The sequence below is a fragment of the Atractosteus spatula genome, chromosome 7 (assembly GCF_055471065.1).
Source record: "Atractosteus spatula isolate fAtrSpa1 chromosome 7, fAtrSpa1.hap1, whole genome shotgun sequence".
Lineage (NCBI taxonomy): Eukaryota > Metazoa > Chordata > Actinopteri > Semionotiformes > Lepisosteidae > Atractosteus > Atractosteus spatula.
Genome location: NC_142712.1, coordinates 55307333 through 55435958, shown reverse-complemented (window position 1 = coordinate 55435958; position 128626 = coordinate 55307333). Strand labels below are relative to the sequence as shown.

The window sequence follows — 128626 nt, the reverse complement described above, 5'->3', positions numbered from 1 at the left end:
AAAACAACTGTCCCTCTAGTAACCTACAAATGATACGTTTTAATCCAACAATTTGTATTCCTTAGTCCCTGACTATAGTCTATACTGGGTCCCTTTATGTAAGTTTCCTATAATATTACATTTGTATCAGTACATCACATGTAGTGCAAACTGTTAGGGATCGCAATGTTTCCTGTGAATGTTGTATTTTATCCTCACCACTGCTAATGGTGGTATTCAGCTTCTGCTTCCCTAAACCCTCACACCCTTGTTAGGAGAGCAGACTAATGACATTTCTTTTCAAGCACATCCCCCACCACGGGTAAATGTAACACTGCAGAGTTTTTTTTTCTGCTTCTCCTCCCCTGCAAGTGACCAATAAGCTTCAAGCAAATGTCTTTCTTCCTGTTCTCCTGAAACAGAGAGCTGCAGAGACCAGCCACAGCCTAGCAACAAGGAGTAGCCAGTGAGAGCCTAGCCGACTATCTTAGGTGCATGTTCTCACACTGAATAGCACCAGGAAGTACCAAACTAGATCTTTTAGAGCATTGAAACAATTTATTATTGATATGAATCAATAAATGATATATTACAGCATGTGTAAATAAAAAAAATGGTTTGTGTCTTTATTCGACTGCTATGGAAGTTGTCGCTTTTACTTAGGATGTTGACAGTTTTAAAAATTAATACTTTTCATCCAGAGCAGTAAAAAGTACCCTTGGTTCCATGCAATCGGCTGTTCCAACACCAGGGGAAACATTTCTGTGAGTCGGTTCTCCTTTCACTGTTCCCAAGGTCACTCTGTAATTGGCAATGGCGCAATATTCACTGCAAAAAAATCCAATTAAGATTCACCTTTTAGTGATATTCAATTGAATATACTAGTTATACATATTTAGAAGCTGGACAAAGCTTTCACCACGTACCATGTTCTTCTGATGAGCAAAGAAATGGTGGTAAATGGAGACTGCTCTAATTCTGCAAGACTAATCTCATGCTTTTCTTGAGATTTTCTAATCTTTGTGAAATATTTTCCACATTTTCCACAGACTACAAGCTTGGCTATGAGTCTATACCTTTTGATGTTTGTCAACAACTTGTGTTTATTGTGTTTGTATATCTACTGAACAAAAAACATTTAAGGCTGCAAACATTTGCCCTGGAATGTCAAGAGCCGCACGCAAACATGCAAACGCTCCCAACATTGTCACGAGCACTCTTCACCATAAACGTCCACACACCAATTAACACCGCACACTTTCCTATTTAAACCCCAACTCTACACTAGGCCCTTGGTCACTATTGAGGTCTCCTCGCCAAGCTATACTTGTCCTCCAATTCCTAATGACTTGGATATTCTCTTCTGTTCCTACTGGTGTTCGACTTCAAGAAAAAGTTCTCAACCACGATTCTGTCTCTTGTTTTGGATTTGTATTGCAGGCTGAATCTTAACAGCATCCTGACCAGACGTGTCTGGAGACGGCTACGCATAGGGTCCAGCCAGCCCCTGCCTGCGTCGCCTGACACAGTACTACCTCATCCGTCCACTATGAGAAAGCCTGTGAACCCTAGTAAGACTCGTGGCATCACAGGTCCTGTCCTGGAACACAGGGTACAAAGCAGAACTACACACTCGACAGGACGCCCACCTGTTGCTATATGCTTCCTTTAAAAGGTTGGAGGAAATCAGAGCTCCTGGAGAAATCCCTCACAAACATACAGACTCCAGGAAGAAGGACCCTCACCCTGGAATCATATCCAAGATAGCTATGAGGCAGTAGCCTCATTGCCACGAAGCCACCTCGCTACCAATCATTTCTTCTCAGGTCCTTGCAGAGAGGCACATCTCAGCATGTGTACAATCACACATTTTAGGGATATTTTAGGAATACGATGTTGAAAACAGATTTCAGAGAGCAAGATCTACAAATTATACACTTCAATTAGTAAGAACATCTTGTAGGTTGTTCTCTAGTGTTGACCTTCAAGCAAAGGCTCTTGTCTTAGGACAGTTAATGCCCTTGCATAGGCCATGAAAAAGCAAGCAAGATGAGTATTTCCTGCACTAACAGGGAATTTTCCTTGGCTGCACAAGTCATGGTTTCACTCTGTGTCCAGGATGTCATTCTGATACCTCTGTCTCATCAATGAGCCCCACTTAAAACACAGAGATCTGTGTGACCCTTGAGACAAACTCCTGCCCAAGCTGTGACCAAGTCTCCACCTTAATAATCCTACAGTATTACTCAACAATGTGGTCAGCTTAATTGGGTCTTTTCTATACACTCAGAGCACGTGTCAGCAGCTTTTGCTGTTACTGTATATCTCATTGCAAGTCTTTGTTCCAGCTGATTTTTATACATTCGGGCGATTTTCGGTAGGTGGGTCAATCAGGTAGTTAAGGGTCAATTATCTAATTAAAGTTTTGTTTAGATCAATGTTTTGCAAAGGCACAGGCCTGGAGGTGTCTGGACACCTGAAGAAGGCTCCACGGCCGAAACATTGCGTTTTCTTTCTTCTTTTTTTCAGCGTGGAATAAACCTATTGCTTGCTCCTATAAAGTGATATGTTTCTTTTGATGGTCAGCATATACAAACTTACAGTCATTTAAATGTGATATTTCTAGTATTGTCTCCTTTAGTTAAAGTTGCAAGAAAAAGTTTGTGAACCCTTTGGAATTACCTGGATTTCTGCATTAATTACTCATAAAAATGTGGTCTGATCTTCACCTAAATCACAATAATAGACAAACACAAGCTGCTTAAACTAATAACACATCGTTTAAATATTCACGGTCTAGGCTGGAAAAAGTACCCTTGTGAACCCTTGTATTTAGTAACTGGTAGTACCTCTTTTAGCAGCAATAACCTCCACCAAATGTTTCCTGACGAGACTTGCACAACAGTTAGGAGGAATTTTAGACCATTCCTCCTTACAAAACTGTTTCAGTTCATTGATATTTCTGGGATTCCTTGCATGAACAGCACTCTTCAGGTCATGCCACAGCATCTCAATTGGGTTGAGGTCTGGACTCTGACTTGGCCATTCCAGAACACGAAATTTCTTCTGTTTAAGCCATTCATTTGTTGATTTACTCCTGTGTTTCGGGCCATTGTCTTGTTGCATTACCCAACTTCTATTAAGCTATTAAGGTGACGGACCGCTGCCCTGACATTCTCCTGTTAAATTACTTGATACAATTTTGAATTTATTGTTCCCTGTATGACAGCAGGCTGTCCAGGCCCTGAGGCAGCAAAGCAGCCCCAAACCTTGATGCTCCCTCCACCATGCTTCACGGTTGGGATGAGGTTTTGGTGTTGGAGTGCAGGGCTTTTTTTCCTCCAAACATAGCTTTGCTCGTTTCTGCCAAAGAGTTCAACTTTTGTCTCATCTGTTCACAGAACATTGTTCTAGTAGTGTTGTGGAACATCCAGGTGGTCTTTTGCAAACTTGAGACGTGCAGCATTGTTTTTTTGGAGAGCAGTGGTTTCCTCCAGGGTGTCCTTCCATTAATACTATTCGTGTTCGGTGTTTTTCTTATAGTGGACACATGAACAGAGACTTTGGCAAGTTCAACAGATTTCTGTAGGTCCTTTGCTGTTACCCTAGGGTTCTCTTTCACCTCCTTCAACATCGCACGCTGCACTCTTGCCCTGATCTTTGCAGGACGCCCACTCCTAGGGAGAGTGGCAACAGTACTGAATTTCCTCCATTTGTAGACAATTTGTCTTACTGCGGATTGATGAACACCCAGGCCTTTTCAAACTTTATGCATCTCTACAATTCTTATTCTTAGTTCCTCTGATATTTCTTTTGATCAGGGCATGGTTCACATGAACATCTCTTTCTTGAGAAGAGCAGACTCTGTCTGTAACCAGCCTGTGTGCCATTTTTATAGGGCAGGGCACCTCCAACCCACACCTCCAAACTCATCTCATTGATTGGTACACCTGACTCCAATTAGCTTTTGGAGGAGTCATTAGCCTAGAGGTTCACATACTTTTTTCAACCTAGACTGTGAATGTTCAAATGATGAGTTCAGTACTGACAAGAAGAAGTACAATTGTTTAAGCAGATTGTGTTTGTCTATTATTGTGACTTAGTTGAAGATCAGACCACATTTTTCTGAGTAATTAATGCAGAAATCCAGGTAATTGCAAAGGGCTCACAAACTTTTTCTTGCAACTGTATATTGTTTCTGTCACTGTATTACCAGATCATACACAACCATATAAGATAAGATAAGATACCTCTGAGGCATGAGTTTTAAGCTTTTTTTCTTCTTGCCTTTCCACTCTCTGTAATGCTGCCTGCATACCAGCTTTGGTATCTAAGCAACTGTAACAGGATCAGGCCTGAGTTCTGTCCCATGGTGCCTCACTGTCACAATAACTATTCCTGCCACGTAGGCAGGAGAGCTTGATGGAAAATTACTGCACACTTTACTCTTAAAGGGAAAGAACACCTTATGATAATTGTTGTTTTTTTCTATCTGTAAGACACTAATATAAAAATAAAAGAAAAGCAAATGATAAGATAAGATCACTTTATTGGCCACATACAATTTCTTGTATTAAGAATGTGTCTTTTCGCATACCCCAGCTTGCTCTCCATGAGATACACAGACAGGGAGAGACGCTTGGGGTCAGAGCGCCCATGTGCCCAAATGACTGCTAAGGAATCACATACACATTGTCAGAGTTTAGTGTTTACAGTAAGATGTTTTACCTTAATACTTGGAAGCTCATTTGAAAGCATTATTTTATTACTTCTTAATATTACTCTCCATTAAAAACCTGCTGCCAAACTGCAGCCTCTAACACTGTGAGGAGAACTGAGGTACTGCTGTTTCCTTAGATTGCTCAGCTAAATAATAATAATAAAATAATAATAATAATAATAATAATAATAATAATAATAATAATAATAATAATTTAATTATACAATCTAAAATATTTTTGTGGATATTTTCAGGATATTTTCTTCAACTTTATCATTTTACGTTATATCATGTGATTTTATAGTCAATAAGTCATCTATCTCAACAGGAGTAAAATTGAAAGAAGGATTCAATAACAGGATTGCATTAGTTTTGTTGCCTGTTACATAGAAGGTATATATTTGTGAAATATCTAAATTATTTATGTATAATACAGATAATTAATTTAAAAGGATCTTGGGGCATTGTTTTGAAAACTAAAACAGCAATAACAACACTTCACCCAGCATATCTGCAGACAGGCAAAAATCATCTCAAATACATTCTTTCTTCATAACATTGGAACACTGAAAAAAGCAATTCATTGTGTCTTTCACCTCACACAAAAGTCCAAACGATCTGCTTTAGCTGTCTGTGAGCTTTCATGAAACCACCAGATGCAAACTTTTTAAATATCTGACTGATAACAAATCTACAGTTGCTAAGGTAACAGGTCTTGCATTGATAAGAGGATTTTACTATCTGTATTTTAGGATATGGTACACTGGCCACAGAAAGAAAATAACTACATTTTTTGGCAGATAAACAGGTAACTAAATGTTGTATCTTTAAAGTAAACACATACTGTATATGTATAATAAGTCTTGTATCATACAGTAACTGTTAGAAATGTGTTTCTTTGTACAGCAATACAATTTAGCACAATACAGGTAGTTGAGATGAAGCTAGTCATGTATTAGGTTTGAATTAGTTTTTGTTAGTTTGCAACAAATACATAAGAAGTTTGCTAAGTGGTAAAGTCAGTATCAAGGACTATTTCAGGCACAGGTACAAAAAAAGCTAAGAAATACAGCATTATTCTGATTCCAATGTATCATTCAAATAGTGTGTGGGGTAGTCATTCGTCTTGAAAAAAGAAATATAATGGCATTTTCTGTTTTGCAGAACAATTTCCATTAGTAATTACAAAAATAGTGTGTATTATTCTCGCCTGTGGCTTAAAATGTATTGTGGCTTTATGTTTACATGTGGTTATGTCTGGTACAGCACACCCTCAACTTATTTCCTGGAACAGGTTCTGTGAGATTTATTCTGCTTTCTGAGCTGTGTTTTCAAATGACTATTTTTAGAAAGCAGGATAAAAAAGGAGATAAACCCAGCATTCAGATCTTTATCAGCTTTACAGATAATGCCCTGTAAAATTAGAACAAATTGTCCATGAAAAAGAATAGAAACTAGTAACAGAATAGAAAGTGTAACAGTTATGTAAGTTACTTTTACGTAAGTACAGTACATAACATAATAAACAATCTCTGTTGCTTATGCTGTCCCTGCTTAAAATGATCAGGTGTTGTGTGTGTTGATATCTACATTTCAATCAAAAAGAATAATGTCACATCTTAAATTGTTCTTTTAGGTTATGAGAGAAATTAACACAGAAGGCACAAATTGGAGGTAAAACATGCTGTAACAAAAAAAACTTTGAGATAAAATGAAAAACAAAATCTAAAAAGTCTAAAATTCCTTATTCTGTTTACAGTTGTACCTTCCTGTTTATCTTGGCAAAGTTTTTACATATTTAGTTCATGAATAATCCCATAAATCAGAGAAGGTTTAGAATTACGTTTATAACTGGAATAACACCAAAAAGCTTACTCTTTATTAAGTTCTGCTTCATTTTCTGAGCGAGGTTATGGTAAGTGTATGTATTGCATTGCAGGTGTCTGCTCTTAAAATGCCACTTACTGAGATTACATCAACATTCTTTTCAAATTATATACATCATACTGTGGAAACTGAGGTTTATAGTTACTGCAGAGGTAAAGTTAGGTTAACTGCTCCATCTAGTGGTGTTATCGGAATACAAGCGTTTTTTGCATTGAGATCCATCCCTGAAAATTTCTGTTAGAGGCTTAAAATCAATTATAAAGGCTGTGACAATTGACGATTTGAAGGAAAAGAAGAATAGAAAATGTGAATTATTGAATGAAACAACATAAGAAGTCCTTCAGAAATACAACTGGTTTAGAAAAACTTATTTTCTTGATAATGAACTAAGAAGTCATAGATATATACTGTACTACACCAAAACGATAGGCCTGTTGTGGTCTATCCAAATACAATGGTCATTAATAATTAACTAAAGAAAACATAAAATTGTTTTTGATCTATGCATGCTCAGGAAAGTATTATGGTAACTGTTTGTATACAGTAAAATACATGGTTCTATCTAGTTAATGATTACTTAGTTGTAGCCAGCGGTATTATCACCCTGCAACTCACAACTAACAGCCCACTGATGCTCAGCAGGTGTGAGCCTGGTCAGTACCTGGATGGGAGACTCGTGGGAAAGTCAAGGTTGCTGCTGGAAGAGGTGTTAGTGGGACCAGTAGGGGGTGCTCACCCTATGGTCTGTGTGAGTCCTAAAGCCCCACTGTAGTGATAGGGACACTATACTGTTAAAAAAGGCACTGTCCTTTGGATGAGATGTTAAACTGACTAATTTGCTCCTGGCCTTTACCAATCATGGCCTCCCATCTATGAACTGGCTTCTGGCTCAGTGGCTTCCCCACTGAGAGCTGGTGTGTGGGGAGAGTACTGGAGCACTATGGCTGCTGTCAGATCATCAAGGTGGGGCTGCACACTGGTGGAGGTGGAGGGGATCCCCATTACCTGTAAAGTGCTTTGAGTGGAGTGTCTGAAAAAGTGCTATATAAGTATAATGAATTATTATTTATTATTAGTTAAATACAGATAAAAACAACTGAAAACTACTGATTTTCCTTACCTGAAAAAGGACAGATTATACATAAAACATTTATCCACATTTGTTTTAATATGTTTTTAAAATGTTTTTAAAAATTAACCAGCTTTTTAGGTCAAATGAAAATGATAGGTTCTACGGAATTACGTCTTATATAACGCTGTGACTTGGCTTTTCTCCTTTAATTGGGGAATCCATGTTTTAAAGAACAGAAGAAGAAATAAGCTATTAAAATAAACTATATAACTATTGACTGCACAGTTATCACTGGGTCATGCTTCCTCTTGATATTCAAAACTTATAATAAACAGATTTATTATATGGGGTTTTGGTGTTTCATCTTTCTTTTTAGAGTTAAAACAGGTCAAATGAATTTTTCTGCTGTGCTGCTAGCAGTTCATGTGACAAACGCTTATCTAGTTTCTGAAGGAAGTAGTGATATAACCTTTTTTGTTCTTTAATCACCTACTTATCACTTACCCTGTTATATGCTTTATGCACTTATCTTTGCTGTTCCTCTGTATTACTGTATTATTTTGATGGCTGCCTTTGAAAGTGAAGATAGTTCCGGTTTCTACCAATACATTTTAAAATGACACAAACAAATCCTACTGTCCCATGAAACACCACAAATTTGTTAATTAAAACTCCTCAGTGGAAGAGAATTATTTTTTTCACTAGAGGGACATCTCAGTTTTGTCACAATAAACATTTAAGAGTCGAGACACATACTGTAGAACAGCAATTAACAAAAAAAGCAAGAAATAAATTCAGAAATACAATTAGGAATATTTACAATAACCTTGGACCTATATGAAATGAGATGGATTTTAAAAGACGGGTTCCATTTATATTCATATGTATGCATCAAAATATAGACATATCCTTTATATGACAACTTACAGCGAGGTATACATTCAAAGGACAAAATATTAAAAGGTCCCCAGTCAAAAGGGACATCTGTCTCATATACTGTACTATGAACAATAAGCAGCTGGATTGAGACAGAAGCCCATCAGATTTCAGTCCTGTTAAAAACTTGTTAGTATGTCTGAAACATACAATTCCAATCTTGTGTTATTGAAATGTTTCTGTTAGTATGGAACAATCTACTCATCAAAATTGTTGAAGCTGATATATACAGTACCATCTCTTCTTACCATAAATGACTAGATAAGATCCTTGGATCAATGAGCTACTAACTATGCTTGATAGACCAAATGGCCTCCTTTCATTGGTGTCCGTTCAGACCCACATTAAAACCTTGGAGACTGGGCTGCAAATATTTCAATTTATAAGAACAGTTGAAACCGAGAGGAGGAGGCATCCTTGCCTGTTTAGTAGCTCATGCCTTTGGTAATACCTTTCAGAACAAGATGGATGAGGCCACATGAAAACAAGATTCTGAGACTCCTGTGGTGATGTTCATCCAGCAATGCTGTTGCTACTAATGATGATGATGGAGCAGGTGAATCATATTTTAGAATGCAATTCAAATTTACTTTGAAACGAATTCCAGTGCGTTCAGGATGGCACATTTACGGAATACCAGTAGAAAGGACCCGGCTTTGACATTATCAGTAAATTACAAACAGAAATTAATGAATTCTGATGAAATAGAGGAAGACATCCCTTTAATCTTGATCAATTAGCAGCAACACTACGTGTTTTTTAAAAAACGTTCCGCGTAGGTTGAGCGTTAGACTACAATAAAGCGGTTGATTTAATTCACAAAACAATCAAGAAAACTGTCGACCAGATCGTCGTGCAGCACTGAAGCTCATCCTTAAACGTGCCCCCGAGTCCACTCTCAACCTTCTGTAGTCCTCCCCTTGGTTATTAACATTTCTTTCTGAAAGGCCAAGGAGGTCTTTATCAGACGCAGTTAAGACCTTGGTTAAAAACTGCATGGTGATTTGACATTCCCAACACTAGAAGCCGTGCTTCACACTAAACACCGCACATATCCCTATGCCAACAGTGAAGAGATTAGTAAAAATGACCTAGGCGGGGGCGGAGGAGCTTCCTCAAGCTGTCACAGGCTGGGAGTCCAATATAAAAGAGACGCCTTTTGTGGTGGCCGCCAAATAGCTGATTGCAACGTCGGTGACAAACTCTTCCGGGTTTAGGTAATCCACGTTTCCTCCTATTAACACCCATTCCCAATAAAACAACTAGGAAGGACTTGCCTGCGGAATCGTGTCGTGCGAGCCAGCAAAAACCGCTGCAGCGCGATTTCAGGGACAACAATTATCAGCTGAGCTGCGGAGCCCGAGGATGAAAACGAAATGACGGTCCTCTCTCGATACAAGCTTGCATCTTTCGAGGGGTATACTGAGCTGCAGCTTGCAAGGGAATTTCATGAATGACAACTGCGTGTGAGAGGGGAGCGAGCATTTTATTTGAACCAGTAAGTCGGCGGAGGCGCATTTCCATCCTATAACTGAAAACGCCAAGCAAGGACATAAATAGAAAGTTGAGGGATCTGAGGATTGGGAGACAGAGCCTCGGCTTCTCTAGTGCCTAAAAAGAGGGGAGTGCTGTGCAAAGCAGCATGTCTCGGTTGCATGTGGTGTGCACCTTTCTGCTTGCGGTTGTGTGTGGGGTGTCAGCGGTGCTGCCCGCCCTGTCGTCGCCCACAGCGCCGCAGAATTCATCCACAACCCCCATCCAGAATGTCATCAACAGCACGGACTCGGGGTTAACCATACAGTCCCGCGTCTCGTCTATCCTGAAGGATCTTCCCAAGCTGAAAAATATTGTCATTTTCGTTTGTGGTTTCACAGTGTTCCTCATCGCTTGCTTGGTTATCAAAGTGTTCAGGTAAGTCGTGGTAGGGATTTTTTTGATGAAGTCTGCAGGTATTTTTCCCTATGTACCCCATCTTCATTTGCATGACTTAAACTGTTTTGAATGAGCCAAAATTACAGCTGTGCCTGCAACATGCATTGGTGCCTTTAATAACGCAAACGTCTGACAATTTCTCAAAGTGCTTCTGTTTCAATGACTTCGATTTTAAAACAGTAGTGCCGCAGGTGTATGTACACCACCACTATACACAGGGGAAAGGCACAGAGCCCCGATTGCTTGACGTTAATGCTCTTTGGACAGCTGTGACGGCACCAGAAATGCATCTTTGCTTTTAACCTCTGTTGAATGCTGCCTCTTTTCAGCAGTGCCAGCTATTGTTAATGTACATGACGAAAACGTGTTGCTACCTCATTGAAAGGCAAGTCATGGTCCATGGTTTATAACTCCAGTAGGATTCAGTAACATTCTTGCTTCCAAAACACAGCATCACCATACTTTAATATGACTGCATTACCATTATAAGACTCCTCTGTGTATTTCAAGCCTGCGTTGCTTTCTTCAGTAATGTCGTAGCACACGTCTCCTTGTCTTGTAAAGTTTTTTTTTAAATTTTATTTTCTTTACCAAACCAAAAGAGCGGGGCGGAAGATCAGAAAGACGAGAAAGTACGACATCATCACCACTCCGGCCGAGCGGGTGGAAATGGCTCCGCTAAACGAGGAGAACGACGAGGATGAAGATTCTACGCTCTTTGATGTGAAATACAGGTATGTTAACCGCCGGGGCAGCTCCAAACATTGTTCTGTTTGTGTGTGTAGGAAAACTTAATCAATAGCTCCCTCCCAGCAAAGCAACATCTTAACTTTATACAATTATTTTTTTAATTGGTGAGTATGGCGAAAAAAACCCATTGTTTTCTGCAAGAGCAAAGTTCTATGAAGTTGCAGCCAACACAGATAACACCCCTGCAGGAAATGAAGGAACAGACTCATACCATCTGATGTGGTTATTATGCAAATCTTGCGTGCTGATCAAGAATTTCAGAACCAGAACTGAAGCTGTAGTACTTTCCGAAGTAGTTAATATGAAACCTTTATTTTGGCTACCTTTTAATTTGAAGTGACTTTTTTTTTCTTCAGTGGAAAATGAAAGCACAACTGAAATGTTATCGTTTGACTTGCAGAGACTGCTAAGTTATATTTTTCCATCCAGATGTTGTTAAATTGCACTCCATGATGGTAAATGTGTAAAAAAAAAATCCTGGCCTTATGTGCTGTAATAATTACGGAGAAGAAAGAAACCACAGTGAAAACATCTTTATGAAGTGGTAAGAACTGTGGATGGATATCCTAGTTTGTTTCACAACTTTAGAGCATATTTAGAACCTTCCAAATCCAATGTTGGTCATATGTTTTAGAAGTTAATGATTGTTCTGAAAGGATTTTGAAAAATAAAGCGCGTTATCTGGCGGTTTCAATATTGATAGTGAAGAGGTGGTCATAAGCATATAATCAGTATAAGAACCGATGATCCTCTTAACACACATGACGCTGTGTGCATACTTCGTGAAAGTCTGTTCTGTAAAGCCAGTTGGATATCTGCCTTAGTCTGTCTTTTTATATATACAGTAGGCTTTTATACTATTGATCTAGGTAATGCAAATCAGTATTTCCCCAGGTGTAGTAAAGAGTTATAAAGTTCTCCTAGTATTTCCTGGCTATATTACTCTTTAGAAAGGAAAAAAAATTAAGTTAAACCAAGGACGTCACTGGGGAAGCAGGAATGCACTGCTCCAGGCTTCTGTGATTAAGGCCTTATTGTGGGGTACAACCGCACACGTTGTTCTCGCTGTAAATATGAAACAGAAGAAGTCCAGCGTTGTAGTAAAATCTGTTTTGAGGCTGGATGCCATGTGCGGTTCTGATATAATAAGTGAAAAACACAGTAAGCTTAATTTAGAACACGATGCCCTTAAACATCATACATCTTTAACTGGTCAGAACGATGAGTGGCAGAATGCGGGTGGTCTTGTTAGGCTGCAGAACTATGTAAAATTGCTAACGACTTAATTCTGTTTCAGTCATTAACCCTCGGCAATGCCTTGGACGCTACTGTTCATCTGCAGTGGTTATATCGGCGATGTTCAATGTGGTGCAGGTCACCACCATTCCAGTTTGTTCACTTCTCTGTTCAGAATACATTACAAGAACTCGTTATCCTAGTCATAGAGTAAATATTCCACCCTGAGCAAATAGTGCTGAAGGGGAAAAAAATACTAAGTTTTGCCAAGTCTGTGCCTTTTGCCTTTCACCCTCTATAGAAACCTGTCAATTTAGTGCCTCAGTTGGAAATAGTGCTTGCCACAGCAATCAAGTGAATCTTTTACTTGCTCCAGAATGGTAAGCCATTTTCAAGGCAGTGTTAACTTGCTATATCTCCAGAAACCAATTTGATAAGCTCTGTGACCTGATTCTACTTGTAACCCCTAAAACACTACTCTCTGATCTCTGATTCAGTACCTTTTTTTATAGTAGTGGGACCTCATTCCATCAGAAATTATTAGAGACTTATTAGAGAATTCAGCCATTTAATCTTGTTTGCTGGAGTTTTGTTGCTTTTGTGAAATAGTTTGATGAGCAAACTGGTTTTTGTGTACTCCGTTATTGCATGCAATTTTAACTTCTGAAAAGAGTTCTAATGGGACTAGTTTGTTTTTGTACGTAATCCTCATTCCTGAAGCAGTTAAAGTAGTGTTTCAGTAAGTGTTAGGAGCAGGCTACTCCCTTCCTCCCCTCCAATTGTTCATTGAGTCTGACACAGGCTGGCTTCCTGTTTACCTGACATTTCTTCCATTCCTTCCTGTCAGAAGCCAGGCTCCATTCCTTTTCCTGTTTAATGAGCTAAGCAAGACTTTATCTAAGAAAAGCTTTGAAAGTTTTCAGTTCTCTTAAATGGAATGAAACAAATGAACTTCAAACTTTTGGAAATAACAAGATGGAATGAATGATTTTGTTTCCCAATTTGAGGTTAATATTTATCAGTTTTAAATCTTAGCAGAAGAGGCAAAAAAACTTAAATCACCAGGTTTGGAGGGGGGAAATTAGGGGAGTTTTATTCAAGTGCCTAGGCTCTTGTATGAATAGAAACTTTTGCTTATTTCCTGTTGTCTGTCACAAAAAAACAGTGAGTGTGCCAGTTTAATTGAATCCCATTGCTTTCTTCTTCAGGTGAAGACTGTTCCCCCTTCAGACTGAAGCTTCAGCACTGAGGCACTCTGCTGTGGCTGCAGGTCCCAGAAGGACTGCAATTGTGTGTGTGTGCGTGTATATATCGATGGCTTTGATTTACGTAACCTCAAATCTCAGAAGAGTAAAGTGACCCAGCATGAAAGATGATGGTTTGCTCTGCAACGTCAAACCAGTCCTGCATTAATCAGAATGATATAATAGGTTATGGGGTAACCTTTTTCTGACAGACGCTGTTAATGAAAACTGATATGTTACAAGCCGGAGTGTATTTAAATGCTGGATTTGGTTCTTAGGAAGAACAAGCATGGGGAAGAATTGCATAACTTAAATGGTCATTAGTCTTTATGACATGTTAGTGGTCTTTTTAGTGCACTGGTTCTTTCCTTGAGAAAAATAGCTCTCCCATGGTTAGGGCTTCTGTAATGATGGCAAAAGCAAAACCATGTTCAATAACACTAAAATAAAGTGGTGAGCAGCTTTATCCAATCTGTAACCTGATAGTTGCTTTGGTGATTTGATTATCTTGTACCACAGAACTGAAAGAAAGCTGCACTTTACAAGATGAATTCCATCATATCCTCAAACTAGGGTGTTCTGTTTTCCAAATGGTTCGCCCAAGCGAACCCTCAGATGTGGTTTTGTATTAACACTCAGATTGTTAACAGCAGAGCAAACTGTTGATTTTGAAGGAAACAAAGTGGAAATGTTCCTCTGATTTTCTGTCATCAGGTTTGCCTGCTGCTTGTGCAATTTAAGGCTGTCAGAATTTGGCTCTGAACGTCAATAATGATAAAGAAGACTTACAGATAAACTTAGGCTGCAGTACAGAGTTTGACTTTGCTGAGCCCTTCACGCAAGTTGACTTAGATAAACATGTTAGTAATAATTCCCAGAGCACGTTCCTAGAATATTCTTGAACAAACTGAAAATTATTTGAAATGCTGTCCAAAAGTGGCCCATAAACTACACAGCAGGAATTTCAGTTTTGCTTTTCTTAAATTCCCTTAGGCATGTACTTAAGTGGTGCCAATTAATATGCCCTCTTTTTCTGTGCTGGAAGCATCACAAGCACCGCTGTCTGCATTCAGACCCCTTGAAGACCCGGAGTTTAGTGTAGTAATCAAAAGCTACAAATTGGTAAAATTTCAGCCATTTCAGATTTTCATTCCAGGGTCATTGATACTGTGTGGTCCAATCCAGAACTGGATTTGTACTGATCTGACTTTCACACAGAACAGCATTCAGATATTTTACAAAACTATTAGTCACATTAGTTTAGTACGGGTGCGTGCCATTTGTCTTGTATGGTTTTGGGTAGTCAGTGGAGGTTAGCTAGGGTGTTGAAGACGCCGAAGACCATGTGTTTCGGGTTTTCTCTCTTTTGTAGTCGGGTTAGCTTTCCCTCACTCTCCCAGCCAGCTCCATTTTGTTTGTTATTTTCTTTTCTTTGACACCACTCTAGTTCCCTACCCCCATGTGTTATTGTGTCCTATGTTGAACCAGTCACTTATTCACATTAAAATCATCACTTTTGCAGCAACCATTGTTTTCACACTTCCTAGTCCCTCACCAGAACCCACCTGCATCCAAAAATTATCCTAAATCTGGCCTAGGGTTATGATTCTCTCTTTGGGGTGCGAGAGGTCCCGGGTTAAAATCCTGCACTAGCCCCCAATAATGTTATGACCCCAAGTGTCTAGGGGTAAAGAGGTGTAACATTTAGGATCATTTTTGGAAGCAGGTGGGTTCTGGTGAGGGACTAGGAAGCGTGATAATAAGGGTGGGTTGAATAAGTGACTGGTAAGACATGATAGCACAAAGGGGTAGGGAACTAGACTGGTGCCAAAGAAAAGAAAATAAACAAAAATGGAGCTGGCTAGGAAAGTGAGGAAAGCTAACCTGACTACAAAAGAAAACCCAAAACACATGGTCTTCGGCATCTTCAACACCTTAACTAACCTCCACTGACTACCCAAAACCATACAAGACAAACAGCACTCACCCGTACTAAACTAGTGTTACTAATACTGAATCACCCAAGTGTGTAGAATGTACCCAACAACCTAAAACTAACCTTATACACAAAAGTTCACACAAAAACACAAGTGAACTAGGAATACAAATAAGGGAAAACAAGAGTAATCAACAGGAACAGGGTACAAAAGAACACAAAGGTTGAACATATAACACAGTAGGGCAAGGTTATGACAAAAAAAAAAGGATAAACACACAAACAAAAGTGCAAAGAAACAAACAGAAACCAACAAAACCGAAGCTATACGAAAACACACACACACACAAAGTAAAACAACAACAAACCAACAAAGCTAGAGCTGAAGCAAAGTAAAACAAAAGGCCTCTTCTGAAAGCCTCCATGTTATATAGTGAATAAGATGAGTTCTAATTGGCTGAGAAGTGATTGATGATGATGTCATATGGAACAGTGGTGTAATGGTGGGCCAATGGGGGAGGGAGAACAATGAAAGGTCAGCAGTGTGGAACATAACAACAAACACACATAGACCACACACTGGGACGTAACAGTTACACCCTTTTACCCCTAGACACTTGGGGTTGTAACAATAGTATAGATGGATAGCATATGTCCCTTCAATTGACAGCTATAGGACTGGAAGACGTGCTATGTAAAAAAAAAGATCAGGAATTAGCTTAATATTAAGAACCTACTTTTAGCCTGACCCCTGTCTCTCATAGTTTTTGTGTTCCAATTAAACTCTAAATAGAGAAAAAAAAATTAGTTCAATCAAGCCCTCTGACAATGATCCTGCCGAAGACAATCAAAAAGGTCTGATTAAAGCCATTTATGAAGTGTTAGTCTGGAATTCAAGACCTCTGTTGGAATGAAAACCAGAAGACAAGTCGAAACTAAATCAGTCTTGTAGAGTTAGTCGTTTCCAGATATTTTACGTCTACTGTACATTAAGAATGATAAAAATATTTAAAGTAGAGGTATAGTTTTTTTAATAGACATATATACCAGTGTGGTCAATGTTACGGATGACAATGTTAAATGTTGTGGTTTAAATGTGATTTATTATCTCCAGCTATTCTGTTGTATAGAATATGATTTGCTTACTAACCACTAATACTGCATATAAAGTGTTTGGCAATGCAGTTGCTCCTTTGTGCTGGGCACTGTTGAGTGTCACTGTTCTATTTGTGGGATTCTCCCATTGTGCTGCTACGGGGGTTGGTGTTGAAAAATAGTTTTGCATAATAACTGACATTTTGGTGTGTAAGTAAAGTAGGGAAATGACACTTCATGTTGTATGTAAATTACAGAAGAAAAGTCTTGGGCAAAAACGCACTCCATTGCATAGTTTGTGTGACACAAATGGATGTAAACTCTCCTTTCTTGCATTAATATTGATTGCCACGCTTTTTCCGATATGGAATTTTCCACAAATGTGCTTTATTGGATTATTTAAAATCCAATAAAACATTGTGTTAGAGATGATCTCCTGAGTTCCACATGTTTCAGGAAACTTTAGCACATACAGGGACAGATTTACTGTAACTGAAACTTTGACCCCTCAGTCAGTAAATTCCAGACCCTCTTCTAGGTGCTGCGTTGCTGTTGGGCAGAAGGATGGTCTCTCTTGCGGAGAGATAAAAAAATGTAACTGAATACCAGTGTTATTAACCTAAAAATCAGCAGCTGAGGAAAAGTTGTCATTTAATCTTGGCCATCATGGCCAGAGACAGAAAACCATACCAAACGCATTCATGAACAGAGACAAGATTTTCAAATGTACTAATGCTCGCAAATGCAGTTCTACAGAAGTATGTCTGGGATAATCTTCCTTCAGAGCACAGAAGAAATAACGGGAATGCATGAAAGGGGTCATAGAATGAAGTTCTTCAATCACCAAGTAAATTGTGTAGGAAGTCTAGCTTTCTTTATTGAGACGAGTGTGCTATCTTTTTTTTTTGTCGCTGTGTTCAAGGTGAATGTGAAGGTGCACCTGTTGCACTCCCACAGGGCCCGAGGTAAAGAATTGCTGTATCTGTAAACAAGCCTTGGTGGCTCTTTTCAATAATTAGCTAATGTGCTCAGTTACTAAAACACATCTGCTCGTCACAAGACACAACGCAGCACCTCTGTTTATCTCCAGACTCGTGGTTGTATTATACTGATGTATTATGGCTGTTGATGACCTTGTGTACTGAGGTTTAATACAGCGTGCTTACTTTTGTTAGGACCATAACACCTGTCTTTGGATATACAGTAGCTTCCTGATTCAGATGCACGGATCTAGTCTTTTGCACTTTTTCCATTGCTCTGTGGAAGCGTTTTTTGTATTGCTATAAAAAATAGAGGCTCTGGTGAGTGAGTCGACAGTCGGCTAACTAGACTAGAAGGATATATTGTAAGAAAATATTTACTATAGTAGATTGGCAAGCTTTGAAGAAATTAATGTCATTATATTGTACTGATGTTCCAGTGTGACATGTAGTCAAAAATTGTTTTGCAGATTCAGGTATTTTTGTCTTGCCAATGAAATATGGACAGTGTCATGTTTTGCTGTTTGATCTGAAATGTGTATATGAAAACAGTTCCAAACTTTTGTAAAAATTAAGGTAAATGTGTGGTAAGACTTTGTGTTGGGGAAGGGAGTGTTGACCTGTGGCTTTAATTATTTGTAGTCCTGAAACTACATGTCTAAAAATCATGCTACTGTCTTACATGTGAGAATTAAAGATGTACATTTCAAGCACTGTTACCATTGCTGTTCCAAGTTGTTTTTTTAAAACATTTCTTCAGAGTGCAAAAATAATTTTAGCCATCAATAAAAATGTTTTTTTTTTGCCTTAGTTAAAACTTTAGAAAAGCTGCTCAAACAAAAAGAAAATCTGTTTTTTTTTTCCTGGGCTGTAAATATCCTCCTTCAGGTACAGGAGTTTAATGTCACAGATGTTGCTTTTTATCTGTGTTCACCTCCGGCTATTATTTGTCATGTTTTTTTTTTACTTATCTGTTCTTGTCTTTGGAACTTTTCCATTAGCAGTGAGGCTGTTTTAATTTCTAACTAGGTGAGCATGGCCTTACAGCCAGGTGAACGTTCTATGCATTAATGGCCTTTCAGGTTGGATGGATTAAATCGTTTGGTACAGTGTGGGGGGGTTATAGTTTTGAACTCCTTGCAAGAGAGTCAGTTAGGAGTTTGAGGCAACATCTAGCTGTTTTAATATGAAGATAGTCTGTGTCACTGGCATGGCCTTGGGGATTAAGACAATATCCTGAGTGCTTTAGGGCAATAGGACTTAGTGTGCTAGTTAGGCACCTTCATGGATCGTTTCTAGGGTAACTCACAGGTACCTCTTAAACTGGGGACATTGAAAATGTTTTCAAAACTGATTTCCTTTCACATGCTGAGAACGGAGGTTGCCACATGACCTTACCTTATGTATATAAACGGATATCTTGTTACCTATATTATGTTTTAGTGCCACAATTAGGTGATAATCCAAATCAGATATGCAGTTGTTTACTTCATCTTGTTCTGCGAAGTCTGTTGCTCAGAAATACCTCACTATGGATTGCCTTGTGTAGCGCAGACTCAGGGTTTAACTAAAGCATGTCTACTGGAACTCTGCCAATAACGAAGGCACTTACTGTATATCTTCATAAAATTGTTGGAGGTGTTTTATGGAATATCTGACTATGCTAAATTAATTTATAAATACCTAGAGATGAAAATGCCTGTCTTTTTAAATAGTTATATCAGGGAGCATATTCTGAATGTTGTTGCATTCATCTGATTTCTGATGCAGTCTGAAGGATGTAGAAAATTGATGATGATGCAGTTTCCATTTCAGAAATGCCGTGGAAAATTAGGAGTTAGAGCACCACAGGTGAAGGAAATCTTGGTAGCTGACATCCCTCCTAAAGTAGCAGTACAGTAGAAACTCCATTAAACACAAGACATTTATTGTTTGCATACAGTATGTTTTTGTAAGATTAGTGCTGAAAGAAATCTTCTAATACAGTATATGGATGCTGCTGTTTGCATACGTCTTTGTCTAAGAATATATCAAATTGGAGGATTGCATTCTTCACCTTGAATGTTAGAATACGTTTCAGACAAGATTTTGAAATAATTTAATACCTAAGATTTATTCGTGATATTGCTTTCTCCATACTACTCTGGTTTCAGTTTTGTTTTCTTTGTTAAACCCTAGGATAGTATCTGGATTACAAGACCAAAATGATTTTTTGATGCTTAAAAATAAAACTACTGTATTAATCCCATCAGCTCCAAACGCAATATGGAGATAAATGTCATTATGGAAAGTATTTCCATCAACTTTTTATTACTTATTACAGTTTTATCTTTTGTTGAACTTTCTGGAAAAATTGGTATTCTGTTTCTTTGAAATACTCATGGCCGATAAGATTTTTCTTTTTATTGGAGGTGCTCAAAAGTCCATTGATACCATCATCTATGCTATCATAAGTGTAAAATTGCATTGCACGGAAAATACCATTTCTTTATTTTCTGAAAATAGTGGGGAAAATAACATTTTAATAAAAGATGGCACCAAACAAACATAAAACTAACAAACTGGAATGCACATTAAAATGTATGTTTAAAATAAATGAAGTATTTTAAGTTTGTTTTAAGAAAATTATACAATACAGTTAATACATTTGTGAAGCTATTTTTCTTTCAAAGGTTTCTGTACTAAATGTATTGTTTTATGCAGTGTTAATTTATTGTTGTGCCAAGTTTTGTCATTTGGGAAAATAATGTGATTTTGTTTAGCTTCTAGTGTGCACTTCTGTCATTAGTTTGAAATACCAGTGCTTCGGTATAATGCTTAACTGAAGCAGAACAGAATATAAAGTCTGTTGTACAGTAAATGAACAGTGCGGACAGGTCAGCTAATGACCTTGTAATAGTTAATTGTAATTGATTTTTTCCTCAGTTGAATAATATTTTATTAAACTAAATCTATGTCAGACATGGCAATCGATATTAATGTAGTATGTGTTGGTTTAGACTTTCACTGTTTGAGCAACACCCCAAATAGGATACCTGCTGTCAAACCACTGCCTTTTTTGATCATCTTAAAATGACTCTTTCCTTCTTTGAACGCCTCATTGCTTTTATCTCTTGCCTTACCCAGTGATCTTGTCTTTATTTGTACTGTCTTTTTACTATTTTTGAATGGCGCGTTCTAGTTCCTATGATTAAACTTCCCTCTGTGTGAGGTATCAATAAATTATTTTGACCAAATGATCAAAATCTTTTTCTATTTCATGTCTCTGTTTTACTTTCAGCATGGCCACGTAATTTATTCCCAAGAGCTGATTCATCTTCTTTTCCCTTTGCTTTCTCAATGAAATTCCTTGTAGATGTTCAAAATCTCTCCTTTTAGTACTTCAGGATACAGTACTTTAAGTACCTCTTATACAAGTAACAAAGAACATGAAAGTCCCCTCTAATTTTCTCATTTCTGATGTAATTTGTGAGGAAAATGTTATTGTGAGCGAAGTGAATTCAAGGAGCCCTTATCCATCACTGAGTTTACAGACACTGTTTAAGGTTTTCTAGCTCTTTAAAACATCAGCACCTGAAGAGCTGGAACCGGTTTTCCAATTGAGCCAATAATGAGCTGATACAGGTTGTTAAGAGCTGAGTTGGTATGCTCCATTACAAGGACTGGGGATCCTTGGTTTAACTATAGTAAATCTTCAGAACTGGATGGATGTTAACTTTAGTTAACTTTCTTCTCCTTAAACTGTCTGTACTCAATATGTTTAAATACATTTACAGAATAGTACTACTATTCCTAACAAATAGTCCAGAACAAAATAAGAACCCTGCTGAATATAGTTATTTTTAGCATTCACAGAATACAAAAAACTCAGTGTGAGCTTGCGTTTGTGGTGGAGTGGTCATAGAGGTGTAAAGTCCGAATTTCTGTACAAGAATTTGGTAATGAAGAAAGGGTTGTGCTCTGAATGGTTTACTAGTGGCAGGAGTGCAAGTCAGCCAGCGATGCCTGCTCTCTCATGTTTTCTGTAGTAATTGTGCCATCGTCTAAGGTCTCATTGCTGGATTGCATGGTTTGTTCCAATCAGTGGATCACAAACCTCTTATTTTATATGCAGGAGGCTGCGTGACTGAAACCCAGAATACCTAGACTAGTGGGGGCAATTGACATTTTGGGCACGTTCCCACAATACAAGATCCATTTAGCTAAATACGGCTGTTAGGCCAACAGATTTTTCCCAGGTTAACCCTCTTTTTATCCTGAAGATATAACATATGTAAGGATGTGGTGCTTGGGGAATCTTTGCAGGGATAAGTTGTTGCCCAATAATTAATAGTGCCAAAAAAGCTTTAGAAAGATGACCTGCCTACATCCATCCCTTACGGCAAGGGCAGGAGTAAATTGCAATGAAAATACTGCCCAGAATTCTATATGCCTTTCTTATGATATTAATGTCACTTTTGAGCAAAGATCTAAAAAAAGATATTTTAGTTGTGATTTATTTTAATGAGGCTAAAAAAACTGTCATATCATCTTCCCAAATACGGCACAGAGATATAACAGCATGCATAACCTTTTACATTTATTTCTGCAGATGACATTACAGTTGCACAGTAATTTGTAACAGTTCATAACGAGACACCGTTTCAGCTGAAAGCTAAGAGCAGGATTCCAGGCAGAGAGAAGTCATGTGAAAATGATGGAAGACACCATTAAGGACTTGGGAGCTGAGGAGAATTTCTGCAGGTGCAGCTCGGTAACTGTGGTCCTTTGTTGTTTGTGTGAAACTTGGGCATATGGTTTTGGTTGCTATATATTTCATGCTTTTTATTTTATTCTTAGTGTGTAGATTGGTTGTATTGTGTGGTGGGGCAGTGGTTAGCTGTGCTGTTTTACAGTGTTGAGGTCCTGGGTTCAATTCCAAATATGGGGTGCTAGAATGCTTTTATATAGTATAACTATATATATAAGCTATATAAGGACATATATAGCTTATAGTCCTATATATAAAAGGCATGGTATGTAGCTGTGTGGAGTTTGCATGTTCTTCCCCTGTTCACATGGGTTTCCTCTATTTGCTCTGGTTTCCAAAGACAGACAGGCAGGTTAATTGCCTTCTGGGAAAATTGGCCCTCGGTGAGAGTGACTGTCTGTGTGTCCCATGTGATGGACTGGTGTCCCGGCCAGGGTGTACCCTGCCTTGCCAGGATAGGCTCTGGCTCCCTCATGACACTGGAAGAAGTTTGACGAAGTGGTTTGAAAAGGATGGATGTTATGCAGTGTTTAGACTAAACAGTGTTTTTAGCCTCATTTTACATAAAGTTTATTAAGAATTTTGAATGGGCAGGAAAATAGATATCAATTTAAAATGTTTCAACGACCAATAAAAAGGGAATAACTAGCAAATACCTACCAATTTCCTAATTTGATATTTGTGCAGTTGGTATTCACATGAGAACAGTTAGCCCACAATGTGAACTGGACCTCGTTCGATACAGAAATTGATGCTGTGTAAGCTGTTAATCTGATGTTTCCAAGAAAAACAACAGAAGAAGCTCATCAGAGAAAATGTTGTACTGAACAACACATTAGGGGAAAAAAACAGGAAATGTATTTGAGTCATATTAGAAAAAGGGGAGCCCAGACATTAGGCCAGATTTGTCAGATGAAGGCTTTAATCTTTTGGATGACGTTTAATGTCAATGTGTGCTGTGTTGGAAAATAACTACAGTACATGAGGTCCTTTGCCCAGATAGTTGAGCAATTCCATATCTCTCCATGGCATTTCTTGTGGATATTTACAAATCAGATCATGTAACATCTGATTCTATGACGAATGTTTCAATTTCACGCTTTCAGCTACAGTAAAAAGAATCTGTGTGCAAGGAAACCAGGCATGTTTTACCAAGATGTGCTATACTGTGCTCAGATGCCACCTTGCACTGTGAAGGGAGCAGGACCTACTGTAACAATGGCAAATAATCACAATAAAAACAATTTGTAAATATGTGCTGTGTAAAAAGGCAATTCGAGACATTTGTGCATTGTGTGTAGCCTTGTTTTCATCTGAATAAATTCTGGGAAAGCATATGTAAGAAAGTCACAGATATCTACGGTGAACACTTGTGCTCATCCACTTTAACCACCAACATGTGTGCTCATGTTAGGAACTACAGTACTCAGCATGTATACTGCAAAACAGACAAATACATGCGACAGAATGGGGCCATCTGTACCACTTGGAAGGTCAAATTTTATTAAGGCTTAAACAATTGATGAGAATATTTATGAGAAAAGTTAAACAATTTATGAGAATTTAGGACCCCTTTTTGGTATAGTGGACCCACACTCTCAGATATAATGTAAATGTATTAATATTGATGTCAGATACCGATCACGAGACATGCATGGGGTCAGTTCATTGCAGGACACACACAAATGGACAAATTATAGCAGCCAATCAAACCTAGCCAGCATGTGTTAGGGAAGCACCTGGACAAAACGTACACAAATACAGTGGAATCATGCAAAGAATGTAAGGGGGAACTGCAATTTCTCAGACTCTTTATTAAATCTCAGAAACAAAATAAGTTCATACATAGAGGATGTGCAGCAGACATTTCACCACAGAGATGTTCAAATGTGATCTGCATGCAGAGTTACGAAGTAAGTAGTATTTGTCAGCAAAACTGTTTTGAAGCAGAAAGCAATATCTCTATTGGATTAAAAGAGATGTATTCACAAGCCTGCTTGTTCACAATGTCATAGTGCTGCATACGTCACCAGATGTTTTGTTGCCTAATTCTGAATCGCAGAACATGGTGCTGTGTGCACCTTGAAATTCAGTCTATTTTGTGATATAATTTGGATGTTTTATAAGTTACTGTACATTTTACTTTTATTAAGTAGTTTGAAATTCACTCATCAATACTGATTCTTTCTACCCCCAGAAATGTAAAAATAGCGTTGCAATTTCCCTTTAAGAGTTGCAAGATCACAGCACTGACTGCCGTGCCACCATATAATCATATTTTTTTACAAAAATCTTAGCATATTAAAACATTCCGACAGCAGGAATATCTTGCTTCCTGAGTAGGGCTCGTCTCTGAGCTGTAACCTCAATGGGTTTTTGGGGGCTTAATGTGGTTTAGCAATCTTGGTCACAATGAGTTTCTATTTTTAACTAACACACAGACTCACATTTAAAGATAACCCACTAATTATTCAGGACAGCTTCTTGACGCCTGCAGTCAGTCCATTAGCTATTTTTAACCAAAACTGAGAGCATTAGAACAACATGCAAAGGTATTAAAGCCACTGTGAAAATAACATCACATGGGTTGGTGCCCCACAAGTTGCTATTTAATACAGCCTCCTGGTGTGTTTAGTGAAGGTCTGACATTTCTGCTCTAATGCATGTTAATCACATTTTTTCAATGCACAAATATGGTATCTTTAGGGTAAGTATTCATAACTACTCCATTATTAATATACTAAGGACTAAGAATCAATGTTTAAGAGCGGGCCTATGTATTTGATTAAAACAACATCATAATTTTAAACAAGCGTAAAGCAACTGAATAACGGTTTTCGATTGTGCTTTGATAAGATAAAGAATGAGATTCAACATATTTTTTAAGAAACAAAATTATTCTTTTAAAATGAACAAGACAAACAATGTTCTTTAACAACCAGAACACCAGAGGATTCAATTTATGAAGAACCATTATTTTCCTTTCTGAAAAGCATTTCATTGGGCAGCATCAGGACGTCATCCACAGCAATCACCAGGTTAGCTTAATATTGTATCAATTCTTAGGTCATGAAAACACAAACCAAAATTAAGTTCTATACAATACTAAAAATAAATACACAGACATAATGACAGGTACAGTATGGGTGCATTGCAATGTGCTTTACAGTATGTGTGTATTTGTGAGCATTTAAAAACAAGAACAGAAAGCAGTTCCTTACACAAATCTTCCCAGCCATGTAGTCGAAGCCAATACCTTGGCTTGTTTCAAGAAAAGACTGAATGCGATCCTTAGATCAATTAGCTACTAACTAGCAAACAGCCTACTCTTAGTTGTTTTTATGTACAGTACGCACTGCACATACATACTGTATTTACTATGCATACAGTACACGTGTACATCCATCTGTTTTCTAACCACTTCATCCAATTCTGGGTCGCAGGGGAGCCAGAGTCTATCGGTGCAAAACTGACCATATATTTGAATAATTTCTTAACAGCATTAACAAGCAATATAACACATACAAATACAAGCCTTTTGCCATAGTTTGATGGGGGATGTCTCTTTTAGTTTTGTATCCGGACTTAATAAAAGACCCTGGACAGGATCGGTTAACAACGGAGATGTTTTTGGCTATTTCTTTGCATATGGCTTTCTATGAAAGTCTGGGTGTTTCCAGTATTTGTCTTTATCACCCCATGACAAACACGTTATTGTTCTTGAATTGACAGAGCCACTCCTAGCTATATGCAAATTCTAATGCTTTGCAAGCAAGCGAAGAGCACATCTTTCCATGAGTCTCACCTTAAACTCATCTTGCCTTTATAAGACTAAAACTGTGAAGATAATTTGCCATTTTACATAAGTAGGGCAAATGCCTGTAGATACCGTGTAGGATTACCCATATAACAGAAGGTTGTCAGCAAAGCCTAACTGTGTTGTAATTTCAGAAAAGAAAACGACACTGAGCTTTTTGGGCTCCTTATTTTATTACGGTGAAAGCTCTCATACGCTTTTGAGCTGAAGTCCTATAATGAGTAAAACTGTCTGTCTCTTGTGACCCTGCTGTCTCACTGTATGAATAACCAAACACTGGTAATTCGGGAGCCAAGAAGAGACAATTATTAAAATATCACCAGATGTCAATTAAACTGCAAACCAATTAAAACAAATAAAAAGTTGTCAATTAGCCAAGAAAAGTCTGTACACACACTGTGTAGTGAGGTGTGGTGGGGTGAAATAGCTCAGCCAAGTCCACTGAGACCTCTTAGGCAGGACTGAAACAACAGATTAAGAGGGATATCCTCTCTACAATGCACATTCACCAGCTTCAGGAAACACGGCATATCTGGGCAGCAGCTGAACTAGAAAATCATGAAGGAAACTGTTTATGTCAGGAGTTGAGAAAATCAGATTGGTAAGAATGGAAAGTAGGAAAGAAATGGAGCAGACACAAACACAGCAGTAACTTCTAGCTGAGCTCTATGTATCATGCAGGGTCTGATGCAGATGGTCATTAAGAAGACTAGTACGCATGCTTTTGGGGAAAATGGGACTGTTTCTGCTGTTTTTAAGGTGTTTTTTTTCATATGGCAGGGTGTGTAAACTGTTCTTAATCAACAGCTGGAGGATTGCAGCAGTACTTTCTAAAGGGACCAATTATGCTGAAAATATTCTCTTAAAAATTAATAGAATCAATGCAGTTTTGACCACAATATGAGCAAAATGTATGGAACAAGTAGTTAGCTGAGCTCAAGACTGCTCTTAGTTTTGTTCGAGCACTGCCATCTTCTGGATGAGAGTGTGCTCTGCAAGTGAGAAAAGGACAATAGAAATTGCCTGAAAAGGGAGGTGGAATATGGGATATTTAACAAAATAGAATAACTAATTATTTTTGTTATACCCACCTGATTTAGAATCACCAATAGTGTTTTTCATGTCTCAGCTTGCTACTGCCAAGCCCACAAGCACACATGGGGGAGAATCGGACTCCTCTCACCAACAGCACCACAAGACTGCAAGTCATGGCTGGGCACAGGGGTTGCTGAGATCCGGAAAGCTCTGCCCCACAAATCACACCCTAAACTCTGCAGCGCATGGCCAATTGTGCTAAAATTGCAGGAATCCTGGTTACAATCAGCTAGTGATATGTCCTAGGCTCAAACCCGGGCTCAGCCAAGCTCTGGTTGGGAGGCTGAATACTGCACGTTTTTTAATGTTAGAAACTGAAGACATGAAAGATAACTTGATAGACAGGAATACCAGGCTACTGTGTGATACATTTTATGTGGTACATTTTATTTCCAAAGGTAATGAACATAGATGCTCCAGTACATTTTACTACATTTATATTAGTAAGTAAGAAGAAAAAGACTGGAAAAAAAAACAAAACATCTTTTTGTGCCATAGGACCACATATATGCTCCAGAAAACATTACCTTGCTACATATTACATAACCTTAATAATCTGCAAAGCTCAATTCCAAAGTGCATTAAACGGGAACTGCAGTCCCAATTTCTTGGTTAAATCTTGGTAACAAATTCATTGATGATACAGAAAAAGTTGACAAATTCTGAACTAAGCACAACTTGTTTTGTAAAAGTACTGTAAGTCATCATGTTGTCGCAAACCCCTGGTCTTGCCATGGGTGAGAGCAAGAGCTCCCACTAATTGCGACATTAAGCAGCCCTTCCTGCTCACTAGTCACTGCAAATGACTAATGTACTACGATGTACGAGCGAATAAGTACAGGTTGTGCAGGTTGTGACATTTCACCACAGAAATGTTCAAACATGATCTGCACGCAGAGTTAATAAGCAAGTAGTATTTGTCGACAAAACTGGCTCAACGTCGAGAGCAATATTTCTATTAGATTAAAATAAGTGGATTCACAAGCCTGCTTGTTTACAGCGTAATGAGGCCGCTTCACCTCACCTGAAGTTTTGTTGCCACATTCTGAATCACAGAATATGTCGCTGCACACACCTGGAAATTGAATCTATTTTGTGATGTAAATTGGAGCTTTTACATGTCCCTGTGTATGTTTTACTTTCACTCATCACTTTGCACTCGTCAATGCCGAGTCTTTCGAACCCTCCGAGATATAAAAATGGCATTGCAGTTCCTCTTTAATTATCAATACATTTCAGTTCTCTCCCTGGCTTATCAAACCTCTTATTTTTGTCATTGATGTAAATGCGAAATGCCAGAGCTGCTCACCTGATTTTATGATTCCCTGACACTCAAGATCGTTTGTTCTTTCCTTAGCACTTCAGAACACAGGTGCTCCAAATTATTTCCCAGAATAAAATGATCCCGTCAGTAGGTTGCTCGAGTGCATTTATTAAGTTGAGTAGCAGTGCAAGAACAGAGACGAACAATGCGTGGGTAGTCTGCCCATAGTCAATTAGGGAAATGGGAACAGGTGTGCAGAACCCTTCTACGTGCTCCCACTCAAGCTGCCTGTCCTGCTTTTCAGGTCCAAAAGATTCATTTTCAGCTCCAGCTCATGGGCAAACAGAAGAGGAGACACTGATTTGGTTTGTTTCTTTTTAACAATACCGCCTGAATAAATAATTATAAGAGAAAAATTCCTTAAAGCAAATCTATAGAGAATCAAATCTGCCTTCCTTCCCATGACTGCAGCCTGCTCCCTGTTGCAAGTCATGCCAGGCAAACGCTGCAGGAAATAGTCCTTGACCTAAGGTGGGGCCACACTTGTCCAGTCCATTCTTGCCCAGGTGGTGGGAATTAGTTATAAAGTTGGACTGAAAAGGGCCTGGGCCTTTTTCTTTAATTCATATTCCTTATACTCATGCAAAACCTCTCCCAACATTCAGGCAGCTCTGCTGGTTGAGAAAAATAACACAACTCCAGCGCCTGGGTTTGTACTAAGTATAAATGCTCCTTTCTGAATGATCTTTCAAAATGTTTGTGCTGTTCGCACATAGTGGTTCCGTTCTTTATTGTATTTCTTCCTCCGATGGTGGTACACGCCAGGTATATGTTTATGTACACACCCTTGGCAAGGTGCTCTTTCCCAGCTTGATGTCAGGTGTTATTTATGGAATTCTCATCCTGCTTCGTGCTGACGCTATGATCGTGCGTTACATTCCCCGGTGTGCAGCTTCAGCGCGCCCTGGCTGTGCAGTCTCTTCAAGGCTCTGAATTCCACAGGCATGGAGTGGGGGCTGGACTGGGCCCTGTATTCGTAAGTCAGGCTGTCGTAGTAGTGATACTTCACTGGGAGCCCATCGGGGCCCAGAGAGAAGGGCCAGAAGCCATACAGATGGATCTCCTCGCAGAAGCGTGTGGCCAGCGTGTACATCAGAAGACCGGTCGTGGGCCTTTTAATCTGAACTTTATTTGTTAGCCAGTACCTGAAAAGAAAATGTAAATAATATAACATGAGGACTCAAAGGCAAAATTACCTTTTAGCTGTCCTTATTTTGATTTGTATTATTATTGCAATGTATTTTAAAATGCCAGCAGAATATAACTTCCTTTGCAGCCTACAAACGAGGTCTTTAAATAAACGGCAAAAAAAACTCAAGTTTATGAAGATGTATCACTGGACATTCTGTTTTGGAAATTATGAAACCTCTTAGTTTGCTTGTTTTCTTAATCATTTGTTGACCTTTTGCTTGGTATCATTGCTGGGACAAATATGTCATTAATCTCTGAATTTCCCAAACAGAATGACTTCCTTAGTAAAAGGAAAGAATAATACAATCATTAACTATTCACCAAAGGGCCTTCGGTGAACACACTGGCAGAACCACCTGTGATTTGAACCCACAACCTTGCAGTCCTTTGTCCAGAGCCCTAACCATGCTGCTGCCTAGTAATGTCCACCAATATCACATTCTTCTAACCTCCAGTCCACCTAATCCTCATCATATTTGCTGTTCAAAATAAAAAAGCCTCATCTTCAACTGTCTCATTCCTGGTCTAAATTGCACAACCTCCTTGCATGCCAGCGAAAGCAGCCCTGCAGTGACGACAGCACTCCAGTATCCCAATCGCTTGGCTCATTCTCAGTATGTAACATCCCCAAGGGAAACTGGCAGAAATGAGGTGCCCTAAATAACAAAGTGTAGTCAGATGTAACGGGATCTCAGCACAAAAATGGTCTATCACAAAGGTTCCCATTCTCAACCACAGCACAATCACAGGCAAGAAGGAAAGAGGTGCTCAAATCCACTTCTCTCCACTTGCCCTCCCTTGCCCCCTGAACCGTCTGTACAAACATTGCAATCAGAAGACAGAAATGTGGAAATAGAAATGTGTTTAATTACTGAACTCCTGCTCTACCTACAAGCCCTGTAGGTGCCATTTCAAATTAGGCAACAGATTATGCAGACATTAATAGAACCTTAATTCATTCATAGTTCCATGACCAGAAGCCACAAAAATTCCCATTACTAGCAGAGGCAGACAGTGTATTGCATTGTTATTCACTCTTGTTCCTGGAGAACCATCATGTCTTCTGGCTTTTATGATATCCTGAACTTGACTTATGTGAATCAGTCGATCACTTAATTGTATTGTATTAACACTGCTTCCACTTTGTTTGGCTCTTTTAGGATTGTACATTACCTATAAATTTACTACAGACACTGGTGTACCGATCTAGTGGGACACCTCACAGCCTCAGTAATACTGAAAGTCCCTTGAAATTACTGTAATTTTTAGTTCTGGAGTCCTTTCGTGTAAGATGAGCATGACAGACCTCTTCTCACAAATCTTTTCTTGCTTTATCCTTACTTCCATGACTGCTACCAAACCCTGCCAATGTGCAAGCCGTTTTTATAACACACCAATAATTAAACCCCATCTGAGAATGGGCACACCAACCCTTCAGCATTCATATAATTAACAAGCTAACACCCAATTTACAATAGAGGCCTTTTGGAAGCATGTAGTGGCTGATTATCTGTTACACTGCAGTCACTTTATCTACTGGTCTGCCACAGTTTTCAACGTATCATTTCCATGGTAAATGTTGTCAAGCGAAACCATGGGAGACAAAGAACTCATTTCCAATTTACCTAATGCAAATCAATAACTTTTCACAGCATATTCAGTGTACATCTGAGTTCAGCTTAAAAAATTTAAATACTTAGTGTTTTTTCCCCAATTCCTTTAAGGCAGTGGTGTCCAATCCTGGGGGTTTTCATTTCTTTTTACTTTCATTGGATACTTGAAGCCTTAATTGATCCAAGAAGTTGCTTCGTTGGAATATTTGTATTTTGTTTCTAATCCCAAATCTGGGATTTTATTTCACTTACAAAATGCAATGGTTAAAACTCCGACATGTTCAGGATCTGGGAACAAACAGCTCACATTAATCCTGTTATTCAGTCAATGAAGGTTTTGATGGTGTAACTGAGGGCTCAACTGGAAAAACCAGCAGCTGTGGGGGTCACCGGGACCAGGACTGGGACCCACTGCCTTAAGACAATAACATCCAGGGAGCAGGGAGTCTTGTTGTAGATCTGGGTTCATCCCAACCAGTCGTCGTTTTAGATTTTGTCTCAATGCACACGCACACCAAGTGGAAGGGCATTAAAAACCGAGGAAAGAGGCACTTTTCACACAAAGGGTCATGGGGTTAGGGAACAAGCTACTCAGTCATGCTGCTGAAGCTGAACCCCGACTGATTTGAAGAAACAGCTGGAATGGATCCAGTGTTTGCAGCCTATCTTACTGCCCAGGAGGGCCTCCTTACCCTCTGACAGCGTGCAGTAGCCTCAGCGAGGGGAAGGCCGTGCGCACGTTGATGCCGTGCCTGAGAATGAGCTCGCTGGCCCATTGCACGCGCTCCTCGCCCCCTTTGGCCATGAAGGCGGGGATCCAGAGCACGCTGCCGTTGAGCGAGCTCAGGCGCTCCAGGAAGCGCTCCCTCCAGTGCGTGCTGGCCAGGTCCTGGAAGGCGCGCTGCACAACCGAGGGGTTCATGGTGACCAGGCTCGTCCGCCGGCCCACGTCGGTACGGTACTCCTCCACTGGAGCCAGGTTACACCTGAGACGGCAGCAGCCAGAGGCCCTGGATCAGCACTGACCATTAACATCAAGGCCTAGAAAAAATCCTATACAGACAGCCATTCTTCCCCTTTTTGCTATAGTCTGCTTACTCTCTAGAACAGGGAAAGCAATGCTTGAGGCTTCTATTTCATTGCAGGAGTTTGATCAAACCAGCACTTTATCTGCAATTGCAGGCTTGAGTACACAAAGTAGCTAATTCACTTGAGTAACTTAGCTGGTTAACAAACAATAATTACTACGCTTAATACATTAGAGCATAACCTCATTTCAAGGGGTAAGTGTAGTCAATATGTATATCTTCAGCTGGAACTGACTCTGCCTTGAACAATAGACACCTAAGTAAAATTCTGCCACACTCTTTGGACAAGAGAAACCGCTGAGGACAGTCCTTAAAACACAAGAGTAACGGCATTCATTGCACAGATTGGGCTGGCTGTATCCATCTTGTTATGACTGAAGCTCTAAAATCAGAGGGCCAGCCACAGAGGATCTGTGCAGATAAGTTTCTTGAATTTTCCTTCCCGCTGGTAACCCATTAAAGCTGAATCTATGCTGCGATTCCAATCTACAGATCTACAGCCATCAGTGCAGCGGAGGGATGGAGGCTCCAGCAGTGAATGTAAATACCGTCTAAGAGAGAGAAGAGAAAGCTTTTGCCCTAATGTATTTCCAAATCCCTCGGCGCTCCGTATCGCACTTCCATTCTCAGCGCCCACCCTCCTTCTCCCAGCTGAACGCACACCCTAAGCTGCTACTTTGTGCACTAAGTGCATCTGGCAGAGGTTTCCCAGCCTCCTCAGTGTGAACTTGCCAACAGCACGGATGTGTGACAGGCATGTTAACACATTGATCTGAAGGGATAGGTCTACCAGAGAGAGACAGACAGTGGAGCAATGATACAAAACATAGAATTTTCAGCAGAACTGCAACATAAGTCCCTCCAGGACAGAGGGGAGCATTACAGCCTGTGTGGAAAGGCACAGTCCCAGTAGGAAAGATTTACTGCCTTCAATAGCGAGTGCATTATTTACAGTGCCTTTCTTCGCTCTTATTCAAGAGAACAAATTATTTTTCTATATTATTATTTCATAATATTCTACAAATTATTTTATAAACTATGATCATTTTATGTTTTAGAAGAGCATTTTAAAAAGACAGACATAGATCATTTAAAGTCATTTAAGGCAAAAGATCAGACTGAACACCAGGGATACCCAGAGGTGAATGCTTTTATGCTCTAAGAGAACTGTAGTCGGATTAATCAAAAAAAAGATTTCCAACATGCCACACAAAACGGGTCGAGTTTACCTGATGACAAAGTCATGGGAGTCAATCTCAGCTCCACAGCGGCTCTTCAGCAAGATTCCCGAATTGCCCACAATAGCGCACTGCCTGTAGTGCTGCTTCTTCATTGGGGACACTTTTGGGATGAGCTGGTACAGGGTCTCAGAGACATTCATAGTGCTCTCTCGGTCAAATATATAATGGATAGTATCTCCAGGCTTCAGATTGCCTTTCAGCACGGAAATATCCTTTTCTGCATCCAGAAATTTCAAGATGCTCTTTCTTTAAAGAAAAGCAGAGCATACCAAGCACACAAATCAACATTATTGCCAAAATCTGCTTCTAGTTTTTTGGAATTACAAGTTAACAGTGACCTGGTAATGGAGCAAGAAAAAACTATCCTATTCTAAAGCTTTTTAGTTTTAGATTGAAATTACTTTTACAAAAGAAATAAGAGAACTTTGCTCTGGTTCAAAGAAGGCTGAAAAATTACTCCAATCAATTGCTTTGGTGCTTGTTTCAATCTTTTGCTGAAACAAGCAATATAGAGGGTAAAAATACAAAGTTCTGTAATCTTGGGTGTTTGAAGGATAAATTCAGTTTCATTCATTGGCTTTCCTGAGTATGTATTTCAGATTACATGCATTAAAAGAATTTAGCACAACAGGAGAAGAATGCATGAAACAAAATCCTTCTCCAATGATTGTTATATTCCAGCCATAGACATGCTCTGTAATTAAAGAGGTAATCAGTCTCTGTACCTGATAATGTTTGAAAGGCTTCTGTTGAATCTCCAATCAGAAGATGGAGACTCAATGCTGTTGTTGATGACTCTTCCGAGATCCCCAACCACAGCTGGAAGAGTAGGCCCTGGTTCTGTAGCTCCATTTCTACATTCATCGAGAAATAACAGGAAGAGGCATCAGTGCCCAGTTCTCCACGAGAACAAAGTGATCTACAGCCATTTTCACAGGACATGAGCTTCACACACCAAGGAGCTTGATCTATAACAGCCTGGGGAAACATCTCAGTAGGATTCTCTCTTGGATATTGCCAGTCCTGGATATGAGTCGAGGCAATCTGATCGGTTTGGGAAGATGTTATACCTCTGACTTAAGTACATAACTGAGCTTTTATTTAAATGGTAATGGAATGAATGAGTAGGGTCAAAGGAACTGACACAACGACACAGCCAAAACTCATGTGGGCTTCTCGAGTAAATGGAAAGCATAAATGGAAACTCTCTGAACAAAGCAGTCGCTCTGGAATGCCAAGCTCGACTTCACTGAAGTCAATGCTAACCCGCAGAATCTTAACCTCTTGTCTGCCTGCTCCATTGGGCCGCTGAGACATCGGGTGCCATTTTCTTATGCAGGAAAATCTGAAATCCTTACTATATCAATGTTTACTTGGTGAAGTGTCAGATGAAGTCCGCCGTTATTTTTTCCCTCATTCCTAACTCTATGAGTGAGCATGAAAGGATTAAGGAGGAGGCTGATGCATAGGCCAGCTCTCCTTTAGAAAATCTATTGAATCCTTAATGTTCTCAGAAATTAGATCAAATTAATACTCACTTATCAGTTGTGTGACTGATAAGGTATGACAAGGAAACAGTGTCCTATTTGATAAAAATATGTCTTTCTTTTCTCATACATTACCAAAAATGTTTTTTTATCCTCTGTGGGTTCCACAGGCAGAGATGATGTACTGAAATCTCCACGGAATACAGTGATGTTTTTATATATAAGCGTTTAATGATTTATTTTAATTAGATAGGCATCATCTGATAAATCAGACATCATTTCAGACCTTAGAGGTTTCTAATGTTTCTATGGAAACTGACAGACTAATTAGTTTCTATTAGACTTTTTTGCCTAGGGTCAAATCCAGAATAGCACTTAATAAGAATTCCATGACATTCTGCTAAAAATGCACAATACCCAGTGTAATTTCAAACATCACTAAATGTGAGCTCACAGGGGGTCCAGAAAGATTAAATGAAATAATTGTTTGACTCAGCCAAAGGGAAAAAAAGCCTGCAGAAAATATGACTGTGAAAGTAATGAGATACTGTAAATACACAAATAAGCTTGAAATAGCCAACTAACCTGCTGGATTGACTCTGAGAGCTGTGGAAAGATAATTTCCAAGTACCCTCATGATTCCTGTAACAAAACAAACATAAATAATGAGCGCAATATATTTATACACAGTAAGGAAGCAGGTATGCAACTAAGAAAAAACGTACGAAGGGAATCTTAATTGACAAAACTGAATTTTAATTTGGTTGTGGGCTTGGAAAAAAAGCTCTGGGAAAATCAAAAAGTATGAGAAAAAATATGCTCCTAATGGTAGTGTAGATCAACCTGCTGTGTGCCTTGTGTTAACTTTGCTGCTTGTTTGGCTCGTTACAAAGCCCGAGGAACACTTGTAAAGGGAGTCCCATCTCAAAGAAAGCAATTGAGTTTCACAATAGGTAAAATTAAGAACTACTGTAGGTTGCAAATTGATGTTTAAAGCCTGATTTATGTAACGAAATGTATTCGATTGATTTATGGTACGACAAACTGACAGTGGCACATTGTTATAAACCCTCAGAAGATTATGCAGTTAGTGACTGAAAACGCATTTTTAGAAGGTGCTTTGTGACCAAGTTCTTTCGTCGTGTCTTCTGAAAATCATACCATAAGTGCTTATTTCTCATTACTCAGAAATATCATGATGTTGGTGGACCAGTAAGTGACACTCTTCCCTCTGTACCAGGTTTTCCAATTTCTGTTCCATAACATGGAGACTGTGGACACTGTGCTAGAGGGTTTTGCTGTTATTTGGATCCTAAGATTCTGAGTACTGTCATTAATGCTCCTAAGGTGTTGTTAAACCTACTATCCAGGCTATATTCCACTCTGGGACTGTACATTTTGGATTCCCTATAATTCCACCTTAATACAACTGGTGAAGCAACATTGTACTCCTCCACCTTAAGTTCTGTGTGGTGGTGCTGCTGGCACATAATGGCTATTTTGCATCAGCAAGGTGTGTGCTAGACTTCAGTCGTGGATGAGGGGGGTCTTCTCCTATAGGTGTCACGATTGTAGTCCCTCCTCCTTAAGGGCGCTCCGGCTCTTTTCACTTTGGACTTCATTCTGTGCACCTGCCCCTTGTTCCAGCCTCCTTCCCGTCCCCCTTAAAAGCCAGACACTCAGTCAGTTCCGGGCTCTGCATCTGATTTCCATATCGTGCGAGCCCGGGTCCTGATGAGTCTGGCTCTGTCATGTTTTTAAGTCTCTCTTTCTGTTCCTGTTCCCCCTGCCGGTTCCGACCTGGTTCCTGGTTTTAATCTCCTGGATGGATCACCTGGCCATGGATTTATGCTTGTGTTTTTGGATTCCTCATCTGGATTACCTTTGGATTGTTTGCCAAAGCACACCTCCCCCATGCACCAGCGCACTTTGGACACGCCCTCCTGTTTTCATCCCAGTATTCCTGCATGACTTTTCCCCAGTGTTTCCTCACTACTTTGGATTGTGTCGTCTGCACAGGGTCCGGAAAGAACTGTTCATTACAATAGGTGAAGCTCTTAAGGTTCCTTAAGGAGGAAAAGTGCCTTATAAGTGCAGGAAATTACTATTTATCCTTATTAAATTTCTACTGTGTTTGTGATGTTGTTTGAAAAGTATCACGATTGATGATGTGATTTCAAACACATGTAGTTTAAGTAGATAGTATATATAATATTCTTTGCATATGTGATATATATTTAATGCACATGAGCAAACAACATATGCAGATGTTTTTAGATGAACATTTATCCTGCCACAATGAACAGTAAAAGATCTAAAAATATCACAACTCCAGGGACAGTGGAGGTCTGTGTAGAACTACGTAACTATAATACGCATCTGTTCCTTTCCCCCAGCTTCCATATAATTTTTTTTATATGTACTACCATATAAAAAGAAAAACAGAACAACACCCATCTCCTTCTGGAAATGATCAGTTGAAGGAGGATCTATATCTATACCGCATCTATCCAGCACTACAATGTTAGCACTGAACCATATTGTAGAAGTCATTAGAATGATTGCTTAGATCTGTTAACTTAGGCCAAAATCTCAAAATACAGCAAACAAAGGTGACCTGTACCAACAGCTGCAACAACAAATTCCCTGCTGCAAGTGTTAAAGGAGGAAAATAAACAGAGGAAGCCATAAACAAGGAAAGCGCTAAAAGTGTCACATCAACTGTCACGTTAAAGTGTGAAGTACTGTAGTAACTTTTCTCTCTCAGTCCATACTGTATATAAGAGCTGGGAAACCCTTGCAGTTGGTCTGTTCTGCAGGGCAGACCCAACACACATTGCTGTCCTTATTGAGCTCAATAAAACTGAATCTGCACAAGACCGCGTCCTGCTCCTCTGATGAAGAATTTCCCAAAACACAGTAGTGTTCGGATGCCAAGTGAAAGTTAAATTGGCTACAGCACTGCATAAAAGGCATTACAAATAAAAAAAAAATCACACAAGAAAACTGACATCGCAGTGAGGCTTAATCATAGCTGCTCAGGCTAAGGTCACTGAAACAGTTCAAACAATGTGGTAGGAAACCTGTATTTCGATCGGGGACTTTCTGCCAATCCTCTAATTAGGTTTATTTCACTCTAATCCCCAAAATTTCACGGCACTGTGAAAAAAACAACTGTATTTATTCAGGTGGTCTATCTAGAGATCCAAATGAAAAAGATTTGGATTCCAAAAGTCACGTGTTCTCAAAAACATTTCTTCAAATCTACCAGTGATTTATGGCTAATCTTGCCTTCATCAAGGTTTAATGTCGTTTTCACAATGTACCTGTATAAATGCCATTAAATTAACTATTAGGATTTTATGTAATAATATCAACTAAGACTAAAATAAATTTTCAGTTCCACTAAAGCATCAGTTGTATTCCCTGTATCATTTTATCACATATAAAGATACATGAAATACAACCTCACGAAGCCTGACAATTGAAATGTTAAATATTCATAGAGTCCTTCAGCTGTTGAGACACGATTCAATTCGCCAAGTGGTTTTTTTAGCTTTTCATGGTGAGATCTATGTGCCTTTTCTATATTGTTTTTTTCCCCATTCTAATCCCTATTCTTCCTTCAAAGTAATGTTCTCTTGTCAGCTCTGGGATTTTTTCTCATTTTTTTTGAAGGCATTTTTTTCTTTTTTGCTGTTTGATTTTGTCAGAGAAGGTCTTTGTACAGCTGCTGCTGCTACTGTCTGTTTTTTGTGGGGAAGAGGAAGAATTTTAACTACAGAGCTGGATGGTGTCTTCAGTAACCCATGGCTACCTACTGCCTCTGAGCTACGCCTTACTTAAAGCCACAGATCAAAGATGCCCCCCACAGACACCTTCAGTGAGAAGAGCTGAGCTGATGAACAAACAAAACACCCCAGAGTGAAGAATAAACACCACCCTACACTTGCTGTTCAACAGCTAGCTGTGGAGTGCCTGTCCTCTGTTTTAGCAAGCTTTTAGGTTTGCATTGATTTATCCCTCTCTACCTAAGTAGCTCTTACTCTTAAAGGAAAGGATAGATGTGAGACACGCTCCTTTGTCGGACATGTAATACTTACAACAGTTAGCCACTGAATGGCGTTGTGTGGACTGCAGACAGCTTGCTCAAATCTTTGCATATTCAGCATCCTGAACAAGTGGTCCAGTGGCTAAGGTGTAAAAAACTTTTTATCAAGCTTGCTGAACCTCTCTGGCTCAAGTCCCTATGGCATCTGAGTGACATTTATAATTATGATGTCGTCATCAACTGTTTCCTACTGTGATAATTATACTAGTATAAGGAATCTCGATTCTCTTCTGGACTGCCTCCGGTTAGTAAAGTTCGGTAACAGATTATCAAACACTGGGAAATCTGGTGCTTCAAAACGAAGTGTCCTCGCTCTGCCGCTATATTGCCTTGTAAAAAGGGCTGTGTTTCTACCACAGTGGTGCAGGTTTCCCGTAGTATACGAATGCGTGAACGCCGACAAAATGTACGCAAGAATCCATATTTAAATACTGTGTAGTAGATCGTTAGCAGCCGCGACGTTAACGTAATTACATAGCTCTGAAGTCTCAAGTCGCATTGGGAACAGATCTGACGGTCTCGGACCTTGGCCTGAACATCTCACGTATTTGCATCTCGTCAAGGTTGATTTAAAAAAAAATGAAGTAATGAACTTAAAATCGTGAAATTGTTGAAGACTCGCGATTGCGTTAATTAACCAATGTGTTTTTGTAGATGAAAAGAATAAACCACCTGTACAAATAGCACGTCATCACAATTTTCGAAGGAAAATCTCACGCATTAATCTCTGTAGGGTTTTGGACTCTTCAGAGCTATGCGAGTATGCGATGTAGAAAAAAAAAACCGAAGGATTTGCTTACATCAGAGTCATAAGGTCACACATACCGTGTCTCTTCCTCGCTTGCTTTTGCGAACGTTGGTGAAAAATATTATTTCAAAATAATAAAAAGAGAATGGAAGCCACCATTTCCAAAGCTAAAACACACGGACTGCCTCAATGAGTGCAAGATAATAAACAACACCTCAAAAAAAGAACAAAAGATGACTTGATTCAAAAGAGAATAGTAAAACGCAACGCGTTTCCATCACAAAGCCCTTCCTCGGACAGCATTGTGGATAGAAGTGCAAGTAGGGAGCTGCGTCAGCATGACAGGCTGCAAAGACACAAGTAAAGGTTTATGCCACGCTGAAAGGTAAAGAAAAGAGACACAACACCGGAAGAAGGCTCCACAGCCGAAACTCTGGGTCTGTATTATTTTCCCTTCAGCATGGAATAAACCTTTGCCTGTTCCTCTGCAGCATCACTGGCAGCCTATCTCTTTAATGAATCCATCTAGGTGCTGTAATCAATAATGTCTTGATCAGGTTAATACTGTTTAGGAACAAGTCAAGGTTTATTCCCTGCTGAAAAAAGAAGAAAAGAAACACAACATTTCGGCTGTGGAGCCTTCTTTGGGTGTGAACAAAACCTACTTGAACGAATACTGTTTAGTTCCAACAACATAGTTAGTACAAGCTAGTACAGTAATCTAGCTTTCAGATAGCTTGGGGGTGGGAGGTTACCAACTGGCCTAAGAGTTTTCCTGCAGTAAACTCTGCAAAGGCACAGTAAAGACCTTAGACTGTGTTAATGATACCATCTTGAGTACCAAGTAGAAGCTGACTTTACTGTACAACTGGCATTCATAATACCACGTGGAGCTCACAGAGCATGTACCACCTTACAGAGGGTTCTTCATGAGAATCATCCCATCACATTTCTTGTAATGTCTGCAATATACATGCAACCAGTTTCCTGCTATGTTTTGGGGCTGTTCGGTCATTGCAGCATTTTGGAAGCACGTACAGTAGCTAATGTGCTGTCTGATTAATTAGAGTGCAAGCTGAGCAGAGACCCGATCCCTGTCTTTCCACTTTATGATGATTCACAGAGAGATTTTAATGCGACACAAAGGAAACCTTATGCCAAACAAAATATTCTCATACTCTGAGCTAAACCTGTTATGGGCACATTATGTTGCTAATTCTGTTTATGGGCGTAGTTAACCTTAAGTGATCAGCTCTGAAAGGGGTGCTCTGGTCAACAGTATTAGACGCAGATGGCGCCGGATTGAATGGTACAGGTTCACCTACATTAGAGACCTGAGATCTGCTGTCTGCTTTCCTTGCCTAGCGCATTGATTCATTCGTTAACAGCGAATGTAGTTTTACTTTGTGTGCATGAGCTCCCTATCATTCCTAGTGTGTCGATGTTTTCATGTTATCTGTTACTTCTTCTAAAAATATTCAACTGTTGATCACAAAGAAAAATTAAATAGGCTGAGTGTAACCGTTGAAAAACAAAATAATTTGTCGCTGACAACAAAAGGTGTATGCTCTTTTTCAGACAGCTAAATCATTTTGGTGTGCACCAGTGCATTAAGAGTAAGTTTTAACAGGCCAGTATTGAGAGTATACCCCTGTTCTCCATTACAACATGCTTCAGTTATACATTACTAAATGGAGGATATCACTTACAAATAATTTCAAGTCCCTCTCTAATGGTCCCATCTCCTGTCACATCGCATCGTGAACTGCTATACGTCTGATCAAGCACGTCAGCTGTTTCAGCATTTACCATCTGCCAAGTGTTAGGAATCAATTAATGTAAACACTGGTCATTTCAAACAAGTTTTTATTATTCCGCCATGCACAGGTATTGCTTAGCAAAGGTTTGAAATGTGCAGTGTGCAAGGCAAACCTGAGTATGAACTCCAAGGCAAATTCCCAGCAAATTCCTGGAGCTCTGATGAAGCTAAAATCCTCCATGTGCATCAAGTCAGCAATCTCCCTTCTTCCAAGCACCATTTCTCACATCAGTTGTGGTGCTACGAACTGAGGCTACTGCCACAACTACTGTAGCATGATCAGTCTTTTGACCTGACATAACAGAAGCGCTTGAGGATAGAGTAGTAACCCCAGGTGCATTGTGCTGTTTTTCTAGAGCTAGGACAGCTAGAAACGAACTAGGAGGTGAGGAAACTTTTATCTTTCACATTGAATGAGGCTGCTCTGTGACTCGTGTTTAAGGCTCTCAGTGACAGAGACAGGAGCTCATCTTACATCACCATCCCAAGGGCAGGGGTGTGAAAGCATTGTGCCAACAGCTAAGTTTAGTATGACAAACAATAAAAATCGACTACTGAGAAAGACTGGTCTTTTTCAGCAATGACGACAGACCCTCCAACCCAGACGGTACGATCCTGGAACAATTAATTCCTGCCCCATTAGATTTTGGAGTGTAACTTGATCCAGGTTTAACACCGGAAAACAGGTGAACCTCGAAACAAAACGGGAAAGAAACAGCATCTGCCAAAGAACCGGTAATTTCAAAACTGCTGACAAAACTGACGCGTTTAATGCAGTGATGATGATCGCTCTGGTATCATTACTATGTCAATCTCAAAACACCCATTGTACTAATTCGTCCAGAAAGCGAGGTACAGTGCATTACAGAACTGAGACCCGAACAGTTGGATCTAAAAAGCTCTGAAAGCAAGCGCATGCAACTGAAGGTAATAACTGAGATGAGCTAGGGGTGGTATCCAGAGATCGCTGAAGCTGCATCGAAACCACCTGCTTCACACGCCCAAATCCCTCCGAAGCGATGTATAGCGCTTTCACGGGGATAACGGCGCTCCCCAGATGCGTCTCCTTTCCGTAACTGCGGGATTTACTGCTGCCAACTCACTCCACACTGCCGGGGAGCTGGGCTGTTCGAGCATATTTCGGGCTGGAAGCCCTTTTCAATAAGAGCTCTAAACATTCTCATATGAAAGGGGAAAACGTCGACAGAACAATTCGAGCGAAATAACTAATGCTCATAATGGATGAATGCTGTTGTAAAAACCTGTGAGGTTTGGGGATTCTAGATTAACTTAATGCGCGTTCGTAGCCTGATAAAGATGCAATTTCTGGGATGAAGGTTATAGTAACACCAACAGTAATACCGCCTTCTAAAATAAAATGAGTACCAATTGATACAAACATCCCTGTTGAAAGTGGTAAAGCTTAAATATTTTTTTCCAATGTTTCAGATCAAAGTATGAAGTATTTTGAATAAAGTTCTCCTTCTTAAAGGGCTTAAACCTGTTTCAGTAAATCAACGGCCACCCAATGAAGTCAGAAAACTACTTTAGGTTTGGCTTGGTGGGGGTCTCACGCAAGGGTTTGCAAATCTGAAGGCGTCTCCTTAACACCCAGTGAGGCGTTACATGAAAAAAAATACAGTATTAAACATACTTACCCGATTTCCTCCTCGACTTCAGAGATGTCTGCTAGGATAAGGAAGAAGGCAAGAAGCGTTACAATCCCAAATATCAGTGACCGAAATTCAAAAGTCATGACGGAATGAGGCACATTGCTTAAAATAAAAACTATATGAATGCGAGAGGTAATGTCATTCTGGGAAGCCGAGAAAAAAAAATCAATCTACTCCTTCGTGGTGTAGGTCATTGGTCCAGGTTTGTGCCTGTACAGATTCTGCTATAGTCTCGACACAAAAGCGATCCGTTTCAGGGCTAACTCCCATCAGTCTGACAGCGCAACCCTCCGTCCCCCTCCCTTTCTGTCTCTCTTTCCCTCCCTCCCTCCCTCGGAGCTGTGTAACACCGCTTCACTGACACCCCAGCTCCACAAACTTTCACTGCAACTGCTAGGAAAAAAACACATCGGGGCTTCGAGCAATAAAGACAGAAAAGCAGCAGCACATATCTAAATATTAAAGAGACAGGACCTTTTAGAGAAAGACCGTCGCAGTACCACATTCATTGAACTGACAGGTAATTTGCTGAACAGATCTTTTGTTTCATTTTATTATGCCTAATTAAAATAATTTAATAAGAAAGCGTGTTAAAATTTTCATCAGATCACGCCTCGACTCTGTTCCTTGCCCCCTTCGTCGGGTATTAAATTCTGCTTTTAATTATTCAATGCCAGCAGCGACCATGTGTTGTCAAGTTACTGCTTGTTAAATTGACACTTAGCACGAATCCGCTCAAAGCGCTGCTTGTGTGCACTGGAGAGCCGTATGGGAATAGCAAAAGTGGGATTTTTTTTTTTATGAAAACAATTAAGACGTGACACTCATAGGCACAGCACCGGCCGGCACTAACAGACTGAAATAAACAGAGAACATTCGTTCCGTTGTGTCACACTTTGCTTATGCAATGTTGGGATTCATTAAGAAGGAACAAGCATTCAATTAGACCGACATCCAGTAAATAATTCACTGCTGCACTGATTGTTTATAGCTTGTTATACCATTTTTTCGAGGCAGATATTACATTCTTAGTACCCTTAGATATTGTCAGTCTTTGAACACAAAGCCCTCAGTGCAGTAGCAGTCCTGCGGAACTCGAAATACGAAGGTTAAAGAAAAGGATTTCCTTTTAAGGTCGCCTTTATTGATTCAAAACATCACACCTAATCCTGGCCTTTTGCTGTCCAGCGTGCTGATCATTAGAACAACAGAAAGTTGAATTGAAATCTGTCACCGATACATCCACCCATCTGCTTTATCACACACGCAGCACCAGGCAGGACCACGATATGACACAATCAATTAGAACAGTTTAACCACACAGATTAACCTGGGTGGCACGTTCTTGGAGATGGGAAGAAGCCTGAACTCAGAGGAGACCCATGCTGTCTCAGAAAGAACATGCAGCCTCCACACAGAAGGTGCACCAGACCCGACTCAGGACACTAGAGGTGCATGGAAGCAGTGTCAGGTCACCGTTCCACCCAGTTTAATATGATCTCACTTCGCTACGTGAATGCAGCAACCCAACAGCACACTTTAAAAGTAAACTTACAAGGGCTGAATAGAACTGGAACTGGTAGCACATAAATTGTCATTTTCCCCCCTTTGATGAGAAAGTTCTCCGTTGATGTGGTGGCGAACTGCCAGTTCAGCTTCGTTCCAGCTCCGTCAACAGACGGCTTTTCAGGTTTGCTTGCCAGGATTCGTGGGTTATTGTCTGGAAACAGAGCGTGTCTGTGTGTCTGAGGAAGGACGATTCTGTCAGAGGTTTAGTTTAGGTGGGTAGGTCATCAGAACGTAGATGTTTAAATCGCCAGTTTTCTCCGCGTGTTGATTCCCCTTGCTGGTGGCATGTTTGATTTTTTTGAGCTTGTCAGCTTACTGAACAAAGTGTGGGCAAGTGAGAATTGAGAAAGAAACGGCTTGGTGAAGTGTGTCAGCTAGAATCAAAATACTCCTGTAAGTTATGAAATAATATCTGGAAAACTGGTTTTGACAAAGATGTTCAACCTTCTGGAAATACGTATACAAATTTATGAAAACATTACTTACATGATAATGTATAATAAGTTATATAAATAAGAAAAAAACAAACTTTAGTCTACTTATGAGAAGGGGAAGAAATAAAAAGGAGAACAGAATATAACTGTAGTTAAAAGAGTATAATTTGAGTCAGGGGATGTAATGTCAGAGCTGTTTAACACACTAGAAAGAACTGATTTCGAGTACTGTGCACAATTTTTGTTATTGCTGCTCTGGACTCAGTGCAGAAAAGTGAGACCAGATACATTCTGGGGCTTAAGGGAATTAAATACTTTTAGCCTTGAACACAGAGGACTACAAGTGGGCCTGACTCAAGCATTAAAAATCCTCTAAGGCATGGACCAAGTCAACCCAATGGGCTCCTTGAACATCAAAACGTCAGTTCGGTTTAGGGCTATATTTGCTGTGCTGCAGGGCTACAGAAGGAAGACATTTAGTGTTGGCCCAGGCGAAAAAGCCGAAGGAACAAGACTTACCAGTATTCTAGTATATATATCATATATACCCTGTTTTTGACTGATTCAGAAAATAGCTTGTAGAAGTGGAAATAAGCGAGCAGATGCCTATTATATATTCCCTAATTCTTGCCCAAGAGACCTTTTATCCAGGGCTGACAAGGAACCTTTCTGTCTCTTATTAAGGGTAGAGACATACATGTACTATACCTTCAGACAAATTACAATATGAACTCAAATTGTCTAAATGTCAACGACGTTCGTCATATTTAAGAAATTTTAGAATTAGTTTAGAATAAGAAACTCTAGAATTAGTTAAAAAATGAAATTGTATTCTTAATGCTTAATGCCTCCCCTCCTTCTCTTTAGTCTCCCGATTCTGCAGTTCAGTCCCAATGACCTAGAAACTTGCAGGGGGAGAGGGACCTTCAGCTGCAATCGCTGCAATCTCTCAGGCTGAGCAAGGCAGATGTCACAGCTGTACCTCCTGTGGCAGGTTTTCAGTTTGAGATTGAAACGAAATCTGTCAGGCTGATGGCAGTTTACTTAAGTTATGGAAACTTTAATGGCTGCAAAACTACTTTTGAAATTATGGACAAAACGGTCTATGCTTTTTTGTTTAATTTTTTTTAACGTTAGCTTTTGTAAACACACCATATGTACCTTCATGCTGAACTATATTAGAGATCATTAATAAACTGTACAGATTATCTTCTCTTGATTTCCCCTATAATGTTCCTTGAACTAAGCAGTTTAACTAGTTTAAAGACACATGCAACGACTATATTTAATATAAAAGGGCTTCATATTCTACCAGCTACGGAGCTGAAATTTTCAGTTTTTGCTTCTGCATTAAATCAAACTGCCATGAAACTGAAACCCCATATAAACACCATTCAACACAGAAGAAATCTCCATGATAATAGTCACTGCCATTTCTCCTTTTGTTTCATACGAAAGGGGAAATTTCAGTGTACAGACCTAAACTTTCTTGTTTAAGAAATTCACAACAAACGTGTCCTTTACATAACTAACAATAACCATCTGAAATGTGAAGAAAACAGCAGGCGATTTTAGAGCAGTTTAGCGTGTAGGTCAAGGCACATACTGTCTGTAGGAAATAAAAGCATTAATTCACAGAGCAATTTAGAGAAAGAAAGAGAGAAATACACAGAATCTAGACAAAATTCCAAAGCAACAACCACATTTCCACACTGACCCGCAAATCCCAGAAGCCCCAGGAAGCCCTCCTGGTAAAGAGGGCTGTGGGCTCCTCCCCTCTTTCTTAATCTTCTTTCACAATTAAGCCGTGTCTTCTGGGAGCTCCCTCAGCTCGTGAGCGCTGCGTGTATCTTGAGTTTGAAGTACCAGCCCTTCATCTCCGAGTTAAAAGAAGCCACAGCCTAAGCCTTAGGTTTCTCTGGGATTAAAGGCATGGATTAGCATGCACATTAAATATTTCTTTTCTTATGTGAACTATCAGATGCTAAGACATCCATGGAGAGGCGATTAAAAATGAGAATATTTTATAGGGAAAAACTCTGTTTTTTTTAATTGGTTAAACTGCTGCTTTGCATTGAATATACTGGGGCTCTACTTTAACAAATAGCAACTAAATGAGCTATATGGAACACTTAACTAATTAATTAACTAATTTGGTGTAATAACTCCTAACTGGAGTCCAATACTTTGTTCATTGCTCATCTGTCTGTCTGTTATCAATTGAATCTGGTGTTATGAGGGATACATTATAGGCACTAATGAAATATCTTTATCATCATAGACATTTGACAGCCTTCCTGAGCTTCCTAGTCTTTCATTGTGCTTGTTGATAGATGTCAAACAGTGTACAAATCATATGTAAAAATCTGACACAAGCAGCTCTTGAAGTTTTGAGGTTATTGAGTTCAGAGCTGCTGTCTTGTTTTTCTTTGATAATCAGTGAATTCCTTTCATTCCAGTGTAGTAGAAACATCACTGATTCCACATTAAGGCTTTTATTTTCAAACCCCACAAAAACTGGGATTGCTTCTTCGACTTTTGTTCTAAATTTATCCAGGACTATAACGGAAACTGCTGGTATTTTGACAGAAAGACCACTTCCACTGCTATTTCCATTCACTTGCCAACCTCTTTCAGCGGACTCAGTGGAGTACTTGCTGCCTATAGTGTGATTTTGACAGATATCCAGCAGATGGCAGTGCACCATGTTTAGAATTCCAGTCCTCAGCGGGACGGATGGATTCTTAATTGACAGCTTAGTGGGCTCAGCCACAAGATGTAGAAACAGCAGATGGCCCTTAGGATGCCCTGCCATGAAATATTCAACTAGGTAGGTAGCGAAATAGATCATTCCTGTCCCTGTGAAATTAAATTCATCTACTTGTGCTGTGTGAAGCAAGACACCATTGAATGTCAAGTGCATGTTCTGAATGTTGTTGTTTTTTTTTAATTTCTCAAAAAGTAAAGTGAACGTATCCATTCCTTCACACACACCTTATATTTCTTTCTACAGTGAGCAAGAAAGTATTTTAAATTTTCAGATTCATGGTGCTTCGCACAGCACATTGTGGGGCTGCTGAACAGGTCTGGCTTTATAGGCTATTCACACTAATGGTGCTGTCCCATCCGCAGACTGTACGCATGGGGTTAGGTGGCACAGCAGGGGTATACTGAAGCATGGAATAGCATTCAAGTACATTACTGAAGAAAAATTCCTACTTCAGTTCATACCATAATTCAACCCCCACCTATCAACTTCTGAACAAGCATGAACAAAATGCAATAGTCCAGGGATATATGAAAGTTTCTATATTTGGAGTATCACATATGACACCAGTTGTATAAAAGAAGGATATTTGCTGATTTAGGAACTGTAATAAATACTGTTTGTTGAGCTATATTTATTAGTCAGTACACTCTCTTCCATGTTTTTTGTGCAGTTATTTTGCTGAATAAAAAAGCCTGAGATACAAATCTGCAAGTTTATAAATGTTTGGTTAACTGGTTGTGTCCTTTTCCTGAGAAAACATTATATGTAATTCCAGAGTGAAAAAGTGAGATTTAATTCAATCCCGGTGTTGGGTTGAGAGGAGAATAATAGTATCCCCACTTCTCGTTCTCTCCTTAAAAAGGACCAGGGTAGACGTAGTAGGATGCTAAAGTGAATTTCTCATGCTTTTCCTCTTCACTGTAAATCCTTGATTAAAAGTGTGTGAGTTTGCTACAATCAGATAGAGATTAGTAGTGTCAAATATTATCTTCCCTTGAAAACGCACAAGGCTTTTGTACTCCATATCTCTGACACGGTCTAATAATACTTTGGGCAATCTGTCTGATTTCTCAGTGTGAGAAAAAAAAGTATCCTGAGAGAAAAACAAAAACTGAAAGTGTAGAACTAATATGTGCATTTTATCTGCACTCTTGATTATCAACATGCAGTTAACCAAAATTATGGATATGACAAGTACTGTGTTAAAAAGCATAACAGCTTTTGATATCATGTGCTTCATGACAACAACACACATCATTGACACTTTGTTTATTGCAAACAGGAGTCGAGAAACAGCATCATAAACAAAAGGCAATTGTTTGGATAACAGTCTCATAACTCAAACTCTTTCAATGCTAATTAATGTACTCCAAAGCTGCAGAGTACTCTTTGTCTAGAATTTTAATTTGCATGGGCAAGCCCGTGTTTAATTGGTACACTTAACAGAGGGCTATTGGCATGCAAGAACAGATGTCTCTCGTATAGGTGTTAATAAATCAAGTGGCAAACATCTGTTTTGAACCTCTTTATTGTGTTTTTTCTAATGGCAAATGGCCAAAACTTGGGTTTTAATCCCTTCTTTATGGGCATTTTTTGTGGAAGTAAAATGCCCTCATTTTTGATATGTTGGCAATGAGTGCAGAGTATTCTTATTATTTGTTTTGGCTTTTAGTCCCAAAGAGAAACCACAAGAGAAAACTTTTCTTGCCAGATATTTTTCAGTGGCAGCTTTGGGAGTTGTGGTTGTTGACTGCCGTGATAAAGCCCTTTCTCTCTTCCCTCCTTTTTTAATTAAACCCATAAAAATTTAACGACCTCTCAAGATTATTTATCTGCTGTCCAAGGACAAAGAAGTCATCCTGAAATCAGTTTAATTCTTGTAGAGGCATTTATTTATTTAAAGACTTGACAAGACCTCCTGTACACCTAGAGACCTCAGGCACTTATTTGACAAATTCACAGATCAGGAGCTCCAAAGAGTTCATCCGTTATAGAAATAACTATCTGAAGTTAATTAACTCAAAAAAGAATACATGGTACAGTCTGTTTGGTTGAACTTCAGAATAATACTGAAAGTGCAGAATTCCTGATTTCATAGAGAAAAATGTTCCACAGCCTGATCACTTAGCAGAAGAAGACTCTGTCAGCGCAGCTCATAATACATGTTCACATGCAATCTGACATTAATCAAGCACTGTTACTTTTTTTTCAAATCTGAACTCTCACAAAACAGAAGTTATGTTGATTGGGTCTTCTTATGAACTCCACAGAGAACATACATTTATCTTTCCCAGCCTTGATGGTGGTAAAACAGCACTTTCTGGTGTAACCACAGCTTCTTTACATGTCACAATACGTTCAGAACTGAGCCGATCAGATCTGATCTAAGACATTAACTAAAACTAAAACACATTGCTCCTGCTTTAGGTTCCTTGTACAGTACCATCTCCCTGTGGATTTCAGAATGCAGCCCAAAATATTCACATGCTCACCTTTAGTGGCTCAGATTGTTAAATCTATATACACCAGCATGTTGTGTGTGTTCTTTGGACTTTTTTCAGTTACCAAAACAAGGCTCTGAACATCAGGAGACTGTTCTTTCTGTTGCTGTTTCTCCCGAGCTGTAAAATATTCTCTAAGCCCATTTAAGATCTTGCAAGTCAGTCAGCACTTCTAGATCTTGTTTTTAAAAAGTGCCTGTATATGCCCCAGTTTGCAAGGAGCATAGTTGTCTAACCTGTTTTTTTGCTCTTGTTTGACTTGAGAGAACTACAGACCTCCCTCACACACAGAGCCTCTGTGATATAGGTGTCACCCAGCTGGTCATTGTGGGTGTATGAAGCCACTATCTTGGTACAGTACATCAGTATCCTTAACTCTTTTTTGAAGACAGCAGGGTGGAGTCAATTCTTGTTCATTTGTTAAACAGCCGGGCATGCTGTTTGTACAGTAGGTGTAAAAGAAGCTGGGGTTTTGTCAGTCAAGCAACCAATATGCTCTTTTTTTCAATCCAGATGTCTCAACAAGTACCACACTTATTACTGTACGTAGCTGGGATCTGGTGTCAGGCAGAGGATGAATTTAGTGTCTACTGACCAAGCCAAGTCATGCAGATGTCCAGCTGCCCAGAGCTGGACAGCAACAAGCTCAAGACCACCCATAGTGATCCAGCCAGAGCCTGAATCAGCTCCACATGGAGCATCAGGACCTAGACAGGACTGAGCCCGGCGATCCCCAGGGTGAAGACTAAACTATACAATTTCCCTACAGATACATCAACAGGAAAGCCCAACACGCAACACTTTGAGAATCACCTTGCCTCCTGGCATAACTGATAATGAGCATGTTACCGCCTTTCTACAAACAATGGTTTTACGAACTATAGGGCATTCCCATATTGGGAGGATGCATACAGTAGTTAAGGGGTTTCATTTGACAAGTTCCCTGCAACACGTACGGCATCTGTCAGTTTCCATCAGGTTATGTTAGCGAGCAGCTCATGACACATCATGGAGATGTGTGTGCTGTCTCTCCACACTTGACAGGAAGTCATTTTTGCGTTAACCAAGATCTGACAGACATATCACAACAAGAACTACCTTTTGCTTGTTTTTAATGGTATGCCGGGGAAAGAAAGATTTGTACCTTTCAACTGTTTTTTTCTTTTAGAATAGAATTGTTAACCTCTTCCTCACCTGCAGAGCAAAACTGCATGTCTGAGAGAGGCACAGAAATAAATGTAACACTCACTCCAATAAAAGGAATGAAAATAGTTTTTAATTTATTTTACAGCAAACATACAACATCACATATTTTTTTCCTAAAATGATATATTCTGAAAAAAGATGAAATAAAAAATAAAGAATGCAAGAAGAAGCATATACAACATATAAAATATCTCTATTTGTACGTTGTGAAAAAAATGTATATATTTCCTTTACATTTTTTTTTAAATTAAGTGCCATTTAAGCCCCAGGTGCTTGAATTGTCACCACATGCATTGGATTCTGTAAACTCTAGATCATCAACATTCAGTGGGAAGTTTACGTCTGTTGCTGCAGTGTTAACAGCTTCACTTAATTCAAACAGAGCTACCTATTGATTTCAAAGGGAGTACACCTTCAGTTTGGAGACAGAGGAGTTTCCAATGAAGTCTACTGGATTTCCAATACTACTCCAGCAGTCCTGTGTATGAAGCTTCAATGTCTCCCTAAACCATACATCTGCCATCCTCGTCATCCTCACACCTTACTCAATGAACTTGTGACGAGCAACAGGGAATATCAAAGCAATTTCCATCACAAGCCTGATCTGCTTTGTAACTAGGTGAGATTAAAGCAATGCACAGTTCTCTCTCTTCTTAGATAGTTTGAAACCTGGAAGTACAGAATACCTACATCTTTCGAGCAAAATAAAAACAAAAACATTTGAGGTTGTATTTTTTTCTTTGTAATGCATCAAGACTGTTGCATGAAGGCTGAATGTGCTTGCCGGCACCCTAATACCGTACGAAAATAGCCCTTGTAAGTTAAAAGAAAATGAAGTCACTGTGATGATATGAAATACCTTGACTAGAAAATGGAATAGCAGCGGTGACTGTAATTCAGAAAGCTACACTGAACCAGACAGATATCTACTTTCGTTACAAGCCTCATTTGCAAGAAATTAGGAGTCTATTCTAGGAGTTTTTGGCAATTATTATAAAAGTGACTTGAAAACCAAATTTTCAGGTACACCTTAAAATGCAGGTACTCATACGACCACAGTTTATACTGTAGTTACCTATATAAAAAAGGTATATACATATGTCTGTAATCTTCAGTGATTTCAGTCATCTCTAGTAAGTGTAGAATTGGTACGTAGATTTTAAAACACGAGCACCAGTGCAATTTTTCTCTAAAATAACTTGCAAATGAGGCAACCAGATTTTCTATCCTTGTAACAGTATAGCAAACTGGAAAAGAGAATCCTAAGGTCATTCAGCCTGTGATAAAAAACCTACATGTTTACTTCTCCTAATCTGTACTGTTATAAAATATTCATAGGTACACCATTCATTGATAAAACCTCAGAAATATTCAGTTAGTAAAGCTTTGTGGAATTCTTATGATAATCTGTGCACATTACAAATTGTTGAGTGTAATATTTCTGCTTAACTAATGGAGAATACAATCCCTTTTATCTTCCTCAGACCCAGATAAAAATAAAAATGAAATACAAAATCATCAGCTATGTGAAAAACAAAATATTTGTATAATTTTGGCACTTCTATGGCAGAGAAAAATATACAAGCAGAAATTCTGAGAAGACAAGGGATATCAAGATTTGTATATATACTGTACAGGAAGTAGCAAAAACATAAATGAAGTTTTTCCCAAAAAACAGATAAAGGGGTTTTTAATGGGTCTTTGGAGAAAAAAAAAAACTTTTATCTGTGTTCACACATGGAATGGAATTATGGAACTTCAATAGATCAGTAGACCTAAGACACAATGTTGCAGTACAGTAATGGAAAGAGGCTGCCATATTAAAAGCCTCTTATCATACAATGTTACTCATGAGATGAGGACAGGCTTCTTGGCCTGGACTGCATGCTACATTTTTGTTCAATTGCTAGGCAGGGAAAGGAGAATGGGGCATGTGGTGATATACAGTTTAAGGTTTCTTTGAACCTCATCTTATTTGTTCTAAACTAAACCCGTTTATAATAACCCACAAAATCATTCCAGTGGGACAAAGTTAATGGGGCACAGAATTATGCATGCAGGTCACGTCCGAATATTTTTGAGCTCCCCCCACCCAGTGCAAAGCTCTGGCAGGAACAGAGGAGACACAGCCACTGCCAGTTTTTATTTTTAAATTGGTTTTTGTTAATTTTTTTGTGAGTTTATTTTTCTCAGATAATACCTTTTCGTTCCCAAATCTCCAAAGATACCAGATCTGCTGGCGCAAAAAGGACATTTATTTTAATTGTAATAGCACAGGGTTTGCTGCAAAATGTCACTATACAAGAAATTATGAAATTATATGGATTTTAAGTCCATAATACCCAGAACAAGCAGGGGCTTTACCAAAGTAAAATGTGCTAACTCTAGATAAAGCTTCCTACAGTACACAGGGCTATGCAACTCTCATTTCATCAAATTTAATACAAAACATAATATGTTACTGGAAATATGTCTGGAAATTAATAGTCATATTATAATCAAAGTCTTTAAGCCCTGTCAGCAATGGTTCCTTTTATTGTTTTTAAAATTTTAACAATTTTAGAAAATCATAGGTCCTTCCCTATAAGACATAGAACTGCAAGTAAAAAAGTACATCTGCAATTAATTTTAATACTTTTACTGACCTTAGAATCTTCAAGGTTGGTGCCGCAATGAATAATTTGCATTTAACTTTGAAACTGCATTTTAAGAGAACAGTAAAAGCACTTTCCTCTGAGAAGCAACATTAATTTGAGGTCGCAAAATGTAAAATAAAAGATTCTGAGCAGATTGACATTTCATACACCTTTCCAAAAAAATGGCAGGTTTTTTTATTTATTCATTCTCTCTGTTGCTATTATGTGTGAAACAGATCGGGTGCTGTTAGTTAGACAGTGACCACATTCTTTTGCATGTGGCTATCAACAGTTATCAAGAATTACTGTGTATGAAAAAATAATATGTAGATTTGTACTCTATTGTTAAGTCTGAAATGATCTCAGATTTAAGTAGTTTGGCAAGGCAGTACTTGTTAACAAACCTGACTTATTAGATGCACAAATGGGTAACATCCAAGAACAGCTGAAGGACAGAAATGTCCACATACCACAAGAGTTGTTATGCGTTTAATGTCACAGCAATGGGGCCTGTGAAAATAGGTGACTGTATGCTGCATCATCAATTAATATGTCAATGAAATGCAATAGGGCTCAGCGCACTGAGTGAGTTTCAGACATGACGCCACCCCCATGTTTTTTTGGCGGAGTTATCTGTTGTCTAAACAGCAACACTGTGCGTGTTCAGAGCCCACAAGCACCAGGAATGGAATCTGCCAGGTGTAGGGAGAGCTGCATTTGTCACAGTAACAGGAGCATGATCCCTGATCTCTCTTCAGGCCCTCAGGTAAAACTGGAGCCCATTTGATCTGACAAGAGAGTGGGAGGATTCTTATAGGATTTTGGCAAATATCTCTTTCCCCATGAAGCTGGTCACTTGCAATGTCAGGCCTGCAGTTTCCTGGCAATTAAGCAATTCATCTTCCAACATGCTGAGAGGTCACTGTTAAAGTGTGGCAGTAAAACAATTATGTTCCACCGATTTTGTCACTGAAACATCTACTGTATGTTGTGAAAATAAAGCAATCCCAGTTACTGTTCTCCGTATTACTGTAACTGGCAGTTCCTCAGTATCTTTGATTGTACTTTAAAGGGGATTTTTTACAGAAAGTGCCACATTATTCCTTTTAGTTAAGTCTTTCCCTATTTGGTTAGGTGAATTTAATATAAATCCGTTTAAATAGAAAATGGCGAGTACAGTATTGATTTAGACATCATTAAGTACTGCTATATTATTATTATTATTATTATTATTATTATTATTATTATTATTATTAGAAGCCATCTGTGTCACAGGGTACAGACACATTGGTTGTTAAATGCAGGTGAGCCAGTCAGGCCTAAGATAAGTGATAGACACCACAGATAAATGATATGTTCTGGAAGAGAAGCCCAGTGAAGTACAATTTCCAGAAGAATAAATAAAGAAATACCAGTTGAAGCTTAAGAAAGCAGTGGGGTCGGATAATAGACCATAGTTGATAACAAAATTTGGTACAGACACATACACTAGGTTTGCTGGAACAATCTGAGCTATGGACTCGTTCCTGGCCTGAACTGAAATCTGTAACCCAAGCAGCCATATCTAACTGAGATACGATTTGCTAAGATGCCCTTTGGTACTTTCTGTTGACAAATGACATGATTTGGATAGTTCTGAAAACATCCAAAACAGAAGCTGTGCAACTGCACAAACAGATCTTCTTCTGATGGGGTGGGAATGTGGGGTAGGGGCTGGGGCACTGGAGTTCAGGTCAGGAACGAGTCCATAGCTCAGATTGTTCCAGCAAACCTAGTGTATGTGTCTGTACCACATTTGAATCGGAAAATAGGTAACTGAAATCTCTGTAAATCACTTTGGGTAAATGTGGCAGCCAAATAAAACTATAGTAAATATTTGTGTAAATTGTAATCATGTTAGATAAGATAATCTGATGTAAAATAAATGCAAATAGAAAAACTTCACAGTGTAAGCCTTCAGAAAAGCATAACAGAAAGACTGTCGCTTTCTGTATGGTTAAAGAACAGCCGTGGCATGGAACCATTAATTCAATCTGTGGAAATCCAGACATTTGAACAATTCTGCAACAGAACTTACTTCAGAATCTGTATGGTTGAAGTGGCACCTTTGAAGTTCTTCAGAATGGTGAATTAGAAAGAAGAAAGAACAGGTTCCACAGAGAACCACACGTTTGCAGAATAAGATATATGAAAAAAACAAAACCTGCTAAAGCCAGAAACCATTAATCCCAAGGTCTTTGATGACATACTGAGGGGCTGGAAATAATAATCACAGTTTTCATCTTGCTAAACTGATGGATAAAACATTGTAAAATCCTACAAAATGTGCAATACATGTTGGGAAGGATCATCATCAAAAGGTGCCTGCCTCAATATCTCAATATGATGGGGGTAAGCACAGTGGTAACTTGTGTTTTGTAGGAGGGGGGTTTCTGTATTAACTGGAATGTGCATGAAAGGCTATCTTTCATCTGAGTTGAAGATTTGACCTGCCTCACAGACCCTCCTGCAATGGAGAAGTAACATACTGAAGAACGTGAAGTCACTGCTGATCATATTTTGACACCCTGCCATTACAAAAATGCAAGTTCAAGCAATTAAATGAAACCTAACTCAAATCAGTTTTTTTCTTTTGGTCTCCTTCCTTTTAAGTGGACACAGGAGAAGCTGACTGTGCGAAAATGAGTCAGAAATGAATGAAAAAGACAAAAATCAACTGAAAGTAGAATTGGGCTTTATATGTTCCATAATAATTGCCTTATAAAGAAATGTGGCTTCGGCAAAAAATAAAATTGAAAACTGTAACCCAAACAGATTTATTTTACAGCAGTAATTAAAAAATATTTTATTTGCTGGATAAAATAATTTAAATATTTCTGTAGCACAAACTTGAAAGTGTACTGTTTGTAATAGGATGAGCAATGATCTGTCTCTTTACTTGAAAAAGTAAAATCTTTCACAAATAAAAAAAACATTGGTGTATGTGGTATCAAGCTTAAAACCCATATTTAAATACAATATAATTAAGGTTCATAGCCTGCTATTACATTAGTTGTGTAACAGCAATTTATTAACCTCATGTAAACCATTGACCTCTTAACTGGTTGTCTAAGGTTGTGATGTACAGTTTTTCTCTTCTTCATTAACTACAATCCCCACTCGCTTGAGAATACCATGGCTGCAGCTCTTTAAAACTGCTCCTTCCTTTCTAGATACATTTGCTGGTTTTATTTTTCCAGCAGAAATACTATAGTTTCTATGATACTTCTGATATTTTTTACAGTTTAAGCAAAGTTTGTGTAAATATCTCATTAAAAGAGACCTGAGCAACAACAAAGTGAATAAAGCAGCCGGTAAATTAGAAAATAGATAAACGTGTTCTGTATTATATAAAATGTGTTTTAAAGGAAATAAAGAAGTTAAATCACCTAGTTAGTGAATTTCATTTGGAACATTTTTGGTATTTATGTCCCTAGTCCTTCCTAGGTTCTTCAGAATGTGAAGTTTGCTAAGCGATTAATCTATGTGGCTTTATTTTATTTGAATTTTAACAGCTTAAAATTAAATAAAACAAACCTCCCAGATCTCGTTTGCTCTCCGGAACCCTTTTAGAAACGTGTTTCAAAAGTGTTTTCAATGAAAGATAAAAAATGTCTGTTACTGCATAGGCTGAAGCATAACATATAGCAAAATAAACATTGTGCTCCATGAAGTAAAAGCAACAATTTTGGGCAGAAATGTAGCTAAAGCTGAAGTAGTTTTTCTCCTATGAGCTGCCGATGTTCAGTTTCAACAGCAGCGGATACCACTGACCTCTCAGAATACAAATTTTTGTAAATGGATTAATGCCGATCCTCTTTACTGTGTTTCCTGTACTAGACTAGACACTAGACACTAGACTTGAAGTTTACAAAGCAAGATTCCTTGACTCTTAGCTTTAACTTCTGAGTAGTAAACAACTACCCATGTGCAAGTACAAAAAAACTCAGTAGAGTATGTTATAAAAACCAAAAAAAATAAATTTGACACTTTTTTAGTGAAAAGTTTGGATAATGAAGAAAACTGTTCTTTTTTTTCTGTGAGCAACACAGAGCCATCGGGGTAGATGGTTCAACACCAATAAGACTGAGAACGCAGCCTGTCAGTGCTCAGTAAGAGGTGACAACTGGAACATCTGGTTCCTGAAAACCATCTGCACTGATGTCATCCTTGTGGAGATCAAATCGAACATGGAATGGACCCTTAACCTGTGACCTTGGATTTGTGGCAAAGAATAGCAACTGTTTTCTAGGGCCTGAATAGGACTTAAAATAGACTTTTTTTTCTTTTTTAAAAAAAAAAGAAAGGTGATCTGTCAAAAGACTGGTGTATTGGATTTTGTTCCATTTTCCTCGTTGTTATGGTGTCTGTTTAGAGCCAAAGCTATAACACAGACTCCATATTTTCACACCACTCGTGGTCTTCCAGGTTGTATATAAACTTTGTCCTGCTGGCTGGGTTCTGACTGATTTCTCTGCCCAGGTTGTCCAAGGTGAGGGTGGAGGCAAACAGTTCTCCGGTGGTGAGGCCACCCTCGTTGTTCTTAATGTATCTTTTGTAGTTTTTCCGCAAGCACTGCCAGGTGGTGGTGTAAAGAATGAACGCCACAGACTTGAGAGCAATGGCGATGCTGACGTACAAGTAGCGGTAGGCCACGTTGTCGTACAGTAGGCAGGCACCTCGCTCCCCACACACAGTGCTCCAGAACAGACAGGTGGAGTCAATTCCAGCACCGAAGATCAGAGGGGGAGGGATGAATCCTGCGAATGAAGCAGAACACAGAAATATTCTGAGCTGTAAGCCCTAAGAGCTGACTGGACATATACCCTGGTTCCAGACGTAGACAATGTTGTTCTATCCTTGAACTTGGTACTTTGCCCAAATGATTACAGTCGAGTACCCAAAGTGCTCCACTCAACCCGGCATGGGCTGGGAGGGTCAACCTGCGATTAACTCATTAGCACCGCAAGCATTGGGACCACAAAAGTAGGCAGATTTCTGTTCAAATAGGACTGTTCTGTTTTTTTCAATGTGAGAGAAGGCATTTTTCACATGATTTTTGGAAATGCCGAATGTCAGCATCACTCAAACCACAGCCTATGTCCCAGGTGAGGGAGAGATGAAGATGAACCGTCGTCCACCGGTGCTATGCAAGCCCATAGCACAAACAGGTGGGCTAAGGTCTTGGATGAAGAACTGATGCTGCCCTCATTGATTAATTTACAAACCGACCTAGCTGGTCACAGATAAGGTTCACTGTTGTGCTGGAAATCCAATTTGACTCAACCACACTAGACTACTCAGAACCTGGGACACTAGACTCCGAAATGGCAACCTTGACAAAGGTAAGACAACAGGATCCCAACTCTTAGCTTTACAGATACTGTTCGTGAACTGTTATAATTAATGTAACATCTTCATTGCCTGGAAGGGGGACATCTATAGGGTTGGGACCCCTCGAGGTTAATATTCCCCCACTGGGAGGTTTTGTTTTAACTTCCTCAGAATCAGAAAAATCCATTAACTGAATGATTGATATTGTCTCTGCCACTTCCTGAAAGCTTCCAACCAGTGGCAACTAGGTGTTATTATTGACAATTGGTGACATGGGAGCCCCTTTTAAGTGATTTCACTGATCTGTCACACACAAAAAGCCAGAAAGTTTTGGCCGCCACCTCTGCTGCAAGGCAATTATTTAAAGAAAGATGTGTAATTCGCCCTACAGAGGAAGACAAGCAGGTGGATAGGCCCAGGTGTAAATACTGGACACAATAGGAAGACAGAACCCTTTAGATGGGCTGCAGGAAACTCGATTTTCTGGTTTTCCATTGACTGTGGATTGGTGCAGCCAGACAATGGCAATACAGCGTTTGACCGCTGGAAATTCTTTCTTACCCAGGAGCCTCAGCAGGAGGAAAAGAACTCCCAGAGCGTATGACTTCAGCTCTGGACTCACCGCCCTGTGATGAAAAAAAAGAAGAAAGCGCAAAAAAAAATAATAATTTTAGGATTGGAATTTAATTAACATGCTTTTATACTCTCAGAAAATATAGTCATTGCTTGCAGAAATGCTCCAGTCTGCCTAGGGTCCAAAACCTAATTACAACAGCCTGATATAATTTTGGAGAGAATGGCCTTTTTAGGTATATACAAAGTGGCAGTGGAATAGTGATAGTGCTAATTCCTCAGGTACTGTTTGCAGGGGAGATGTTTAAATTTATTAAAGGATTTGAGCTAACCATGAGCTCATTTGTGCTCATTTTGAACCCATTTGCATTTGCAAGTGTTTTAACCCAGAGCAAGAGAGTCTGAGGCAGCAAAAGGAATTGCTGAGTTTGCAAACCATTCTAATCTTTAAACAATGTGTTCAGGAATGCACTAACCTGATCATGTTTTTTTTTAATTATAATACACATTTGATCAATATTAGCAGATGGAAAAAAACTACAAATTTACTGAGAGGCATTAAAGCTGACTCAATCAGTGTTGGAACCAGTAAATCTGTGGCATTTTAATGTAAACCAACGATATACACAGTGGCCAATATTTTGGGAAACTTACAAGCCTCCTGTTACATAGTGGTTTTGATTAAATACGGATTTTATGATCTGTAAAAGTATATACATACAAACACATGGTGTGAGATATTTTAAGCAATGTTATTTTTGAGCAAGTCAGCACAGAGGTAAATGGAGTCAAAGGTCCATTAGTTATACTGCTACTTTCCTTCTGCAGCACAGTCTGTGTAAGACTCAGAAACACATCAGATCCAAAATGAGTCAAACAATAGGAACCTTTATTAATTTTCCTCTGTAAAAATGATCTTACTATTGCCAGTGAATTAGTACGTCGAGGAACGATAAAGTTATTTAATAAACTTTGCTGACTATAAGTCCCAAAGAACAAATAAATTAGCAGGCATATACACATATACTTAAAAACATTCTCACACCCTGTGCTATCACCTATGCCAAGTGACATTGCCTCTGCATTTGTTCATCTGCACAGCTGTCAGATGAGGTCCTTTGCCCACTGAGACACATTTTTTACAAACACAAACAATCCGTGAAGACTCTCTGTAAGCAAGAATGAACTGGTGCCCCTCAGTGGCAAAATAAGGTATTTTAGCAGAAAATGCCTTTTCAGGACCCAATATGCTATACAATTCAACTCTGCCCAAGCATGTTCACAGCTTTCAAAGGAATACATACAGTCCTTGTTTTACTGTAAAACAGGACTGTCCTTAAGCAAATGAAGTGAGTTCAGAAACAAATTGTATTCTTAGGAACAGGCAAGGCTCTGTGCTCAATAAAATACATGGTGGAAGCTGTCATCATTAGATTTCAGGAGAATTCAAAGACTCTCTAGTCCCTAGAGAACCTCTAAATTGAGTCTAAGACTTGATAAAAACCATAGTGTGAAGTCATGCCTTGGGATGCACTACTTGATGAAAATGGGAAAAGACTGAGGTCTAGTGGAGATTACATGGCAATCAATAAAAACACTTGCCGGAGAGGGTTCAAAGGAACACAGATCCCGATGAGCGTGAGAAAGGACACCGGCGAGCACAGACCGTGGAAAAGAGAGCAGTCAAAGACAAGCAGCAGCAGGCCACTGGATGGTGCCCGGTGAGTGCAACAATGGGAAACGGAGCGAAAAGGCACCTGTAATCAGCGAGTGTGTGCGCACACAGACACGGACGAACGCAGTCAGGATTGTGAGAGTATAGCAGTGAGGCACTGATGGGTTTCAAGCGGACTGCGTTACCTGATGAGGATGATGACCGAGGGGGTTTGGGCCATGGCGCCAATCATACTGCAGGCACAAATCACACACAGGAAGATTAGAAAGGCCTCTTGGCAGCCGGGGCTGGGACACTTCCCGGGAACGGCTGTTGCGTTGTCAGCCCTGTCTGCAGAAATGCAGGAGCATCCCGTGAGATTCTGAAAGAAGAGAAGGTAACCAAGAAAATGACCAAAACAGCTTTCGATCCTTTGTTTTTACCAATTATATCATTGAGAGCAAATTCTCCTTGACAACGGTGCTCTTTAGATCCTGTTATAAAGCATCACGGGGGAAACTGGAGAACATTACCCTGCTAAATATAACAGCACCCAGGATTTGAACCCAGAACCCTCAAACTGGGAGATAAGGACCTTAACCACTTTCATATACAGCTGCCCCCCCTTACAAACACTACACTGTCCGTAACGAAGGGGAGCATGAAATTGCAGACTGGGTGAAAATGGATAAGAATCCGAAGAAAGAAAAGTTAAGTCGAAAAAAGAAATATTATTTTGTGCCTTCTCTTTCTTTGTGAGCATCTCATGATTTGTTTCATCTTTAAATTTAAACACCACAGCACTGGCAATAGAACAACCAATAATCTTAATCTTATTTTCTTGTCATATAAAAGTACAACATTATTAAGCACATAATTCAGAACGCATACCGCTTTAGCTTGAAATATTATTAAAAGAAAACCACCAATACCGACTGTGAGAGGTGAAGTCTATGTCTTTTTTTGCTGAATCATGACAAATCTAAACTGATTCTGTAGGATCAAGGTCACAGACTTACAGTAGGTTGTCTTCTGTGTTTCTTTATAGGACAATTACTGAACGCCGCTCTAAAAGTTTATATCCGCTTATGATTTTAGATCCCTTTTAATCTTTCAAGACTCACAATGTTTACTGTCTTTGTGACACTGCTTGTTTCTGCCCTCAATTGTCACTGACTGATGCAGAGAGAGAAGCCTTCATCATCGCTCCAGATTAGATAACTCTGAAACCCGGCTCTCTGGAGCTTCCATAGCTGTCTTCAGAAAATGACAGAATGTGCAAAAATGATGCTTCTCGTATTTTCGCAAAGAAATCAAGCCCGTAGGTGCACTTTGCATATTCTAGCCCAACTATGATTATAACAAAATTCACAATTGAATAATGGAGCCATTACAGATCTTCGCAAGCCCTGTCCCCTTGTACACTCGACACAATGATGGAGCACAGCAAGACCAAGATGACCAAGGAAGGCAGAATGAATATACTCACAGATCTGGAGCAGCCAGCAAAACAGGATGACAGATAGGTGACACCGTTGGATCCACACACTGGGCTGATTGAATCTGTGTGACAGTTGCAGTTTGCAATGCACGAGGAAACTGGTTTCAGATCAGTCTGTAGTGTTCTGGAAAGACATTATGGTTTACACAGTGTCACATGGTTAACGCTATCTACCTGTGCTTCACTGAGGCAATATGCTGAAAGTAATTCTTAGTTTCAACCTATTAAACACATCAATATGTGGACTGATCTGAAAATGGTTTGTGCTCTGTACTCTTCAGTTTGCAGCTTCAAGAGCTGTGTCTGCCTCAGTTAGGTACATCTTGAATTTCTGTGGGACATACATTTATGTACTCTGTAGTTTTAGAAATGTGCGTATCCAGTTTTCAGGGCAGAGAGAAACTGTTGTTCTTGAGTCATTAAACTACATCACTTGACTATGTATAGACAGTAAATTACTGAACTTATGTAGCGTGAGCAAAAAAAAAAATCAATGCTAGAGCTAGAAACTAACACTGCTCTTTCTTTTAGATCTGTAATCCCTTTGTCTCCATGACAGCAAAGCATGACTGTAAACTATCTTTCTGATAGTTTTGTTGGTTGGTAGCAAGCTGGGTTGTAGTATGCCAGTTTGTTGCATGTTGGCACACATTTGAACAACTGTCTATCTTCTACAGTGGGCGCTCCTGCTAGTCTGACATATTGAATTCAGCCACAGAATGATCCTGGGTGTCCAGGAGGGATACAGCCAGTGCTTACTCATTGCCATAAGCGACGGTCACCCCGGCAACAGGACCTGTGTCACAGCCCAGGAAGAGGAAGGAGACGTAGCAGGCAGTGGAGACCAGATTGACGAGCATGGCCATGCGGATGGCTCCCAGCGCAGACAAGTTCAGCTTCTTCACCAGCAGTCCGCCCAGAAAGATCCCCAAACATGCGCACGGGATAGCGGTCATACCTGCCAAGTTAAACCGCAAAGATTAAAGATGAATCTTAATCAGCCTTAAAGCACTTTGAATCAATACAAAACATCAACAAATCTAAACTGTAAATGTAATACAGACAGAATCAACAAACATGAAAGAACAGGTTTTGAATAAAGACCATACACACAAAATAAATTAAAAACAATTACAGAAAATGAAATGCTAAAGCACTGTAGGTTAAACTGTACGTTTTCAGTCCTGTTTTAAATGAAATAGCAAAAGAGGATGCTTCCCTGAGAAACTGAACCAAACAGTTGCTTCACTTAAGGGAACTCAAGATGATCAGTCTACCAAATGAGTGATTTTTTGTTGTGTTGAAATAGAAAATATATCTGGCATCCTGCTTAAAGACAGTAAGACAGTATCTGTGTAGAGTCTAGGTTAACAGATCATCTACATAGGTGGCATTCATGCCATTTAAATCCTTTTAAGTGAAAAGCAGCACCTTAAAGTTACTTAAAACCACACAAGAAGCTAGAGCAAAGATACTAACACCTATTGCAGGGGTGATGTGTTCTTGTGTACATACACTGCAGACAAGGTAAGATAAATCTTTCATGTGGGAAAACAACTTTTCCAAAAATGGAGATTAAACAGAGTTAAATTGTCTGCCGTTTCCACCTTTTTATGTCAGCTACTGTACATTCTTCAGCTGTTCGGCAGGTGTCCCGTGTCCAGCGTCCGGGTCCCTGCCCAGCGGTCTGGCACAAGGGCCACTTACCCAGCAGCTGATTGGCTGACGAAGTTGTGAGGTTGAACTGCTGCTCAAGGTACTTCCCCAGGAAAGCAGCGAAGCCCGCAACCACGGCGATTTCCATACAGGCCGCCAGAACAATGCAGGTGAACACAGGGTTGGACAGCAGGTGCTTTGTCACTTTCGGAATGACTGGAGATTGAGAAGGAAGGAAGGGGTAAAGACCTGAGTCATCAGTCCACTGTAGTGCGACACTGCGGCTCTTCAAACATCAGCAAGATCAACTGTCTTAGTCACCGAAGCTTCTGCCAAAAACACACCCCAACAGCCACCCTTCTTTAAAAGTATTTGCAGTCTCCTCCTGCAGCATCTTTATTCTTGACTCTCACCACTCTGGGATGTTATCGGTATACTCAATGCATTAACCACTCCTACGCAGAGGCCTTTGAAATCCTTCATTTACCCTCGTGTTTCAATGAATTGTCCAATACCAGTTATATCTTGTAAGAGCAGAAAGGTATCATTTCATGTTCAAGTTTGTCAGACATTTAAAATAGCAAAGCACTTAAAAGGTTTAACTTCCCCAGGTGGAGTGGATTTCGCCTGGTCCTGTTTCTCAGCACGCTAACATGATTTACTTCTGACACAAACCCCGACTGAAAGCGAATTTCTGACATGAGACCCAGCTCAGTCCTTTACAGATGGGGCAAAAAAATTCAGGCTCTCAAGTAAACTGTGTCTGGAAAACCACACTAGGAAAGTGGGAAATACACCCCCCACCCCCTTCTTACTTGAGAAGGATTGCTCTCGTGATGAAGTGGGGAATAATTAGCTCTTACAGACACATCCCATCTACAATTCACCAGTCCAATGCACCTTTACACCTCCCAGCTTCTATTCTCCCACTGAGATCTCACTAGTGGCGATTAATTAAACCAGAAGTCCTTGAAATCGGAAAACCATCTGAGCGTGGTGCTGTAACAGCTGCTAAAAGCCACTGTGGCTCCAGCCTGTATTTTGATAGACCTGTGCTCGGTGTCCTCTGCTGGACTGGGGCACGTGCGCTGTCTCAGGACAGGGCTTCATGCCTGTGAAGGGATGGCTTAGAGGAGCGCGGTCAGACTGGTCAGGGTGGTAGGCACAGGGTTCTAATTTAGGTCAGGCCCTCCCTGTCACAACACATTTCCTCTGGTAACTTTGAAAGTCCAAAATAATAGCTTTAAGCCTGACTGCAGTTCTGTTTTATTAATCAAACCATTATTATTATTTTTATGTTGACAGAAAATAATTTGGTTTCCTATTCAGATACACTATAGATTCATAGTGACTTTAGCCCCACAATGCAAAATAGTAACATACCAACGTGCATTCAAGGTAATGATGGAATAATCTTTAAATTTCCTGTACAAAACTTAATTTGGTTTTGGGAAAAACTGAATACTACAACTAATAAAAATTCTACTTCTACTAGTACTGATGGTAATATCTTGTATTTAAATACTGTAGCTCATTAAATCCCAACGGATCTCAAAGCATTTGACATACGGGGGGGACCATGCTGTCTTCCACTTCAGCAACCATTCTGCGCTGGCCTACACAGATCAGGTGGTCAGAGGAATTACTTCGCTAATCGAATCAAAGGTAAATCTCAATTAAGGTCAGGCCAGATCACGCAAACCTCAAATGGAATTTAGCTGGGACATCAGGATTTTTAATGCCCAGGTCATCAGGACCTTGGTTTAACATCTCCAAACCACAGCCTTTCCTACAGCACAGTCTTCCTGGCCACCATGCTGGGGCATTGGTTTGAAACTCCTGCTCAATAGGTAAGATTGCCACCAACTGGCCCAGCAAAACTGTTTACGGGGGCAAAGTATAAGTCAGTAACATCCCAGACCAAGTCCTTGACTGGCTTCTGAGATCTGACAAAATAAGGCTCTTAGGTGGCAATGCTACCTAATAATTAACCGAGTGCAGTCAGTTTTCCTAGGCAATTCACTGACTTTGACTCCCCAGTCAAAAGCATATGCCAGTAGTTTCCGAACATTTTCAGTTCACAGCACACTTGCTTTTTGTGGAACGCCTAACAATTTTAAAAGAATCAATCAATTACAGTTATGTTGAACTGAAACAAGCTAATTTCAGTGAAACATATTCATTAAACTTCAATTTTCCGACAGGGATTTCCATGTGAACTGGGAGCATAATTGTTTAAGATTTGCTTCAGTGCTGGAAGGAGTGAAGCAAAGCTCCTGTTCCACACTTTCTAAACTGGAGCTCCTCCGTTTCCACGGCCACCTAAGAGAACTTTCCACGTCACGCAGTTTGAGTAGCACAGCTGTGAGGCAAGTCTGCACGTGACACTGAGACTGGCGTCAACTGAAATGCTGGAGGCCATGCAGCTGTTGCCTGAAGTGGTGTACAGCAGGCACAGCACTGTATGGGAAAATGACAATTATGGGATGTCCCTGACAAGAGGAAAACCAGACCACGACGTACGCTCTGTGACTGGCAAAACTGCGTGTGGCATACAGCGTACGGTGCCTTTCTAAATGAACAACCACTCTGCTCGCACTGGTCGGTACGGGAGAGGCAGCTAGCTGTCACCACGTCGACACGCGCACACTGCCCGCCTGGCGCCCTGACCTCGCAGCTGCTGGCAGCAGGAGGGGCTGCCGTCGGGCTCCTGGGTGTGGCGCAGGACCCCGTTGCTGGGCTTGGGCCTCTCGTAGTCCCTGGGCAGGCTGTCGGGCAGCATGGTCTGCTCGCTCTCATCCCTGCTGTCCCCCTCCTGACCTGCCAGCGACTGGGGGAACCCGAACATCAGGAGGGCCGAGAAGAAGAGTAAGGCACCGCAGAGCAGGAAGCCCCCCCACCAGGCTCCGATCCAGCGGGGGTCGTCGGGGGTGATGTCCAGCTTACCTGCAGGAGGAAAGGGGGGAGAGGGTGCCTTGAATTGGGGGGCCCATGGAAGACACCGCTTGTATTGTATTATTAGCTGGGTCTGCAGCTCGGGAGTATTTCTCAAGGACGGAACAGGAGGTACAGCAGGCCTCATTCAGGAGACCAGACTGGCCACGCACTTCATCTGTGTCAGATCCGTGGTCAGGCTTTGCTCCTTCTCACGCCGTTGCCAGAGCTTGCGGAAGAAGAACTTATTTTTTTATCTGAAAAAACATGAACCGGCGGTGCAAAGTTTCCCCTGCGTGACATTAGGACATTCATGTGTTACATCCCCTACATGGTAATTGAGGTCAGCTGAAGTCAAAGGTCAGATTGGAGTCGGAGCTTCTGTTCGCTCCATAATCAAGCCAAATGCTGTCATGGAGACAACCTCTGACTCAGCGACCCGCTGGTGAATGAGTGAACCATCTCATATCTCCCAGCATCCACAAGAGCAGGCCGGCCCCTGAGACACAGCTTCCCGCAGCAGGAGGCACCGGCCAGGGCAACAGTCATCTGAGATGAACAGCAACTCACTGGTGTCAATGAAGACCGCGTCCACGTAGATCTTGGTGCAGAGGGACCCCAGGATGAAGCCACAGGCTGGTCCAAACACCAGGGTTGAAAATAGGATACCTACAAAGAAAGAGAAAATAATAATAATAAAAAATAATAATATTAGGAGAACAATAACACACCGGTATCGACTGTACATATATTAAGTAGCAAGTTTTGGAATGTGTACTTACAAAATGTACATTTTCTCCCAGTCCAGTAACAAAGATAGCAGCTAGTAGCCCAGTACATTTTTTTCACTTTTCATTTAAAAGCAGAAACCAATTAAAGCTTGTACACTTGCTCAGATACAGGCAGAAGAGATGGACTTTTCTACAAAGTGCTGTGGAAGTCATTGCAGCCCATCACGAGAGCTGGTTACACTTACAAACAAGAGACAACCGTAAGGGCTGTGGGAGTGGGGAAGAAGCTACCCAGCCATGATGGTGCAGCTGATACCCTGGTTTCTCTCAAGAAATGGCTGGATGAGATCCTTAGCTTAGTTACTACCAAATGAGCTCAATGAGCCAAAAGGTCCCTTCCCTAATCCTTAGCAACTGTTCTTACCTGATTCTACAGAACTCAGGTGTCATTTCTTTCGTTCTTGCACATTTTTCTACAGACATTTGAAAGAAAAAGGATCCAAAGCATGCATTTTATCCACGTCCCTCTCGTTTTATCCCAGCCGCACTTGTTTTACAGCAGAACAGGGACAGTCACTGATGGTGAGGCGGGTGTAGATGAAACGTCCGGTTCATGGTGGCTGTCTGGGTCTTATTAAACTTCTGATCGTGCGACGAGCCAGGCCCCCCAAGCCACAGTGCTTCACATGAGTCACATTTTCTAGTCCGAGCGGCTGAACAAATAAACAGCTGTTCCATTGCTTAATGGCACATGCTTAACGGGGAATGCATGATAGCTGTCAGTTTATTTTGAGGTACACTGCGAATGCTGCGAAGAGACTTGAGCTGAACAAACGGATGTGTGCTGCTGGATTAACCTTGTTTATGCGGGAAACCAATTGCCTGTGACTTAGGAGCTTATATGCAACAAGGGATGCTACAGGACCTCACAGAAGTCTATACTTCACTGTCAGTGCTGCAGTGTCCTATTGATTCCCTGCCCTTTAACTATGTTTCCAGAGCCCTTGTTATTCCTCTGTGATTAAGTACTCTGCAAATAAACTGCACACAGCTTGTCACGCAGCTTTTGCAAAAACGTAGATAGTAACATTTTAAAAGGCGCTATCGCTGAATAATTCATTGTGCCTCCAGCCGGCAGTAAATATCGCTGTCATATTTAGTGCACTGCTGCCATCTCGTGTTCTGAGATGATTAAAATCACACTTTCCCGGACAACACTGTACACTTTCCAGACAGGTGCAAGACATCCAGCTCCACCCAGGCCCAATTCTCAAGGAGAACAAAGACACCCGCTGACTCAAGAAACAATCTAGCTCACAGAAAAATCACAGTGCCAGATACAATAACACCACGAGTTTAAATAAAGGAGAATGTATTACCGCACTCTGTACAAGCCAAATAAATATGTTTCTAGAATGCAGTAGATATTCTAAAATATGTATCAGTGTTCTCCATTGGCTGCCCATTTTCAGCTGGCTTGAAAATGACACCAGGAACACATGCCCTACAGGAAACACCTGCTATACCGGAACATTGCACTGACATGTAGTGTGGTTTTCTGAATACATATGTGGAAAAGGAAGAGGAATTCTAATATTACACAAGTCAGAATCTAATCATAATTTACTTTATTATTCCACAAGAGTTGACATTTCCTAAACTTCTATGGTTTCTCTCACAAGGCAATATCTCTTCAGGTATCCCAAGGCTCTTCAATATCTTAAGGATGAATTATAGCAAGGCTATTAAGATTTTCAGTGCATACTACCAACCACACGAGGGCGCATTCTGCACAGTAAATCCTGCACTAGCAGAGGCTACCATCTGCACCAGCTCTGATCAAGAATACAAAAGGAATTCGATCGTTATTAGCATAATCATGAGGTTCATCAACCCCTTATTTACTTATCACTTGGGCAAGACTTTGTCCTTTTACTGGAAGCAAAACAGGGAACCAGGAATGATCAGCTGAATTGTTGAGCTGTTACTTAACCCAGTAAAGGTTTAAAGTGGAATACCATAGGAAAAGCATAGGGAAGTGCAGTAAAATACAGTAAAGAATGGAGAGGTAAGGTAAAGCCTAAAAATACCCCCAGCAGTTTTGAGTAATGCAAAATATGATATAGACAAGGTAAAACTGGAGACATCACAAAGACTTACTTAAACTCTCTGAAGGGCAGCTCCATTTGTCAGTAAGTGTGATGAAAGATGCCCCTAATTAAGCAGCTCAGAGTTTGACTGGGGCTTACAGCCCTGAAACTAGGTTAGTCATCTTGAAGGCCAGGCTCACAAGCACTTACACTAGCTCAAAGCCAGAGGAAATAGCCACAGCGTACTGAGATCTGCTGCGCCTTCCACAGCAAACATGAAGGCGAAGTGCTCTGCCTGTCTGGACATCATCTTACCCAGAAAACATCAATACAGACAGCAATTACTCATAACACAGGAGAAGAATTTACAGTGGAAACACAAAAGTATGGGACTCACATTCTGATACAAAGTTACTGGAAAATGAATAAATTGTAATGGATATTTCCAGATATTATTCATTAATGTTTTTTTTTTAATTAGGCTTAGTAAATTGCATTGTACTGTGCATTCATTCTGTCATTCTAGGAGTTATATTCGCTGCGCTGTAGTTATATGCTGAAACAAATCAATGTCTTGGTCATTTAAACCTTGGGAACAACACAAAAAAAAAGTTTCTTTTATCAGTCATTTATTGGTGCCCTACAGTCCAATCCACTCTAACTGCTTTCAGTGTTTGACTACCACCTTGTTTGCAGCAGGTGTCTCACGGAGACAAGACTCCCGGGTTTGATCCTTCTCGCTCTTTCCCCCTGTTTCTGTGAACAAGTCGGCGCCGGGTGGGGAACAGCATTTGTATCAGACAAATAGATTACAATCTATACCAGAGCCTAGAGTGGGTGAGTACTGCAGGGGCCCAGCCCTGCTGCCAGAGGGCTCTTGGTCTCCTTGAAAACGCAGCACCTCAAGCGCTGGGAGTAGCTGATTAATTAGGCCAATTATGAGCTGAATCAGGTCATTAAGATCCGAGCTGGAATGAAAACCAGTGGACACACTGGCCCTTCAGGATCAGGACTAAGGACCCCTGCAGTACTGTGAAGCCTAACACTGATCAGTCTGCGGTTCAAATTCCACTCTGCTTCTTCATGAAGAAAAGACTAAAGACTAAACATTTTCTAAGGGCGGGGTCTATCCCCAGTGGCTCCCCCTGGTGTAGCCTCTTCGTCCCTGTGTTGACATGACTCTTTCTGAAGAAGAGGTAACTAACTTTAGTTAGGAGACACAGCTGTGGCTGAAGAGAAACTGGATTACAAGACATTTTTTTTAACAAGATGGCGGACAGTATTGGCTCAAATTTGCTCTAAGCCTTATTGGCAGTCGGATCCCTTAGCAGGCAAGCGAAATTTTAATATTTTGTTTGTGATCAGCATTTTTATTGAATTGATCAGATCGATGAACAAAAACAAACAAGAACACATATCAACACCGCAATAAACAATACAGTACAATTATAGTCACACTCTTTTATCCAAAGCTCATGACATACTAGTTTATAAGTTTATAAACAATCCTGTTTTGTGACACAACCTGTTAGACTTGTCTCAGTGTCTTCATCCTTTGCTACATTAACCGACATCAGGGTCTGACTTGCAAGAAGGGGTGAACCTGTCTGAGATTTAATCTACGGGCTTCCTTCAGAACACCATGCATATGGGGAGGGCAATCCAGGAGTGAATAAGGGAAATAATGTACATGATAGCACTGTGAAACACATCTCAAACATGCCAAACATCTCCAGCACTGTAGTCCCTCAACGGCACACATCTAGAAAGTAGTTTGACCTTCAGTAATGGATTTTACTATTTTTTTAATTTTCAGTGACAGTAAAACCAAGTCGCAAGATAAACCAGCATTTCTAAGCAATGTTTACTCGTTTTCATTTGAACCACAGCAATTTAAATAAAAAGACTGCAGTATAATGCATGCTTCTATAATTTTAGGGTAACAATACTGTACCTGTGACCCCATTGGCCTTTGTTTTTTAAAGGTAATATCAACACTGTAATCTTTAACTAAAGAAACTGGCAACATAGATAAATATGAAACCTACATCTTGAGCACAGCAAATAATATATGATCTCTATTATACATCCTAACTACTGTGGTGTTGATTTGTAAATGGAAGCACTGAAATGTCATAGAATATGGCTGAATCATTTTGTCTGAGCAATTCAACTGCACATAAATATACTGTACATACAGTAAAGTGTTCACCAAAGTTTTGACATGTGTACAAGAAACAAGATTCTCTGGAGCAGTGTCACTGAGCTGAGGGCTCAGGAGTGGGTTGGGAAGGGAATTCCTTTGACACGCAAATCAGCAGCCCTAGACGGCCTCTTCTGTAAACCTACATCTGTTTGTACTAATAGCTCCTTGAATCTTTTATTCTGGGAGCTCTTTCAGCGCACGCTCCTCCATTCATAGTGAAACAGCTTACGGCTGTTCCCCCCATACAGACACAAACTCCACTTTTAGGTTGTTTCCTGACCCGTTTACAAATCAAACGGATTATGAGTGTTTGAAGAGAGCTTTTGATACGAGCTGAAAGGCACAAAATGGATCTCAACAGCCAGGGCATCAGTTCCCGGGCCAAGCAGCTCTGTGCCAGCTGCTCACCCCGTCAGACAACCACCAACCTTCGCTGTATTTGAGAAGAAGAAAATGCCTGTGTGGTTTTTGCTTTTTTTCTGGCACTCTTTAAAAGATGTCTGTCACTTGTGGTAGCATTTCTGCCTACGACAACAGCTCATCACCAAGTCCTGTAGATTTATTGCTGGTTGTGAAACCTAAACTTTCGTTGTCTAATGAAAGGAAATCTAACTGCATGCACATGTGAAATACAAACACTGACCTGCTCTTTTTCCTTCTGGCGCTTAGTATAAGTACTTATATGCTACCAGTGTAGACAGTTTTTCTGGGTATAATTGTCCATTCTACTTGTTTTCATTCTGACAACACTTTGAAAACATTAATATACACTCCATGTATAAACACAAGGATTATATTTATGTATAGAAAATATGTTTATATTTGTATTTAGAAAATATACAGATGCCTGTATGTCTTACCGCAATTACACTGCATGGTGGTGCAATGCTGGTATTGATAGGTTTATAATATAGTACTATTGAAATGAGAGTTCAAGCAGGCACGAATTCTAATATACCAAAGCACAGAGAGCTGGCGCATGAGTACAGCATGAATTTAAGATCGCCAAGCAGTCACTTTCACGTTTGCAGATCACTCAGCACATTTCCACAACTGGAAAGAGTGGCATAGAAATGTTAAGTCCCACAAAATTAGTGTGGGAAGCATTTTTTGAGACACTGCAGGAGCCACCTCCCCCCAAAAAAAACAACCTCTAGAAGAATATGGCAGAATACTGGGAAACACTCAGAGAATGTTTGGTGAGGGATACAGTAAATAAAAACAGGGCAGGGCAGTGAAATCAGAATCTCTGTGACAGTGCAGGGAGACAGAAAGCCCACATGCTGGAGGTTACTAGTCTCACGTTGGCGTTGCTCTGTTTCTGAGACAGGAGATGACGAGAGAGATGAGCTGAGGACGCTTCAGTGGTGATCGTGGCAGATGTTGTTCACCCGCCCAAAGCAGCTAATTAACGAGGAAGTATGGAAAAAATGACTCACTTTGGTGCTTGTTACTCTGCCCAGGATCAAAGCAGTTGTGACTGTAAGCATGAACAATACAAACCCACTAATTTCATTTTTGCTTCCTTATATAGATGGCAGGTTCTGAGGCGAAACGTTTTCAATAATCGTTGCCACAATCATCATAACGATGGGTCAACATTTTATCAGAGAGATAAAGACTGCCCTCAGAGCCTAATGTTTTGCACATGTCTCCCTTGGAATATAGTTTCACAGTTGCTAGGATGTCCAGCATCATTGCTTTGGGAAATTGGGAGAAAATGTCTTATCAGAAAGTTTGAAATATCTCTGATGCTCTCCAGGAAAAACATGCAAGTTCAAAGAGGTTATTTTCTTGGTCAGTAACACATCTTCTCTGAATGCAAATTAGGTATGAAGCATGATGGTCAGAAAATATTAAGGAAACCCAGGTGAAACAATAAAGCATGTTAAAAGATTTATTTTTTATATTGACATCAGGAAGTTGTAAAGATGTGTATAGTATATCTTCTTTATGTAGAACCTATGCTATGCCCACAGGTTCAAGCAAATTACTTCCAAAAAGCACTGCAAAAATGCTGAAAACAATGTGGAATCAAGGCACAACATTCAGCTTGTTTTAAAATAGAGCAAATGACTTCATGCTTCATACAGTAATTGACCTCAACTATTCCAACAAACCAGACAGCTTAATTACAGTGCGAACAGCACCTAGCGCAGTAAGAAGTGGCTTATGAGTTAATGGTGCCGACTCTAAGGATTCTTAAAATATTTTATAATTCTATATGCATTTGATGTAGTAACTACTACTGGCTAAACCCAAGTGATACAGAAGTGCACCAAGGTCAACCATAGCACAATTATTTTCTGAAAGAGCCAATACTCTTTTCTAGGCAGGTTGTTATAAGTTTTCAGGATTTTCACGAGAAGAAAAAGAACAGCTGCATAGTTTCCATCTTGCATACATTTTTCTACATGCCAGTTGCATAATAAGTATGTGGTGCATTGTCGGTCCGTCTTGGGTGTGTTTCCTTAGAGACAGCACTGTTGACTGCTCATAGCAACAACACCCCAGTCTTTCTCCTTTCCGGAAACCTCAGAAAAGAAGAGAAGAACGAACTGTCACCTTACAGGGGAATTACAACACCAAGCCCAAAAATAAAAAAATAAAACCTTTCATCAGACTGCTCAGTATAGTTTGAAACGCAGGCTTTGACCCAGTAAAATGTTCACAACTTAGTTTAGCATAAACCTTTAATTAGTAAGAATAATTTTACATTCACAGACATCACATCTGGGTGGGGGAGCTGTGATGTGTAAGAAGCACCTTGTTTCAAAGAGTACAAAGGTTAAGAATGAAAACACGTGTGTGTCTCATGTTAAAACAGAGATATATATATATTTATTTGAGTAGAGTGCAAAATGCGGTTCACTTTTTCTAAGCCCAAATAAACCCATCCAAACTAAAAAATATGTTGAAGTGAAATAAAGAAGTATTGCTTTCATTTCTGTGATTCTGACATCTGCACCTGTAAACTTTTCACACTACTATTAAGAACTGGAGTCAGCTTTGCTTAAAGCCAAAGACTTTGAAATTGATCCCGCAAAGTCGCACGGAAACTCGCAATTTTCTGCAGACCCTGTGTCCATGAGGAGGAAGGAATAAAACATACTGTTACTGGCTGGTCGACGTTTAAAATACAAGATGTAATAAAGAGAAAAAGAATACGACTTGTCGTTCCGTAAAAAACACAGATCTGAAGGACACCGGCTGGATTACAAACGGGAGGAGGGAGGAGGCATTCTGACCCAGTCTGCTCAACTGGGGGCTGATTGCAATCCGGTGCATGGCCCTTATCCCACATGAAGGATCTCAGAGTGTGAGCTTCAGAAATATGGTGGGGCTTTTCTATTTGACTCCACGTTTTTCCTGAGGAAAGTATTCGCAGATTTAAAGGTCTTATGTGTACCATAAGAAGTGTAAGTGCATTACACCTCCAGTTACTGTAAGGGCATACACATGCATCAGCTGCAGAACATCAAAAGTAGAAAAGGGAATCAGCCAAATAAGGACAAGGCAGCAGCCATCTAGACAAGCGATGCAACTATGACTGGACCAAACAGGACAGCTCTGTCTGGGCTAACGTGCTCCTGTCAATCAGAAATCTGGTAACTCAAAGTCATTCACTAGTTATTCTTTTGTATTTGATTTTAGTGTCCATGGAAAACTGAATAAGGACTCTATAGCACATGGAACAGCTGTCTGTATTTAGAATACCACTTCTTTGCTAACTTGCCAGTAGATTAGTAAAATCTGTCACTGGTAGAATAATTAACTATTTACTGTATATTGAACTATCATGTGGTAACAGACTGTTTATGATTTAAGAGGCCTCTGATGGGCAGATTTAATGGTTAGATTTATTTCAGCTATGCCCTGCAAACACTGCATTCCAGGCATGGCAAGTTGTGCTGTTTACTTCAGGTAAAATAGCAGTGATATTGCCTGATTTTACTCAATATCCATTGCTATTGAAATATATAAATATTGTAGCTTGTGTGTAAGCAATTTTTTTACTTCCTTTATTTCTAAAGTATAAGTTTGCAGGTTTTACATCTTCTCAAATTAGATAGATAGATACTTTATTGATCCCGTGAGGGAAATTGCAGAAATGATGTGCGCCACAGAACTCACACAGTGCATCAAACAGGGAATACTTAAATTAAATTGCACAGTCATAACCCAAACAGAAAGAAATCTCATGCAAATGAAGACATGCAAAAATAAATATTCAAAGGGAAGTAGAATATAAAAATAACCCCATGTTTTTGCTAGTATTGCGAAGGGCACCTCCTTCTCCAAAAGAGTATCTAATAAAAACCCAGAACGCCTTCTGTCACTCTGAATTGATGGTTTTTGCCATCAGTTGGCTGTGGGGTGTACAGTAATGAAATATAAAAACCCCAAGGAGTGGCTAGGCCTCATTAATCTGGGATGTTTTTATAGAGCTCCTTTGTACCCACGGAGTGAGCAAATTAGGAATTTATGACTGCACTGCCTCCCTTTTTTGCCTTGAGCATTCTGTATGGAAGGATGGATTGCATGCTGTAGCATGTCGCTTGGCCATATCAAAAATTAGCTAAGACTGCGCAAAGTGGAGATGATGCCCGCAATCTGTTATTTTAACAAGCTCTTAATGAGTATCTCCTTGTATTGTTCTACAAAATAAAGAAAGAAAGCTACGATGCTCAGATTAGCAGCGGTGGCCTCAGAAGAATTTGCCCGGGCTGCGGGGCTGGTTTCGGAACTGGTGCATCTATTGTGGCTTTGAAGGGCAAACCACACTCTGTGCCAGAATGCTCCCTGAGCTTTATTCATCCTGCGGTCTGCCTTCTGGCCAGGATGGGAAAGAAAGTGGTTCCACAGGAAGAAAAAACCAAACCCCAAAACAACCACAGCATTCCCAGGAGACAGCTAATGAATGAGAAATGCTCTACGACTGGAGATTTCTCTTCATTCAGTGCAGTTAGTATATCCACCTTTGGTCCACCAGAAATGTTTCCAAGAGTCATGTATGAACAATGCTTAAGAATCAAGGAGGAACCTCTAGCTAACCTCTAGTGGAGAGTATTTTTAAAGCTCTCTCTCCACATGACAGTCTGCACAAGGGACTGAGGAGCTACAGCAGGTTCCTTATTCAAACCTCGCAGTAGTAGAGGAGTAATACAGTTTCTTGTATGAGGAATTTGTCTTTTTACATACCCCAGCTTGCTCTCCATGAGATACACAGACAGGGAGAGAAGCTTGGGGTCAGAGCGCAGGGTCAGCCATTTATACAGCACCCCTGGAGCAGATGGGGTTAAGGGCCTTGCTCAGGGGCCCAACAGAGTAGGATTCCTCTGCCGGCCGCGGGATACGAACCGGCAACCTTCCAGCCACAGGTACCTGTGCCACAGAGCCACCACCCCATGTACATTGGAATTCTTGTGATATAACAAATGAATTTCTTTTACCACCAATGAGAATTGTTTACACAATTGTTTGTTCTTAATGAAGATGCTGTCTTTTTACTGGACAATGCAATAACCTCATAAGAAACAGACATCTGGTTATGCAATCTTGAATATTTTGACATTTTGACCGGTTTGCACTTTTAAGGATATTCGAGAAAAATGAGTTTGGACAGTATTGACAGAAAATCTTTTTGTAACAGGCCCCATCATAAAGAAATGAGAGATCATTTCAGGGTTGACTGCACTCAAGATGCATGTTTCAAGGTGCATGAAAACTGGGGGTTACAGTGTGCCTATTTCCAAGGCATCTATCTAAAAATGTTCTAAACTAAGGATTAATCATGGGTAACTATAAGCCATGGATGATTTTTCATCATCACATAAATAAAATATTTATGATGACATAAGAGAGCTTTACTTTTTAAAAGCCTGCTGAATTGCAATGCCATAAACAAAAAGTTGAGGCTTTCAATACTGGAGTACATGTCTCTGCACAACATAAACACACAGCTTGCACTGGTTAGCATAAGGATATCTTTTTCTTATCAAAGCAAGTCTATCTCTAGGCATTAATTCAATTACAATTAATTACGCTAATGTGTGTTTTATCTTTTGCGCATTATTTACGTTACTTTTATTTCTATCACAGCAAAAAAAAAAGCAAAGCTAAGTGGCAGTACTGGTAATTACTGTATCTGCAATGTTCCCTTCAATTGCTTTGAAATGTTTTTTCCATTTGCTTTTCCAACAGCTCTATTACAGGAGAGATACGAAACAAACTCATTTGTTCCCGGTGTATTTCACTAAAGCATTTAAGCAGTCTGTGAATTATACTGTGTGTTGAACATCTCTGCTGTAATTTAATCTTGCACCCATGCTCTGTTGTCTTTGTCTGCTAGTAATTTGGTTAGGTATCTGCAGAATAGAATCCCCTCTATCCTGCCTATTACTCCACTCTGTAAGTGGTATTAATTAACCCAGAGGTCCATGCACACCCTACTGTATTGTGGACAAAAGGAGATTGCAGTGCCTTCAAGTGCATGTGTGTCATTTGTTCAGTTGCACCTAATTACTACGGGAACAGATCTGCAAATGGAGGGGTCTGGGTGCACATGACTCGATAGCTGCCTGTTCAAACTCCCAGCCAGCAGTTCTAAATTAGCCCTGCCTTATGCCTGCCCTGTTTTCTGTTTGTGTATGATTCAAGATAAAGATGATTATGTTCCCAATCTAATAAACAGCGACTAACATGAGTACCGGGAGCCTGAATTAGTAAGTTATTCAATACTTTCCAAAGAATAAAAAAGAACACTTTGACAATGACGTATTTTCTAGGTTTATCAAATGCTCATTTATCCTAACAAGTGCTGATCTAGAGAATGATCTAATCTAAGGCACAGCTTGTGAACACGTCCCCGACTCACAGTACTAGTACTCACAGCCTTCTATGAAATTCTAACTGGGACCAACAGTGTAAACATAAATTTACTTGAATTACAAATGTTTTAGTGGGATTTTGTAACTATTTACAGTATATGTTTACTCATGAATACAAACTGTATTTTTCCACAGAATCCCATCAAATATGGAAGTTTTCTATTCCCATTAATAACTTTCTATTCCCTATTACATTAACATGGTAGTGCCTTTTTTCCACAGTGAAATATTACACAGAAATCCTGTTCCATTGGGGGGCGAGGTACAGTACATCATACGCCCACTTTACCTTAAGAAAAAAAGGAACAAGATTTTTGCACTTTTCTCCTGTATGAATTGGTGACTTGTGTATGTGAAACATTAAAAAACTGAACTGAACACGGTGTGATATTGCAATTTGTAAAATATTTATTTTTTCTACACCTCCTGTGAAAACAATTTTGTATACAGCACTTGATATTTCAGTGAAAGCGATACTTTTTGAAATGATTAAAAAGCCCTTGGGAAAAGGGAAATGGAATGTTAAACATCCTGATATTGCTTTCACTGCAAGAATACCCTTTACCTTTTGTAATGTGTGTTCTGCGAAGTACAGACTTGGGTCTCTTTTACAGGCATTGCCAGTTAATGGATCTTTTTCTAATAGACTTTTCTCTAATGATATAAGTGCAAAACTAGGCCACTCTTGCCAGTAGCATCAACTCAAAACTGCAACACTTTATGTTGCTCATAAAAAGAAATTGAGAGTCATACTTGTGTTGTTATTCTGACCATCAATAAGTTGACCTTAAATAAAACTGGAAATCTCAGTGTTCCAGGGTTTTCCTTTTTTTTGTAATATATGAAAAGCATACGTGGAGAGTTATATATGAAAAACATTCATACCTAGACAGAGTTGTGTAACACTTATACTATACTTTTTGACATGAAAGGCATTACTTGTATCAACAGGAACATCTCTCCCACCCTTCAGTTGAATTTAACTCCTCCTCATCCGTTTCCTTGCTTGCTTTCAGTCTCGTCTTCTCTTTGATTCCCCACTGTCCCTCAGTGCCTGTGAGGCTCTGGGCTCATAACTGGAAGGCTGTGGGTTCAACTCCCAGATGAGCCACTGCTGTTGTACACTTGAGCTCGGTACTTCAATCTGAATGAGTCAGTAGAAGTGCCTAGCTGTATATAAAGGTAGAAAATGTAAGTCACTTTGGATAAAAGCATCAACCTAATGAAAAAAAATATATAAGCAAAGATGATATCCCCAGTTCTCTATCTGTGAGGAAGCTCCCACTCCCAGACCACACTGCAAACAGGCAGAGAAGTCTCCACGGAAAGTCCAGCCAATTGCACTGCCTTTGAAAGACCTGGGAAATCAAATCCCCATAAAGATCTCATCTTGCAGATATGAGACCTGTAACACGTCATGTCCAAATGGCAAGAGAGACGCTACTACTGATGCAAAGTTACAGGTCAAAGGTTACTGTTCGGAGAACATCCATTCATCAAGGAAAGATGAGGGATTTATTAAGTTCTGTGTGCTATTAATATACCGTTTACCAACATATACCAATTGCTTCAGTTACGAGTGGAGAATTATGCTTTAAATCTAAACTCTACGGTATCTCCCCACACACTGTATTTTTTTAAAAGGTTCCTTGATAAAATCTGTTTCACCAGCTGCTGGAGATGCTGCTTTTAAATCAGCAGCAAAGCTTGAGACTATAGACTTGTCCCCACATTCACCAGAAGAGAATCTCACTTTCAAGGACATTAGTGAAAATTCTGTAGCAACGTGTTCTATTAAGAAAAAGGGGGTGAGAGAGACATTTTAGAGAAGTAAAATACTTGTGAAGTGAGGCGACACGTGGCTGAGCTAGTAGGAAATGACACAGCTCATACACAGAAAGAATGGGGACGTAGTGAGCTGCCAGGTGATTCCATGGCATTTGAACAGAAATGTGTGAAGCAGACTGCAATAACAGTAAGAAAAGGAAAGGACACACTCTCACAGATTGGCAGCCATAACTGAATCACACGAATGATGGAAACAAATCAGAATGGCACTGAGGGATGGGACTGAATCACGCCACACACACTGTACCTCTACGTCACATTCAATCAGCAAATTCCATTCTGACGAAATGCAAAAGTAGTAAAACACTCAGGAGGATCTAACCTTAAGACTCTTTTACAGAGAAAATAAAGCGATAAAATGAAAGTGATGCGCGCTGAGCCCAAGTCAACTTCCATACAGTAGTTTCTTTTCACTGTACGCCAAGCAAGACACACTGAAAAGGAGAAGTATCCCATCTGACAGATTATTAAATGAACCTGACAGCTCTGCCGAGCAAGGAAAGGGGAATCAGGGGCTTGCGATCCTGTAAGAGTGGGTCAGAGAGATGTTAGCTCACAGCACGCTGGGCGCTGGAAAAGCCATACTTTTCAAAAATGTCACAAGCAATGAACTCTGCTTCTGCCTAGTGCAGTTCAGTTTACCCAAGGAGGTCACTTTGTGCCCAAAAAGCATTTTTGGCACGCAAGTACCTTGCACATAAAATGAAGTGGAATGAGTTTAAGCAATTATTTTGCAATGTATACATTACAGCTGGTTGCTAGGGTTTGATGATTGATACAAGTCTGGAAATCAACGTGGAACCCTCAAGAGTGAGCAAGATCTGTCTTCTTAAAAATAATTCTGAGGACGCAGATGGGTCACAGAGGAAAATTCATCCCGCTGTTTCTCACAGTTACATCTCATTTTGATGATGGATGAGAGCTTTACAGTGGCCAGAGAGCTCCTACACCTTAACCACTGCTGACTCGGTGAACTCTAAGCCAAGAGAAACAAGGCTGCCTGCGTGCTGACCTGTGCTCTTGTTTAAAAAGCATTAAATCACACCAATCCTTAATTTGTGCCTTCAGAGCACAGTCAGGACAAGAATCTAAACTGCACAGGTCTGTTAGGGAAGTACTGATCACTGACTGGAAAGCTCATAAATAAAAAAATACAGAAACAGATCTACAGTATGTAGCTCATTATTGCACCATGTGCTTTGTCATGGAAAATTAATAAAATAACGATTATAATAAACTGAATTAATACTATACAATCAATGATTAAATTTAGACATGAGAATAAAAAGTTTTCAAATTATGTTTTAAAAACAATTTAAACACACGGGCAGACTAAAGACTTCTGAAGGCAGGAAGCAATATTACAGCGGACCCAGGCTCTCATCATAGGTAGTTTAGACTTTGACTCAATGAAAAGGTCTGCGCTGTACTTTATAGGTTGACCTCTTTCAGTCCTGAATACTTGTGGAAGATGTGGAAGAAGGGGGTGGTGGCAGTAGAGATTTTTCACCACTTTTTTATTTGGCATTGTTAAAAAAAAAATGCAATAAAAACTCCCTTATGGAAAAATAGTCACATTTGTAAAATACCAACTTTGCTCACTTTGTTTAAAGAACTGGAAAACCAATAGGACTCATAGCACCTTTTAAATATCTTTTAAAGGTGAGGTTTAATCATGTTTTAAAAGCACAAAGACATACAGCACATTTTGGTATGACAGTGTCAGTAGTAAAAGACTGGTACAGAGACATCGAAGGTCTTTCTGAGCTGTGGTGCACAATCTTGGGAAAAAAACGTTATTACAGTATTGTAAGAGGATGCAGTGCAAAGGAATCTTAATGCCGAAGAGGCTGGGGACATGCAGTGTTTTGCAGCCGGGCACTGTGTCAAGGCAAACATGAACTGTTTCTTGGTTGGGATGCAGTAAACCGTGACTTCATCACGCAGCGCTCGCATTTCGGCAATTCATTTTGCCCCAGTTGTGGAGAAAGTGAAGCCAGGAACTGCGACAGCAGCAGGATCAGCCCACTCCGGCTCTCTCGGAGGGAGAGGGAGAGCGCTGTATTTCCAAATCGAATGGAAGTCTTTCACTGCAGCGGACAGTGAGGCTAGGCTGAGCAAACTGGAGCAAACCGCATCCGATCACATTAATGGGAAGGATTTGTGATGGCCAGCATGGACCGGTCATCAGTGTCCGAGCCCGTTTCCAGCTGCTAGGTGGGCATTAAACTGATAGAGCAGCAGCGCGGCTCATCAGCAATCGATTTCCAATTGTATTCTAAACAAGTGCCTTTAAATCAACCACACGCATGGCCTTTTGCCAACAGCATCCAGCGTAAAAAGGATACCCCCCCTCAGAGAGCCAGTTCATCAGTTTCAAACGTGCTACTGTCCCTGCAAAGAACACATCTGTTTTCAAGGCCGACAGAAAGGCAGGACAGCTGAAGCCCTAGAGAAATTCTCAGTTAAAGGTTTATTTCATTGTAAAGAAAATATCATTCTTGCCCCGTTAACATCTAGTTACATCAACGTGCTTGTAACGTCTGAGCTACTGCAAGTGAACAAAATGGTTCAGAAATGACCATGCAGTGCTTTACATCTGCACTATTTCAGAAAGTCTCCTTTAAGTATTATCACCCAGCCATCAGATATATAAAAAAAACTCATACAAACTCTTCATTTCTGCAGGTTAAGAGCACATGCACTTGAAATTGGGCAAGCTGTTCTCAGGCCGGCAGCTGACCACATTTCATTTTCAGTGGGGTTTTTGAAAGCTTGTTGGCTCCACAGCACTTCACACATTTCTGAAAGCAGCGGCAAAACTCTGAAGGGTCCAGCAAGAGACAAAAAAGGTGTGGAAAAGAGAAACACAGGTTTTTTTTTTTTTACCAAAATGGAGTGTTTTTTATTATTTTTTGGCTGGAATTTTTATTTGTATCTTATAGAGAAATGAGATCAAGTTTTGCTCCTAAACATGAAAAAACGACAAAGTAACACTGTGGTACGCTTTGGAAGACAATAGCAGACTTAATATTTGATATCGCAAAAAAGATAAATTAACTGTATTCCATCTACTTGGCAGGCTATGACATTTTATCGGGATCACTAGGTAATTAACAGTCTGTTTCGAATGCTGGCTGCAGTGATTCACTATTCTTTTGACCTATATAGCAGACCCAGGCAATGACATGGATGCAGCTCTTCACTCAAAACTGTCCTTTGCCATTTGTATTAAGATCTGCTCAGCACTCAGAGGCAGATTTCGTGCCAAATATTCTTCACGCACAACCTGGGCTTGCAGAACTTTCAGTGGCTGCTGGTCTTGCACATAAAAAGTCATGTTCAGTAAGTGTTTATCATAATGATGGATGATAGAATTAAGCATATAACAAGCACTGTCATACACTGCTATTCACTCTCAGTATTAATCTGTTGACAGATGGAATATTAAACTGCCAAGTGTAACTTTATGCAAATCTGTCTGTTGACTGCACACTTGGGGTTTGGTGAAGAGTCTTATGTCTTGTGGACAGTATTTGTGTGGATTATCTTGCCACTTAGGGTCACCTTTATATAACTCATTAAGAATATGAATTTTTATGTACCGTACGAAGCTCTCAGGGGCTTGGTGTAGTGCCTTAGAATATTATCATGAGAACAATTTTTATGACAAGCGAGTTTGAAAAATCACTACACAAAGGTTTATGCTGTCATCACACACACACTTTACAATAATGAATACAATGTCCACCATTTCTTGCACAGATTGTGATTCATTATAAGGGTTAAACCAGAAAAGATGACAACCATTTGCAATATACCAAAACGCCTCTTCTTGTTGTTGACTCTTTATTTTCAAGCCCTTTAGTGCAGAGCTAATAATTGTAGCTTGCAGTTTGTGTCCATTACTACGGCTAGGTACTGGAGCTCCATAAATTCATGCACTAGAGACTAGAGACGGGGCAGAAAACAGCTGACCATCAGGACGTTTACAATATGGTACAATACAAGCTTTGGCAATGTAGACATCTGTAATACCAGCTCGTAAAGGGAAAAATAAAACCAGGTCAAGACATGAATCAATAATTACCACTGCTTACTACAAGCATGAGTCACCTTCGTACTTGGATTCTATTTCTCACTCATTGGAACGTCCCTGTCGGTCAGTTTATGGTCTATGCTTACACAGAAGCTTGTTAATTAATTCACTGTTGCTGTATGTGCAATATTATATTTCAGCTGTTTTTATTAAAACAGCCCAGTCCAGTGTCGATGATGCCTGAGGCACCTAGAGAAAAGCTGATAGAATGGGGAGAGGAATGGAGTATGGTATCATAATTTAGTATACAAAATAAATCATAGGAAAGGATCATCAGTAACTGAGGTGTCACTGCTCAGTAGTCTAAAAGACAATATTGAAGGAAAAATTACAAAAAGTAAAGGAGAAATTATGACTGAAGTGCTGACTAATTCTCTGAAATATCTGTTAAAACACTCACAAATAAAAAGGTTTGGCTATGACTTACATGGATTTGTCTTTTAAATTGCATTCTGAAGAATACGAAAATCTCTGTGGTATTTTAAGAAGTAAGAGTGTTTTTGATAGCCTGATAAACCCTGTTCTAACAGACAGCATCCAGCCCTGACACGATTTTACAAAACGAAGATGGATGAAGTTGAGGAAGACAGAAAAGAAATAAATGAAAGAGGTGGTAAGCAGTTTACATGATTTACAAGTAGCTTTTAACTAAAGCGTTTCACAATCAAGCTTCTGGCTGTTTGGTTTATTGACTGCAGGAAAAATATCCTGCTTTCAGGTATTGTTGCTGAGCGTGGCTTTTCTAAGGTTCAGGTACAGTACTTCCCTGTGATTAGAGAGAAACCCAACAGCAGGACCAGACACTACCATCTTATTCATTCATTACAACTTTCATCCTTAAAACCTAGTCTATTTTAATTTTTCTGTTACTGTCATTGCAAAGCTATTTTCTTTATATATGATCTAAGCAGGAGCCCACTTGGATGTGAAGCTTTCCTCCTATGAACACACTCCCTCCTGTGGCCCAGGCCAGAGCAAGAACAGGCGAGGCTGTGAAACCCATAGTCTCAGGTAAGCTGGGAATACAGGATGGCCATAGTTTTGTTCACAGCTGCGTATAAATTTACTCTTCCTTAATGCAATGCATCGAGCTTAATAAATGTCATCCTTAGAATGCTTCCTGAAACCTTTTTTCCACCTCTTAACAAATTTGCAATTTAGGACATTTAACAGCGAGGTAAATTTTTGGAAGGTAGTAGTGTTTGTATCTAGTGCCAAACTGAAAAAGAACGACATTTTCTGGGTGCAAGCAGACATGAAAATTAGAGAGCTGGGTTTGAGTCATTCTAAATGAAAAAAAAGGTCTGAATGTCACTGGGTGTATTCTGCATCCCCATTCTGAAGCAGCAGGGCCAGATGGTGACTTGAAGCTGAGGAGGTGAAAGTGAGAGATGCCAGGCTTTTTCTGCAGATATTTTCTGCAAGGAAAGCATGAGAAAGTACAAGAAAATAAAATCAAAAAGGCAACACAAGGAAAAACACTTCTGTTTTAGTGAGAGTTGCACCAGCCAAAATAAATTAGGCTGTAGCCATCTTGCCAAAAGCTGTTGAGCAAAAGAGAGAATATTGAGTACTATTAATATTGAATACTGAGTCCACCATTTCTATCAGGCCTAAAACATGTTTCTTTGGGCTCATCAACAGAGGAGGAATGGTTCAGTGCAGCTGCTACATACTCACTTGTTGAGATAAAGTGGATGAACTTCCTTGACAGAGCTATGATATAGCCACACCTTCTTACACTTAGAAACAGAGCGGTTTTTGTGTGTGTATACTTGCCCCAGACAATGATGAGTCACATCAAAACCACAGCTGTAGCCATAACCAGAGAGGATTTGAAAATGTATATAATATCCCACAGATGGCTCCATCTCACATTACAGCAAAGAGTTTACAACATAAAAACTCTGCAAACAAGAGGGGGCCATTCAGTCCATCCAGCTTGCTTGGATTTTACAAGCTAATTGCATCGTAAATCTCATCCAGTTGATTCTTGAAAGAAACTATGGTAGTGGTTTTAACAACATGTCCAGATGGATTGTTCCATACTCCCACAAACCTTTGCATTAATAAAATCCTTCTTTTCTCAGTTTTAAATATATATCAATGTCCACTTTACTGACTTTGTCAATGGCTCTGAGGATTCTGAATACTTGAATCATGTCCCTTCTTAGGTTTCTCTGTTCTGTGTGACACACTACAAGAATTAGTTCTTTTAATGTAGATCATGCCCAGAAATGAACCTACTTGCTTCCATGGACTGATACCAGAACAACATTTTATTTGTACACCACCAAATTTGTACACAGCATTCTAAATGTGGTCTAATGCATAATACAACCACTTAATACCCCTTAAACTCATAATACAGACACTTAATTAAAATTCTATGCTCTTCACTCAATATGTTTTAACATTCTCTTTGTCTTTCGATTACTGGTGTCACACCGTGCCAGAAAGGTGAAAACGATGTGATTTTCTTTTTGTCTTTGCAGATAAAAAGACCAGGAACCACTTGGAAAGCTCAGAATTTGCTTTTTAAAGGCTATTTTTGTCAATGAGGTCTCAGATTCCTTGTCCTGTCCTTCTGCAAAAGCTCTAGGCCAAGGTCAAGGACATTAATCTAGAATTGCAGGCTTACTTAGTCCTCTGTTTTTTTTTTCCATTACATTATTTTAATGTTCTTTCAAAACATTGTGAGTTAATAAGCTGCAAAAGAAAATGGATGTATATGGTACATCCTCTGGTTAATGTTACAGACCTCACAAATCTTAAAAAGCAACATTTACCCCTACCAAGTTCCTGCTGAGAAACTGAAGACATTTCCCAGAACACAGCTCATGATTTGTAATTATTTAAGTAATGTTAGCTTGCAGCGGTGCACAGTGATAATGATAGCCTTTTCTTAAATGCCAAGCGCATAAACGGATTTGGCGTGTTTGCAAACACAGCGAGGACCGATGTGTGACGGGAGCAGTCCTGGGAAGAGTCTCCCGGATCGCTTGTTCTGTTTTGAAAGATGAGAAGGAAGAAGGCGAACAAAGCACCTGGCAACTAGCTCCACCACCCCTGTCCTGCGCCAAGGGTGAGGACACTACTACCCTGTGGCTGCCCTGCATTGCATTTTAGTTGCTCGCACCTAATTGATGAAAGGGTCTCATCCAGTTGTGTCTTGACGGGAATCTGCTTCAACCGTGTTGCCTATTACCTTAAGTATTTAAGGTTCCCTATAGAGCCATCATGCTCATAGCATTATCACAAGAATCAACTGTCTGGCACAAAATAAAGCAGGTTAGGCAGAGCGTAATGGGTAAGCTGCACTCATAACTGACAGGTTGTGGGTTCAAGTCTCAAGTCTCCACTGCACACGTGGCTGCTGTACCTGGAGTGAGGTACTTTACCCCAGTTGCTCCAGTTTATATCATAAACAGGGACCAGCACTGCTGGGAATAATCCCTGCGATGGACTGGCTTGCTATCCAAGGCTCCTCTAGTCGCATCCTCTTAAAGAGTACAGAAAGCAGGATGAGCTCTGGACCGATGAGCCACTCCGGCATGGACAACACTCTTATTTTAAAAAGCAATATAACCCACCATATTTCTTAAAATCGTCCTATGTCTATATGATACTAATCCATGACATATCAGAAATGAAATGATACAGCATTGACAATTCCTTTGCTTTCTCATTTTCCGAAGAAGAGAAGCAGGAAAACTAGACACTGGCTTTTACAAAAGAAGACAAGAACCCAGCAGAGTCCCTGGCAGGGAAGGGACTAGGAGACGGAAGACCCAGGGATTGATGCACTTGAGGCAAGTTTCCGAACTCAGCCGCCTAGTGCTCGAGTGCACCCAGCTGCACAACAGCTGGAACACAAGGTATCAGGGAGACGATCTCCAGACTGCAGCTGGCGACTCATCCAGCAGGTGGCTTGTGATGATTGTTAGGGATGGAGAGCCAAATGCGTGTTTCCAAAGGACTGCAGCAGGATGCCTTCACAAAGCCCAGGAATTGGATCCTGTTGGAAAAGGACTTCCTCTGGTACATGATAACTCACTCTTGATTTAATTATATCCTGAAGAGAGAGAGAAGTTGCACTGAATCACTCGGAAAGGCCACACACTTTAATTCAGGTCCCAGAGAGTGGGAGAGTGAGAATAATCTGTGTAATACTCTACATTCAGTAATCAAACAGAACTTGCTACAGCTGTGAAAATCCTCAAAATGCACAAACTTTCTGTGGAGAGGGCTGGGGCATATGACAGTGGGGTGATATGCTGTTTTATAAAATGATGTGCTGACAACATTATTTTCCTTCGGCGGAAGCGCAGCACAACCAAACCTTTAAAAGCAAAAGATTTACTGTAGTTTGCTAGTTAACTGTAGTACTAGTGTAAGCAATGCTATGGGTTTATTTAAAGACTGTCTGGAGGGGTGGGGGAAGCAGGATTAAGTAATTTAATTACTGTATTCAGGTTTAGTCAGCATTACTGTAATTTGAAGATCAGGTATAGAGCACTAATCAGTCATGTGATTCTGATTAGGATTACAAACTATTATTTTCATATTAGAGAATTATTGTAAAATAGTTTGGAGAAACATACCTATGTAATTAATAATATGGGGGAGAAGCAACACTCCTTTGTAACTGATGTAACTAACTAATATGGTGACCATGCTTAGTAATAAACCATCATACAGTAGATTTAAGGAACTGAAGAAATACAGCTGTGAGCAGAAATGTCCTGTTGTTTAAAAAAAAGCTGCCACTTTCAACTGATATTTATTGTGAATCATAATTACTGCCCTCCAAGATTGGGCTGTGCCCATTTGATTAAGTTAAATTTTTCCTCCTCTCTATATCATCACTGATACCGAGACAAAATGCTGAACTTGCTACTAGATAACCCTCAGCAACTCCAGGGCAATTGCGTACAGGCCACTCAAAGAGTGCCAGAGATTTGTATGAAAAAGGCCCAGCTAATGACTTAGAAGCTCTTGGCAAGCTGAACTGTGCAGGCCCTGACTTCATTAAATACAGAATGTTTGTACATACAGTACATATACTAATGTAGAATATGTTATTAATATACTGGAACTAGAAGGAACTTATCACTGTGAACAACATAATTGTAAATCTATCATAAGGAAAATAAAAAATAATGCAGCCAGTGCACTAACCTTTTATTTAACAGATATGACACAGGTAAATGCAAGATGCTGATTAATATTTGTCATCATCAGGGTTGATCAACAGGGGGTCTTCTATGAAAGTCACAGGATAGTAGCACAGCTCAAAGCCATACAAGCTGTTCATCTGTGACACGTGATTTGCACCTGGTTGCAGATGCTGGCTTGAGGAATTCTGTTCCATTCGCCTTGTATGAGCCTAGAAGCGCTAGATTCTACACATTGTCCCAGCTCATCCCCCACATGTTCAATGGGCCTCAAGTCTGGCAAGGTCATCCATGAAAAAAGTCACACTCTCATCTCCTATGAAAGTCACTGTTGCAGAGGCAGCATGAAGATGTACATTTTCCTGCTGGAATGTGCAAAGTCTCACAGCCATTTATGAACCTAAATTAATCAAAATGTTCCTAAAGACATTTAAGAAACACCCAAAAGCTGTGCAATACGGTTTTACTAATACAAACATATACATACCTATACAAAAATACAGCAATAGGTTTACTTTCATACTCAGTGTTCATACCTTTGTACTTGCAGTTACTTTTAAGCCATGATCCCTACTCCTGGTTCTGGAGAGCTGCAGCTCTGCAGGTGTCACAGGGAACTCATGCTCTTCAAAACTCTTCCCCAAAAACTCTTCTGAATCCTGGATGGTAAGGAAAATCTGGAGGGCTGCTTCAAGATCAAAAGTGAAAGAAGAACTGACAGAGGTGTGGGGGTCTGGAACGATATTTTCAGCCTTTCGATAAGCAACAGCTGGACTAGATTCTTGGATCCATAATCTATTAACACACTAATGAGGAAGATGAGACTTTTTACGTTGTTATGAATAAAGACTTGGAAGTACTTGGTCATAACTGAGATCAAATAAGCCAATAATTGATCCAATAAAATCATAAACTCCATAGACTCCAGATCTAGAAGTAACCTGTAAGAGTGTAAGAGAGATATCACAGAGTGAAAAGGCCTGATTGCCTTCAAGTATTAATGTTATGGGTTCCCCCATTTTACCATCCAGTACTTTAAAGTGTAAAAATGTATCCATACTACTCAGCTTTAGTTTTCTGAGGCAGAAACTGCCTTTCTATTTACAATAGACTCTGTGAAGTGGGTGAGGTGAGTGAAATAATACCTAAGAAGGCACAGATATATATATATATTTTTATATACCTGGATAATGCTTTTATACCAAGCGACATATAGTTGCATGCATTGTCAGGTTTTTCTGGAGTAATTCGGGTGATTCTGATGTGTTATTATCAGCTGATTGTACATGTGTATGTTTAGGCATTTTACATACAAATCTGCACTAGAAAACTACATGAACCACATCTTATACCTATTTGTTAATCTATGAAAACCTGTTCATGTTAAAAACAAGCAATGACATTAATAAACTCGATATCCTTCAAAAGAGAACTCTCTCAGAATGCAACAGATATAACCACAGCTTCAACCACACGGCAGTTAAGTCAAAGTTTAAGACAGCACTTTGGTTAAAGAACCAGACCAAACTGAGCATCGGAAGCATGGGAACACTTAAGATAATACAAAGAGCCTAGCTCGACTGCGTGAGTCATCTGGTCCTGTATGAGATTTCTTTTATGGTTTGTCTCAGCTGCTAGGTACAGAAACATGTAAGGTCAACAAATCTCCAGGGCCTTCAATTCTTCAAAGGAACGGGCAAAGCTGACCCTGGAACTTCTTCAGAATCAACAGAAACCCAAACTAGAGGACACACATGGAAATTATATGATTTATTTCAAACTGAGAATAAGCAGCAATTCTTTACTCAGAGGGCTGTGAGAATATGGAACAAGGTGCCCAGTCATGTGGTCAAAGCTGATACCATCTGTTCTTGCACAAAACAGGTGGGTGTTGCCCTGTGTGATGATCTTACCTAATTGTAACCTGCACGTTGCTGATTTTCACTGTGTTTTTCATCACAGCCGCATGGGATCTGTCAGCTGCTCAAAACCAAACAGGCCAGAGGCCTCCTTATTTGCATGCATTCAGATGATCTTCCAGTGGCACCTGGATTAATTTAGTTAATCTGTCGCAATAACTTCATCCATCACTCCGGAGGAGAGAGAACCACTGTGTGTGAGCTGCCTCTTAACAAGTACGGCCCCAGAGAAAGGAAAGAACGAGAGACATTAGCATGCCCTGGGAGGGACCACACAACTAAATCTGATAGTAAAACCATGTGGGTGAAGAAAAACAGCCAGACGTTTAACACGCGATTCCCTGGCAACTGCTTGCTGATGCTTTTTATGGTAATTCACTGTGCAGCATTTTTTATATGCTGTACACACACTAAAAAAATCCCCTTTTTAATCAGCATTGGCTCAGGCTGACCCAGATTGCCTTTAAAGGCTACGCTGTGACACAGTGTATGACAGCCATGTGGATTGGGTACTTACCCAACAGTGGAGAGAGAGGAGGTCAGCATCCTATACAGAGTGACAGCCCTCTGTAAACACTGTGGCCTCCAAATCCTCTCTCTCTTCCCCAGACCCATCTCACAGTCAGCTCCAGCTCTGTGCTATGATACTGCTTCTTTTCTTTTTTTCTTCCTGCCTTGCTCGTTCAGAGGACTGTTAGATGGGCTGAGTGGGGGGCCATTTGGTATAAGAGGCTCTGTTCTGACTGCTGCAGCGCGCTGGGTCACAGGTTCTCTTGGGCTATCTGTCTGTTATCTAACTCTGACCCACTTCCACAAGAACTGGGACTGACCCATTTAAGGCTGCCTAAATGCAACTGCTGCATTTTAGTTCAAGTTAACAATATGAAAGCTAGCGTTGCTGCCTTAATATGTCACATATAAGATTAACATTCGACACTGTACACTGTTATTTGATAACACCCGCCCTCCACAGAATCACCAACCACTCTCTTTCAATTGGCTGACTCAGTCATCCAAGTCAGCTTCTGTTAATGTTATAACTATACAAACTCAAGGCAACAGCAATGCCCATTAGAGTGGTATATCAAACTGCATGATACAACATAAATCCTAATCCACTGACACAGCAAATGGAAATTAAAACACAAGATGCAGGATGGAGAGCCACTGCACATGAGAACAGCAAGTGTGCAATAGGAGAGCTCTGCAAAAGGTGCCTGTGATCTGATCTTCTATACAAAGAGGTGTCAAGTAGCACAGTGCTGGTGAAAACAGCTTGTGAGCTGCAAGGCAAAGAGGAGAGATCCTAGTATATGCAAGTGCAATCTGAACAGACATTACATTTTACAATTTGTCATATATTGAGAAATGGAAAGGGTTATGGGAGTCTGGAAAAGGCTACCCAGTTATGCTGTTGAAGGTGATACCCTGGCTTCTTTGAAGAAATGGCTGGATGAGATCCTGGGATCAATTAGCTACTATCGTGTGGGTCAGATGAGCCGAAAGACCTCCTCGTATTTGTAACCTTCCTCACATTGCTGTGGTCTTATAAATGGGGCTTACTCTCGTTCTTTCTCTCAGAAATCCTGCTCCTGCTGCGTTGTGTGTTGTGCTCTGCAAGAGCCCAGTGCCACAGTCCATGTGGTCCTGTGTTTCTGTTTGCTGTTGCCTGGGCAAAATGTAAATTCCCAGGAAATTAAACCCGTGTGAACATGGTAACACTTACTGTTCTTTCATTTAGAAAATGACAGGGAAGAGAACTTTAGGCTCTGCACTACAGGAGATATTCCTGCGCCTTTTTTATAGGCAATCATTTACATGCTTTTCCGAGAACAATAGAAATTTATAGTGGTAGATAAAGACCAGCTGTTTACTGTAAATGTAGAATCACACTTTCCAGGGTGACAGCATAGATGTATTACTATAAAGCTTAGATTTAACAAAGAACAGAGTTCAGATTTAAACAGTAGTACATTTAAAGTAACATGAAAGCTAATACTACAGTTTACCACTTATACTGCCGCCTTTGCAGTAGTATAAGTTTAGGATATTTGCCCCAAACATCCCTAACATGCATTGTAAAGAGACAGTAACTGTTATTAAAGAATCTACTTTCAGCAGAGGAGCCACCATCACCTATTCTCCATGCCTGACCTCAAGGCTTTGAGGAAACCTAAGGTTCTGTATCCCTCTGTCTGGTGCAAACACACATTAATCTGTGGAGCAGGCAGTTTCTCTGTCTTACTGTAGGTATAGCGCTAATGAGATTAAAAACTAAAGATAGCACTGCTCAGACTTCTTTGTTAAATGAAGAACAGCATTACCTTGATGGAACAGTGTAAACAATGGAGGCCCAGTCAGGTATCACTATAGTAACAGAAACACCTGTGAGTCTACATGCGCTCCTGCCCTGTTTTTAAATTCTGTCCCTCATTAAACTCAATCCAGTTCTCAGTACACTGATTCTACAAATTATAAACATTTTATGGACTTTTCTCTTCCACAAATGTGTGTTCCCTGAGCAGGAGTCATCTGTCCACTCTATGCTGAATAAATGCGATGCAAAAGAGCTGGACAAGAGGTTAATCCAAAGCAACAGGGTGATGACCATTCCCTCCCAAGGTTAGTGTTTCAGACAGAAATGAGGTTTTCCCTAAAATAAGAAGATGGTGGATTAGAAGGGGATTATCTGTACTGACCTGGCTCTCTCCCTTTCTAGCTGCCCGAGCTTTGCCTGCAGCTCCCCACTACAAAGAGAAGCACCGCAGATCAATAGTGGCTACAGCTAGCAACCTGGGTCTCTCCTCAGCCCATCCCGATACCCTCACACAGCCTACAGCTGCTCTCTGAGTTCATACATATGCAGTAAGGATAAAGTATACAGTGTGACAACAGTTCTTCCCCAGACTCTTTACAGTGTTTTTTTTTAATGACTTCTTCACAACTCCACTAAGAAAAAAAAAGGAAAAGCCCAAAAAAGTTTCAGGATTTGTAAAACCATTTAAAAATGGAAATCTCTTAAAAATACCTTATTTACTGCCATGAACAAAATATCTCTTTGGGGCTTTTTTTCACTCTGCACACATTTTCCACTCTCAGATCTGTTTTCCACAATTACAGATCTGCTGTAATTAAGAATTGTTTGATGTCTTTAAATGCAAACAGGAATCTCCTCTTTTTTTCCTGACGGGTATTTAAAAAAAAATAAATAAACTGGTTTTGATTTTTTGCCCAAAGTCCAGGTTCTCTTGTATGTCAAGCAGACCTGGTAAATGTCACACATTCATCAGTGGTTTTGTCATTTTTAACCATCATGCATCTCTTCACGAGTGCGGACAGGAAGACACAGCTGAGCTGCTGGGGCAAACAGGGATGTTTCTCCTGCTGCTCTTGCCAAAGCGCAATGAGTCTCCCTGCAGTTTGTGCTGGTTTTCTTTGCGTTTAATTTTACAATTTGAGACAAGACTCAAAGCACCAGGCTCGTTGGTGTAATGACAGCCTATCAGTCTAAATGTGGTATCTTCTCTGGCATCCAGTCCTGGTGCTCCACACAGGAAAACAACATTTTCATGTCACACAGAGGTTAAACTGTACCTAGCCACAATTTATATGCGAGGGGACACAAGTCCTAAGCCACAGAGATGAAAACTGAAATTGCTGCTGAAAGAAACAGAAATCAGGTGGAACGTATGTGCCTGGGTGATGAGAAATAAAATTCTCCTGAGCGCTATCGTCCTGTCTTGCAAACTTGCAGCATGCCCGGTTCAGTTGCAAGGGGCCGAAGTGTTGGCTCTCTAACCGGAGAGTATTTCAGTCATCATGTTGGCGCCAGACCCTCGGCACGCCTCACCCCTGGTGCAGTCCTGTGTGCGGGCTACTTCGCTGTGTACACAAGTGTAACGTGACTCTCCGATAAAGCAGGGCCGAGGGTTTTCTTGGGATGAGCTTTCGTTAAACGATTTACAGGTAGGAAGTTGAGGCCTAAAACCCCCAAAATCGCTTCGGGTTTGCAATTAATTCACCACACCCTCTCTATGAACTACAACCGAGAATAAGGAACTCTGTGGAATTCTAACTCTATGTTGGGAGTGGAAAAAAATGTCAAGGAAAAATCTGGGGTAATTTTGTTTTTCAGCCTGTGGTCCATATTTGTGGTACATACTATATTTCAGGAGACAGGGGAGATAATCTGCCCATGTCATACCCTGTCCTGACTGGATTCCCTTTCCAGTTCTTTGTCCTTTCTCATGCCTGTGTGGCACAGTGGCTACAGTGCTCCACCCTGGGGCCAGCTCAGCCTGTATAACAGACCACTACTCAATCGGTTTGTGCTCCAGGTGCTTCAGCACGAAGGCCCCAGGATGTGATACAAACCCTGCACAAAGCTTATCTGGTGCTGCTGTTGCCAGCGGTGCCAGGATTTGAGTTAGTCTACAACACAGAGGAGGCAGGTTTGTGTGGACCACACAAATTTATATAACACTGACCGACTGATGACAGCTAAGTACAACAGTCCAACTGATAATCACTTGTAATCCTCGTCAGTCTGTGGGTGGCTACATGGGTTGGAGGGGGGAACGGGACATCAGCAAATGCCGTTTCTTTTTGAACAAAAGCCATCAATGTAGCGTACACTGCTCACATAAAGCTTATCACTGGGACGGAAAACCCATTTAAAGTCTAATCCTTCAAGACGACGTTACATGCATGGACTGATTTTTAGTATGGGAGCTTATGTAAACAGGCCCAAGTGAAACTCCATCTCCGATTTGAAATACTGCATCTGGAGGACTGACAAATCTCTTTGGGATTTCCACGGAGGCATCAGCAAGGCTAGCATGAGCCTATATTAGTCTAATCTGTAACACAAAAGCTGACGCTTCTGTTGATGGTTAGCTCAAGGCTTGTGGACCTAATTCATGAAAAATAAAACAAAAGAAGTTCTTAAAACACTCTATAATTCTATCCAATCATTAATTGATAAAATGAGTACATTAATGTCTCAAGCTTGATTTCCAGGTGGTCAATGTGTGTCTATAAACAGTATGTCTCTCTATAAATATATACACTTACAAATGTACAGTATATTAAATTAATTCAGATGTTACCAAAACCTGTGACTGGCATAAGAGTACTTGTTCTGATCTCACAGGGCAATATGGAAACAATGCTCTTCAGAATAATCATACCAATGGAATGGAAATTTCAGAAAAAGAACAGTTTAGTCAGATATACAATGTAGCACTTCAGTGATATCCCTTCTGTGCTGGATTCAGGGACAAGCTTAGGTTTCTCCAGGAGATCTTTATGACTGGAACACAACACAAACCCCTGGTCATATGTGAGTGTTTGTCTGGCTTGATCTGTACAGATCTCAGAACGGAATGGAAGAGAGAAGAGATAGAAACTATTGTTCGTATAGAAACATCTTTTTTTTAAAACAACAAAACCTGAAAGGAGAAGCTATGATACCAAAGACCATCTCTAACAGTAGACTTAAAGTCCGAATAATTTCTCATCTGTTTTTGTGTCGTGTTCTGAGTCACGGACATCTGGAATATCTCCTGCACAAAAAAATCTGTATACTTTAGCCTGGCGTTGCCAATCTTTCACTACCATGTATAATGTCCTTTTGAATTTCACATCAAGATTTTTTTATGAGACCCTTTTTTGTTTTCTTATTATTGTGGCTGCTGTGACTGTACGAATACAAACAATTATGTCTTCTCTGGCACTGAAAACAGTGCCTATGTATATTTTAGCAACCCATAATCTTAATATATGGGGTTCTGTAGCCTTGCTGCCCAATCCCCTGGGCAGAGCCAGAATTAGACATGGACTAAAAGGTCACAGTGCAGAGGGAATGGAGTTCCTGTTGATCAGATCTCTCCTATCATAGTTGCTTGGCTGAGGCTAACAAAACACCCATATCTAGACAGCAGAAGGCGGAGCCTGATGGAAGGGTGTTTCTGTAGTGAGAATCATTCCGTTGACTCTTAGGCATATTTTTGGATGAGGCTGAAAAAAACCTTGAACTGGTTTTACCAACTTTGAGACCGTGTGCTATCAGAAACCATAGGAAGATGGGGGGAAAAGGGTTTCTAACCTTTCTTGTTTAAAATACATTTTTAAAAAATGTAGTTTTGAATGCTTAGCATCAACCTACTGTACTTACGCTGCTGCTGTAGGATCTATAGGCATGTGAGCAAATTAGTCCCCCCACCCCTTTCTCTATTCCTCATTCCTGCCTTGGGCTGTTCCCTGCAGTCAGGCTGTTGTGTGGAATGCTGGGACAGCTAGAGCAGTCTCTCCCAAATTAAAACTGTATTTTGTTACTGATGTAAGTTCTAGTCCTATCAGAGCTCCAGGGACGCTGTTCTATAAATGAATACTCCCAGGCATTCACTGAAATTGTGCTTTTTCCTTTTTTTTTTTGCAAAACTGTAAAAAGCAGAAAGGATCCAAATGTTCTGAAGAACGTTAACTGCACTATTGGCCAGCCAGAAACAAACATCTTCACTCGACATAATTGCCAAGCTAATAATACGGCTTTTGTGTGAAGTTCACAGCTCTATGTTTGGAGCAGCTGGCCGAACACCTTTCAAGCCCAGCCAAAGGAGCATTTATTCAAACTATTTCTCTCTGGATCTTCTGAGAATGGATTCCATGTCAATATACCGCCTCTTGCAGGATGCTAGTAAGTTAAGCACACCTGGGGCCAAGTGTTAGTATGCGATTACTCTGTTTTCTGGAAAGGAACTAAAACAATTTTGATTAAACATTTCTAAATCTCTATAACATTGTTCTACCAAATTAATGAATATAGTCTTGTAACATGGGAGCGATCCAATGTTTTCACTTCTTCCACTTGGCCACACTGTGTCTCGAGTGTCTTCCTCCGCTGTGCAGGCGAGAATACCAGCTGGACCCACCTCCAGTTACTTATTCACTTTAGCTTTTTCTCTGCTTTTTTCTTCCCTTTCTTCTTTTTTCCCTGCTTTACTGTAACACCACAGCCCTCTGGTCCTGCTCCACTCTAACAAGAGGTGTTAGTGCTGGAATGCCTACTGAATATTCATAATACCCGGCACATTGATCAACAGAAATCACCTCCCTGTCTCTCGGAGAGGACAGAGCAATAAATCGCCTAAGCACAGACTCACAATCTTTTTAGTTTTTAATGGAATATGTTAAAATATTGCATTTCTTCCTTCTGCCCTATGGGCGATCATTGGCCCCTGTTAATGTTCGGCTCCTGTAGGGAATTTGGCTCGTATTCATAAAGCTTTATCTGCACACACTTTTTAAAAAGGAAGAAAAAACTCACAGGTTTTGAAACCATAAAGAACCATTGGATCTGCCTACAGGACCTCTTACATTGTGAAAGGAGATATTTCTGCCCCCTTTTACAGCTTCTTTGTTCTGTTTTCTTACTGCTGAAAAACAAACCAGTAATTTTGTTATGATAGCTTAACACTTTAGGAATAGGACCCCGTCTGTAAGGCTCAGGATGGGGAAGAGGGAAGCAGAAGTTGTGACAGGTTTTATAAAATTTAGTAATATCCTGATTGCTGACAGACTTGAAATCCTAAGTGTAAAATTGCCTTTCGTCCCGTTAATTTATATCTGTATTATCCTGGTTAGCGAGGACGTTTTTTCTCTACTACAGTCATGTAACTAACCGTATGTCCAAGATTTTCTCTCATTAAAACATACCCCTATTTGAGCAAAGGAACCTCAAGTCTCCACAGGAGTCATGACAGGAACATTACAAAACCTCTATGAGGTTCACTTCAGCTAATGAACGCCTCAGTCACCTTGGCAGAGGTAATTTAAGCTGTATTTTCAAATGTCTGACAATGCAAGGTGACATTTCTCTGGCTTAAGAGCCATAATGAGCAAAATTCAGCACCTCTCCTGCCTGATTATTTTCATCTGCTTTAGTGATATTGCTGGTCACAGTTTCGTGATTTTAATAACTCAGGCAGGCAGACTATGAGAATTTTACTTTTCCCTTTTTTAAAGAGTCTATCTATTACAGTATGTCTTCAGTTTTATTCACAGCTCACAAATGATGCAAGTTGTGCTGACAGCTTTAACAATACTCTTAAGCACACATTTATGGAAAACATGCATTGCACAGAAGAATTTGGGAAAACTTGAATTTGAGCTGACTTGAATATGACTGTTTCATTATTACAATGATAAATTACTGCAACTAATTGATTGGAACCATGTTCCCCAGCAGTTATAAAACACTAATGATTGAAAGACACATCCTAATTCTGTATTTAGACTATGACCTTTGAAAACTACAACTGTCTTCTGCGGCTCTAATGTTTTAAATTACATTACATTAAAACTGGGTGCACTCTTGCAAAGTCATCAATTGTATTTCCATCAATATCAGGTGCACTTTCTCTACTACATTCTGCTGAAACACTTGATGAACAAAGTCTGCATCAGCATCCTGTGGACTTACAATCTGCTACTTAGGAGACATGTAACCTAAACATAAATGAGCCACCGACAGTATAACAGCATGTACTTAAAAGGCACAAGAAGCCAAAACTACTTTTCCAGTGCAAACCTGTCTGATCCATCCAAAATAAAAACATGCACGTTTAGAACGTTTAGAATTCTCACAAGGGCTGACAATCAATTCAGAGATTAATTAGAACTAGTGCAGAACAGCGATAAGGAAAGACCTTCACACAGAGATCATGGAAGGAAGGTAGGTCTCCACAGACTGGAGAGTCACAGAGAGGGTGAGTGTGACTCTCTGGAGGAATGTGAAGTATAGTTCAAGTGAGGAACACCATCAAGGAAACTCCTCCAGCAGTCCAGACTATTAAGTCTGTGATTTATTTACCTTGATTACCAAGGTTAGAGATTAAACAGCTCTACGAGGACCACTGCCGTGGTAGAATTCTGGCCATCACAGAGGACAGTCACCACCCTTGGCATGAGCTCTTCACCCCACTGCCCTCAGGCAAGAGATTCTTTAATAACTTCTACCCACAAGCAGTGCGATTGGCGAACACATTTGGCCATGCCCCTTGGATTACACCAAGGGGCATGAGGTAGATGGTTACCATCTACCTCATTGTAATTTTATTTATTGCACATCTGCAGTTATTGTTTACATGTCTGCATTGTTTACATTCGAACTGTTTACTTGTTTACTTGTACATTGTCTACTGTTTGTTTGTATACTGTCTTGATGTACTGTCTGCACTTTGTGTGTTTTACACTTGTTTTAACAATCGAGAGACCTTCTGTAAGTAAGAATTCCACTGTACCAGTACATGTACCAGTTACATATGGCAATAAAGTTCAAGTACAAGGTCTTGAAATTACATTTACAGTAGCTTGATTTCAAACATCCCTCTGAATATCTGCAGCAACATTAAAGCTAAATATGTCTTTTTCAAGGTGTCATTTTTGGTGAAATGGCAATAAACTTATAAGACGCACCTCAGCTGAAAAGCAGGTAAGGCTGGCAGCTGTGCCAAAGCTTTGATGTGCTGAAGAAAGGGCACATTTAAGTCGATTCTGCAGAGCAATGGTTTTCCAAAACAGGTACCTCAGCAAAGCTTTGAATAAACCCACATTTCGCTTTATTAAGACAACAGCAGAGCATGGTTTTGAAATGAGAGAGCTTAAATGTATTGTCATCATGAACAGGTGCAATTCAGACAGATTTCTAAGTTTTATTAGATTTCAACTGTGGCCATAAATGAGAAAATGTTCCCAGAAAAGAAATTCATGCATGTCATGTTTTTAGACTTCTACAAATACTCACACACATTTGTTAATTTCTAGCTTAAATCATTACTGTGAATTGTTTTCAGTGAAGTAGTTTCCAGTGCTAAGGTAAGTGACAGGGGTATTCACTTTCTGTGGCTATATACTATGAAGTAACCAATGACATCCCAGGCAAGTAGATGTTGTTGTATTTTTTCATCACTGCAGAATTTGAAATGGGATATACTGTAAAGACCAAATTCAGAATTACAGTAATATGAATGATTTTCAGCCAGATGATCCAATATTGTTCGAAGAAGAGTAGCATCACAGACTGAACAGGCTCTTTAGGTAATGTTTACTCCTGGTTACTACAGCAACAGGATGATATGTGTCATGTGACGTCCTTTCAATCTCTTCAGCTTTTATTGGAGGTCAGACTGAATTCAGCCTCCAACATCTGCACTTGACTGGGAGTCTAACAGCACAGCCCGTGATTAATCATTATAAATAATCCTCTTCCATGCCTGGTACCAGCTAAAGCATTCACATAACTACCCTGAAAGCTATTTCTCAATTATTGCTTAGTTCAAAGTGTTAATTAAAATTCCTAGACATCTATAGCCATTAACTGCAGTTTAAATGTAACCAAAAAACTGTACACAGTAGAATATGTCTAAAAGCTTTAGTGACCCCTTAGAAGTTAATGACCAGTTGAGATTTAGAGGAAATGATCTGGGATTTTTTTTTCTCTCATTACATATTGACAGTTTATTGAATTGCATGCATGCTACATCATTATTCCTAATGCTGTTAATTGTTTTATATCTTATTCTCAAATGTTTAGGGTAACATGTTTAAAGAGATCTGCAGAAAGCTGACAAATCTTCATATTCACAGGTCTGTCTTGAATAACTGAACAATGCAATGAAATAAAACATAACCCATCAAAACACATTGTCAAGTTTTAATGTCTAGGTTTTAATTGTTTAAGTTTTAATGTCTCCCTAGCACGTTTTATTTTACATACTGCTTATTCTCCACACTAGGGTAGCTGGTAACCTCCGTTGTGAAACCTGGAGGATATCTGGGAGTTCACCTTCATTGCCACATGTTGCTGGGCAATATTTTGTCTCCTTAACTTCTGAACAATGGCCTCCATTTATGCAAGCTGATAACACGTGAATCACATGTCTACAGCATGGGGATCAGGAGGATCAGCTGGGCACGTGGCCTCATTCAGCGGTGCTCGGCTCTCAGCTCGCTTGCTCCCAGGTCCTGCGCTGGCTCACCCGAACGTTACACTGTCGCTCACACACGCCTCTGCAGCGCTGCTCTGGCCTGACAGCGTGGAATCAACAGAAGAGTTTCCTGCGGCAGAGAGTGAACATCATCGCTGGGCATGCACTGCCTCTCACATGTTTTACACAGACAAATATGTGCAATGTGGTATTTCTGAATGGAGGAAGAGACTGGGTTGTGATTAATATACCTAAGATCGCTAAACCCAGCAAATCTAAAAACACTAGAATGGGCAGGAAATGATTGTCTCTTTCACTGGAAATGGTCTTTCAGAGTATTGCACACCAAACTATTTCCTCAGTTGAAATGCTGAACCATAATGACATGCAGGTCCAAAAACGAATCTTTTGAAAGTCGTAACATGCTATTTAATTAACATCCATTACCTCCGATCACATCTTTCACAAAAAAGGACAAACTAGGCTTCTGGTTAAACGAACCTCTTGCAAAACACAACGTCATTTGTGTAACCCACAGTTTTTAGCTAGATAAAGGAGAATTACCTCATAACAGTAAATGTTTTCAACAACGGCACTGGTAGAAAACATTGTATAAATGAATTCTGCCAAAATGCAATACATGAGTTGTGATACAAGATCACAGCATGGATAGTGGGCAGTGGCAACTGTTAATGCTTTCAGGTGGTCTAGCAAGCTGTTGCTGTGAGTCATCTGGTCAGTTTGACTAATATTCACAGAGAACTGGGTTAGAGTCTGGCAATGCCGGATCGCGGAAAATCAGACGACTGCAACTTTGTCGCGAGAATTATTCCATAGACAGCTGGTTCTCATTTAAAAAGAATCAGTCATTGAAACATACCCAACATTGAGCATTAAAAGGAATATAACCATGATTATCAAAAATGCTGCTTGCTAGGAGACAGATACTTATGATCAAGGTTTCACCAGGCTCCTGTATCTCCTATTTTCAGTCCATTTTAATCACAGTATCCTTTTCTAAAGCTATCAGACAAGTTTCTTTAAAACCATCAAACATGATGATAAAGCCTTGTGCCTTGATCTTTTGGTTTTCTTTTAAAAAAATGTATTCACGTCCCTTTGTGTGTCCTCCCTGCTGTCTGAATATGATGAATATGTCATTAAATTAGCAAAGGTAAGGACCATTGAGCTGCAACATCTGTGTTTTTGTCCCCTAACCACCCAGAAGCTTTAGCACATGGAAGCTGAAGTTCTTTGTTCAGCATCCCATTATATAGGGAAGCCTCTAGTTCCTGTTAAATATTAGCAACAGAATCTGTAAGGATAACAGCAATCTCATTATCTGATAAAAGGCAGAAAGGTGACACTCTGAGAAGCAGTGACCAATTATTTTCACAAAGGCCTTTTCTTGTCACCTTGAAAACACAAGGCACAGAAGAGAACAGAGATGGCAGGAATCTTTGCAGTTCTGAAAAACAAAGTTGAACAGCCGATGTACTGTTTTTTACACAGCTGGGATCCATCCCCTGTAATAGATAATTCTGCATTCTGTATAAAGGAGATGTGATTATCAGATAAGTGATGCAAATCACAATGAGACAGCCACCCATTAACTAAACAAGGCTTTAAAAAACAGCCACAGCCAAAAGTACATTGTGTATCAATGAGCTCTGAAAGTACATTTTGTATTATAAATGTAGGACCATATGGGTGAAAAACAACTTTTAGGGTATGTGAGAAAAGTTAGGATTATGTTGAACGTAACTATTTCTTGTTTAAAGATAAAAAAGATTGACAGTCCTACTTTGAATGTATCTCCCCCCCTTTCCCCCTGACAGATTCAGATACTTATGTGATCTATTTGGCAGAATGAGGAGTCTATTTGTAGAATGAATGACATTGCAGCCACAAGGGAGAATATTTTTAAATTCAGATCTTAACCTTCTGTGGAAACTCTATTTAGAACATAGGAAATTTGCTGTCATCATGCACCTCATAAAGAAAAGGCAGTTTTATCTGGACTCCTTCACACCTTATCAACAGGTGTCAAAAACAAATGCAATCCGAGGTGCTTGTAGAGGCTGCACAGCAGTCAGTAACTGGCAGCAAAAGTGAGTACTAGGAAGGTAGCTGTGTTTATTCACTGTTTATACATCTTTGTCTAAGTTTGGGCCTAATTATTACGTTCAGAATAAAGGAAACGTGGATATATTTAAACATTTGAAAGCATATTTAAAAACTAAGGAATGTTTGTAACATATTGTAAGAACTTTTAATAAAACCTAAAACAGATATATTTATATAGAAATATATTTTAGGACCACATTAAGATTTGTATTTGTGGAAAAAACATCAAAGATTACTGTAAAGATTTATAAATATATCTTGAAAATATCTTTCATTACACTTTCAGATGCATTTGAATAAATCTCTCGATATTTACAATTGTGCAACATACAAATACTATATATGATGTGTACTGTAATACAATTGATGGTTCTTCACATTTCTTTTCTGTATGGATCTTTACTTTGGCTGTAGGGAGAAGCAGTGCTGTGGGTAACTGGTTGTAACTGGTTGTGGGCCAGCTGGGAGAGGACAGAGGATGGGAGTACTCAAATTAGAAAAAAGATAAACAGATAATCTGCAGCACCTTCTGCACATTTTCTTTAACCTCTTCAGCCTCCTAAACTAAGTCTTTGGTGCATACTGTAGGCAGAGCAGCCTGTGGACTGTGGCAGCCATCTCATAGCAACAGACAGTCACAAGACCCTCTTGTATCACTACAAAGTATTTTAGCATTAACCTGAAGGCAACACAGGTGGTTTGTCCTGCAACTCATTATCAATGGAAAGCTGAGCTCAGTGTCCCTGTCGTCTGTAGCCAGGGGCTCCCTAGGAGATGGGAGTGCAGACAGTGGCAGACAGAGGACCCGAGGAGGTTAACAAAACAAAGAGCGATGCAATGCGGGGCAGAGCCTGATTTGCATGATGCTCAGGTACAACCTTCACGGAGCCCTGGGCTCCCCAGCCACCGGATCACAGCCCAGTCTCTGCCCCGAGGGAAGAGCTGCTTTTGACAGAGACTGCGTGCTTTATTAAGGAGAGCAGATCAGACTATTATGCCCCAAAGCCACTTAAGAAAGGTGCCTACTGAGGAGGCAACATCTTGATCTTACTCTGCTTTCGTGTCACCTGCTTCACCCACTTAAAATCGGAAATGCAGTCAATCTTCAGGATGAAAGTTACCATGTACAGTAAATAAAAGCAATTATTATTATCTTGTCATTCTTTAATAGCAGATTGGATTTTTATCCAGCACCTTTTCACCTCTGAAACATAAAGGTGTTGATTTCCCAATCTTACATCAAAAAGAGCCACACTCAGACAAGTTTTGCTTTAATTCACTTTACATTTACTGAAGATTCGCTGGCAGCTGCCATCAACGGTGTTCTCCTTTCAAGTACTGTAAGTAAATCAGTAAATCAAATCAGGCTTCAGAGAAAAGTCCTAAATGATCCATAACTGTGCTCCCACCCTTTGAAGATCCTTGAAAATGTCATTACTGGGGAATTACAGAACCATGGAGGTCACCAGAGCCTCTAACAGCCTCCAGGGACAGCTGAGCTCCACCTTTTGAAAATTCATCCCTCTGTCAGTCACGAATACTCTTGTCTGGGTAACAGATAGATGTAAACATAGCTGCTGTTTTCTAACCTTACTAATCCTCAATCAGTCCCTGGCGCCTGATCTCTATTATCAACCCCCGTGAAGCAACTACAGCTTCATCCGACACAGTAATGGCGGTCTGGCACTCCCCTGACTGGCGCAGTGGCCATAAAAGCCCATCAGAAAAAGCAGTGACACAGCTCGCTCTGGAACCACAGAGCCTGCAGCCTGCTCCTCTCCTACAGTCACCACCACTCCTTGCACTTCCACCATCTCCTCAGGGCTCGGTGCTTCTCCTTAGGCTGCTAAAAGGACAAAGAGAAGCCAACCGCTCTGTCACAGAGGACTTTCAGCCCCTCTTGACATCACAGTGATGTTGGAAAATGCCTTCGCATTTTTTTCCGCTTTTACTTAACTTCTCGTGTGTTGTAACTCATTTGCAGAAATGGGAATTTATAATGTCGAAAAGCAGGCAACATTTCAATGCTTAAAACATTAAAGGCTTTTTTCGGTGAAATTGCTCACTGTTCTGTTTTACGCCTTTTTTTGTCTTCTCTGATTGCACTATAATTTTTGAATCGGACAGTAAAAGCTCATCCAACACATTTTACAGCAATGAGCAATGAGATTGTTACCAGAATTAAATTTTTACAACATTTATTCACTTTAGTTGTAAATAATATGTTTTAATTAATTATAACCCATTGGCTATGTAGTTAAATTTTGCATTTGATAAGGAAGCAAGTTAAAGGTTTTTTTTACTTATGTCATAAGATGTTTATTCAACTTTATGGTAGAAAGGAGGGCATTAATCACCAGAAGCAAAAGATGTTTCAGCATTTATGTTTAAGGTCTTCTCCATTGTAAAAGATCTGACAACACAATGGTCTTCTTAAATCTCAGTGACATTAATATCAACTACATTAAGCTTAGATGCTCTGTAGGTGCAGGTATTAATATGTGTATACAGTATGTGTGTTATAAATCGTGATTTATGCCTGACTAAAGCTACTAAAATTCACCTGCTGCCTTTACAGATTAAATTTATATCCAAGATTACACTCTTTCAACTAGACATGACAGATATTACCTCCTCTACTGTGCTAACAAATGTGTGTGTGTTCCATGTAGCAGACTCCCACGATCACAAATATGTCAGACTGGCACACTCTTATCTTATCATATAGTGTGATTTACAGGTAACATAATCATGATAAAAAAGGTTTTAGGATTCTCCTTGTGGTGTGTGTGTGTGTAATCACCAAACACTAAAACGCTAATAGGAAGAAAAGATGTGACAGGCCCATTGGTTCAACAGAACAGGAGAAATGAACAGTAAGCAGACATGAATGAATTTCCAAAAGTTGCAGAAAGGTTAAAAGCTTACCTCAGTGCCTATTCAGAGACAGTCTATTGCCATTTAAGGCACTTTCATAAAGTGCTTTGAATGCATTGTTATAATAATTGATGCCAAGGCAGCAGATGGGCAAAAAGGCTGTTATTCATTGCAAGCAGTCGGAGAAGTAAAAAGTGACTTTTCTCTGCTTTTTTTTCCACACACTATACCATACTGTATGTACATGAACACCATTGTCTCCTTTTCCATTGTCTGTTAGACTCTTACTCCTCCTTGTCTTTCAGTCAAATGTAACAATAGTAATAATAGTAGTAATAATAACAGACTAAGAGACAAAACAACTTGGTGAGGAATAAAACATTAAAACACATATTGACCTGTGTTCCACCAAGCTCAAGGGAACAGCGGCAGTGGCTGGACAGGACCAGCTTCTGATATTGCTCTTATTTCACACAGAGGAACTACTGTATGTAATATAGTGGACCCCTCTTGCACACATGTGCTTTAATGTGATCCAAAGAAGCAGAAGTCTTGGACCACAACAAAAACACAGTAAAGCACACAATAAACAAAAAATAAATTAAACATGGTAAACTATGTGTCAGCCAGCTTGTGAAATGCTATAGCACAATGTTTATTTACATATCACAATCCTGTGGATTTTTTATAAGGCTCCATGGACTAGTGGTCCTTTCAAAGTCTTCTCAGACATCTCGTGTGTGTGTCTTGTACTTTTCATCCAGTGCAACGCGTATTGGGACAAGTCAACATTGAGGCTGTTGGAAAAGCTTCAGGAAACTCTATTTGTATGCAAAGGAACTGTCTTTGTCTTTGGAAATGTTTGTATAGAAGTTTCATCTCTATCACAGTTAACGTCATTGACTTCATTCCAGTGCATTTAATCATGTTAATCATAATTCAGGTCATTAGGACTGCTTCTTTATTGACCACGTTCAGCAATGGCCCAATCACCACTTTGACCTCAGTCAATACCAGTTACCGGGCAATCATGAACCTGCACCAGCTGATACAAAACTGCCTTTCTACGGCTGCAATGCTGTATGCAACTGAAGTATCAACATATACTTTCTAGCGTGCCATTAAAACTAGTGCTTTAGCAAGGCAAACATCAATAGTGCTGACTGCAAAGTGCTCCAAATTCCAAAGGGCAGATATGAGTAACTGTCGAGATCAACAGCAAAAATGTGGAACTTGAACAATATCTTATTCTCATCTGAATAGTTACTCTATATTCGTTCACTGGTCCTATACACACAAAGAAAGCAGACATAATGCTCACCATTACCACAGCTTCCTTTTACAGTCTCATACAAAGCTACTATATTGGAATGCGTACCTTGCAAGTTATTAACTGTGGCATCAGATTTGGCTTCCTTCCTAACGAGTAGACAACCTCTGTCTCCTTCTGCGCGAACCCGCGAGCGTGCTCGGATTGGGTTGGTCCACTCACCTATATAAAGCGAGGAGTCTTTCCTCCGCACGTGGTCATCGATGTAGGACACCCCTAGCGGCTGCACCGGCGTGGCCCCGATCCCCAGGAGGACCTGTGCCCCGATCAGCAGCAGATACATCATGTTGGTGTTAGTCCTGTTCCCGCAGATAAAGCCCGAGTCCGGCCTCCCCTCGGCCGAGGAGTTGGAGCACACATCCCTGCCCTCCTCCCCGCGCCAGAACTCCCCCGCCTCGTACTCGTACTGGTGGGTGAGGAACTCGGGCAGCGCCGACAGCAGCGCCCCCAGCGCCATGACGATGCCCCCGCAGCCGATCAGCCGCGGACGGTGCCCCTTCGCCCCGAAGTAGCTGACGAAGAGGATGAGCGCCAGGTTGCCGATCTCGAAGCTGCTGGCGATCACGCCCACGTCGGTGCTCTGCAGGTTGAAGCGGCGCTCCAGCGTGGTCAGGACGCTCACCTGCAACACAGCGGGACGTCAGGGAGCAGCAGCCTCCTCCAAACCCATCACACGCCCAACCATCCCGACCTCTTCTTTGGAAGCAGGTTACTATATTATTAAACATGACTTTACAAGCATTGGGCAAAGCCAACAATAATAATAATAATAATAATAATAATAATAATAATAATAATAATAATATTAAAACTTTATTTTATATAGCACATTTAAAGGTGGCTTCTCAAAGCGGTTTACAGAATGACAATAACAATAAATAAAAAGAATAGACAAGATAAAACACAATTACAATATACAGAGGAGACTGTGGATGGTGGTACAAGGAAAAGCAGAGGGGTGAAGCAGAAACGAAACCGACCCATCACAAAACTACGTGAAACATGTATTACACCACCTGTTTCTAAGATTTCCGAGGTTTTTCTGTGTTGTGCTCTTATATTGTTTTATTCCAGTCCCCCCTCTCCAAAATAAAACAGAAGCATTTCATTAGAAAAACAAATTGTGAGAGAAAAGTCAAGCTTTCAGTCAACCTAAACTGGAGAACCCAAAATTAGGACAATGAGTGTAGAAATTCTTAATGCACATGGGGACAGTAGAGGGTGGGTTTATATAAAAGGAGGTTATATAGATGATGTAACTGGGGCACAATGAAAGTGAGAGTTTTGTTACCCAGACTTCCAATTCAATGTACTGACATGCTTTGCTGTGCCAGACTGAGGTGTCCTTCTGGTCCACAAAACCTTCAGCCATACCGACAAAAGATGGAGATGGCTCAACAATGCACAGATAAAAGCCATGTTTCGACTAAAACAAGGACATAAAAAGGGCTTTACATGCTTGGACTTGGAAGTGATTCCAATAGCACAGTCCTCTGAAGCATGACAGAAAGAAAAAATAAATTTGGCTGCAGTCATCGCTGGCAGGCTGTTGGAAATCAACATATTCAAATCAGATGGATGGGAAAGAGATCTAATAAGAATCATGATGCAAACCAGGCCTGTGCTTAACCTCTTGGGAGGGTGGTACTGTATTGTACATCAGAATGAGGTTTAAATGGAGCCATGTGGCATCTCCAAATTTGTATGTCGGCAAAACAAGATATAGGTCAATACTATTTCATCGTGCAGTTGGAAGTACAGCCTAAGAATTCTGTTACTTAGGCAGATCAGAGGAAACTCAAAAATAACACACGCAAGTTGATCAGAACAGCATACAGTATGTGCATGAGGTTTAGTAACACTGTTCAGAACAGATCTGTGCAGCAGATCTAAGCAGAGCAATGGCTCTCTCTCAAAGTCCTCTAGAGCTTCAGTCCAGCATATTTCAAGGAAAAATGTTTAAGCAACAAAATCAGAAATGTATTCGAATTATACAATTTAGAACACAAAAGCTACCAAAAACATACCCGTAAATGGCTCATCATTATCACAAACCCATACACATCTCGGGGTTTTGAAATAGATTTCTTGTAGAAATCTGCCAGGTTTCAATTCTAAATAGAAATAGGCCACGTTGAAAAATGCCCAAGCATCTCATGCCTTTTTTGGAAGACAGCAAGGAAAATATGGGTTGTTAAAAGTTAGACTCTTGATAGTGCTTCTTTTCCGTTAGTCTAGTATGTTGTAATGGCTTTCAGATGCTTGTCGTTACAGTGACTACGCCAGGACTTTGTGCCTGTGGAGAAGCAGCTGAGTGGCCAGGGAAAGAAGAAACGTATTTTCTTGACTTTATTAAAAGCTGTTTCTCTGATGCTGAGAAGGACAGGAGCACGGCAGAGCTGAAAAGCACACTGTTCTGTGCAGCATCTCCTCTTGCACTGGAAAGTGTTTAATGGGATTAATAAACTTGTGTTATTCTGACACACAGCAGGCCTATGTTAGGAAATACAGATGTCGGAAAAACTGCAAAATTGCAGATCGTTTTCTGTTAAGAATGATTGCTTATTTAACATTGTGAACTCACACATGCACTGTGTCTTCAGACCTTCCCAGTATCAATGAAAGTGAAGAATGCTTTCCTAGCCTGATAAATGCAATAAAACCATTATTACTGCAGAAACACCTGCTATCACCAGAATGTTGCCTTGTAATCAAGTTTCATGAAGCACTGAATTTTTTAATGAAAGCATTGCAAAACAATACATACAGTATGTGTGGAATCTTAAAACGATACTCTGATCTACAATAAGGTTGTCTACAGTATGAAGGGTTAAAAATAATAGAATGGTAAAATATCCTACTTCAACCCAGAGAAAAATACAAGCAGCTTAAAAGAGTCCTTCCAAGCAAAATTCTACTTGAATCTATGGCCTAAGGTACTATTGCATGTGCTGTTTGACAAAAGTATACATACAGACGAGCTTGTAACACAGGCAAAGGAGTACAAGACTTGAAAGTCAGTGCATATTAACATAAATATCAATTTTTGAGAACAGGTTTTATCAAAGTTTACTGCCCCGGATTTAGTCCACTGTGTAATAGAATATAAATGGAAGTTGTCCAATTTCAGTAAAAAAAATGTGTTCTTTAACTTGTTCTCTTGAGATACATAATGTATTTTTAATATGCTTAGATGTCTTTAAAGCATTAAACACATCTACTGTGAGGTTTTCATCAGTGCTGCAGGAGCAGAATAAATGTAGTAGTATCTTCTTACAATTAATATGGAAGATTGCCTGGGGTCCAGGGCATATGCACACCTTGTTTTGTTGTCAGCCACTGTGCTTTAAAACGCCCCCATATTTGCAGTATCAAAGACTCCGTCACAGTGCTGACGGAGCTCCTCACCAGTGATGTCACACAAGACACCCCCTTCCCCCAGAATCCAGAAACAAGAACACACCAACAACAGAAAAGGGAAGAAACACCTTAAAATGTGACGCAAAAAAAAATCTTTTCTTTTGATGACTACACTTTCCAGTGTTAGTTTAAATGCAGCTCATCCAAATAACCTTTAACTACACGTGCAAATCTTTTGCACCGAAAAGTGTACATTGTGTGATCTGGGCGGGTTCACTCTTGATGTTGTAATGTCTACAATTCAGTGTCGAGCAGGCCTTTCTAGGTGCCAGGCGCGTCCAGCATGTTGTTAGAAAGACCTTGATTAACCTGGCCCAGCATACTCATTTTGCTGCATTGGCGCATGTTTTCGTACTGCAGGAATTTTGGTCCATGTCCAGCTTCCAACAATGTGAGAGTCCAGCTCCCTTTGTCTTAGCCGGTGGCATGGAGCTAGCAGAACTGCAACAGCGCATTAGCTTTGCTTCTTACCACCTGTGTTGCATTGGTAGTTCACCTCATTCTGATTACACACAGGCCATCAAGATTAGGGTGGCAATGGAGCCCCAAATTCCCTTGACTATTTCCTTATTTGTTTGGCACAGGAGTAAATTTTCTTTCTTCAGACTTAAAAATAAAAATAGATCATTAGCGTTAAGACACCACAACGTACAAGGCTGTGTCTTTACAAAATCGACATGTTGCTTTGTCTGTCCAGTCTGTTCTTTCGGTTAGAAGAGGCAGCTTTAGTGCAAAGCAGGGGAGGGGCTGCAGTTGTGGGCTTCCAGACAGACTTGCTGTTCAAAAGCTTTCACATGGATTTTATGGGACTTTTATGTTCTAAACCAAAACAGTTCAGAAGGATTTAGCTTGTGCTAAAAATATGTGGGCTTGTAATGTCTGGGAACCAACTGAAGAGCTACATCCCAACCATCTACGTCCTTATACCATTCTTTAGCCTCTATTTTTAAATTCTCTTTTTTAAGAAAAAAAATCTTGTTCAGTTTCCAGATCATTTTCCAACACTAGCATCACCTCTGCACCATCATTTTTCTTTTGACTTTCCATAAGAAACATTGAAATACATGGTATTAAGAAGGAATAGGCAGTGTGCCCACGGTTCAGACAGCTTTTCTAAATATCATTTCAGAAACAGGGGGTGTGAAACAGTTTAGAAAGCCAGCACTGCAATTCAGTCTGCAATGTCAGTCTCGGAAAAAGACAGAGAACAGACTCAGGATACAATCTGCTCTAAAGTTCAAGGAATCATCCCGCGATATTTCTTTTTCTTTCCATTTCCATTTATAGTTGCAGGCTAATGTACCCTAACATCCACAATCACTTTGTTTTAATAAACTTTCAACCATTAGCTATGTAAGCATTGCTATGACAAGCAGTGTAAAGCATATCACATTCCAAGCTTGGAAACTAAGACAATCTACATTAATATCTTCTAATATATCAATGCAAAATATACAAATATTGGGAACTGAACACCTAAGAACCAGCCACCACAGCAAGACCCAGTAGTATAAACTCAGATTCTGTAACGTTCTATAAAATATGTGCTTCTGTCTAATTTAATAGGTTATGACACTATATACTACTGTACAACTTCCTTTTTGCAAACAAAACCAAACAGAATGACAGTAGTATGCTCTTTTTACACTGCTATAGTCCATTCTCACAGCATCATGGGAGTACAGCATTTCATGTCCTTGTCAGCGCCAAGGGTAGTGCTTCAGTAGTCTCATGACATCACTGTCTACAGGCTCATGAGTGTAGAAAAAAATAATAACTCACAGTGACTAACCTTAGTTTAGATTTCTTAAAACTAAACTACCTGCATACCCTGTTCAGACACGTCTGAAATATTAATAGAATTTATACAAAAGGTATTTTTGTGGAATACAACTTAAATCAGCAAGTAAAAGCCTTCAGAAATGGATCTTAATTGAATCTGTGAATTCTTATCTTTATTCCAATTTTTAGTTGTGTTAATGTTTGATTTTTTTTCAAATCTAACTGCAGATAACTAATGCAGCATTCGAACAATTCTCTTTGCTAAATTATTAAACCACTTGAAATGGGTTTGGGTAATGTTCTGTAGAGACCGGCAAAGATAACAAATTGAACAAAGGTCTTCTCCTTGAATTGTTTTTGGTTTTATTATATACCTACCCAGTTTGGAATTGTCAATCATGAAAGGCGCCCTCAGTGGGCCATCTTGAGGAGGCCTAGCAATTTTTCTCCACCCTGTTTTCTCCTGAGCAACTCTCCACGGCACAGACAGTCAATCTCAGCATGGACACACATCAGCCCAGAGCCGTGATGTGGCTGCACACCAGGCCTGGGATGTGGAAGGGGCTGGGGCACATCACCATCTGCTTCAGTTCTCAGAACCTGTGCCAACAACTGCAACCTGTCGCTGGCGTCTCTGTGATGCCCGGCATTGCAAATCAGCTCCAGCTACCTTCTCAAGATACCAGACTGAAGACTGCCTGCTTTGTAGTTGCGTGACCAGTAAAGTAATGAGGACTGAGTATAGTACAGGGTGTTCTAGCTGAGGCATGCTCGCCCGGCTCCCTTAGAACAATAGGGGGGGGGGGGGGGCGATACCATTAACACCGTACAGTATCTTCGCTTGACAGATTTCATTGACACTACCCAAGGCCCAAGAAAGTCAAAGCACCTCAAAATCTGTTGCTGTGCAACGCCACGTGCTTACAGGAATTTCCAGAGTTTTGATTGTGTGTTTGGGTTCTGTTCTATTGTAGACATAGGTGGCTTCACAAATTCTAAACAAAATAACACCCTTCACAACACTCCTTCGAGCTGAAGAGTGAAACATTCCACTGAGGAATTAAATATGACTGTCGGTAAATGTGGGCCCACAGATCACCTCTGGCATTCTTGAGCTCCTTTAGCTCTTGACTTTCATTAAATCCTTCTTTAAATTCTACACCTTACGTAATCCTAGCCCATCACATTTAATGAGCTGTTACCGCAGTATACCTCTAAAACGCGTACTGCTTTAAAGAATGCTCCGAAAGATTTGTCTTTCACTGTAAAGTCTGGTAACAAGAAACTGAACAAACTTAGCAAGTCTAGGTTACCCAAGTCTGCTTATTGGTTAATCTTTGCCTTCCAAACTACATCATCTGCTTTAAATGTACAGTACAATATCAACCTCACCTACTGTTTAACAGCATTGTACTTATAGCTGCCAGCACTTTATTGAAGCAGAACACAGAATGTCATCCAAGTGCTTATCCAGCAAGTGGATGCTGCCCTGGCCAGAAACTGATCCGAGGTCATAAGTGCTGAGCGAAAGACCACTTTGCCTATGCACCAGTGTTGATGACTTGGTTGAAACCTGCTTTATGAATTATAGACTTGGAATGCTCCCAGTTCAAAGTGCCTTAAACATCAGCTTGTGAAGTTAATTAAAAATTATCTCTGACCAAAACAACACACTTGGAACCGTTGCTTACTTTATATACTGTATACGTGCCAGGACCCACAACATACCTTTACATATTTCTGTTATAATGCTACTAAAAGTCACTCATGTTCGTTTCACAGACAGCTGTAGAGATTAACCCTATATAGTGACCCTCAGGATCTGAATTATCCTAACCTGTTGCTCCAAACAAGGTACAGTAGTAACTGTCTACTCTGTTCTTCCTTGGGAGCTGTAACAGAGGACGTGCATGCTACGATAAATTCCATACTCAAAAGATGGCACATGACAAGGACACTTGCTTTCAGGATGCTGTAGTATGACAAGGGACACTGGGGAAGACATGGGATAAGTGTGCGCTTGTCTGTGTACAGGTCTCTCCTAGCATCGCAGATGGTGAAACATTTTAGACAGAAGAAACCACTCCACACTTTTGTCACTGACCACAAAAAACTACACAACCTACCCAAAGCTTGAGTCGATTCACTGCTCTAGTATTTTTGCAAAATTATCTCCTCCTAATGTGCAATAACCACTACAATTTGTTTTACCAAATTAAATTTTATGACAAACAATAACATTTTTAGAGCTGCGCATTTGGGCTGTGTGTTTTTTTGGGAACCATTGATTACTTCTTGTTATAAAAAAAAATACTCTTTGGTCTAAAATAATAGAATTGGCACCACTGAACTACAGTTCTGTTGGTAATTTTGAGGTACCCTGAAACCCGAATACACCAGAAGATATATTTCTTGTAAACTTAACTAGAGAGCTGTGTTAGATACTGATGCAAGAGCACAATGCTAGGATACTAATTTCACCTTTTTAGACGTAAAGAATAATCCACCACAATACAGATTACTGTTTAATGAAATCAAGTTTGATCACAATGCACGTTTATCTACGACCGCCTTTTCCCCTTCTAAAATGACACTTAATTCAATACAGGCATTTCACAGACTCTGAGGACTATGAAGTCTTGAAAGCAATGATACAGGCAAGTGATTTTGTTACTGTGGCAGACTGCCAAACTTTATAAAAGCTACATAAGTAATCAGCCTGAAATGCTGTATAAAACTAAAGTGAGATATTGTCTGCACTCATGCTACAGTATTTCTTACTGCAATACAAAAGTGAATTTAGTGAAGCATTAGAAGTGAAAATCTTGCAGGAAGTGTTTTTAGCTGTCCTTCTCAGAACGCCAACGAGTAACCAGGTCTAACACAGTAAATTACCTGTTTTGTACATGGGCTGACATACCAATAGTTACCCAGGAGACTCAGTAAGTAGCAATTTAACAAAGAAAGCTGGATATAAGAAAGAACCCCGCAGTCAATTCAAAATACAATTTGAAAAATAATTTTTGCTTTGTTTTAAGATTTTATCTGCATAAGTACATTTATTTCGGGATGGGTTTTCAAGCCATAAACGCTGTTAAGTGTTTTAAAGAGGAAACTACGGACCTGTAGTAATTGCTGTGCATTGTGTTTTGTGCTGTTGGTTTGTTATTGCATGGTTTCACTCTTATAAAGACATGACACTACCTCTATGCATCAAAACAGCGGGAAAAGAGTTTGGCACCTTCCTCACTTCAGATTCCACAAGGGGTGTAGGCTTAATATTTATTATCCCAGATACCTGAGTAGCATCAGTGGATGTATAAACAAACAGGCTGAATAATCAGTAGCACTGGAACATTTTTGCTAGATGAGGCTGCGTGAGTTGTATTTTTTGAATGGATGCAGCTGTTGAGTACTATTCACATTTCACTATATAAGCTGATGACTATAAAAGGGCAGTTAAAAAGCCTGCCTTAAATTTGAAATACAAACCACAGTCTCATTAATTCCCATCGTGGCCTGTTGTTGATCTAGAAACCTGTAGCCCTCCTGGTCAACATTGAGCCTAACACATAAAGATTTACTGATACTTAATGTGCAGTCGCCATGTCTGCATTGTGCACCCAAAACAACGAAGCAGAAAATAATGTGGTTTGAAATGCTATGGCTCGCCTTACTTCCATCTACCTCACATCTCATTTTTACCCAGCATGCTTCAGGAGATTTTGCCCCTATTGTTGTGGGATTGTAGCATGATGGGACGGTAACTCCTTTCCCAAACTGACTCTTACTGCAATTCTGGGTTTTTATCTCGCCCTTCTACCACCTACGGCACATCTGACCCCAGTGGCTCCACTTTAAAATCACGCCAGCTCGTGAATGAAGTGGATTCCAGAGGACTGAAGGAAAAAGTAGAAGATAAGAACTGTTATAAATGACGGGAGGCCATTCGGCCAACACAGCCTGTTTGGCTTTTGGTGGCTAATTGATCCAAGGATCTCATCCAAGCTGTTTCCTGAAAGAAGCCAAGGTGTCAGCTTCAACAACACGGCTGGGTAGGTTCCATACTCTTACATCCCTTTGAGTAAAGATGTGCCTCCTGTTCTGGGTTTGAAATGTACTTCCCCATGCTGCAGATTCCACTTGTGTCCTCTGGCTCGAGTTTCGCTGTTCATTCTGAAGACGTTCACTGGGTTGAGCCTTTGAGGATTACCAGGTCTCCTCTGAATCTTCTCTGTTCTGCACTGAGAAAGCTCAGCTCTTCAGTCTGTTCCCTTCAGTCCTAACTTGCATCTTGTTGCTCTTCTCCAGATGGACTCCAGGGCAGCAACATCTTCTCTTTAACACGGCAACCAAACCTACACACAATATTCTGAAGGAGGCCTTGCTTGTGTCTTATAAAAATTAAACATAACATCACTTGATTTAAATTCTGTGCTTTTAACTATGTATTCTGTATCATTTTGTTTGGCATTATTATTGCTTTCCTCCCATTGTCTGGAGCAGAGAGCAGGGACTGCCGTGAAGGTTCTCACAAGGTCACTGGGTCCCCCGCAGAGCTCTCCCAGGTTCAGGGAATGCAAACTGAGCGGGTGTTATTTGAATGGGAGGAACAGGCTGACCCATATGCAGGCTCAGGTTGGCTAGCCTTAGGTGTCTATTGAGTAGGCAAGCGCAGGAACTCTGAAGGACCTGAATTTGCAAAACAAACCTTAATCCTTGTATACGTTCAAGTTGGTAGCTGCGTCAGCATGCACAGGCTGCAAAGGAACAAGTAAAGGCTTATTCCATGGTTTATTCTTCAGGTGTCGCCTGAAGAAGACACCACAGCCGAAATTTTTATTTATTTATTTTTCTTTTCAGGGTGGAATAAACCTTTACTTGTTCCTTAGTCCTTGTATTACACCCTCTCTGTATTATTCATCTGTGGAAGGAAGATCTAACTGTTTCACAAAATGCCAAATAAATCATCCCACCGGTCCAGGTTATCACATCTCTGAGAAAGTGTTCGCAAATTTCCCAGGATACAGAAAAGCAGTGTCCCAGCTGCACAGACGACTTGAGAAGAACATAAGATGAGAAGAAGAGGCCATTCAAGTTTGACAAGGTAGAGGCAGGTATGAGGACGATGTTTAGTTATTTATCATGTGTGAAATACAGGCTTACAGCCCTACATTTCAACATTTCTTCTTAAACCACCGAGAAAATTCCCAGGCAGAAAACCACCAAGATGCCCAGACAAGTCCCTTGCTGATACCGGTGGCAGAAAAAGAACGCTGAAAGTTTCCATTAACAGAAAGCTGGGAGCTGGGAAATAAACATTAGGTGTAAATGCAATGCTAGTCTGCACTGCTCAAACACCCCAGCCCGTCTCTTTCCTCATTATTCATGCTGCACGATATTCATAGTTTAATGACACAGTGCGGAAGAATGATGGCAATGTCAGGCCTGAAGCTGTTGGCTCCAGAGATGAGTCAGTGTGGGGGAAATGGAGGGAACCTGTACTGTAATTCTGCTTTACAGTAAATGTTCAGAGACACACAATGAGACCTTCATTAGCTAGGAATCATTTCTTTCAAGAAAAGCTCATATGTGTGTGGTTATGTTGTTTGTATAGTATATACGGTGCACACAAAAGCTGTTCCTTTCCTCTGGGGAAAAGTCTGCTCAGATTTTGCCTGTAAATGCTGAGGCTACTGCTGTCTAACAACATTTAAGGACTCGTAGAGGAATTTCACCTTCAATTAAATGACAGAAAGAAATTCTAGAGGTTGCTGGCTGTTTTTCATGAATCTGACAAACCCTAAAAGGGATGGAAAGCCAGATTTTTAAAACCTGGTAGGAGACTGTATGTCCATTATATGCAAGAATATTATTGAAATGAAAGTCTAGGAAGACCTCTGAAATTATATCCATGTTTATGCAGCAGAGAAAAACTCAGAACAACAATGTCAACACATGTCTTGCTGTTCTGCTTTTAAGTAGTGTTTTCCAGTGCATCTAATTTCAACATATCATGATTTATTTAATCAACAACATGCTTTTCTGCAACCACGTGATTTGAAAACTCTAATACTTTTAAAACCAGAACGACAAAATAAATACTCCTTCTGTCATATATTATGTTTGCAACCGAACAGACGCAGGCAGCCAGATGTGTCTTATGATTATAAATGATCAGTTCGGCTGTTCTCAGTGCCTGGCATGTTCCAAAACAGAGACAAGCAAAGACCATGACAGCAAAGCAGGACTTTTTAAAAAGAAATGCTTCTAAATTCACTGTCTGAGAAGTACCCATCTCGAAGGCTACTAATACTCATGCTGGCTGAACTCATTTACTTTACAATATCGCAGTCCTTGTTTTCAGGCAGACCATAAGGGCTGCTGAAAATGTAAAAAAGTGCCATACTGTACATGAATACAAAAAATACTGAACCAAGGGCAATTTTCGAAAGTAAATTTAAACTCAAATGTTCAAATACTCTGAGCACAGACAATTATTAGCTACTCAACAATGATCTCATGTTTTCTATATCAGGCACAGACAACTTGAATCATATTTAAATATGCAAAGGAGAACCCAGAAGTTGGAGAACTAAAAAGAAAGAAGAAAAAACACAAAGACTGGGCTGTGGAGCCTTAATCAGGTGTTTTTTCTTTATAAATCTTTGGCTCGGAACGAACCTCTTCTTGTTTCTTTGCAGCTCGTACGCCGCACAGCTCCCCACTCGAGCCTCTGTAAACGAAGGAGGCAATCAAGTCATTTTGTAAACCCACGAACGGATCCTCTCTTAAAAGTACACCTGTAAGTCGCGCTCAGGGGTATTTTTGAATGTCCTTGAAAACCATGTACGTTTCACGCTCAGAATATTTGCCTCTAGAATCTGTGAAAACCTGCTAATGTTTTAATGACAGAGACAAGTGAGTCACACACTGTCACCCAGACAACTGGCCAAGATCACAGGCCTTCATGAATTTATCAAGTGTCTGGCTTTTCAGTCACGACGGCGAACTCTAAGGAGTTCTCCGCCTATCGGGTCACCAATCCACCACACGCATGGGGTCCAGAGTTGTACTTTGCTTCTCTGTATCATTGGTCTCACTCTTGAGAGAAACACCCAAACAAGATCTGCCTAGCTGCCTCTCGGAGGATACTCTGAGCAAGAAATTCAATTCACCAGCTGTGAGGTGAGGAAAGAAAAATAAATAAATAAAAAGCAGCACAGAGACAAAATCAGTGTCTTTATCAGAATGGCCTGGATGTTAAAGCAAACAGATCTTAACATCTTAACATGGTTGTCCTGTCTTCCACTCAAAAGTCAGTTTCTCAGCATCAAATCTCTTTTCCCATGGTTTAGAGGTTGTGTGGTGTGGTGGCACAGAACAACTGATGCTTTTTGCTCCAAAGGTGGCCAGTGCCTTTCAGCTAAGGATCACTGATTTCCCCAGGGAGCTGCAGGGATATTACTTGATCTATGTCGCAGCGATTAAAGACGCTACATGGCTGCAAATTCATTCACGCCTTCGCTTGTTCATAAGAAAATCACTGTGGCAGACAACTCTTTTTCTCTCATACCATAAAACAAGCTCTAGGCCTCAAGCCACTACAATGTACTGTATCATTAAACTATTATTACGTAGAGATAATGTTTTTAGAGCTACTTCTGTGGGCCATTTTATTTAGTTTCACTTTTTAAAGTGCTAATGAAACCATATAACCCATGAGTTCAACACCGTAACAACAGCTTTGGCTGTCGGTGAAAAGTTACAGTAGCTGACTTTTATGTTCGATTGAGGACTCTTTTCTCAGCAATCTCAGCTAAGAGCCTATAGTGTTTGTAATATATCGCCATTTCACTCGTTCTAGGACAGAAACAGGCATGCATGCAGGATGGCTCTTTTGGGTCCAAATTAAAAACCCAATAACCTACATTCAGAAATTAGTGCAGGAGCACATCCCACACGGTTTCTCTTCTCCGAGGCAGCAGGCAGCAATTAGGCGGTACAGTGATAACAACCGAATAGTTTTTCATGTCGGATTTATATTAATGTTATAAAAAGTGTCCATGAAAACATTTAGGTAGAAGACCAACACCTAAATCCAGGAGATCATTAGAAAATCGTCTTAGCAGATACTATAGGGTCTGTAGAAGTATATGAAACACAAACGTTAATGAGTTTTTCATTACCTGGACGTTAATCTACAGTTAGGTATCTACAGAAATGAACAGTAATAATGAAGTCTCCCTATAACACTTTTTAAATAGCGTTATAATCTATACGTATCCTATATTAAGCTTGAATGCAATTCCTAAGTTTTCTTCAACCTTGCTTACGAGTTACATCATTGTCTTTAGTAGGAAGACGGGAAGGCTGTACGGATTTTTCGTTTCCCACAACTCAATTAAAATAAGAGGCTAATCAATTTGTTAGTAGCATCTTCCCCCGTTCTGCCCTGAACAGTAAATGTCCGCGTCTGAGATATGGGGAGTCTGAATGTGTAAGAACAACAAAAATCGATTTTAAGGGAATCTGTTTTTGATCTAATTGATCAGGACAGCATGCCGAGTGCTAACAGTCACCTGTGCGTCCTCTCGACATCCTCCGCAGTTCCGTCCACGGAGTTGTCAGTGTTCAACACGGCGAACACTTCGCGAGCTCTGGAGCACACCATACGTATGGAGAGCAGGCTAAACACAAGATACTATACACATCTTGCCACAGGCAAGTGTAGGTACATTTCTCAAAAAGCTCCCTACAAGAACGTAGGATGCCAGCATTATCCAACGTACTGTAAAGAATTTCACTTGCATATTGTCATAACGCTAATCCAAGCTCAGCGCATACTGCGTATACAGTTGAACTCCTGGATTTTTTAATACGAAAAACAGATGCAAATACAACTGAAAAGAGACAAGTAACCTTTACACCTTCACACAGTGCCTGTTAAAAAACCTATTCTCTCGATGCGCAGTTCCCACTAGCGTACATTATTAAGTGTCGTTCGACAGGGGTTGCAGCCTCACCATCGTCCTACTGTGCCGGTACACAACGTAAATGGAGCTCAAGTTTACATTTTGCCCAAATGGTAACATTAAAAAACGCAAGGAAAGGCTGCGGCAGAAAGAGAAGATAAATGGATCAAACCGGTATTTTCTAAGAGGAAAGGGAATCAAGCAGGTTTTGAAATGAAGGTCTGCATATACAGTTATACTGTACGATTATGCAAAAGGCGTACTTACCAGGTAAGCGCCAACTGTACCCTGCGCCAACATCAAGGCGCATTCCGATACTAGGAATATCTTTATGTTGGAGAAACACGACGACTTTTTCTGGCTGTCATCTCGTTGAATGTCCCCGGCGCTACGATCAGCGGACCTCTGTTTTTTCACCTGCATCCTTCGCAGCGTGTAGTAACCTCACTTAGTTTGTAGTCTTTTCAGCGAGGGTCGCAGACACAGATAATGCCAGATATCGGATATAAACGCATACAGACACAGAAAGACGCCGGTTCCGTATTTGCTCTGCGCTGTCTCCAGTTTCTGTCCCCCCCCACCCCCCAGCTTTTTCTACTACACTCCGTGTATTACAGTCGCAAAGGCTGTAATTTCACAGCCTCCAGAACACGGTCCTTATTGCACATTGCCACCTCGACGATAAACTGGAAGGCACGCAGGAACACACGAACTCCCCAGTTGGTTTCTTGCGGATTTGAGAGAGCGAAGGACGCCGGCTTCCCTGACGCGCACGAGCATGTTTTTAGGAGCCGACCCGATCCAAAAACAGAAAGGCCAGAGCGTTTAACCCGGGGCGGATATTCAGCAGCAGCCTCGCACGCCGCCTGTATTCAAGGCTTGCATGACATTTTCTTCGCCTGCGTGTGCCTTGTGTGTGTGTGTGTACAGTATCCCCCCACCGACGGCGCGATCGGTGCCGCCTCCTCTCGCCGAGCTCGGACAGTGCAGTGGCGGTGTGTCGCGCGCGTCAAATTCCCAGCAGCGCAGCTCTTCCAGAAAGCAGCTCTGGCCACCGCAAACAGCGGACCAAGTGTTGTTATAACGCGGAATATAGCAGGACTTTCAACGTCCTAAATAAAGTTTTAAGAATAAATATAAAATGCATGCGCATAACCCCTAAAAAGACCAGTAACTGACATATCATTACATGAAAACAGATATACGACAATATACACTTATGTATGTAAAATGTATTGAATATACTGCTGTTGCGTGTCTCTGAGAAATGTTTTCACTATATTCTACTTACGTCACAACATGGCTCCAGTAAACCAAAATTCTAATTCTAAGATTATGTTCTGTCTTTGTTAAACACATATTTATTTTACAAATAAGCTGTTTCCTCAGTGATAACTACATCACCAGCTATTATTTGCGTAGCCGGCCATAGTTAATAGTCAAACTTTTACCCATTTTTACGGCTGAGCGTTTTTACTTTGAATGAAATACCTCCCTCGAGGGTACAACCATAGTGCCCCACCCGAGATGTTCACCGTTGTGCCCAATGCTATGAAAGATTTTATTCCATTAGAATATCGGCTCTTAATTTAAAGAAAACACAAAGCGTACACTACGGACTACGGTTCACCCCCTCCCCAAATGTCACCCCTTTCTCACTTTGTTTTGTGGCTCTCCAAGCTGCTCAAACATCATTTATAGCGAATTAGGAAGGAAATGTCTGCCCTGGAAAGACCACTTCCTAGGCCTATCCCTAAATGAAGTCAAAATTAAATTTACGGTAACAATAAGCAGCTCCACCCGACTCAATAAGCCTGTTTTTTTTTGCTTATTTTTTTTGGCTCCCTACCAGTCCCAAGTCTTGTCAACTGTGGGGCTGTTCTTTGTGGGCTGGTGATTACAGTAGTGAGCAGGGATAAGAATTAAACAGCAGCTGTTCAGACTTGATACTCATGAACTTCATACTCATATTGAAACCTGAACTTATTTGCTCTTTTTTAATTCACCGCCACACATTGCCCATGTTTTGAATGTAGACTACATAATTGTTTCAAAGAAAAGAATCAGACTGCATTTGCAATTATGCAATATGGTTGATTGGCTCATAATCATACAGGGAACACACTTAATATGGCTCATAATCATACAAGGAACATACCTTAATACTTATTAAGTGTAGGATCAGTTTCCAAAGGGAATCAGGTAACTGTGATGAGCTCCCTCTAGTGTCTGTCTGCAGGGGCTCTGATATACTGTAAATGATACTATCCTGCCACAAAAGATTAAATGAACTGCATGAATTCCTCATCGAGCCCTAGTCTGTTAAAATCTCCAACAGTTTTCCATATTCTCCTGCCAGGCAATACAACTTGAGCCTGCAAACAATTTAATGATTAATCTTGGGCTTCTGTTGCTGAAGAAGGGACAAAACCTTTCTTTAAAAATAGCATACTGTATAGGCTGCCAGAATGAGCAAGGAGATCGCTTGTGAAGCCTCACATTTTACTGTCCTGAGCAGTAAAGCACTGTGAGGTGTAACTGTTCTTAGCACAGTGGTCCCTGCGTATTGCTGTGTCACCCTGCTTGTTTGTACTCCTGAATCCCATATAATGCACCTCTGAACTGGAATAATTGATCGATTGACTGATCAAAAGTGTTTGAGAAGGCTCCCTGGATGACCAGTGGAGTTACCTTTAGTTCATGATCATGAAGGCTTTATCTGCTTGCCACCATTGACTTTTCCCCTAAACGGTGTGTTCTGCAACAAGAAACTCTCTTCTTTTTGATAATAAGTCTACCAAATTACACATACAATTTGGTGGATTTTTATGTGCATTCAACAGAGGTGAATTATTTTATAAAGTTATAAAATTGTTATATACTGTACATTTATATTTTATAAAGTATAAACAGAGGCAGAGGTAAATTATTTATGTACAAATTGATTAACATTTTTAATGTTAATGAGTTGCTGGAAATCATAGTTATACATATTAATGTAATATGGAACAAGTAATAGGTTTATTCCATGCTGAAAAAAGAAGAAAGAGAACACAACGTTACGTCCGTGGAGCCTTCTTCAGGAGTGAGAGAGACAAGGCAGTAGGTAAAGGTAATGTAGCGGGAGAACAAAGGCTGGGAGGGAGGAGGAGTGAGAGGCGGGAGCAGGAGACAGAGATCTTGGAGAGATCTTAAAAGAGATCTTGGAGAGATCTTAAATTAAAGATCTCTCCAAGCCCATTGTTTCTCATTTCACCTCTGACGGCCACGATCACTCTAATGTCTCCGTCTGTGTTCTCAAAGACGGGTTTCTGAACTCATACATCAGAAAGACTACAGAAACCAAACTTATCCTGCAGCTAGGATCACACCTTCCCCCTTCTCTTAACGACAGACTACTCTTCTAAATTTTCCCCATTCATTGGAAGTTTCATTTCACACCTCTCTACACCTATTCTGACTTCACACCTCTTGACTGGCCTCTCTTTCTGTCCCCTGCTCCCGCCTCTCACTCCTCCTCTCTCCTAGCCTTTGTTCTCCCGCTACATTACCTTTGCCTACTGCCTTGTCTTTCTCACACCTGAAGAAGGCTCCACGGACGTAACGTTGTGTTCTCTTTCTTCTTTTTTCAGCATG

General features: G+C 40.1%; 3 protein-coding genes across 3 annotated transcripts; 1 reads left to right on the top strand and 2 right to left on the bottom strand.

The window, feature by feature from the left end:
• Positions 1-9793: 9793 nt before the first annotated feature.
• On the top strand, positions 9794-21003 carry fam174b (family with sequence similarity 174 member B). The gene is made up of 3 exons (XM_088921917.1): positions 9794-10505; positions 11129-11260; positions 13721-21003. Exons 1-3 carry the CDS (start codon positions 10237-10239, stop codon positions 13722-13724), a joined length of 405 nt encoding a protein of 134 aa, XP_088778043.1. The 5' UTR covers positions 9794-10236; the 3' UTR covers positions 13725-21003.
• An 8333-nt stretch (positions 21004-29336) lies between these two features.
• st8sia2 (ST8 alpha-N-acetyl-neuraminide alpha-2,8-sialyltransferase 2) lies at positions 29337-43807 on the bottom strand. Its single transcript, XM_088921820.1, has 6 exons — positions 43710-43807; positions 35959-36015; positions 34612-34740; positions 33875-34132; positions 32250-32543; positions 29337-29898 (listed from the first exon to the last, which is right to left on the bottom strand). The coding sequence occupies exons 1-6, from the start codon at positions 43805-43807 to the stop codon at positions 29613-29615; spliced, it is 1122 nt and encodes a 373-aa protein (XP_088777946.1). The 3' UTR covers positions 29337-29612.
• A 14545-nt stretch (positions 43808-58352) lies between these two features.
• On the bottom strand, positions 58353-125895 carry slco3a1a (solute carrier organic anion transporter family member 3A1a). The gene is made up of 10 exons (XM_088921684.1): positions 125258-125895; positions 110976-111435; positions 69102-69200; positions 68268-68543; positions 65649-65813; positions 64701-64899; positions 63930-64065; positions 62647-62822; positions 60775-60839; positions 58353-59639 (listed from the first exon to the last, which is right to left on the bottom strand). The coding sequence occupies exons 1-10, from the start codon at positions 125411-125413 to the stop codon at positions 59263-59265; spliced, it is 2109 nt and encodes a 702-aa protein (XP_088777810.1). The 5' UTR covers positions 125414-125895; the 3' UTR covers positions 58353-59262.
• Between the last annotated feature and the right edge of the window lie 2731 nt (positions 125896-128626).

What these genes read in the sequence shown, in the direction of transcription:
- slco3a1a (XM_088921684.1), bottom strand. Translation starts at nt 125,413, where the DNA reads ATGCAGGTGAAAAAACAGAGGTCCGCTGATCGTAGCGCCGGGGACATT. An exon ending in CTGCTGCCAGCAGCTGCGAG is followed by an intron (nt 65,814 to 68,267) that starts GTCAGGGCGCCA and finishes CTCAATCTCCAG; the next exon opens with TCATTCCGAAAGTGACAAAG. An exon ending in TCGGTCATCATCCTCATCAG is followed by an intron (nt 60,840 to 62,646) that starts GTAACGCAGTCC and finishes TTTTCATCACAG; the next exon opens with GGCGGTGAGTCCAGAGCTGA.
- st8sia2 (XM_088921820.1), bottom strand. Translation starts at nt 43,807, where the DNA reads ATGACTTTTGAATTTCGGTCACTGATATTTGGGATTGTAACGCTTCTT. An exon ending in TCTCAGAGTCAATCCAGCAG is followed by an intron (nt 34,741 to 35,958) that starts GTTAGTTGGCTA and finishes CGATGAATGTAG; the next exon opens with AAATGGAGCTACAGAACCAG. An exon ending in CTACTGCACGCTGTCAGAGG is followed by an intron (nt 29,899 to 32,249) that starts GTAAGGAGGCCC and finishes TTTTCTTTTCAG; the next exon opens with GTACTGGCTAACAAATAAAG.
- fam174b (XM_088921917.1), top strand. Translation starts at nt 10,237, where the DNA reads ATGTCTCGGTTGCATGTGGTGTGCACCTTTCTGCTTGCGGTTGTGTGT. An exon ending in TTGGTTATCAAAGTGTTCAG is followed by an intron (nt 10,506 to 11,128) that starts GTAAGTCGTGGT and finishes CCAAACCAAAAG; the next exon opens with AGCGGGGCGGAAGATCAGAA.